Raw genomic sequence first — 103,843 nt, forward strand, 5'->3', positions numbered from 1 at the left:
CACCAGACTTCGCCACAGCAACGCGTGGCCGGGCACAGCTAGGTCAATGCTGTCTATAACAATTAAAAAATTCTGATGAAACATTTTCCAATGAAATCTTGTTTTTGTTAATTTGTAGAAAATCCTATATTGGAAAAACTCTTGCACCCGCTCCCCATATACCATATGGGCAGGGGTCCCCAAACTTTTTAAACAGGGGGCCAGTTCACAATCCTTTGGACTGTTGGAGGGCCGGACTATAGTTGGCCACCGAGCAATAATTAATAAAAATGATAATAATTAATAATACTAACAGCAATAATAATAAAAAGAGGGTTGGAAGAGACCCTTTGGGCCATTGAGTCCAATCCCCTTTTGCCTTTGTGCACTGAAAACACAAGCAAAACACCCCTGACAGATGGCCACCCAGCCTCAATGTTAATAATAATAATAATAATAATAATAATAATAATAATAATAATAGCAATAATAATAAAAAAGGGTTGGAAGAGACCTTTTGGGCCATTGAGTCCAATCCCCTTCTGCCTTTGTGGACCGAAAACACTAGCAAAGCACTCCTGACAGATGGCCACCCAGCCTCAATGTTAATAATAATAATAATAATAATAATAATAATAATAATAAGGGTTGAAAGAGACCCCTTGGGCCATTAAGTCCAACCCCTGTCTGCCTCTGTGCACGAAAAGCACAAGCAAAGCACCCTTGACAGATGGCCACCCAGCCTTGATGTTAATAATAATAATAATAATAATAATAATAATAATAGTAATAATAATAATAATAATAATAATAATAATAATAATAATAATAATAATAGGGGTTGTAAGAGAAAAAGAGACCCCTTGGGTCATTTAGCCCAACCCCCTTATGCCCTTGTGCCATGGGGGCCGGATAAATGGCTTCGATGGGCCGCATCCGGCCCCCAGGCCTTAGTTTGGGGACCCCTGTACTAGAGTATAAGCCGACCCGAATATAAGCCGAGGCACCTAATTTTACCACAAAACTGGGAAAACTTATTGATTCGAGTATAAGACAAGGGTGGGAAATGCAGCAGCTACGGGTCAAATTCAAAAATAAAAATAGATATTAATAAAATTGCATTATTTGAGGCATCAGTGGGTTAAATATTTTTGAATATTTATATAAAACTGTAATTTAAGACAATAATAAGACTTTAATAAGCTAAGACTGTCCAACTCTGAATACCTTTATACTTAAGTATAAGCCGACCTAAATAGAAGCCGGCCAGGACCCTCACTCGAGTATAAGCCGAGGGGAGCTTTTTCAGCCCTAAAAAAGGGCTGAAAAACTAGGGTTATACTCGAGTATATACAGTAAATACAATGGCTAGAATAAATATTTCTTGAGATAGTTCAAACACTTTATATCAACTTGTATTAAAACTCAGGTTCTTTTCACAAAGCAATATTTTTAATACTTCCTAAAATCAAAAGTCTTCAAGTTCAAAAATAAAATGAGCAAGTATATACATTCGCTTTTTAAAAATCAGTTTTCTCCCTGTGTTCTGTATGACTACTTGACTACATTCAAAAGTTTTACATTCAAACTTAAAAGTATGCTAAGCACCCCTGATAAATATCTGCCTTGCTTTATTCTGGTGCTGTATACAACTAAATTCATTTTCAGTTTGGCCCACCAAAGAGGCCTGTGTCACTTGCTTCAGCCAGTCACTTTTGACATTTCTGCACTTGTAATGTAATATATATCAATGTTCTTTTCTTGAAACATTCATACTGTATATCCAAGTGGAATAGTTTCTGAGTAAATGAGAGTTGGTAGTCGCTGGCCAGGTCCCAATATTGCAGCACTTGGAAATCACATGGGCTTGCTTAAGAAGACTTTAGTACTTTCCCCACTTTAATGATGTAGATGCCTTTACTATGGGAACAGAAGGAAGGCGGAAACCTGAAGTCTTCTTATTTTCAGAGAGCCGTGATCTCGTTGGATGAAGCAATGGAGGCAGCATAGACTTTTTGGTCTGGTCCAGGGCATTCTTCTTGTCACTTGGCTTGGTCTCTTCAGCATTCTCTTCTTCTACTTCTGGGAAGGTGAGTTTCATTGTTTTTAAGTCGGACTCTGTTGTGCAAACCAGTCCCCTGCTCACCATCCGTGATGTCATGGGTAAGTTGCTGGGTAAAGTGAAAGTCTCCATCTCCTACAAGAAAAAGGAAGGAAAAACTGTAATCACAGAGTCCCGCTGTGCTATTAAAGTCATGATGACAACAGTTGCCCCCATCCAATGGAACATCCTTTCCCCTGAAACATGCTTTGGAAGGTTTTCTACCACTCCAGGGTTGGGAAGAAATGTTTGTATCGCTATTTATTTATTTATTTATAGTATTTATATTCCGCCCTTCTTACCCCGAAGGGGACTCAGGGTGGATCACAATGCACATATACATGGCAAACATTCAATGACATTAGACATATGACATATACCCTGTTTCCCCTAAAATAAGACATCCTCAGAAAATAAGACCTAGTAGAGGTTTTGCTGAATTGCTAAATATAAGGCCTCCCCCGAAAGTAAGACCTAGCAAAGTTTTTGTTTGGAAGCATGCCCAACGAACAGAACACCAGAGCATGCAGGATCGGTAAATGTACGTACCATAGAGTGTTGTACATGGAAATAATGGCAGTAACAAGAAATTCTTGATAGGATTCACAGTTTGTCTGGTTTGTGATGACAACTACTGTACAGTATATAATAAATGTTCATTTTTTGTTCAACAATAAATGTGAATTCTTCTTCATGGAAAAATAAGACATCCCCTGAAAATAAGACCTAGAACATCTTTGGTAGCAAAAATTAATATAAGACACTGTCTTATTTTTGGGGAAACACGGTAGACAGACACAGAGGCAATTTAACATTTTCCAGCTTCATGAAGGTATGCTCGATTCTGGCCACAGGGGGAGCTGTGACATCGTCCACTTGTGACACTGAGTCCTTGATGGAGTACTTCCTCATTGCTTTCTGCACGCTGCTGTAAGTTTTGATGGTGTCATAAATTAGTTAAATTAGCCACCCCGCATAAAGCAGTACCTAATTTTCTACTCGACAGATGTAACTGTCTTTCGAGATGCATAGGTCAACCACGAGCTAGGCTATTAATGGTCAAGAGCTTAATCCGACCCAGGTTTATATCTCATTACCTCTCGGTCAGTACTGATTTATTGCAGCTGGCTACTAACCAGCTGTGCCACAGCCCGGCTCCCATAGGATTATGTTACTCTCCCAGCAGTTATCCACCATTGGATCCTGTGTATAATCATCAGTAGTCATGGAGCTTTATATATAGAGTAATGAATAGATTCCTGCTCCTAATGACTTACAGCCTGTATGGACCTACATTTTACTAACAGTCCCAACTAGAGTGGACCCATTCAATTATTGGGATATATCTATGTGTTGGCTCATGCAGAAGAGAAGAAAAGGTTGAGAGGAGACATGATAGCCATACATAAATATGTGAAAGAATGTTATAAGGAAGAGGGAGCAGGCTTGTTTTCTGCTGTCATGGAAACTAGGACTAGGAGAAAATTACAGGAAAGGAGATTCCACATGAATATTAGGATGAACCTCCTGACCGTCTGAACTGTTCAACAATAGAACTCTCTGCCTCGGAGTGTGGTGGAAGCTCTTTCTTTGGAGGCTTTTAAACAGAGGCTGGATGGCCATCTATTTGGGGTACTTTAATTGTGCTTTTCCTGCATGGCCGGGGGTTGGACTGGATGGCCCATGTGGTCTCTTCCAACCTATGATTCTATGATTCTATTAGTCAACAACATGATTCAATGGATCTAATCTAGCTGAGTTTACTAAACCGAGTCCAGGTGATGTTAAAAAGGCAAATGTAGTGAGTAAGCATACTTGAGTGGTCTTACTAGTAGGTTTGCAGAAACATACTATTTCCATGAACTGCAAATAAGAGCCTCAGAGATAAAAAAAAAATGCAGATAGTTCATGTGATAGTTCCAAGACTACATAGGCTTTCCTGTTATTTCTCTACTATTTACACAGCCAAAAGTACACATGGCCTGCATTCATAAAATTAATACATGATGTCCCCAAAGGTGTATATACCCCTAAGTGTAGGTAAAAGGTAAAGGTTTTCCCCTGACGTTAAGCCCAGTCTTGTCTGACTCTGGGGGTTGGTGCTCATCATTTCTAAGCCGAAGAGCCGAAGTTGTCCATAGATGCCTCCAAGGTGATGTGGCCGGCATGGAGCACCATTACCTTCCCACCCAAGCGGTACCTATTGATCTACTCACATTTGCATGTTTTCGAATTTGGCAGAAGCTGGGGCTAACAACGGGAGCTCACCCCACTCCCCGAATTTGAATCACTGACTTTTCGATCAGCAAGTTTAATCTGCTTCACCACTGGGGGCTCTACCCCTAAGTGTATATACCCCCTTTTAATGTATATTGTATACAGTCATACCAGTTTATAATGTATACACTCATCCCAGTTTATAATCCTGGAATCAATCTATCTTTCTTTCTTTCTTTCTTTCTTTCTTTCTTTCTTTCTTTCTTTCTTTCTTTCTTTCTTTCTTTCTTTCTTTTGCAGATCTGATGTTAATACAGCACAGCTGGGCTACTCACATATGTGATGGTTTGTGGAACGTAGCTGGTAGCTAACTAAGGGGAGCTACTCTGAGGTTGAAATACCATCATCACTGACTTGTAGCAATGGGCCTCAGTTTGCATATAAATGTAGCTGTGTTGTGGTGGAAATGTAGTAAAAGAAAGGAGGCATAAAAGCAAGGAAAGAAGAAATATTATCTTTTTATGGGGGACCCGAATGAAGGCATAAAGATAATATAGCACTATTATTCTGGAGAAGGAAGAAACTATCCAATGTAAGCAATGGCTAGCTTCCAACTGGGAACACTATTTTTGCAACAACCCTAGAAAGCTAAACAGTGGTTCATGTTTACTAGTTTTAGGATAACAAAGTATCAGATGTTGACAGTGAGGTGCTCTAATAAGAACTACAGTAGAGTCTCACTTATCCAACATTCGCTTATCCAACGTTCTGGATTATCCAACGCATTTTTGTGGTCAATGTTTTCAATACACCATGATATTTTGGTGCTAAATTCGTAAATACAGTAATTACTACATAGCATTACTGCATATTGAACTACTTTTTCTGTTAAATTTGTTGTATAACATGATGTTTTGGTGCTTAATTTGTAAAATCATAATCTAATTTGATGTTTAATAGGCTTTTCCTTAATCACTCCTTATTATCCAACATATTCACTTATCCAACATTCTGCCGGCCCGTTTATGTTGGATAAGTGAGACTCTACTGTACCATGATTGTGTATATCAGGGGTCCCCAAACTAAGGCCCGGGGGCCGGATGCGGCCCTCCGAGGTCATTTACCTGGCTCCCGCCCTCAGTTTTATAATATAATATATTGTATATACATATAATATTGATAATAATGTTATAATGTAATACAATATAACACTAATAATAATACCATATAATAATATTAATTATATATTCTATATTACACTCGAGACTTACTTGCCTTTCGGAAAGCCTGCAAAACCTTGCTCTTTTGACAAGCATTCAATGGGTGAAAAAACTCAGGGCTATGTCTGTTTTTATTGTTGCTTTTATTGTTGTTTTTATTGTTTTTATTGTTATTTTAAAGCCAAGTGTATTGTTTTAATCTATTTTTGTAAACCGCTCCGAGCCAAACTGGGAGTAGCGGTATATAAGTTTAATAATAAATAAAATAAAAATATAATATTACTAATAAAATTACAGTATAGTGGTATAGTTCAATATAGTAATATTTAATGCTAATATTGTGCTATGCTAATAATATAATATATTGTCGTCGTCGTCTCAGTCGTTCAGTCATTTTCGACTCTTTGTGACCTCGTGGACCAGTCCACGCCAGAGCTCCCTGTCGGCCGTCACTGTCCCCAGTTCCTTCAAGGTCGAGCCAGTCACTTCAAGGATACCGTCCATCCATCTCGCCCTTGGTCGGCCTCTCTTCCTTTTTCCTTCCATTTTTCCCAGCATCATGCTCTTCTCCAAGCTTTCCTGTCTTCTCATGATGTGGCCAAAATACTTCAACTTTGCCTCTAATATCCTTCCCTCCAGTGAACAGCCGGGCATTATTTCCTGGAGGATGGACTGGTTGGATCTTCTTGCGGTCCAAGGCACTCTCAGGATTTTCCTCCAGCACCAGAGTTCAAAAGCGTCTATCTTCCTTCCCTCAGCCTTCCTTATGGTCCAGCTCTCACATCCATAGGTTACTATGGGGAATACCATGGCTTTGACTATGCGGACCTTCGTTGCCAGTGTGATGTCTCTGCTTTTCAGTATTTTATCAAGGTTGGCCATTGCTCTCCTCCCAAGAAGTAAACGTCTTCTGATTTCCTGGCTGCAGTCTGCGTCTGCGGTGATCTTCGCACCTAGAAATATAAAGTCTGTCACTTCACGTTTTCTCCCTCTATTTGCCAGTTGCCAATCGGTCTGGTTGCCATGATTTTGGTTTTCTTGACATTTAACTGCAACCCGGCTTTTGGACTTTCTTCTTTCACCTTGGTGATAAGGCTCCTCAGCTCTTCCTCACGTTCAGCCCTCAGAGTGGTATCATCTGCATACCTAAGGTTGTTAATGTTTCTTCCAGAAATTTTAACTCCAGCCTTGGATTCGTCAAGCCCTGCATGTCGCATGATGTGTTCTGCATACAAGTTGAATAGGGAGGATGAAAGTACGCAGCCCTGCCGCACTCCTTTCCCAATCTTGAACCAGTCTGTTGTTCCGTGGTCTGTCCTGACTGTGGCTACTTGGTCTTTATACAGATTTCTCAGGAGACAGACAAGGTGACTTGGGATCCCCATACCACCAAGGACATGCCACAGTTTGTTATGGTCCACACAGTCGAAGGCTTTAGAGTAGTCAATAAAGCAGAAGTAGATGTTTTTCTGAAACTCCCTAGCTTCCTCCATTATATATTGTATGTACATATAATATTGATAATAATATTATATTGTAATACAATATAACACTAATAATAATACCATATAATAATATTAATTATATATTCTATATTACATATAATATTACTAATAATATTTCAGTATAGTGGTAAAGTTCAATATAGTAATATATAATGCTAATATTGTGCTATGCTAATAATATAATATATTGTATGTACATATAATTTGTAAGCCACTCTGAGTCCCCTTTGGGGTGAGAAAGGTGTGATACAAATGTAGTAAATAAATGCAGTAAATAAATAAATAATAAATACAGTAGAGTCTCACTTATCCAACATAAACGGGCTGGCAAAACGTTGGATAAGCGAATATGTTGGATAATAAGGAGAGATTAAGGAGAAGCCTATTAAACACGAAATTAGATTATGATTTTACAAATTAAGCACCAAAACATCATGTTATACAACAAATTTGACGGAAAAAGTAGTTCAATATGAAATAATGCTATGTAGTAATTACTGTATTTACAAATTTAGCACCAAAATATCATGATTTATAGATAACATTGACTACAAAAATGTGTTGGATAATCCAGAACGTTGGAAAAGTGAGTGTTGGATAAGTGAGACTCTACTGTAAATACATTTTAGACTTAGGCTCGCCCAAAGTCTGACATGACTTGAAGGCACACAACAACAACAACAACAACAACAACAATCCTAATTAACTTGACTATCTCATTGGCCAGAAGCAGGAGCACACTTCCCATTGAAATCCTGATAAATGTATGTTGGGTTAAAATTGTTTTTATTTTTAAATATTGTATTGTTCTTTCATTGTTCTTCTTGTTGTTGTTTTTGCACTACAAATAAGACATGTGCAGTGTGCATCGGAATTTTTTTTTTTTTTTCAAATGATAATCCGGCTCCTCAACAGTCTGAAGGATTGTGGACCGGCCCTCAGATTAAAAAGTTTGAGGACCCCTGGTCTATATAATAATGGAAATATGTAAGCTCTGGTAGTACTGCAAAGGTAGGCAAAGGACAATGCACTCGCTATTTGATAGTTGAATTGACCTTTCATATATTCTTTTGATTGCAAAGTTTCTTACGCACTGTAGTTGCAAGGGCACGAAAAGGTGAGCAGGCAGTCCCAAACTGGTTGACCTTTTTGGCATCAATTTCTCCAAACACACGCCGACGGACTTTTCGTCTTGCTATTCTTTTCAGGAGTCCTTCTTCAAGATTGCGTTTGAAAATGCTCTGGAATTGAAATTATACAACTATGAGAAATATATAAGCTGACATATTTGTAGATTATCTGATTTAGTGCTTTTACTGATAGGACCGAAAATGAGCATCCCAAGCCCATTATGAAGCTCGGCACTGTCAAAATAGAATGTCACAGGCCCAGCAAAATGTCACATACTTTGCATCATTCGCTCACAGTCTATTATTTCCCTTATTTTCCTGGTCTATTAACTGATTCCTCCTTATTAACATAGCTTTATAAAACAGAGCTGAGATAATGAGGGCAGGAAGAGAAATTTTCTTTGGGGGGGGGGGGGGAGGGGGAGAAATGGATCAGAGCTAGGCACATTATGCTAGTTATTTTTTTAGAAATCTTTGGCATCAAAGTAGAAGTAAAACACAGAAAGCTTCATATTGCTATAGAATATGAGTCACTGTTACTGAGTGCAACAGGAATAAAGCATAGTATAACTAGGCATTGTTATGGAATTTCACAAAGTTGGATTTGTGTGTCACCTTGAAACATATGTTGTCAATTTCATGAATCAGGATGTTCACAAAACATGGATGGGCGAATCAATGAAATGTCACTGCCTGTCGCTATGACATGCACTCTGGAGCTTTGATAGATTACCACTGTCCAAAGAAAAGTAAATAACACCACCAAGACCATGATCAGGAACCTTATGGGGAGATCAACTCAAAGGTAGACAACCCTCAGGCTTGGAAGGAGGTCACCCATAGAAGGAGACGCAGGACCAGGCAGCCTCCGCAGAACTCCTCTGCTCAGCTGCATTTACACAACAGATTTGAAATGCTTACATCATTAACATACAATCAGGAAACACATCTTGTGGAGGACCACAGTTTCTTAGATACCACTCAGTGGACCACCCTGGATCAATGCGCAGGGGATAGCCCTGACAGGGACAGTGCATCACCACAGTCACACTTATGTAATAATGCAAATGCTCCATCCCCAATCATAGACCAGGAGCAACAGGAACATCCTTGGGAGAGTAATGGGCTCTCGGATGTATCTCAATGGATCGTCATTGATGAATGCACTGGGGATGTTGAGGAGGAGGACAACACTTTACACCTACATGATTCACTTCAACAGGAACACTCTTCAGGGGACATACACACTGTCTTGCACAAAAGGGACCCTGTCAATCCTCAAAGGAAACAGGTCTTGGTAGTAGGTGACTCCCTCCTTAGAGGAACGGAAGCCATCATTTCCGGACCGGATGGGATGGCTCGAGAAACATGCTGCCTCCCGGGGGCAAAAATACACCATATCACTCAGAGGCTCAGCAGGCTCCTAAAGCCCCATCACCCTCCCCACCTTATGTTGATTCATGTAGGTACCAATGACACCGCTAGGCATACTTTTCAAAAGATCACAAATGATTTTCAAGCTCTGGGAACAAAGCTAAAACTGTATAATGTACATGTGATCTTTTCATCCCTCCTCCCCGTTGTAGGACACGGCTCTACAAGGGCCGGAAAAATAGTACAGGTCAATAACTGGCTCAGAAAATGGTGTCAAGAGGAGCATTTTGGCTTCCTTGACCATGGTCTACTCTTCCAAGAGGATGGACTACTGGCAAGCGATGGGGTGCATCTCACACAAGTAGGAAAACATCTTTTTGCACACAGACTCACAAACTTCATCAGGCGCACTTTAAACTAGATCCACTGGGGGAGGGGAACAACAGCCTGGCGAACACTATATTACCCACGACCACAGGGAACCGCCAAAAGGCTAAACGGAGGGCTGCACAAACACAGCAAGGACAGAGAGCACAATAATCCCAAATAAACAGCTCAAGGGGAGGTCACAGGGGCTTACATGTCTTTACACTAATGCTCAGAGCATGGGAAATAAGCAAGACGAACTCCAACTCCTAGCACAGCACCACACATACGATGTCATAGGCATCACTGAAACCTGGTGGGATGACTCCCATCACTGGAATTTAACCATTGAGGGCTATAACCTCTTTCACAGAAATAGAACAAAGGGGAGAGGAGGGGGAGTAGCTTTATATGTCAAAAACAGTTACGTTGCAGAAGAAATGCAAGACTGTAATCCGGGAAACCAGCTTGAAAGCATCTGGATAAGAATCAAGGGAACCGGGACTCAAAAAGATCTTGTCGTGGGTGTCTACTACAGACCTCCGAGTCAGGATGAAGGGCTTGATGAAGCCTTCTGTCAACAGCTGACCAAACAGGCACAAAGAAGAGATATAGTAGTCATGGGCGATTTCAATTATCCCGATATCTGCTGGAAAACAAACTCAGCCAAGAGTACAAAGTCCAACAAATTCCTCACTTGCCTTGCAGATAATTTTATGGTCCAGAAGGTAGAAGAGGCAACAAGGGGATCAGCAACTCTTGATCTAATCTTAACAAATGTGGAAGACCTGATCAATACAGTTGAAGTGGTTGGATCCTTAGGGGCAAGTGACCATGTGCTCCTGCAGTTTGCAATACAAAGGAATGCTGAAACTAAGACAAGTCAAACACGCATTCTGGACTTTAAGAGAGCTGACTTCCAAAAAATGAATTACTGAGCGGCATTCCATGGACGCCGATATTAAAAAACAAGGGAGTTGAGGATGGATGGGAGTTTTTCAAAAGTGAAATACTCAAGGCGCAAATGCAAACAGTGCCAACAAAGAAGAAAAATAAGACAAGTGCAAAGAAGCCAGAATGGATGTCCAAAGAACTTCTAACTGAGCTAAAGCTCAAAAGTGACATGCACAAGAAGTGGAAAAGGGGAGAAATCACCAAAGAAGAATTCAAACGTATAGCCAACACCTGTAGGGAAAAGGTTCGCAAGGCTAAAGCGCAAAATGAGCTCAGGCTTGCCAGGGACATAAAAAACAACAAAAAAGGCTTTTTTGCTTACGTTGGTAGAAAAAGGAAGAAAAAGGAGGCGATAGGGCCATTGCAAGGAGAAGATGGGGTGATGGCGACAGGGGACAGGGAAAAGGCAGAACTACTTAATGCCTTCTTTGCCTCGGTCTTCTCACAAAAAGAAAGCCATCTTCAACCTCAGCAACATGGAATGGACGAAGGATTGGGGGAAATCCAACCCCAAATAGGGAAACAAGTTGTCCAGGAACACCTGGCCACTCTAAACGAATTCAAGTCCCCAGGGCCAGATCAGCTACATCCAAGAGTATTGAAGGAACTAGCGGAAGTTATTTCAGAACCACTGGCAATTATCTTCGAGAGTTCTTGGAGAACGGGAGAAGTCCCAGCAGATTGGAGGAGGGCGAATGTGGTCCCTATCTTCAAGAAGGGAAAAAAGAACAACCCAAACAATTACCGTCCGGTCAGCCTCACATCAATACCAGGCAAAATTCTGGAAAAGATCATTAAGGAAGTGGTCTGCGAACACTTAGAAACAAATGCGGTCATTGCTAATAGTCAACACGGATTTACCAAAAACAAGTCATGCCAGACTAATCTGATCTCTTTTTTCGATAGAGTTACGAGTTGGGTCGATACAGGGAATGCTGTGGATGTAGCGTACCTGGATTTCAGTAAGGCCTTCGACAAAGTCCCCCACGACCTTCTGGCAAATAAACTAGTAAAATGTGGGCTAGACAAAACTACGGTTAGGTGGATCTGTAATTGGCTAAGCGAACGAACCCAAAGGGTGCTCACCAATGCGTCGTCTTCATCATGGAAAGAAGTGACAAGTGGAGTGCCACAGGGCTCTGTCCTGGGCCCGGTTCTGTTCAACATCTTTATTAACGACTTAGACAAAGGGTTAGAAGGCACGATCATCAAGTTTGCAGACGACACAAAACTGGGAGGGATAGCTAAAACTCCAGAAGACAGGAGCAGAATTCAAAACGATCTTGACAGACTAGAGAGATGGGCCGAAACTAACAAAATGAAGTTCAACAGGGACAAATGCAAGATACTTCACTTCGGCAGAAAAAATGGAAATCAAAGATACAGAATGGGGGACGCCTGGCTTGACAGCAATGTGTGCGAAAAAGACCTTGGAGTCCTTGTGGACAACAAGTTAAACATGAGCCAACAATGTGATGCAGCTGCTAAAAAAGCCAATGGGATTCTGGCCTGCATCAATAGGGGAATAGCGTCTAGATCCAGGGAAGTTATGCTCCCCCTCTATTCTGCCTTGGTCAGACCACACCTGGAATACTGTGTCCAATTTTGGGCACCACAGTTGAAGGGAGATGTTGACAAGCTGGAAAGCGTCCAGAGGAGGGCGACTAAAATGATTAAGGGTCTGAAGAACAAGCCCTATGAGGAGAGGCTTAAAGAACTGGGCATGTTTAGCCTGCAGAAGAGAAGGCTGAGAGGAGACATGATAGCCATGTACAAATACGTGAAGGGAAGTCATAGGGAGGAGGGAGCAAGCTTGTTTTCTGCTGCCCTGCAGACTAGGACACGGAACAATGGCTTCAAACTACAGGAAAGGAGATTCCACCTGAACATCAGGAAGAACTTCCTCACTGTGAGGGCTGTTCGACAGTGGAACTCTCTCCCAGGGGCCGTGGTGGAGGCTCCTTCTTTGGAGGCTTTTAAGCAGAGGCTGGATGGCCATCTGTCGGGGGTGCTTTGAATGCGATTTCCTGCTTCTTAGCAGGGGGTTGGACTGGATGGCCCATGTGGTCTCTTCCAACTCTACTATTCTATGATTCTATGATTCTATGATTCTAGGAGGCTGATCCTGTTCCTCCATCATTTTCATGATTTCACTGGCATCATACATGCAAAGCGAACACAACTAGTTACCTCTGGTCTCTCCAAAACTGCCACTCAATTTTTGATTACAGCCATATGCACTCAGAACAACGGATGAGATATAAAGCTCAAAAACACTTTACATTTCATCATTTATATCTGTCTATCCACCTCATATGACAATGGTTCTCATTCTGTGGGTCCCCAGATGTTTTGGCCTTCCAACTCCCAGAAATCCTAACAGCTGGTAAACTGGCTGGGATTTCTGGGGACCCACAGGTTGAGAACCACTGTCATTGGATGTAGGCATTTATCTCTGTCATTCATTCACCCATCTATCTTATCTCCAAGGAGAAGTATATGTGTGTGTGTGTGTGTGTTTCCTTGTCGTATCACAACCTTTTTTGAGATTTCTCTCTTGGAAAGGATAGGGTTAAAAAATGACAAGCTCCATACTTTAGTTAAGTAGCCACTTAATTAAGTATAAAGGCAATCCCCAAGTTACAAGCATCTGACTTACAAGCGACTCCTAATTAAGATTGGGGGTGAGACAACAGGAAGTGGGAGCAATATATTCCTAGGAAGGGAAATTCACTCCTGAAAGAGTTATCAGGGGGGAAAGGTGTCTCCACTGAAGCTTTCTCACCAATCCTGGTTTCCACAAGAAGCAATTTTTTTTTCAGAATCCAGTTGTCAGAGGGACAGAAAGTGAGGTGAAATCTTCTGAACAGGGACACAGACATCAAAACAAACACTACAGGGGTGTTAACCCTTCCTATGCTATCCATATCCATAGGTAAAGGTAAAGGTTTCCCCTGATGTTAAGTCCAGTCATGTCTGACTCTGGGGGTTGGTGCTCATCTCCATTTCTAAGCCGAAGAGCCAGCATTGTTCGTAGACACCTCCAAGGTCATGTGGCCAGCATGACTGCATGGAGCACTGTTACCTTCCTGCTGGAGCGGTACCTATTGATCTACTCACATTGGCATGTTTTCGAACGGCTAGGTTGGCAGAAGCTGGAGCTAACAGTGGGCGCTCACTCCGCTCCCGGGATTTGAACCTGGGACCTTTCGGTCTGCAAGTTCAGCAGCTCAGTGCTTTAACACACTTCGCCACCGGGGCTACTATTATCCATATCCATGTCCATATCCATATCTAATCTATATCATCTATGACTGTAGTTACACTTTAAAAATGTACCTTTTCCAACTTATATACTAATTCAACTTAAGAACAAACCTACAGAAACTATCTTGTTCGTAACTTGGGGACTGCCTTTACTTAAGTGGGTCACATCTCCTGGCTGGAACCTCCAGTTCGGACTTACCTGGGCATTCGCTGCTTTGAGAAAAAGGGAATCTGCTCTCGTGCTGATGAGGACACAACTGGCTGATTACGTCTACCATTCCCACAAATGATTTCCAGTGTGAGGAGGAATCTCCTTTCGATTGTCCCACCAGAGATGGCTTGTGGGAGGTGCATGGAAACTCCAGTCTCCTGTGTCCTGATTGTCAGCAGAACAGACCTCCATAATTTGGAATGGCAGATGCCCCATAAGTCAGAAATGGTGGACTTTTACATTCCCTACATCAGTGGTTCTCAACCTGTGGGTCCCCAGATGTTTTGGCTTTCAACTCCCAGAAATCCTAACAGCTGGTAAACTGGCTGGGATTTCTGGGAGTTGTAGGTCAAAACACCTGGAGACTCACAGATTGAGAACCACTGCCCTACATATTCCCTATACTATTACATACACAGAGAAGATGAATACAAATCAGTTGTAAACACGTAATTCTTGGTCATGCATTCATAACTGCAAACACAATTTCCAGCCTTTTTGTGCAATTCTTTGTATCTAGCCTGATTTTTTTCACCGGTAAAATTCCTTCATAATTGCTAATTACGCTTAGACCCAAAGTTGTGTGGGACGGGAGGAGGAATTCTTTTTTGGAATACGAGTTCCAGATGCCAGCAACCATGCTGTCTGGGGGTTTTGGAAGTTGTAATTCAAAAATCTGATATGCCTAAACTTTGCCCAAGAATGTTTGATCTTCAAGAGAATTCGGAACATACATGGGGATCCGTTCAAGGTCAGAGATTTATTTATTTATTTATTTATTTGCAGCATTTATATTCCGCCCTTCTCACCCCGAAGGGGACTCAGGGCGGATCACATTACACATATAGGCAAACATTCAATGCCTTTTAACATAGAACAAAGACAAGACAAACATAGGCTCTGAGCGGGCCTCGAACTCATGACCTCCTGGTCAGAGTGATTCATTGCAGCTGGTTGCAGCTGGCTTGCTCTCCAGCCTGCGCCACAGCCCGGGCACAGGCTGGAGATAGCAGGATAAGACAAAGTGCTCTGGTTACCTCGTACTTTCTTTGGTTTAGGACACTGCTCAGGTATGGGGTTGTCACCCGATTTTGCACTGTGTCCTCAGAAGGAGCCTGACTGCGAGGTCTCTGTTGAGGCTGATCAATTCTGGGTAACTGAGGTTCTGAGAAATAAAGAAAACTGGGATTGGAGAAGAGGTCCACAAATATATTTCACTAGTAACATGCTCAGTAACCAAGACTTATTGAAAAATTAAACCTAATAGATCTGGATATTAGGCAGCACTTGGGAAAAAGGTCATGTGATAAACAGCTAATGGGAAAAACACTGCTGCTCTACTTTCCTTATTCTTCAAACCTCAATTCATCTCGGTTCCATTGTTCTCTTTAGTGGTAATGTACAGAGAGTTTACTTATACTTGCTGTACCTGAGATCTCAATGCAATTGAATTGTTGTGGAGCTTGTGCCTACCTTCTATTGCTTCTAAACAAGACATGTTAGCAGAGATTGTGGGATGAAAGTAGACATACTTCTCTCTGTGTGTGGTTCAAGCTGTTCACATCAAAACAGAATCACAAAAGTAGAAGAGACCTGTGAGGTCACCTTCAGTGGACCTCTGCTCAATGAAGCATCGGCAATGTAAGATACAACTAGAGTTCTCCAATCTGTCCTTAAATACCTCCACAGAAGGTGAACCCAATGTCTTTCCAAGAAAGATGGGTTTCTTTACTCATTGGTTCCTTTAGCTGGGCAGAGGGGCATAGAGCTTAGTGAGGCCTGTGCTTCCACCCAGAAACATGTAAACTATAATGATGTTTCCTATAGTATATAGTACTATAGGTACTGCTCCGGCGGGAAGGTAACGGCGCTCCATGCAGTCCTGCCGGCCACATGACCTTGGAGGTGTCTACGGACAATGCCGGCTCTTTGGCTTAGAAATGGAGATGAGCACCAACCCCCAGAGTCGGTCACGACTGGATTTAATGTCAGGGGAAACCTTTACCTTTGCCTATAGTATGTTACTTTAGAAAAAGTAAAGAGGGCACAGTGGCATTCCTTTTGTAAAATGATGCATGGAATGATAATATCATTACTTTTGGGATGGATATAGTGGAAGTTCCTTCTTTGGAGGCTTTTAAACAGAGGCAGGATGGCCATCTGTTAGGGGTGCTTTGAATGCAATTTTTCTTGCTTCTTGGCAGGAGGTTGGACCAGATGGCCCACAAGGCCTCTCCCAACTCTATGATTCTATGAATAGGGAGCATAAACTTGTTTCTTCACAATGGTGTTTTAGGGAATTTCAGTATTTTTCCTATTTTTAAAAGTGTTTTATTTTTTTTAAAAAAGAGTAATGAAAAGTAACACCTTAGTAATGTTTAAAGTAACAAGTTGCTTTTTAAAATAAAAGTAATGTCCGTGTGTTAACTTTTAAAAATGACGTACCATTCTCAGGCTCCACTGACACACACTAGACTCATGCCTCACACGTTTGGTCTTGGCCATACATTCCTATAGATCAGAGCTTTCCAAAATGTGAGTTTTAATGCTTTAGTGTGTGTGTGCTGCAGTGTATAGGTGTATCATGCAAACATAACAAGAAACCTCTGAGTCCATGAGAAATAAGCAAGAAATATATTTTAAATATATATAAATGAAAGGTTTTCATGAGGAAATTTCCTTTGTTGTAAATTTCCTTTTACAAGAAAGAAAAAGACACTATTGCTTTAAAGAGGAAATCTGTTTAAAGACACTTTTGTTGGAAATTCCCTCCTTCAAGGAAGAAATAGCAATTAGTATTGTGAATATAACAAATTTATGTTTCATTGTATATCACTGACTGTTCCATCCTTTATAAGTTGTGGGAACAAGTATATGTTTGTGATCAATTTATTATTGCAATAGTGGATTATTGTTTTGCTAAAAGTGTTTCACCAACATGAAATGTTTGAAAAGCGCTACTATAGATGATTATGCACAGAGTTCCTCAACAGAAGTGGAGTACAGTAGAGTCTCACTTATCCAACATAAACAGGCCGGCAGAATGTTGGATAAGCAAATATGTTGTATAATAAGGAGGGATTAAAGAAAAGCCTATTAAACATCAAATTAGGTTATGATTTTACAAATTAAGCACCAAAACATCATGTTATACAACAAATTTGACAGAAAAAGTAGTTCAATATGCAACGATGTTATGTAGTAATTACTGTATTTACGAATTTAGCACCAAAATATCATGATGTATTGAAAACATTGACTACAAAAATGCATTGGATAATCCAGAACGTTGGATAAATGAGTGTTGGATAAGTGAGACTCTACTGTATTTGTAAAAGGATTCTGTTTACATGGAGAAACATCAGCATGTTGTATATGCATACATTGGTAGTATAGATGGAATTAACCTCTGTGCCCCCTTCATATTTGGAAAGAACTCTCTCGAGACTATTATTATATTTTCTCAGGAGTTCCTAGCATTTCCTCTGAAAGCAGATTTACTTGACCCTGCCTTCTCTACAAATGAGCAGCTCACTATTTTGGACTCTTAGACCTGAATCCTATGGGCAGGAATTGGAAGCTGCTAATGCACCAACTTGAGCTGGTCAAAGGCAATCCTGTCCAGAGCTGCTACCCAGCAAATCTAAAAAAAAAAATAGTCATATTTCGAATCCAACTACAGTAGAGTCTCACTTATCCAACACTCACTTATCCAATGTTAAGTAATTACTACATAGCATTACTGTGCCTTGAACTACTTTTTCTGTCAAATTTGTTGTATAACATGATGTTTTGGTGCTTAATTTGTAAAATCATAACCTAATTTGATGTTTAATAGACTTTTCTTTAATGCCTCCTTATTATCCAACATATTCACTTATCCAACGTTCTGCCGGCCCGCTTATGTTGGATAAGTGAGACTCTACTGTACTTAAAAATGCATCCTGACAATAAAAACTGGATCCAGATGTCCTTATGACGATGGACTTAACAGACCTTTTCTGGACCCCAGAAAGTGTGCAGCTCTCCAGACCTGTTTTTTAGGTTCTTGTATGTATAATGGAGCCCCGGTGGCAAAGTGCGTTAAAGTACTGAGCTGCAGACCGAAAGGTCCCAGGTTCAAGCCCCGGGAGCGGCGTGAGCAGCCGCTGTTAGCTCCAGCTCCTGCCAACCTAACAGTTCGAAAACATGCCAATGTGAGTAGATCAATAGGTACCGCTCTGGCGGGAAGGTAATGGCGCTCCATGCAGTCATGCTGGCCACATGACCTTGGAGGTGTCTATGGACAATGCTGGCTCTTCGGGTTAGAAATGGAGATGAACACCAACCCCCAGAGTCAGACATGACTGGACTTAACGCCAGGGGAAACCTTTACCTTTATGTATAATGGAATAAAAAGAATAGTTTTAATTGGGCCAGAAAATGAGAAAAATGTTTATTAAGTGAAGTGGCTGACAAGAAGCTGTTTTGGGGGAATGTGAAGATGCTTCTGTCACTTTTGGGGTATAGCTACTGGAGTAGCAATGGCTTCTGTTCTTCTTGCTTGCCAACTGGTTCACTTGTATATTTCTAAAGAAACACTTATTTTAAAAAGTCAGAACTAATAACTACTGCTTTCTGTAACAAAGCTTGATTCTGGATTGTCACCATGGAGCTTCTCAGCACCGGTGGACGTAAAGACAGAGACAAAGACCTAGAGCAGACTCTTAAACAAGAGGCAGTTCCGCTCCCAAATCCTCAAATTAAAAACATTGCAGTGTAATGGTCTGGCTTCCCACAGCGAGCTGTCATTCACAGCAGCACGTTCTGGGGCTTGTGAGAAAAGAAAAGAAGCTATGGAAAGAGAGGAAACATGGCACTTTATTTTATTGATAAATCTTTCTGGCAACCGAACAGCACTGCTCGTGCCCGTTGCCTTGTTGACTTTTGGGACATCATTATACTTGCTGTAGGTGAGAAATTATTCACCAGCCTCTGCATGTGTTAATATTGATTCAAGCTGTTTTAAGCCTAATTAAGGAAAGAAAAGATCACCTGTGTCCACCAGCATTTAATAGCAGTTTGGCAGATGCAAATTCTTCTTTTTTGTATTCACAGCAAATGATGGGCACTCTCCTGGGTCTCTGCCCATCAAGCTCTACTTATGTCCACAGACATAAATTGGTAGCAAACTTCAGGGATCTCTTTCTCACCCCACCCCACAAAAAGTTAGATGCAAATTGATTAGAATGTTTCTATTTGAAATACAAACTTCAGTGTTTCAACTTTTTTTGGACTGTGAGAGATAAGTTACTGGCCTGGCATGACATTGTTCTCAACATGAAATTTCCTTCACTTCTCTGGGCTCTTGGTATTCACAGGGATTTGATACCAGGACACACACACAATTGATCCGTTGATACTCAAGTTCTCATTATGTTCAATGGTGATATAAAATAGTGTCCCTTATAAAAATAGGAAGCAAAAGAGTGCCAGAGAAAGCCTGAGGATATATGAAGTAGTGGGAAGCTACAGCAGGGTATATATATTGAGCGAAGTAAGATAGACTCTTTTGAACTGTGCTGTTGGAGGATAATTCTGAGAGTGCCTTGGACCTCAAGAAGATCCAACCAGTCTATACTCCAGGAAACGATGTCTGGCTGCTCACTGGAGGAAGGATATTAGAGGCAATATCATGAGAAGACAGGAAAGCTTGGAGAAGAGAATGATTCTGGAGAAAATAGAAGGAAAAGGGAAGAGGGGCCAACCAAGGGCAAGATGGATAGATGGTATCCTTGCAGTGACTGGCTTGATCTTGATGGAGCTGTGGGTGGCGACAGCCGACAGGGAGCTCTGGCCTGGGCTGGTCCATGAGGTCAGGAAGAGTCAGGAGCAACTGAAGGAATAACAACAAACAGCATGATATGCCTACATATCAGCATACTGCATGGTGTGGTTACATCAACTTTTGAAATCTCCCCTCCCACACAAAGTATTTTCAAACTGAGATTGTTAGGAGGAGGGCAGTTGTATATACTTGTGTCAGCAGAAATTTTGGTGACCTCCACTGAGGAACAAATAGTGGCATCCCCCAGTTCCATGTCAGCTAGTTGATCTTTGCATCCTGACTGCCCTTGGGAACATCATGCTAGCATATGTGGTGTAGGCCAAGGTATGTAACCCATAGCACTCTGTCTTCTAATACATCACTAGCACTTGCTACCTGAGGTCATCATGTCAGTTCATCTAATACTTCAGTTGGCCTTCAGTGGAGCTACAGCATTAATTGTAGGACTGCATACTTTTAATAATACTTGGTAGATCTAGACAACATACTGCTGATGACCTCATCACCAGGTGCAGTTTGAAATTTGCATTGGAGTATTATTATGTTGGCTGAAAGCCATTGTAATGAAGTATGAGTTTTGTATTCATGTTTGTTGTGTTTAACTATGTGCTTGTGGTTTGGTTAGGTAGGTGTGAGACGGCGGCAGCCATTTAGTGGCTCTCCTCTGAGGCAGTTGCCATGGAGATGTGGGCGGAGTCATCTGCCGAGGGGAGGAGAAGTGAAAAGGTTTTTAAAAGTGAAGCCTCAGTCTGTGCTCTGATGAGGCACAGGGAAGATTGATTCCAGGTTGATGGGATCAAGGAGACAATTGTTCATTTTGAGTCGGTTTTAAATAAGTTTGGTGACTTATTTAATGTAGTCTGTGTCCTGGAAAGGCACAGAGAATCTGTGATAGTATATCACAGGGGTGACTGTGGTTTGAAGTCACTGGATAGTCCAAGTTTCAGACTTTGGGAACCAATCCCAGATAGACTCACAGAGATCCATTGAAGTAACAGTTTAAAAGAAGCAGAGGAAGAGGTTTTAACTACTTTAAGTAAAAGAAGTGATACTTTACAGAATTTGATTCATCTCATTCTAGTATTGTAACTGTTAATAAGAATACCTCTAAGTGAAACATCTTTTGTAACCACCAAGCTTGTGCCTGAATAAACTTGATATTGTTCTTTTTACATCAAAGCCTCTGTCGTCTATAGACTCCCTCAGCACAATTGCGCTACCATTTTAACACCAAATAAAGTAAAAGGCTTCCTCTGAGCTATTGGGTGGTGGAGCACTTTTATAGTCTAAAGGTGTCTCTCCACATGACTGCATTTCCACTAATCGGTGGCAGTTATCTTTAATTATTTGGGACATCTATTTGTTATTAATTGGGTCTTCTAGGCTACCCTCCTTTACAGCCATATACATCCATTTCATTTTGGCGGGGGGAGAAACCCATTCTGAATCAGTCAGTTAGTGGGACAGACCCACTCAACCATTGCTATTTGAAATGCTGTGGCCAAGGTGCTGAATATTCCACCCTTGTTTTTGAGAAGTAAACACAGAATGTCTGGGAGGCAATGGATGTAAACAGTCTACCAATGAAAGCTCCAGGCTCATGCATAATTCCTTCAATTCCCCCCAATTCATCCCAGGCATATCAATTAGCTATGAGATGAGAAAGCAAGTCTGGCTGTTATTGACAAGGTCACAAAGGCCTCCATTTTCCCTCCCTGGATTACAGCACCGAGATATCATTGATTCAGCACTGTCTGATTGACATGTAAGAATGCACAGATTAGGCATTCCTCTATAACAATAGGTTTCAGGTTACTAACTTTGTGTACTTTGCAGAAGTTATTTGTGATTCCTCGGGAACGGCAAAGGACAAACTTTTACTTTATGGGTAGGAACTGTACTTGTATAGCCACAAGGCTAGAATGTAAACATACTCTGAGGCAATTTCATATTGTTGGGTGATTTGAGCTCCACGAAAATCATGGGTTCGGGGCCCTTGGTGTATCTACCTTTCCAGAAGACTAAATCAGACACAGGCGAGAGAAGGCAAAACCAGAGGTTTATTCTCAATGTCCAGAGAGGATGTAAATGGAGAAAGCACTCTAAAGTACTGATGTAACACATTTTTATTTCATCTGACAGCTATTCAAAAAATTGATATCAGCTCCTGATTGGTCTAGAAACTGTCTGGCTAGGATTCGTATCCTGAGTGGCTCAGGACTCCATTGGGCATCATCTCTGGTTGGCTCTTTGTATGGTGGGAAATTCAATAAACTCATTGGAGCATGTGAAGTGTCAGTGTGCTTACTGATATGCTTCTGAGTAGGGCACAATAAAAAAGGAATGCAATGTAGCATGTGGAAAGGAGTCCATGATGAGATGAGTGGGTGCTTGACCCGTCTCCCAGTTCATTGTCAGGTGGTTGTGGAAATTAAAGGAATTGAGTTGGGTGTGATCAGACAGCATTCCATAGATAATTCATACAAGAGGTTAATGTAAGACAAAAGGAGAGCATGCTCGCTAGGTTCTGACAGAGCCGTGGCTTCTATTTATATTATTTTATATTATTTCATAATTTGGAGTCTAATTTTTTTCTATCAATATGATGACGCAAAGGCATAACATGTGTGCATGGGACTCAATCTAACTATTTTCAAAATAATTAGTCTATATTTTGATATGTCACATCGATTTAAGAAGTTCACAGACTGGAACTTTAATAAAGATTTGAAAAACTGGATATTTCTTACAGCATGCATAACAATGCATTTCAGAAAGATTTCTGAAAGATTTCTGAAAGATTTCAGAAGTTGCTATCTCCTAAAGTATGTGTCCTAGGGTTGGGAGAAGTGTTTGTTTACAGCAGTAGTTCTCCAACTAGGGTTCCCCAGATGTTTTTGGCCTGCAACACACAGAAATCCTAGCCAGTTTACCAGCTGTTAGGATTTCTGGGAGTTGAATGCCAAGACATCTGGGAACCCACATATTGAGAACCACTGGTTTACAGCAGTGGAAGGGGAAACATCCTGTGATGGAGTTACTCTTTCTATTCACTCTGATGGGCAAGATGTTCATAGCAGCAACCAGAAAGTACTGAGACTCGGACTCCTTAGTTCTGGGCAGGGAAGACATTTCCCCTTCCATCATTGAAGATAAACATCTCACAGGTAAGTCCAATGACCTCACCTCAAGGCATGGAGTGGGACATATCAAAGCTCCCCATCCAATGCCCAGAAGGAAACAGGTTAAGAGGTTACTGCATTCTGAAATATATGTCTACCAAAAGAAGGCACAGTTGAGACAAAGCTGTTTAAATAGTAGTTGCAAACAAATGTGGAAGGAGAAGACCCAGTGGCTGCTAAGGGAGGGAGAGTAATGGATAGTGAAACAGAAGTAGTAGGTCTTCATGTGGAATGAATTATAACCTGCAGACTAGGATGCGGAACAATGGCTTCAAACTACAGGAAAGGAGATTCCACCTGAACATCAGGAAGAACTTCCTCACTGTGAGAGCTGTTCGGCAGTGGAACTCTCTCCCCCGGACTGGCTCCTTCTTTGGAGGCTTTTAAACAGAGGCTGGATAGCCATCTGTCGGGGGTACTTTGAATGTGATTTCCTGCTTCTTGGCAGGGGATTGGACTGGATGGCCCATGAGGTCTCTTCCAACTCTACTATTCTATGATTCTATGATTCTAACTGCTCCAGATAATGGAGTCTCAGAAAATGAATCACATGTAGAAGTGCAAGTCCCAACCTATTTCATAAAGGATGACATCTTGCTCATTGAAGACATATTGAACAATATGAATTACTTGTTCACTACACAGAAAAGTCAAGCATATTCATCTTATATATGGAGGGCTTGATGGACATTTGGATTGTGCCAGGTTTTTTCTAACACTTTGACTGGATAAGGACAAAATGAAGGAAGGATGTCTTCCTGGGCTCTGTGAAAAGCCAAGATGACTTTAGGTTCAAAATAGGTCCTAGCTTCAACAACCCTGAATTGTCACAGAAAATGCAGAGTTCCTTACATATCAATCGGGCTTCTAACTTTAAAAAATTTAAATGGGGTGGGGTTTTAGGAAAAAAGACTGAAGAGCAAGGGCAAGAGATGAAGAAATAGCCGATGCAGAGTAGAGGCAGGAACAAGACTGATTGGCTCATGGCCTGTTCCTTCTGCTGGTTACAAGAATCCTTGCAAACCGCCTTCTTCCTGTCTCAGAAGACACCCTCCCAGAATCCCAGAATGGCTTCCGCCCCTCCAGAGGAACAGTGGACATGATCTTCACTGCACGACAGCTCCAAGAAAAATGCAGGGAACAAAACCAACCTCTGTACATGGATGGTATTCATTGACCTTGCAAAGGCATTCAGTACAGTGAATCGCAGCGCTCTCTGGACCATCCTCCAAAAAATTGGGTGCCCTGACAAATTTGTGACCATCCTGCAGCTCCTCCATGATGACATGATGGCAACAGTCTTGGACAGCAACGGCTCCCAAAGTGACCCATTTAAGGTGGAATCAGGCGTCAAGCAGGGATGTGTTATCGCCCCTACCTTATTTTCCATCTTCATCGCTATGATACTTCACCTTGTTGATGGGAAGCTTCCCACTGGAGTAGAAATCATCTATCGGACAGATGGCAAGCTATTTAACCTCAGCAGACTGAGAGCCAAAACCAAGGTCACCACAACATCTGTTATAGAATTCCAATATGCCAATGACACTCAGAAGAAGACCACAAGCCACTCTAAACACCTTTGCAGAAGCATACGAGAAGCTCGGCCTCTCATTGAACATCGAGAAAACCAAAGTGCTCTTCCAAAAGGCACCAGCTAATCCCTCTGCAAAGCCAGGAATACAGCTTAATGGTGTAACATTAGAAAATGTTGACCATTTCTGCTACTTTGGCAGCCACCTCTCTACAAAAGTCAACACTGAAATACAACACCGCCTGAGCTCTGCGAGTGCAGCATTTTTCAGAATGAAGCAGAGAGTGTTTGATGATCGGGACATCTGTAGAGATACGAAGGTGCTTGTTTACAAAGCCATTGTCCTCCCAACCCTGCTCTACACCTGCGAAACATGGACGGTCTACAGATATCACACTCAACTCCTAGAGCGTTTCCATCAGTATTGCCTCAGAAAAATCCTGCAAATCTCTTGGGAAGACAGGCGGACAAATGTCAGCGTGCTGGAAGAAGCAAAGACCACCAGCATTGAAGCGATGTTCCTATGCCATTAACTCCGCTGGACTGGCCATGTTGTCCGAATGCCCGATCACCATCTCCCAAAGCAGCTACTCTACTCCGAACTCAAGAACGGGAAACGTAATGTTGCTGGGCAGGAAAAGAGATTTAAAGATGGGCTTAAAGCCAACCTTAAAAACTGTGCCATAGACACTGACAACTGGGAAGCCCTGGCCCTTGAACGCTCTAATTGGAGGTCAGCTGTGACCAGCAGTGCTGTGGAGTTCGAAGAGGCACGAATGTAGGGCTTAAGGGAGAAACGTGCCAAGAGGAAGTCCCGTCAAGCCAACCCTGACCAAGACCGCCTTCCACCTGGAAACTGATGTCCTCACTGCGGGAGAACATGCAGATCAAGAATAGATCTCTTCAGCCACCTAAGAACCTACCCCCAAGACACCAAAGATGGAAGACAATCCTCCTCAAACTACGAGGGATCGCCTAAGGTGGGCTACTACAACCTTCTTCCTACATATTAGAGTGAAAAGGAGGAGCAAGACCACTAAAGGAGGTTTTCCCCCACTGCTCCAAAAATAATTAATCTTATCAGAATAGCCTTTGAGGCAAGCAGGAAGTCAACACTGGCAACGGTCGACAAAGATATACTACCTTATAATGCACAGTAAGGGAAGCGTCCTAGCATGCTGCCTGGATGCTTCCTCCATGGAGCCCACTGGACACCATCAGACGACAGAAGACAACTTCTGGCAGGGCTCCATAGAAGTGTCCTGGCAGCATGCAAGGATGCTTCCCTGGGAACATGGGGTGCTTCCTGTGTTCCATAAGGAAGAGCATGGCGGGGAGCCAGGCAGCTACGTTTCCCCCTGTGGGATGGGGTAATTGGTGCAATGGGTGATGTGGGGTACAAGGCAACTATTTTTCCCCCACTGCCCTATGGATTCACCATTCTGTGTCCCATGGCAGTGATGAGGTCCATAGCCTATATAAAGTTGTTGGAGACTTATTTCTATCCCATCCTTCTCACCCCGAGGAGGAACTCAGGGCCACTTACAACCAGATATAAAACAGAATATATAAAACAGTAACAATACAAAAATAATAAAACATTAAATTAGTTAAGTTAAAACATCCATATTAAACATTCAAAGGCTTATTAGGTTGTCTCAGTGTATTAATGTAGTCTTATAGAATCATAGAATAGTAGAGTTGGAAGAGACCTTATGGGCCATCCAGTCCAACCCCCTGCCAAGAAGCAGGAAATCGCATTCAAAGCACCCCCGACAGATGGTCATCCAGCCTCTGCTTAAAAGCCTCCAAAGAAGGAGCCTCCACCACAGTCCGGGGGAGAGAGTTCCACTGCCGAACAGCTCTCACAGTGAGGAAATTCTTCCTGATGTTCAGGTGGAATCTCCTTTCCTGTAGTTTGAAGCCATTGTTCTGCATCCTAGTCTGCAGGGCAGTAGAAAACAAGCTTGCTCCCTCCTCCCTATGACTTCCCTTCACATATTTGTACATGGCTATCATATATATATATATATATATATATATATATATATATATATATATACATACACATACACACACACACACACACATACATACATACATACATACATACATACATACATACAGTATTTATATTCCGCCCTTCTCACCCCGAAAGGGACTCAGGGCGGATTACAATGAACACATATATGGCAAACATTCAATGCCAACAGACAAACAACATTCAGTTTTTAGACAGACACAGAGGCATTTTAACATCTTTCCAGCTTCACGATTCCGGCCACAGGGGGAGCCGTTGCTTCACCGACCATTGGTGGCTGTTCTTCCTAATTCTTTTCCTCGTGAGCAGTTTTATGGTGTTGTAGATTAGTTAAATTAGCCTCCAGCATAAAGTGTACCTAAATTTTCCCTACTTGACAGATGCAACTGTCTTTCGGGGCTGCATAGGTCAACAGCAAGCCGGGGCTATTTTTTTTTAATGGTCAGAGGCTTAACCCGACCCGGGCTTCGAACTCATGACCTCTCGGTCAGTAGTGATTTATAGCAGCTGGTTACTAGCCAGCTGCGCCACAGCCCGGCCCACCTGTCTACTCTCAGCCTTCTCTTCTGCAGGCTAAACATGCCCAGTTCTTTAAGCCGCTCCTCATAGGGCTTGTTCTCCAGACCCTTGATCATTTTAGTTGCCCTACTCTGGCCGCTTTCCAGCTTGTCTTTAGGCTGCGGAAGAAAGCAGGTGTGAGTGGAGCCAACCTAGTAGCAGAACGACTGAGTTTCCTCATTGTATTCCTGCCACCCATCACTGCCCATTTAGGTTGGGGCAGACTACTGTGCTTGTGGTGCTGTTAAGCGAACCTCTAGTTACAAGGAGGTACCAGATACTTCCTTATTCAACACTGCTCTGGCCATTATATCCTCTTCTGGGAGGCATGTAAGGCTACAATGACTCCAATCAGGGGGAAAAAGAAGTAGATGCAGAAAGGTGATTGACTGCGAAGGACAGGCATGGCATTAACAGATTAATCATACTATGATTTCTGTTAAAGACAGGAAACAAATTGCCTAGGTGATATTTGAGGATGGGATTTTGAAAGAAAAAATTATGCAGTCCATCTGTTTGAATAAGGGAATTAGATATTTCCCTTTCATCCCTCATTTTAGATGCATCTGATATGAAATGAATGTGAAACAATAGACTATGCAAGCAACATCCCCCCTCACCTCCTGCACGCTGATTATACTTTATAAACTAACAGAATATAACATTATTCACTGAATATGCACCTTAATATTTCTCAATACTTTTTCTAAATGCAAGGAGAGATAGTATTTGCTTCCTGTCAGAGTGTCAGTCAAATTGATAAGACCTTAGCTGCTACACACTTTATACTTCCTACTGTTGAGGATTGAACTTATAGTAAACAATGTTCGCATCCAAAGAGAAAGATTTCTATATTGGGTAATGGCATCAAACTGGATTTTCATTATGGAATGTCAATAAACTACAATGAGCAGAGATACAGGTTCCAATCAGGTATGAGGAACCACGTTTCCACTTATATTGAAGTGGGGAACTGTGACCTTCCTGATCTTGTAGGACTGCATCTCTCACAATCACAGTAGGGTGGTGGAAATATCTGGGGCCGGGGGTTACAGTTGTTTATAATTTTTGTACATGAGCAAATGTGGCTGAATTTCAGATTCGCATACTCCTGTGTCCTTTCTCCATCTGCTCTTCTGCCTCACGGAAGTAACTACAGTAGAGTCTCACTTATCCAACATAAACGTTGGATAAGCGACTATGTTGTATAATAAGGAGGGATTAAGGAAAAGCCTATTAAACATCAAATTAGGTTATGATTTTACAAATTAAGCACCAAAACATCATGTTATACAACAAATTTGACAGAAGAAGTAGTTCAATAAGCAGTAATGTTATGTTGTAATTACTGTATTTATGAATTTAGCACCAAAATATCACAATGTATTGAAAACATTGACTACAAAAATGTGTTGGATAATCCAGAACGTTGGATAAGTGAGACTCTACTGTAAGAGCTTTCACTTCTAGATTTGCACAAACCATAATTTCCAGTACTGGGAAATCCTTTCCAGGTTTGGGTAATGATGGTTTGTTCAGACTGTCCAGTAATCCTGGTTTGTTTGTATTAACTCAAGTTTTAAAGCAGATCAAAGTTTTCCAAATCTGGGTGTACCCAGCTCTTACAATTTCATTGAAATGGGCAAAAGTTAGGACCGATAATCATCCCTGAAAGTTTCAGTTGGCTCCCGGGAAAGCTTCTTTCCTGGAAATAACAGCCACATCAAGGAGACAATTTTGGTCACTATGGCAGAGGAAGAAAGGGTTAAGTCTGTCCGTCCACTAAAGCCATGACAAAGATCAGCCCTACGCCAACGCTGTTATTAATTACTATTAGTATTTTCAAACCACATAATTACAAATGACACTTTTACATCATGTCTAGTTTGGACTGGAAGGAAGCATTTCCTCACTCAGACTGTCTCCTCTCTGTCTTTTAGTCTAGACTGCAGTCAGGCAGCAAGTGTCTTCCACTAAATTGACTGAATTAGGAAGAAGACTCGACTTCAGGACTTATTTTCTCTCTGACACAGGAGGCAGCTACTGGGTTTGCCTTCACAAAGAGGGGGAAATGGTCACGAACAACACACTGGGAAGATCCTAGCATTTTTAGGTTGGAAGAAAATATAGTGGAGACTTGTCTGACTGTATTACACACACACATACACACATTAACTGAAAAAATTACCAATGAGTCTTTGTATAGACTCCATTTCCCATGTCAGATGAGCAAGGCGAAGCTGGTTTTTCGTTGTCCATGATGCTACATATAGTCATCTTAGTGCAAGGTGAGCATTGTGCAATTTCCCTAATGTTGTTAAACTGCCGTTCCCAGCAATCCTTGCCAGTACAGCCAAAGGTGAGATATGCTTAGTGCTGTAGTCTATAAATAATATTGGGAGGTCTGCAGATTTTCCACTTCTGACCTAAGATGTTGTCTTCTATTGCTGAACAGGAATGCTTGCCCCCTTCTCACTCATTACATTTTGATGAGTGACCAAAAATCACAGACATGAGATTATTATGAGAAAAGCTTGAATTCATTTGAGGGCGTCGTTGCATCATTGTGAACCATGGCATTGCTTCAACCGATTTACTTTAGCTTGGATTTAACCATTGGATTCAGGCCAAATACTTTCAGGTTAAGCGTTCATAAATTGCCCACTTCTCGCCACTTAGTATAAATCTTTCCCACTTCCTTAAGTATATGTTAAGGGGTTGTTGACTTGCTAAAGCTGTATATACTTAAGAGAGCTTGGATTTCCGCATGCACTCAAGGCAAGTTGTTTTGGGCTAAGTTTTTTTTCTACTAATGGTTATCCTCTTACCACTGTGGGTTTCATATTGATGGCCACAAAGTAAAATGCATGTTTCTCACTCCTAAAGGTCCAGTCCCAAAACATAGCAAAATGATGGAAATAGCTCCATAGGACTGCACTGGTAACTTTACTTACAATTTTCTAAGATTTCAAGTAAATATGACACAATCTCTCTCTCTCTCTCTCTCTCTCTCTCTCTCTCTCTCTCTCTCTCTCTCTCTCTCTCTCTCTCTATATATATATATATATATATATATATATATATATATATATATTTCCCCTGACGTTAAGTCCAGTCGTGACCGACTCTGGGGGTTGCTGCTCATCTCCATTTCTAAGCCGAAGAGCCGGCGTTGTCCGTAGACACCTCCAAGGTCATGTGGCCGGCATGACTGCATGGAACACAGTTACCTTCCTGCTGGAGTGGTACCTATTGATCTACTCACATTTGCATGTTTTTGAACTGCTAGGTTGGCAGGAGCTGGGGCTAACAGCGGGCGCTCATTCCGCTCCGGGATTTGAACTTGGGACCTTTCGGTCTGCAAGTTCAGCAGCTCAGCGCTTTAACACACTGCGCCACCACCAGGGGCCCTATATATATGTGTGTGTGTGTATGTAATGCACATAATTAGGACCGAGTTAACAACAAAACCTCTGGGCCAAATCACACCAAATTTGGCCACAAAACTAATCACTTTCCAAGGAGTGACCATCAAAAAAGAAAAGAAAAGAAAGAAAACACCATGCCCGTATGTAGAAAGTGGCCAGGCTTTTAAATTGCAAGACCATTCAGTGCAATTCAAGCTAGCCAAACAAGGATTCCCTTACAAATGAAGTAGCCAGGCTTCAAAGCGGCTCTTTGATTGAAGGTGCTATTCCAGCTCACCAAGCAAGGATTCCCCTAGGTATAACACAGCCAGGCATTGAAGTTGCAAGGCTATTCAGTGGAATTCAACCAGATGAACAAAGGATTAACCGTGGTAGAAGGTGGCCAGGCTTTGACGCAGCAATACTTCTCTATACGATTGAAGCTGACCAACCAAAGATTCCCCTAGATAGCAAGCAGCCAGGCTTTGAAGCAATGAGACTATTCATGGCAATTCTAGCAGCCCAAAAAAATATTCCCCTAGGACGCAAGTACCAAGCCTTCCAAGCAGCGGGTCTATTCCATTGTATGCCAGCCCACCAAACAAGGATTCCCATAAGAAGAAAATGGCCAGGCTTTGAGGCTGCAAGGCTATTCACTGCTATTCCACCTGGCCAACAAAGGATTACCATACACCACAGCAACAGTGTGGCCGGGCACAACTAGTAAGAAATATATATGTTGCCCCATGTACTGGCCTGAAGATGAAGGGAAGTAGCTCCCTAGAAGAGGTCGTTTAATCTTGTCCTCCTTTGCCCCTTCCCAGATTTAAATCATCTCTTCCCTAGAAGAGCTATTACTTGCATAGGAGCAAAAAATGACATATGTGATGCAAATCTCATGAATCATCAGCATCATATTTGATCTAGCTCTGATATTTTTCTTAAAAAATCCCAATATTGGGAACGGGTGGCTTCCATTGAGTGAATCTTCTCTGATATGTAACGGAGGTCTCCAAGGTGCTCAACCTTATATCCCAAATACAATCAGCCCCATTTATTTATTTTTTCGTGTCAGGAGCAACTGGAGTTGCTTCTGGAGTGAGAGAATTGGCCGTCTGCAAGGACGTTGCCCAGGGGACGCCCGGATGTTTTTGATGTTTTTACCATCCTTGTGGGAGGCTTCTCTTATGTCCCCGCATGGAGCTGGAGCTGATAGAGGGAGCTAATCAAAACTCTACCCAGGTGGGATTCGAACCTGGTGTGATGTCCCATGGACCCTTGGGCCGTGAACCTGACTCCATTGTGGACAACAGTGATGAGGAAACAGGTTTTGTGCCAATTCAGCAAGACTCTGCCCCGTTCTAGATGTTCCCTATTGACAATTCTAGTTCAATGCTCATTAAAAAGGCCCTTGAAACGGAGTCTTCTCTTCCCAGTTCCCCTCCCTTTGATAGAAGGATGTTTGTGGAATCTAACAGGCAGGAGAAAGCTGGCATGAGATGAAGCGCGAGATTAGCAGCAAGGGAATCTGCTGATTAACCTATTTTCCCCTGAGAATTCTAAGGGAGGATTGCATCTGGTCAAGATGTTGTTCTAGCTCTTTTCCCTTGGGAAAAGAGCATTTGAGACACCTGTTCTGAGGGAAGATTCGAAGTTCTTTAAAAGTTCTGTGCGCTGGCTAGCCAGCGCGGAGTCAACGTGTCAGTTGAAGGGATAACTTCTAGGCTTGCTCAAATAATTCGATTTTCCCGTTACCCGTTATTAATTCGTTATTTTCGTTTGTTTTGAAGCAATATAGAACCTTGGTTGTCCACACGTCTGGATATTGTGGTTTCGAATCGCGAGAGGCCGTTTTTTCTTATTTCTTCGTTTTTTTCGTTAGGAAAAAAAAGCTTTTGCAAATCACCCAAACTCCTTTCCTTTTGCCCCTCAGCCAATGGGAGGCTCAGCCAATGGGAGGGGGCGAGGGGGAAGGAGGCCGAGGAGGAGGAGGAAGACGGAGGGGGGAAATGACTGCCGCCGCCGCCGCCTCGCCTCAGCTCAGGCCTGGAGAGACCGAGAGGGGCCCGGCGGTGAGGAGGAAGAGGCCCGGGATGCGAGGGGGTGTGGGCCAGGCCCGTCCTCGGCTGCTCCCAGGGGCCCAGATTCGCACCCTCCCTCCCCCCAATACAGGTCTCCAGTCCATACCACGCTACATGAACTTGAATGGATACTGTGGTTGTGTTGTCGAAAGCTTTCATGGCCGGGATCACACTGTTGTGGTATGTATTCCGGGCTCTATGGCCATGTGCCAGAAGCATTCTCTCCTGACGTTTCACCCACATCTGTGGCAGACATAGAGGTTTTGACGTCTGTGCGAAGCTAGGCAAGTGGGGTTTATATATCTGTGGAAGGTCCAGGGTGGGAGAAAGAACTCTTGTCTGTGGGAGGCAAGTGTGAATGTTGCAATTGGTCACCTTGATTAGCATTGAATAGCCTTGCAGCTTCAAAGCCTGGCTGCTTCCTACCTGGGGGAATCCTTTGTTGGGAGGTATTAGCTGGCCCTGATTGTTTCCTGTCTGGAATTCCCATTTTCTGGGTGTTTCTGGGAAGGTAATGGCACTCCATGTAGTCATGCCAGCCACATGACCTTGGAGGTGTCTATGGACAACACTGGCTCTTGGGCTTAGAAATGGAGATGAGCACCAACCCCCAGAGTCAGACATGACTGAACTTAACGTCAAGGGATACCTTTACCTTTACCTACACACACACACACACACACACACACACACACAAGCAGGGACTATATATATATACACACAATATATATCACACACACACCAATTTAACAAAGTTTCAGCCACAAAAACAAAGTTTCTGAAGTAGAACAATGACTTTCACAGTAAAGACAACCCAATTTAACAGGAAATAAGACTTTCAAACCAGGAACAGATTTCTGCAATTATTAAAAAATGGTTTATTATAAAAGCTATGAAAATTCTCCAAAAATCAGAGGATAAGGGAAACGTTCCAAATTTTGGTGAGCTATCAGTGTTAAATGTGTTCTACCACTGTACCAAGTTTGAAGAATATCACTCAAAAAATGAGGGTGGGAGAGTCCTGTAAAGTCCTCTCCCTCTGTGCTGTTTTTGGGAATTGCGCATGCGCGTCCGCCATTAACGTATTAATTTAGAAAATAACGAATTTTCGTTAATTTTGAAATTTTTTGGGGGCCAAATTCGGAAATACCATCAGAAACGAAAAGCTGCCCCCCTCTAGTTTTGAAACGAGTTTAGAATCAAATTTTTCATGGATCTATCAAGCCTAATAACTTCACTTCCAGCCAAGTGTGGACCGCATTTGAGTTCACTACCTTCCAGCCTTGCCGTGCCTTGCCTAGCTGTGTTCCTTGTCTTGTCTTGCCGTGATTCCAGCCTTGCCTTGTCGTGCCGTGTATCCAGCCTTGTCTTCAATTCCTTGTCTTGGACTTGCTTTTGAACTTTAGGAAAAGACTTGGACATTTCCCCACTCAAACTGCTTGGAAGTTTGAGTGCGTTTCGGTTTTTGGATTACAAACTTTAAACTCTAATATTATATATTGGACAATTTATTACTGGACTATATTTGACCTTTCCTAGAAGGTCTATTGATGAACTATACCTTCTGCTTGTTTTCGTTTTAATTTCTTAATTCCTTAATAAAGATATTAGATTGTTTATTGGCCTCGGTGTATTGGTTCCCAGTGCTTTCGCAGCCAGGGGCGTCACACCTGGCAGCTTTCAGGTCAGCAACCCAGCCTTCAAGTCACAAGGCTTTTATCCCCTAGGCCACCGGAGGCTCATTGAAAACTCGTTTAGTGTTTGTACTAAAACCTGGGGTAGATTTACCACCCTCATTGAGAAAGGAAGCTACAACTGTATGATGACATTGTAATCCCATACAACCAGTCGATGTTCCTTGTTCAATATTTCCTCGCATTGAAATGCTCTTTAAAATCAAGCAACCAGCCGACCCCAAAAGGCAGTCACTTTTTGTTGTGTGGTTCTAATGAAAACAATCGTTCTTGCTAGAAGCAGAGGAAGGGAGATGACTTGGAGATTTCTACTTTGAAGGGAAGCAATGGCTTTCAGGAGTATGAAGCATGTAACGGAGAAAGATAGTGTTCTTGTCCAGATGCTTGAAATCATTTCCTTTTGCAAACACAGGCTCATTTCTTCCCCTCCCCATTTTCTCCATATTGGCATTTGCATTTATTGCTGAAGGAAGGGACAGCTTTCCTTGGCAAAGAAGACAGGAGCATCTCTAGACACAAGCTAATGATATATATAGTGCAAATGGCAGTGTACATCCTCTTGTACAGCTGGGGATGGTTATGCCTTTGCTGGTGAAGACAAGGGCCTGATATATATCATTCTAAATAGCAGCATGGATATGGCACTAATCTATGTTTTCACAAACATGTTTGTGGGGGCAGTGTTTTTCTGGCCAAGCCACAAAATATGGGATCTAGCCAGGTGACTCACAGACTTGGAAAGCAATATTTAAGGCTAAGTCCTTAGTTAGACAGAAGGGCGGGGAAAGGGAGAGGAAGTTTTGATGTTTGCTTTCATGTTCTAATTATCTTTTGTTTCTTTCCCGAAAAAAGATTTTTTCTTCCTATCCTTTAACATTGAGACAGTGTTCTTTTTAAAATGCTTGACATTTCAGGGAACCAGTCAAAACAGACACATTTGGCCTACTCAGAGCAGCTAGACAGGATCCTTTCTCGTTGTCCTTCTGGCAGCAGATGGAGACATTTTTCTTTTGACAGGCCTTTGGGACTCGGTTACATTTGAGCAAAGGGATTTTAATAACGTCTGATGTTGTCCACATTTCTTACTTTTTAAGCAATACATTCTTAAATTGCTCTTAACTATAGTGATAATTTAATGCATTTTAAGTTTTGCATTTTTATCTGTAAAAGTAAAAGTTTCCCCTTGACATTAAGTCTAGTTAAGTCCGACTCTGGAGGGTGGTGCTCATCACCATTTCTAAGCTAACGCTGTTACCTTCCCACCGGATCAGTACCTGTTTAGCTACTCACATTTGCATTTTTTTAACTTATAGGTTGGCAAAAGCTAGGGCTATCAACGGGAGCTCACCTTGTTCCACGGATTCAAACCACCAACCTTTTGGCCAGCAAGTTCAGCAGCTCAGAAGTTTAACCCGCTGCACCATTGCAGCCCCTTCTTTATCTGTACCCATTATAATGGTTGTGAGTTGCCTGGAAGAATTTATCCTGACCCCTTTGTTGTGTGTCTGCACCCCAACCTCGACCCAAGACTTCAAATTACTATGAAGGTTTATTTAGATTTTATGTCACTATATAATTCTTGTCTGATTCTGTCTGATTATATTAGTTTAGGTTATTGATGTTATACTCAATTCACTAATATTAGTTTTCATTTGATGTTATGTTTTTAATGCTGTATTCATATGTGGGGTCTTGTTGGGGTTTTATGCCAATATTTATCTCTTTTTTGAAGGCATTGAATGTATACTGTTGTTTGTTGGAATCCGCCCTGAGTCACTTCGGGGAGATAGGGTGGAATAGGAATAAAGTTGTTGTTGTTGTTGTTGTTGTTGTTGTTGTTGTTGTTGTTAAGACCAATACAGGAGCCTTCCTATGGCAGTTCTTTGCTCTACAAAGAGTGTAGGATGTGGGAGAGATGTGATATGGAAATAACCCAATAAAGCTGATGAAGAAACACAACCCACAAACAATCTACAGACCTACTATGAAAATCCAACAGATGCTACATTCAAGAGCAATCCTATAACCACTGCAGGAGTCTACTATGGTATACTTTGCAGTTGTGGACAAGTCTACATAGGCACAAATCAAAGGAGACAAAAGACACTGCGGACTAATTCAACCAGAAAAATCAGCTATAGCAGAACACTTGATGAACCAGCCTGGACACAGCATATTATTTAGGAACACATAAATGCTGGACCACTCTAACAACTATCATGTCATACTACACAGAGAAGCCATTGAAATCCACAAGCATGTGAACAATTTCAACAGAAAGGAGGAAACCATGAAAATGAACAAAATCAGGTTACAAGTATTTAAAAACAGCAGAATCATGTTTGAAATCACAACCTTCTTCAAGATCTATAATCTCGTTGCTTGTTGTATGTACATTCTGTTATCAGCTTTCCTTTCTTGCTCTTTGTTTTTCTGAGAATTTTGGGTCTGCTCAAATCGCAGACTTGCAAACACTTGCCTGCTGTTTATTATAAGAGAGATGTTCTGACCAGATGGCACAGAAACCATCTCAAACATATCTGTAACTGACTGATAAGTTGTGTACCTGTGTATTTTGTATGGGTAAACGAAATACGTTATTTATTTATTTTTACCAAGGTCTACTTTATTTTGTCTCCTGAGTGCATAATATAAAACTAGTTGTTTTATGGGAGAGTAGATATATTTTTGTGCACTGAAGTACACGTCTGAAGAACTGCTATTTTTATGCACTGGCATATTCTCTGTTTCGTAACAGATCAGAGACAACAGGTCATTCAGTCTAACAACTGAAGATAATTTCCTTGCATAATTACATTTGGTTGTATACCACTTGAGAAGATTCTACTCAAATGGCTTTTTGGCTCTTCTCTAAAAGGTTATGATCTTTAAAAGGTCATGCTTTTCTAAAACAAATCAAGACAATAAAACTCCAGAAGGCACGTAATCAAGTGCCAGTTAACACCTCCCAGAGGATGTCTCCAGGCAACAGAAGCGAAGCTACCTCTATGCAGATATCGTCACTGATAGACTTTGCAGTTTCATGGCTATTCAAGTTTGCTCATTGCAATATCCACACTTTCTTTAAACAGACAAGGGTTCATTCTCCCACCCTGGACGTTCCACAGATATACACTCCACTTGCTTCATTGCCAAAAGAACCTCAGAAGATGCCAGCAGGTGAAACAGATGCAGGTGAAATGTCAAGAGAGAATGCTACTGGAACATGGCCATGCAGCCCAAAAAACTCACAGAAACCCATCCCAATAAATGAATTTCTGATTTCCTTTAATCACCAGAACCCATAAATAGTGAGATGGGTCTTCAAAGACTGGCAAACAGAAAAAATGTTGAGATGCCTGGAAATTCTAATATCCTACTACTGTATGATTTTGTTTTCTAGCTAAGAACTTTTAAACCAATTTAACTGTAAATTCTTCTACTCTAGGGTTTGTAATTCTGGCAGGGATTTCTATACAGAAAATTCTAAGTAACTGAGTGTTTTCTATTGCATCATTTTGTCTTGGTTTTTATGATGCCTTTAAGAGCCAGCCAAGCCTACAGATACAGCTGTTCTCCCATTTATTATATAAATTGTAACATTTCATTTTGTGATTACGTTTCTGCAAAATATTGCTAGAAATATTATTTTAAACTCAAGGAGACCCATTTAAGCATTTGTTGAATGGTCTTATGCAAATCGGTTATTTAATTGACTTAAATTAACTAAAGATAGTGTCCTTTCATGTTATGGCACACAAAGCAGGAACCTTCATCCAAGAACATCCTGTGCAACAGTTTCTTGATCTTGTTGGAGTCTGAACCTACAAATCAACCCATTACTTTATTTGTATATCGTTTTCCTCCAATAGCTTTTATACCAGCTCTAGCCAACAAGGCTGATGGCCAGGAATGATGGAAGCTGTAGTCTAACAACTTCTAGACAGCCCCATATTTTCCACCCATCTCCTACAGCTGTTTTAATTCAGGAGACAGTAGACCAGAACAAGAACAATATGGAGATTTTACTTTCAGTAATGGCCCCAATATGTTTTATCTAAGGACGCAGCCCTTCACCTCCAGCACATTTGAACTAAATATTAAGGAAAGACGGGGTCTTTTTTTTTTTTTAGAACTCCAGATTGCTTCATCATATATATATATTCTATACACGTAATCAAAGTGAAAATTCAGTATGTGTGGCTGGGGCATCCACTTACACCAGGGGTCCCCAAACTAAGGCCCGTGGGCCGGATGTGGCCCTCCAAGGTCATTTACCTGCCCGCTGTCCTAAACTTTAGACTTAGGGTTGACCTAAGTCTACCTGGCCTTTGGAGGTCTCTTTGCTTACTTATGGCCTTATGGGATTGTCTAGATGGTCTTTGAAGGTCTCTTTCCTTAGCTACGGCCTTGTGAGACCATCTAGATGGCTTTTGGGGGCCCCTTTCTTTATCAATGGTCTTCTGATGGCCTGAGGAGATGATCTAAATGGCCTTTGGGGCCCCTTTCCTTACCTATGGTCTTATGAAACCATCTAGATGGTCTTTGAGGGTCCCTTTCCTTATCTATGGTCTTCTGATGGCCTGAGGAGATCATCTAGATGGCCTTTGAGGGTCCCTTTCCTTACCGATGGTCTTATGATGGTGCATGCCTTAGTTACTGGACTACTGTAATGCGCTCTACGTGGGGCTTCCCCTGAAGATGGCCCGGAAATTACAATTGGTCCAGCGGTCGGCGGCCAGACTAATAACGGGGGCGAGTTACAGGGAGAGATCCACTCCCTTGTTCAAGGAGCTCCACTGGCTGCTGTTTATTTTCCGGTCCCAATTCAAGGTGCAGACCATCATTTATAAAGCCCTAAACGGTTTGGGACCCACCTACTTTCGTGACCGTATCTCATATCATAAACCTGCCCGATCCCTTCGATCGTCAGGGGAGGCTCTCCTGTCGCCACTGCCAATATCTCAGGCCCGCCTTGTGGGAACAAGGGAGAGGGCCTTCTCTGCTGTGGCCCCCCGATTGTGGAACTCACTGCCCGGTGAGATTAGGCAAGCCCCCACACTAGCAGCCTTTAAGAAAGACCTGAAAACATGGGTCTTCCGTTGTGCCTTTGGAGAGTAATCACTACATACATCCCTTTTGCTGCTCTCCTTCAATATTTGTCCTCCAGATCGCACCGCCACTTTATGACCCTGTCCTCTGTGGTTTTTACTCCTACTTCCTTTCTCACCTCGGGTTTTAATCTAGTGTTCATGTGGCCCGCCCTTGGTTTTATTATTCTTTGATCTTGCTTAATGTAGTGTATATTTTCTTTTATTGTGTTGTTTAATGTGCTATGATTTGTTGTTCTATTATATTTTGTTATATTGTATTATTCTGGGCATGGCCCCATGTAAGCCGCCCCGAGTCCCCGTTGGGAAGATGGTGGCGCGGTATAAATAAAGTTTATTATTATTATTATTATTTATTATTATGAGACCATCTAGATGGTCTTTGGAGGTCTCTTTGCTTACCTATGGTCTTATGAGATCGTCTAGATCAGGGATTCCCAAACTAAGGCCCATGGGCTGGAGGGGCCCTCCAAGGTCATTGACCTGTCCCCTGTCCTAAACTTTAGACTTAGGGTTGACCTAAGTCTGAAATGACTTGAAGGCACACAACAACAACAACAACAATCCTAGTTGTGGACTATTTCATCCTAGTCCGGCCCCCCAACAGTCTGAGGGACTGTGAATCGGCCACTTAAAAAGTTTGAGGACCCCTGACTTACACAGACAGGAGCCCACTTCCACAAATAGCTATAGCTCCCACTACTCAAGAGATACCAGTGGTCTAATGACATTGTAGGTTATAAAGAGAGCTGTAAACATGTTCAAGAGCCCTGCCAATGTCCTCTACAAACACCATACTGCCCACCATTTAAGTGAAGGCTTTCATACGGAGACAAATTCATCTTAGATTTTCTGTTTATCCTCCACCACAGACATCCCTGTGTTTCTGTCTCTCTCCATTAGTGTGGAATTTGCATGACCCCTCCCACTGCCTCTCCCATAACTCTTTCCTATTCTTTTCTATGGCACACAGCAAACAGAGGAATTTACTAGCAATTGAACATACTGGAGAGGTTTGGAGAGAATTCACCATGATTTATAGGAGTTGTAGGTACTGGGATGTATAGTTCACCTGCAACCTAAGAGCACTCTGAACTCTACCAATGATGGACCTGGAACTCACTTGGCACACAGAATCCCCATGACCAGCAAAAAAATACTGGTGTCTTTGGAGGGATTTATAGGAGTTGTAGTTCACCTACATCCAGAGTGCACTATGAACCCAAACAATGATAGATCTGGACCAAACTTGGCATGCATACCCAATATGCAAAATTTGAATACTGGTGGGTTTTGAGCGGAATTGGCCTGGGCATTTTGGTGTTTTAGGTGCTGGGATTTATAGTTCACTTACAGTCAATGAACACTCTTAATTCCACCAAAGATTGAATTGTACCAGGCTTGGTACACAGAGCCCCCATGACCAGCAATTAGGTCTTTGGGGAAAATTCACCTTGATTTGGGAGAGTTGTAGTTCACCTACATCCAGAGAGCACTATGAACCCAAACACTGATGGATCTGGACCAAACTTGGCACACATACCTGATATGTCGAAATTTGATTACGAGAGCGGTTTTTTTTGGGGGGTGGGGGGGTGGGGGCTGACCTTCCTTTCTGTGAGTTGTAGTTCACTCACAAGCAGATAAACTGTGACCGCCACCGATGATGGACCTGGACCAAACTCAACACACAGATCACCCATGACTAACATCCTACTGGAGGTGTTTGAGGGGACTGACTCACCATAGTGGGAGTTGTAGTTTCCCCTACAGCCAGAGAACACACTGAACCCCACCAATGATGCATCTAGAGCAAACTTGCTCAATATAACAAACTTTAAGTACTGATGGAGTTTCTCAGGGTTAACCTGGTATGGTGTCAGTTGTAGTTAATCCACAACCTTATGCATTTTGTACAATTAAAAATTATTATTTTTTTCAAATAACTCAGATAATGCTGGGTACCTAAGTTAGTGCTACTACAAAAAAAAACCTGTCAGATTCAAGACATGTGCATTACTGATTTTTAAAATAAATAATTCTGGAGGAAACAGAAACATTCTAACTCTCAGATGCTTCTTATCTGTGGCACTAATTTTCAGCTAATTCTCCATGTAATACTTATCTCACCTATGATTTTTTGCTGGATATGATCCAGCACTATGGATAGCTCCTTTAAAATTGGGACTACAATACAGAGTGCATTCACTGGTCCACTAACATCGAACACAAAGCTGGAAAGGAAAGGAGATATATTTGCCAGTGATAAGAAATTGGGCCCTTGTCACCTTCGATTGAGTAAGGTGATATTGATGTACAGATTTAGGAGGGCTGGGTAAATTTTACTATAGTGAAAGTTGTATTACGTATTTCTATCCATTCAATATTTTTTTATTTAAAGCTTCAAAGTTGCCTGCAACAACGGTGGATCAGAGGGCAGAATCTCTCATAGTCTTCTTTAACATGCTGGATTTAGTATATGTATGGATACTCTATATAAAACTGTTTTGTTTTTAAAAGGTTACATAAATGCAATTTGTTTAAATTTTTATTTATTCCAACATTCATTTATTACATGGTTTCATAGAACCTAAGAGAATGCTGCTATATATTGCCACTGTACATATAGCGGCCCAGATAGTTCAGTTGTGTATTTATATGTATATTTTTTATCAATGTTTAATGTATTTAATTTTAATTGATTGAATTGTCTGTAATATTTTTATATTGTGTTTCATTGTAAGCTGCCCTGAGTCCCCTATGGGTGAGAAGGGTGGGATATAAGTATTGTAATAAATAAAATAAATAAATACATGTCAGGATTTGGGCAGAAAGGTTTTTGGGCTGTTGAACTGAAAGACGAACCAGACTGTTATATGGATAAAGTAGGAGGATATTGGACGAACGGATTTTAAGCATATGTTTTATGTTTTATATTTTATACTGTATTTAATTGGTTGTAATACATTTTTATATGCTGTTGTTTTTAATGATGTGTCGGCATCGAATTGTTGCCAATTGTACGCCGCCCTGAGTCTCTTCGGGTGAGAAGGGCGGGATAGAAATATTGGAAATTAAAAATAATTAAAACTGTTATATCTGCTGACCTCAAGGTTGGCAGTTCAATGAGCACTCTGAACTCCACCAAAGATGGAATTGGACCAAACTTGGCATACAGAGCCCTCATGACCAGCAAAAAAAACAATTGAACTGTTAAATCTGCTGACCTAAAGGTTGGCAGTTCAAAGCCGCAGGTCGGAGTGAGCTCCCGCTGTTAGCCCTAGCTCCTACCAACCTAGCAGTTCAAAAACATGCAAATGTGAGTAGATCAATAGGCACCACTTTGTTGTTGTATGTCTTTCGGGCTGTGTGGCCATGTTCCAGAAGTATTATCTCCTGACGTTTCGCCCACATCTATGGCAGGCATCCTCCATACCTCACAACCTCTGAGGATGCCTGCCATAGATGTGGGTGAAACGTCAGGAGAGAATACTTCTGAAACATGGCCACACAGTCCGAAAGACATACAACAACCCTGTGATCCCAGCCATGAAAGCCTTTGACAACACAAGGCACCACTTTGGTGGGAAGGTAATAAAGGTGCCCATGCAGCCATGCCGGCAACACGACCAGTAGGTGTCTAAGGACAACAGGCTCCTCAGTGGCCAGAGTTGAGCACCACCACCAGAAAGCTGTGTACAGTAGAGTCTCACTAATCCAAGCCTCGCTTATCCAAGCCTCTGGATAATCCAAGCCATTTTTGTAGTCAATGTTTCCAATATATCGTGATATTTTGGTGCTAAATTCGTAAATACAGTAATTACAACACAACATTACTGCGTATTGAACTACTTTTTCTGTCAAATTTGTTGTATAACATGAAGTTTTGGTGCTTAATTTGTAAAATCATAACCTAATTTGATGTTTAATAGGCTTTTCCTTGATCAGTCCTTATAATCCAAGATATTCGCTTATCCAAGCTTCTGCCGGCCCGTTTAGCTTGGATTAGTGAGACTCTACTGTATTTGTATTTGTATGTCATTGTCATTCCACTGTGCTAAAGCATTGAATGTTTGCCTATCTGTGTATGTTGTAATCTGCTCTGAGTCCCCTAAGGGAGACAGAGTGGAATATAAATAAAATGTGATATTATTATTATTAAAAGATTCTAAGATTTTGCATTATTAACTTTCAAAGCTTCCTCCCATGGCTTCACACTAAGTTTCTATATGAATATGCATATGATTTCTCTGTGTTCCTTCTTTAATTGTTGCAATGCCCCTGTATTTCTTGGTATGTGGTTCATTAGTTTGCCTCTATGTGCCCAGTGGACATGGGTAACACACATAATTTTGCAGGGAGGGAAAGATTATTTGTGAATATCGCTACAGGGACATTTCCTACTGTATGACTATGGCGGTTTGTAAGAAATTCATATCACTGGAGACCACATTCTGCAAAATGAACCCAAATCGCTCTCATTCCCTCTCTCTCTTTTGCAGCTGTGCATTCCTGAAGTGAAAAGGGCAACGTGGTCCCAGTCTGGTTCTCAGCAATATGTCAGGCTTTTGCAATCGGCGGAGGAGCTTGGCAGTCTCAGGAAGCTGCCTGCCTGTTAGAACCATCTGTTGCTAACTCCATCCTGGGGTGGAATCCTACCGTTTCATATGTCTAATATTTCAAATATTTGCCTGTTGGCTGCTATGAGGGTTTTGATTGAGCAAAAGCTTGCAATCTGGATTGGGAGTTTGCAAAACTGACTCTCAGAAAGGGCTCAGGGAATGCTGCCATTGCGGCCACCGCCTGCTGTTTTCTTGTTTTAAAACCATGCCGTCAAGAGTCCTTGGATCAGGGATATGATGAGGTGGGGAAGAAACTGGAATTTGGAAGCAATTTCCCTCCTTTTGTGCCTGGGATAAATTCCATTCTGGGATTTGATTGACATCATCCCAGACATCTGGCCCAAAGGTGGTATGTTAAGGAGTGGGATATTGGGTCTTCTTCCCTCCCTTTGTACCAACCTCAATGTAATTGGCTGCTGCTTTGGGCTAATGTAGGGAAACACAAGTGTAGGCAAATGCAAAGCATAATGAATATGTCATGCTACACATTTGTACTGTTATTGTAGGGAAGGTGTGAGAAAGAGACATGCAGCCCACGTACTCAGTAACAAGTCAGCCTAGCGTAGATGTTGGGATCCTTGAACTTGCTTCTCTCCCCCCTCCCCATACAACTCTTTGAAGCAAGAGTGAACAGAAGATTGGTTTCTGGGTTTAGAACAAGCTGTTGTTTGCCTTTCCTTCTGAAAGAAATGTACCATGAAAAAAGAGTCAGACCCTGCAGATACAGATCTTAGTATGAGAATCCTGGATTCTTGCTCTATTCCAAGCTAAAATCATGCATGCCATAACCAGTAAAGGGTGCAGTCTGTTTCACCATAACCAAACAGCTCCATGGTTATTTCACTGCCTCTTCTCACCTTTGATGGCCACGCATCTTTGTTTAATTTGTCCGCATCTTAAACGTGTCGAACGCAAGGCTCACTGGATGAATCTGGCCCACCACATAATTCATTGTGGCCTACGGGACTCTCAATGTCAAGGCAAGTAAAGGTAAAGGTTTCCTCTGACATTAAGTCTAGTCATGTCCGAATCTGTCCGACTCTGTCTGACTCTAGGGGTTGGTACTCATCTCCATTTCTAAGCCGAAGAGCCGCCGTTGTCTGTAGACACCTCCTAAGTCATGTGGCCCGCATGACTGCATGGAGCACTGTTACCTTCCCGCTGAAGCGGTACCTATTGATCTACTCACATTTGCATTTTTTTCAGGTTGGCAGAAGCTGGGGCTAATAGCAGGAGCTCACTCCGCTCCCCGGATTCGAACCGCCAGCCTTTCAGTCAGCAACTTCAGCAGCTCAGTGGTTTAAATTGCTTCACCACAGGGGGCTTCATCAAGGCAACATAGCTACATTTATAGTCTTAAAACAGCAAATGGCTCTTTGAAGGCAACCATAAGGCTGATGTGGCCCTTGATGGTAATGAATTCGGCACCCCTGAACTACAGCTGCTCCTATAAAACATATTCTAGTGCACCTCCAGTTAGCTTTCTCTCTTAGCACCTTATTTTTTTTAGCATTTCCTTTAGCATCATACTTTTGTTTTATCATAGGAGGGTAATAATCCTCCCCACTCCTAGAATGACAGAACTTTGTACTTGGACTAGTTGCCTGAGTCCATTGGTTCTTGCCTTATCTATAGTTTCCTTACTTTTTTTGACAACAGCTCCTAGAATGCACCCGCGAAAACAGCCCTGGCCCTGCTGGCTGACAGATCATGTGAGTTGTTGCAGCATTTCGAAGACATAGGGTAGGCATACCTCTGCACAACCTTAAGGCAAGATTTTGATGAGGAAGCCTCTTGCAAATGCCTTTTTAGTATTCTCTTTTTAGACTAAACACATTTATCTGGAATTCCAAAAGCCAAAATACCCCAAAACCTGAGACTCACCATATAGGTGGTGAGATAGGGGCAACCATGCTTATTGATGGTTCTGTCGATACAAACTTTATGTCATGCCCAAAATTAATAAAATTTTGCATATTAATTTTATTCAGACTCACAAATGTATCATGTGTATATGAAACATGTTAATTTTGTGTTGAGCTTTGGGTCTTATGGGGCCACGGTGGCGCAGCAGATTAAACCACTGAGCTGCTGAACTTGTTGTCCGGAAGGTCAGTGGTTTGAATCTCAGGATGGGGTGAGCTCCCATTATTAGCCCCAGCTTCTGCCAACCTAGCAGTTCGAAAACATGCAAATATGAGTAGATCAATAGGTACCACTTCGGTGGGAAGGTAATGGTGCTCCATGCAGTCATGCCAGCCACATGACCTTAGAGGTGTCTACAGACAACGCCGGCTCTTTGGCTTAGAAATGGAGATGAGCACCATCCTCCAGAGTCATACACAACTAGACATAATGTCAAGGTGAAACCTTTACCTTTACCTTTTGGGTCTCATCTCCAAGATATCTCACTATATTTGCAAATGCAGATATTCCTCTCCCCCTCCCCCCCCCCGCCTCAAATAAAAATTCAAAACACTTTTGGTCCCAAGCATTTTGGACAAGGACTACTCAATTGGGTATATACAATATGGAAAGTAAGACATCAGCCCACCAGTTTTCCCAGGAACATGCCCCTAAACGTTTTTGCCTACCTCGTGGATGCTTAGGCTCCCTCTCGCTGTTCTTGGCACTTCCTCTGTGACTGCTCGCCTGTTTTGAGGTCTCAACAGCTTCTTGCTCTGTATATCTGAGGGGTTCACTGGGATTGAAGAGTTGGCCATCCCCAAATAACGACTGCTTGGTTGACACCCTCTTCTTTTTATTATCTTTCCTTTCACCTTGGATATGATTCCATGGGCTTCCAATTCAACAGGAAAAAAGTGGTAAAGGTCCATTAGTTTATTGATTTGCAAACCGTATTCCTCAGGACCCCTGGCTTTTTCTGATGCTACAGACAATAGATCTAATATTCTTTGGTGATCGTACATGATTTTCTCAGCTTTCCATGCCTCCTAGTCTTGGGCTTGAATTTAGACTGACGACTTCCATCTCATTTTCAGAGTCAGCTCAGAGTTATTTGTTTTGTTTGACTTTGCACTATTTGGATTATGCTTTTGCTTGTATGTTTATGGTATCACCTTGGACCTGGTTTTTCCATAAGCTTCTATAGGTAGGTGTATAGAGTCGGCCCTTCACATTCACAGGAGTTAGGGGCACAAGACTCCTGGGAAAGTAAAAAGCTACAAATAAAGAAAATGCTATTTTTTTAAAACCTGGGAGAACATTTCTTTAGGAATGTTAGGTTCTCCAGCATGACTCTATGGTCCACTGAAAGCTGACCACAGAATTACAATGGAGGACTTGGAGATTCCTACAGAAATGTTCCCTCTAAAATTTCTAGCTACAGTAGAGTCTCACTTATCCAACATAAACAGGCCGGCAGAACGTTGGATAAGTGAATATGTTGGATAATAAGGAGGGATAAAGGAAAAGCCTATTAAACATCAAATTAGGTTATGATTTTACAAATTAAGCATCAAAACATCATGTTATACAACAAATTTGAGAGAAAAAGTAGTTCAATACGCAGTAATGCTATGTAGTAATTCCTGTATTTACGAATTTAGCACCAAAATATTACGATGTTTTGAAAACATCAATGCAAACAAAAATGCGTTGGATAATCCAGAACGTTGGATAAACGAGTGTTGGATAAGTGAGACTCTACTGTACTACAATGTGTCCAGAGGAAGATGACAGTAGAGTCAAACTAAAGACTCTAGAGATTCCGACAGATAATATTTCAATCAAATTCATAAATAATTAAATTCACAAAAGTGGATGGATGACTGTATATCCCCACCAAAGACAAACCTGCAGAAGTGGTGGGATGACCACTTTGAAACAGGACACTTTTAAACTTTTCTGAGCAGGCTCCACATTAAATCTGAGTATTAAGTCTGGATCATTCTTCCTTGTCTCAAAATACTCTCTGTATAGAATTTCTATGCAAGGCATTCAGAGGCTGATGTGGACTAAAAGTGTTAAAAAGTCTGGCTTAGATCATTGAGCAAGAAATTAAATGAATTTGTCAGAATGGAAATCCTCGAAGAGGAGCAATTCAACTGCATAATGCATAAATGGAAATAAAATAGTTCTGAAAGTCAAGGATTTATCAAACGAGCAGATTTTGTAAAAACAATGGGAATAATGTGGCTTTTTCATGCTGCATAATTTTTTTCATGGGGGAAAGATAAAACTGCAATCATAATAAAACCACTGTAGCTATTAGTTGTGCTGAGGATAACACAAACGTCTATTCTCCTACAGTGCCCAGATGCCACGTGGGTGAAATGTTGACCTGGCACTTAAAAGACTCAACAATAATTCACTACTCATTGAGCAAAGCACAATGTCACCAGGAGCATGACCCTATGAAGAAGGGCAACCTCAATAGCACTTACACTGATAGTAAACAAATCTCGTAAAAACTGAAAGCCTGGGGCAGTCTCTGAAATTGATTAGGTACTAGTATTAATTATATACATTTTGGGACATCTCTAAAAGAGTTATTTCCTTTCTGACTTTTCTACACTTACATGGTGGCTTTTAAGGTGAAGCTAAAGAAGCATGATGACACTAGAAGCCCATCTACACATGCCATTTACTGCGGTCTGGAATGGTAGAACTACAGCATGACTCTGGGGGTGGCTACACTGCCCACCTCCATCCCACTACAGCCGCACTGAATGGCTAGCAGTAACTGTATAGTGTTGCTGTCGACGTAACTGTGGCCCCAGAGAGCTCCTGGCTGTCCCTGGGCACCTTTGCTGATGTAAACAAATGTGCCCACATAAATTAGAAATGGACTCCCTCCCTCCTTTCCCCATCACCTCTCTTTGGAAATCTGTGGCCACAGCTATGGTGACGACATGACATCGGTGCCATCACTTGTCCTCCATGCCACCAAACATGGGGAAAGCAAAATGGTGGCACAGACCTATGTGAATAGTAGGGCCAGTTATGAATTATGCTACATTAAAGTGCAGGGCTGCTGTGAAGTCTTGGCTCTGCCTTTTCCTCTCCTTTGCTTTAGTCCCCCCTGTTTAGGTTTTCCCAATAGTGTAGATACCTCCATTTGTATTAGTTTTTGTGTGGAGCTTTAAAAAAAAACCCTAGAGGCCAGCCTTAGTTGGTTTAGTCCATTTGCCTGCATAGAGTTTTCTTGCTAGACTCTTTTCTTTCAGCAGCAGAGCTACAGTGTTTAGAGGCCTGGGTATTGTCTGGCAATCCTTGGCCTAGCAATCCAAAATGGACATCCTTAGCACTGCATTCAGCAGTATTCTTATACCACCAGTACCAGAGACAACAGAAGCCTTTGACCAGCTTAGGCTTCACAAAGAAAGAAGATTGAGACTGAAATGGCAGACAAAGGTTTGAGGTAATGAGACATTCCGGTTGCTGTAGAAAAAGACGTTTATTCTCAGTGGCCAGAGAATAAGCAATAAGGACCTTCGCCTGTAATCAGGAAAGCGAAGGTACAGAACAAAGAAACACAGGTCCTTATATACCCTTTTTGCCTCCATCTACTTACGTCATATAGGCATTATCCATCACCAATTAGTGTCAAAAAAAGTCTTACTTTACTAAAAGCTACTTTTGCATTTTCCTAAAATATAGGCTACTTTCAAGACTTCTGACTCTCCATTAGGCCTTATCTAAGGAATTCTTATCTAGGCTTTCAGAGGTTCCCATTAATTGAGGAATTCCCCCTTATCCTAGCTTTTAGGGAGTCATTAGCACTCCTACATGGCACCAGGTCTTATCTTGACATCCCAAAAGCCTTAATTTTTCTTTTGTCCATTAGCTTATCTATTCTTGTTGACATTTGACATATGTCTCTGGCACTTAGGGTGAACTTTGGTCTCTGCTTATGGGGAGACGGTTATTTGCTAGGCAGAGTGTATTTTGGGGCTCTATGCACACAATCTGCTTGTGATTACATTTTTCCTATTCCTATTTCTAATATGATTACATTCAATATATAGTCTCCAATACAAGTATTATATTTTCCCAATACACCTTCATCAAGACAGCCTCTGGGCTCCAGCTTGTGAGCCATTGCTTTGCATCAGAGACAGAGGACTTTCAAAGACTTCAGAGAGCTAACTGCAACCAGCAAAATCTCCTATTGTAATGTATTGTTTTAAGCTATCTTACAATAGTCCCAGATAGAGTTTGAAGGAAGTCTACTTATTTTTGTCTCTTGAGAGCATGATTTAAACCAAGATACTTTAAAGGGGAGTAGATTATTTTTTAGGCAACTTAAAAGAACACCTCTGAAACTCTGCTATATATATGTTTTTTGTGCATTGACATATGTTTCTCTTTAACAGTTTAAAGAGTAGGGTTGTCCAAATTTTCGTTATGTTTCTCGTTTCGTAATTATTTCGGATTGTTCTCGTTTTTTGAAACGAGTATTGAAACGTTTTCCCTGGGTGCAACTGGCAATGTAATTCGAACCATCATTGGCCCATTCTCTAATTGTTTCTTAAAATTTTCGTTAATTTTTTTCCTTCCAAATTTTTTTTTAATATTTTTTTTAAAAAACATTTAATTTTTTTTTGTTTCTGCAACCTAACATGAATGGGAGCCTAGCACAGCCTAACATGGCTACCACTCCCTGGCCAATCAGAGACTTCCACGATGGCTGAAAAAGGTGGGGGCTAGCGTCCTCCGCGTCCACATGTAGGATCTCTATAAAAATCCCCTCCCCAACTGAGCCAAGCCATTCTGGGTTGGGATACCGAGGAGAGAGGGTGTTTCGCGCGCGCTGGGAAGCTGCTTGCTTGCTTGGGGGAGAGAGGGCTAAGTGACTGGGGATAGAGTGTTTCTGTTGTTGCTGGTTCGATATTGTGTTTTTTTGGGGGGAAATTGGCTGGGGGCTTGTGGCAGAGTCCTTGCTGTGGCTTTAGGGAACTTTTATTTTCCAAAGGACGTCTGCGTTCCTGCAAGTGCAGAGCTTGGGGTGCTTTACTTTTCTACTCCAGAGGGAGTCCCTTTGCCTTTCTGTTTTCTTTTTTGGAATTTAGCAATCACCACATCAGCCCTTCTTTGCAATTCTGAAAGGGGGGGGGACTTGAAAATAATAGTTTCCAAAGGACGTCTGCGTTCCTGCAAGTGCATTGCTTCCCTCCTGCTCCGTTTGTAATCCCAAGCCCCCGGGCTGAGTGTTATTGCAGCAATCACAAAGACACACATTGTTTTCAAACCTAAAGGGTACATTGGAAGAAATAGTTTCCAAAGGACGTGGGGCACCCGCCAAGGCATTGCTTCCCTCACGCTCCATTTCTATTCCCAAGCCTTGGGCTGAGTTTTATTTCTGCAATCACAAAGTCAGACATTGATTTGATTCAATAGAGAGTCCACAGCAATTTATAGTTTCCAAAGGACGTTGCCAATCCTGTCAAGGCATTGCTTGGCGTGTGCTGCATTTCTAATCCAAAGTCTACACAAGTAGAAGAGGGACTTTTACAGTGATAAGAACCCAATTGAACAGGAAATAAGACTTTCAAACCAGGAACAGGTTTCTTCAAATATTGAAAAATAGTGTATTATAAAAAGTTATGAAAATTCGCCAAAAATAATAGGAGACAGGAAACATTCTGCAATTTGTTGAGCAAAGAGTGTGGAATGTGTTCTCCCACTGTACCAAATTTGATGAGAATAGCTCAAGAAATGAGGGCGGGAGACCCCCAGAAAAGTCCCCCCCAGTTTCCTGTTTTTTGGCGATTGCGCATGCGCGTCCGCCATTTTAGAAACATTTTAGAAACATTACGAATTTTCGGAAATATCCAAAAATTTTGGGTGAAAAATTAAGAAATAATTTCTATATCGAAGAGCCGGCACCCGGCATCGATTTTTTCCATCAATCGGACAAGCCTATTAAAGAGATATCTAGATATATCAGGTTAACAGCTTGCATGAATACTAGTGGATATTTACCACTAAGGAGAAGGTTGACTCAAGTGAGTTTTTAACTCTTCTCTGGGAGAATCCTGATTTTCCCAAAATGGTGGTGAATAGCACTTCCCAAAAGGTCATGGCATCATTTTCCCAAAAGGTTATGATTTCTTACAAGGTCTTGCCTTTCTAAATATCATAATTATCCAAAAAGGATGTTATAGTGGCTTGAGTGCTTGGATAGGACATTGGTATCCCCACTCAGCCATAGAAACCCATTAGGTGACCTTGGGCAAATCACGTTCTCTCAGCCTCAGAGGGAAATAAAGATAAATTTCCTCTGAACAAATTCTGCCAAGAAAACCCCATGATAGATTTATCTTAAGGTCACTAAAAGTCAGAAAAGACTTGAAGGCACGTAACAACAGCAGCAATTTCTAATGCCAAATATGTAAAGAATTAAGGTGTTTTCATTTACAGACAATGAGATAGATAAGCCCGGCATCCCATTTTAATTATGTTATTATTGCTTTCTAAAAAGTAAAATTAGATTTTATAATATAGCAAATAATGATTTTGCATGAACACCGAGCTTGGAGTGGAAATGCTGTCATAGCTCCTAAAAGTCTGGTGTTAACGTCTGTGTGGGTGTGTTTAACAAATTCACTTATTCCCCATTATACAAAGGAATAGTACAACTAATATCTGTTAATAAGAACTTCTACAGAAAGCTCAGCTTACATTTTATAAATAATTATATCTGTGGTTAACTTAAATTTTTTTTACAAAGAAAGAAATTTTCTGTGAGCAGGTTGATAAATGCTTTGAATCTCAGAGACGTAAGTTAATTCCCAGTTCAGTTATGGAATCTCTTGATAGACAAGCTGCAATTTTTCAGTTTCAATTATCAATCCATCAAATGGGGATAATAACGGTCTCCCTTGGAGGCATGTCATTGAGATGAATTATACAGGGACACAAAACAGTGGGCTTTATAATGGATAGTTACTGTCATAGATAACACACACACAAAAATTAAACTTTCTGCCCTTCAGTCAGGCTATGGTAACATTGCACTTTCTGCAGTATGAAAGGCTATTGATTCACATGTATGTCACTTGAACATGCCTTCTGTTTTTGACTTTTAAGAATTTTTGTTTTTGTTTTTGGTGGATTGGAGTCATTTGTTGTTTTAACCTTGTGTTATATTCTTTTTATTCTTTTCTATGACTTGTTTTATTGTTGATTGATTGTTTTATTGTTATGTTTTTATATTGTTTGTGACCTGGGCTTGGCCCCATGTAAGCCGCTCCGAGTCCCTTCGGGGAGATGGGGTGGGGTTTCAAAATAAAATTATTATTATTATTATTATTATTATTATTATTATTATTGACACAATGACGTTGTATGACACAGCAAACAAGATAGATATGCTGGGTTTCGTTTCACAAAATCACAAGTCGAACACTTCCCAAGTGTCTAGGACTGTGTGATGTATTTTCGGATGATGCGTGCAGATCCCATTATTAATTATTATTATTATTATTATTACTATGATTATTATTTATAATACAATCAGCTCTACACATTTGCTAGGGTTAGGGCACAGGGCCATATGAAGGTGAAAAACAGTGGGAAAATTGCCATTGTTTACGTGAAATAACACCTCTTTAGGAATTCTTGCTCTTCCAAAAGAACTCTATGGTCAACTTCTGCTGGAAGTTGACCATAGAATGGCACTAAAGGATCTAAAGAAATCTGGAGAAGTGTTATTTCTAAACATCTCCAGGTCCTCCAGCTTGACCACAGAGTCACACTGGAGGACCGAGTGAACATTTTAATCAAATCCACAAATAACCAAATCCACAAAAGTCAAACATGCAAATGTAATGGGCTAATTGTATATAAATGGAATTATAAAACTTTTTGATTAAAGTTCATCCAAATTTTAAAAAATCATTTTACAATATTCATGGAAGGTTGTGAATTTATATATTGCACTTGGATATAGTGCATGGAAGTTTGCATTGCACATTTTATTGAGCCTCTTCTCTTTCTGTTGTACTGACACATATGGGAAAGCTATGTATCTCTGTTCTAATCTAGATTGTCACAGTTCGAGAAGATTTTCAGGCTGATTAAAAGGAGAGGAAGCCATATTTTTGCCTGGGCTGACTGAGCAAGTTTTACCTCTTTCCTATGGCCATATATTATGGCCTGAGATTGCAATGAGGACTCTGGTTCCTTGTCCTGTGTCATTGCATTCCATTGTTTGTGTTGATTGTCTTGCTTTGATCAGTGTTTGGCCAAAGGCAAGAGGTTCTTTTAGGATCAAGAGCAATCACCCCATCTGTTCAAAAGGCTTACAGCTTTATTATCAACTTGTACAGAAAGGATATAGAACAAAGATGCAGATGTTATCTATTCAATTGTTGATTGCCTTGATACAACAGCAGAGATATCGTTTCACTGGCCTACATAGCACCACCGCAGCGCAAAATCTATGTTGAAGCTCATTGAACATACCCCTGTTTCCCTGAAAATATGACAGTGTCTTATATTAATTTTTGCTCCCAAAGATGCGCTAGGTCTTATTTTCAGGGGAAGTCTTATTTTTCCATAAAGAAGAATTCACATTTATTGTTGAGTCAAAAAAAAAAAAGAACATTTATTATATACTGTTCAGTAGTTGTCATCACAAACCATCATGAACAGACAAACTGTGAATCCTATCAAGAATTTCTTGTTACTACCACTATTTCCATGTACAACAATCTATGATATGTACATTTATAGATCCTGCATGCTCTGGTGTTTTCTTTGGCGGGCATGCTTCCAAACAAAAACTTTGCTCGGTCTTACTTTCGGGGAGGTCTTATATTTAGCAATTCAGCAAAACCTCTACTAGGTCTTTTTTTCAGGAGATGTCTTATTTTCAGGGAAACAGGGTAGCATTTATATATGCAAAGCCTCTTAGGCCCCTTCTACACTGCCATTTGATCCAGATTATCAAAGCAGATAATCCACATGATCTGCTTTGAACTGGATTATATGTGTCTACACTGCCATTTAATCCAGTTCAAAGCAGATAATGTGGATTTTATATGGCAGTGTAGAAGGGGCCTTAGTCTATGGGTAGATTTACACTTCTATCCTAATTAGTGTGTCTAGAACAGGGGTCCCCAAACTAAGGCCTGGGGGCCGAATGCGGCCCTCCAAGGACATTTACCTGGCCCCCGCCCTAAGTTTTATAATATAATATTTTTATATCATTTTAATAATATATTGTATATACCTATAATATTGATAATAATATTATAATGTTATACAATATAATACTAATACCATATAATAATATTAATTATATGTTATATATTACATATAATATTACAGTATAGTGCAGGGGTCCCCAAATTAAGGCCTGGGGGCCGGATGCAGCCCTCCAAGGTCATTTACCTGGCCCCCGCCCTCAGTTTTATAATATTTTATATCATTTTTAATAATATAATATATTGTATATACCTATAATATTGATAATAATATTATAATGTTATACAATATAACATTAATAATAATACCATATAATAATATTAACTATATGTTATATATTACATATAATATTACAGTATAGTGGTATAGTTCAATATACAGTAGTGTCTCACTTATCCAACACTCGCTTATCCAACGTTCTGGATTATCCAACACATTTTTGTAGTCAATGTTTTCAATATATCGTGATATTTTGGTGTTAAATTCATAAATACAGTAATTACTACATAGCATTACTGCGTATTGAACTACTTTTTCTGCCAAATTTGTTGTCTAACATGATGTTTTGGTGCTTCATTTGTAAAATCATAACCTAATTTGATGTTTAATAGGCTTTTCCTTAATCCCTCCTTATTATCCAAGATATTCGCTTATCCAACATTCTGCCGGCCCTTTTATGTTGGATAAGTGAGACTCTACTGTAGTAATATATAATGCTAATATTGTGCTATACTAATAATATAATATATTGTATGTACATACAGCTGCTCTGAGTCCCCTTCAGGGTGAGAAGGGTGGGATATAAATGTAATAAATAAATGTAGTAAATGAATAAATAAATAATTTTAGACCTAGGCTCGCCCAAAGTCTGAAATGACTTGAAGGCACACAACAACAACAATCCTAATTCACTTGACTAACTCATTGGCCAGAAGCAGGCCCACACTTCCCATTGAAATCCTGATAGGTTTATGCTGGTTACAATTGTTTTCATATTTAAATATTGTATTGTTCTTTCATTGTTGTTGTTTTGCATTACAAGTAAGACATGTGCAGTGTGCATAGGAATTTGTCCGTTTTTTTTTTCCAAATGATAATTCGGCCCCTCTACAGTCTGAAGGATTGTGGACCGGTCTTCTGCTTAAGAAGTTTCAGGACCCCTGGTCTAGAATAATAGAATCATAGAGTTGGAAGAGACCTCTTGAGCCATCCAGTCCAACCTCCTGCCAAGAAGCAGGGAATTGCATTCTAAGCACCCCTGACAGATGGTCATGTTCCCAACTTTTATCATTTGTCCTTGGACATCTTCCTAGTACAAATGTTTATACCATGTGAAATCCGAGAAGACACAGATTCCTCCCCAATTTATCTGAGTTGTGCTATCCCCAGAACTAATAATGCCTGCCAGACATATGCGGAGTTTAATTCTGCAGCTCCTCAGGCAAGGACAGAGAAGGAGCATCCCACTTAATTCCTTGTTACAATAATTTCTGACTTCTTTCCCCTGCGCTCAGTTGTTATCATAATTTATGAAACCCGGTTGGCAGAACTAACCTGCAAAACTGACTTTGAAACATTGCACTGTAACATTTGTCAGCTGCTTTTTATGACATCAGATTCTATTCTTGTATGTTTCCTGCAACAATTGTGACAAAGATACATAGCCTCGTCATACTGTACTATTATAGGACAATTATTCCACTTTAACGACCATGAAATCATACTGTGGAATTCAGGAGTTTGTAGTATAGGGGCTCTCTGGCTGCGAAATCTAAAGGACCCGTCTGAACTGCACACAGTAGAATGCCATATGATGCTGCCATGATATTTAAAGTGGAATAATAGTCTTATAATAGTATACTGTAGTGTCATAACAGAAGGTTCATCTATATTAATGCAGTTTGACAAGACTTGAACTGCCATGGCTCAATGCTATGAAATCCTGGAAGGTGAGGCACCAGCAGAGAAGGCCAAAGACCTCCTAGAACTTTGGCAAAGAAGGTTAGAAACATAGTTTTGAAGCATGACAGCTGAAGTGGCATCACACTGCATTAATTCTACAGTGTAGATGCACCCAGGGTCTGCTACCCATGACATGAATGCTTTTGGATAGTATGCAGGGGAGAGTTGCCCTCGTGACTAACATCAACTTCCTAATATGAATGTTATAGGAGATGTTATGGAATTTAAGATAATATTGGATTACAATTTCCATCAGTTTTAGTCACCACTGCCAATGATGAGGACTGCTGGGAATTGCAGTCCACCAGCATCTGGACAGCCATGGGTTCCCCATAAAAGGTAAAGGTTTCCCCTGATGTCAAGTACAGTCGTGAACGACTCTGGGGGTTGGTGCTCATCTCCATTTCTAAGCCGAAGAGCCAGTGTTGTCCATAGACATCTCCAGGTCATGTGGCCGGCATGACTGCATGGAGCGCCGTTACCTTCCCGCCGGAGCGGTACCTATTGATCTACTCACATTTGCATGTTTTCGAAATGCTAGGTTGGCAGGAGCTGGGGCTAACAGTGGGTGCTCATTCCGCTCCCGGGATTTGAACTTGGGACCTTTTGGTCCGCAAGTTCAGCAGCTCATTGCTTTAACACACTGTGCCACCAGGGGTTCCCCATACCCATTAATAAATTAAATTTGTTTTCAAGTTTTTATTCTTTTATATGATTCATTACCTTTGTTCTATTTCGTAATGCATAAGTCCTATGCCTGGGAGACAGCCAGGAAATAAATCAATCAAACAGGCAAACAAACAGACGGGAAAACAAATGAATGAACAAACACGGGGCTCTTCGCTTGAAAAGGAGAAGCCTCTCAATTTTTCACCGCTTGCTAGAAATAGCTCCCACGTCTTGCCATAGGAAAGATGTCTTTGATACCACCAAGGGAAAGAGAATGGCTAGTCATCAACCAATGTGGTTTCTCATGAAGAAAGTGGGAAAAAATAGCGGATTCCTCTCTGTATTTGAATCATTTTTGAGAGTTTTGCCTGACCATTGTGGACTTATTCCAAAATTATCACAACACATGTGTTCAAGAGAGCTTTGGCGTCATCATTTTCTCAAACCGACCTTTCACTTTGTAAACAGATGAAACTATTTTCATGTTTGATACAACAGATTTCATGGGAGAGAACACTAAGCACTTAGAATGGCAGGTCTGGGGTTTATTGACACTACAAATGCAGAAGCTCTGGGTGTTTTCAGAGGAAGGTTTAACCAATATTTCATAAGATGCAGGTTCCTTCATCCTGAGATGAAGGACTCACTCAAGATGAATGAGCAAACTGTTTATGAAACACTGGTTCAAACACTGGCACAACAAATAAACAGGCCCATGTTGTGTTACATCTCGGTCTAGCATCATGATCACCCAACTAAAATTCTCCAATTATGCATCGTAATCACCCAACTAAAACCATCCAATCTAGCATCATGATCCCTCAACTAAAACTCTGCCAATTAAAGCAATATATAGATTTGTGTCCATAGTTAGAGTTTGTAACATATATGCTCTCTTCTATTAAAACAAATAGGAGACGCGGTGGTGCAAGGGGTTGAACCCTTGTGCCGGCTGAACTGCTGACTTGAAGGTTGGCAGTTCGAATTTGCGAGATGGGTGAGCTCCCATCTGTCAGCCTTAGCTTCTCATGTGGGGACATGAGAAAAGCCTCCCACAGGATGGTAACACATCCGGGTGTCCCTGGGCAACGTCTTTGAAGACAGCTTATTCTCTCACACTAGAAATGGCTTGCCTCAAATCTCTTCTGACACGATAAAAAATTAAAACAAATCACATGGTCTGCTGGTATAATATGGTTGGTATTTTCCGTCAAGGTAGCTTGACTCAGTGTATCATTTATCTACTTCAGATTTACTAAATACAAAGGTGAATGGCTTTTATCTAGCACTAGCTGTGCTCGGCCACGCGTTGCTGTGGTGAAGTATGGTGGTATGGGAAATAAAATATTGAGGAATTGGTGGTAGTTAAGGTAAAGGGTAAAGGTTTTACCTTACATTAAGTCCATTATAAATGGGTTATATAGCTGTGTGGAAGGGCCTTGAGTCTACACTGCCATATAATCCAGTTAAAATCAGATAATCTATATTTTATAGGCAGTGTGGAAGAGGCCTAAGTGAGACCTAACTCTGCCTGTCCCCTGGGCTGAGTGGGTTGCTAGGAGACCAAGTGGGCAGAGCTTAGCCTTCTAACTGGCTGCAATTGGATAAAAACAATTATTCCTCTCCCTCTAATTAGGACTTTATTTTTCTTTTCTTTTTGTTATATGAACGTAGAGGCATGGATGAGGGATTGTGCTGCCAAGTTTAGTGTTTCTGGGATGTGTAGTTCTGTTGTTTTGTCCTAGGCCGAAATTTCATTACCCTTTTATATATATAGATAAATGGTTATCACTGGAGACAAAATGCAGTTGTTCCATATCTGCAAAGCCTCTGCATGTGTTGACCAATACAAATACCCATTATAGAAATTATAGCAGCCATTCTGAGAAAGGAATATGAAGCGATAATGGGCTTGAATTCAGAGAAAACAGAGTGGAATACCATTAGCACAAACTCAATAGAAGAGGAGCAATATTATATGGTCCAAATGTTGGACTGTGCTTTGCCTCATGCTTCTTTGTAGTCAATGAGGCATCAGTGAGTTAGATGGGGAGAAAAGTGTGTTTTGTAGACCGGCAGCAAATACCATGCAGATAGATGCCTTTTAACACCCATACAATGATTTTATGCTTTTCTTTTCCAGTTCTCAAAACTGAATAACCTGTTTTGTTTTGTTTTTCAGTGTTGCTGTAGTGGTTATTAACTACCTTAGCAGATCTAACTAACTTTAGAAACCCAGACATGCTACTTACAAGTTCTGTTTGAAACAATGTCAAAAAGTATGGGGAATGCAGCAGTATAACTATACTATAAAATGAATGCAGTGTGATACCACTTTAACTGGCCGGGCTGTGGCGCAGGCTGGTTAGTAGCCAGCTGCAACAAATCACTCTGACCAAGAGGTCATGAGTTCGAGGCCAGCCCGTGCCTGTGTCTGTCTCTGTCTCTGTTCTATGTTATGGCATTGAATGTTTGCCTTATATCTGCAATGTGATCCGCCATGAGTCCCCTTCGGGGTGAGAAGGTCGGAATATAAATACTGTAAATAAATAAATAAATAAACTACTGTGGCTCAGTGCTATGAATCATAGGAGCTGTAGCTTTAGAAGGTCTTTAGCCTTCTCTAGCCAAGCCCCCATCTTCACTGCTATATAATCCAGTTTCTGAATGCAGATTAATGGCATTGAACTGGATCATATGACAGTGTAGATTCAGCCCAAACTACGCAGGAGCCCCGATGGCACAATGAGTTAAACCCTTGTGCCGGTAGGACTGCTGACTGATGGGTCGGCGATTCAAATCTGGGGAGAGCAGGTGAGTTCCTTCTGTCAGCTCCAGCTCCCCATGCAGGGACATGAGAGAAGCCTCTCACAAGGATGATAAAACATCAAGCATCCAAATATTCCCTGGGCAATGTCTTTGCAGACAGCCAATTCTCTCACACCAGAAGCGACATGCAGTATCTTAAGTCGCTCCTGATATATATATAAAAAACAAACTACACATTCCAATATTCCACCGTATTGCGCTCTAGCAGTTAAAGTGGTAGCAAACTGTATTAATTTTATAGTATAAATCAGGTATGGGCAAACTTTGGCCCTGCAGGTGTTTTGGACTTCAACTCCTAGAACTCCCAGCCAGTTTACAGGCTGTTAAGAAGTGTGGGAGTTGAAGTCCAAAACATCTGGAGGCCGACGTTTGCCTATGCCTGCACCTTGGAAAATGGGAGGTATTTAGTGGGGCAAGCAGGGGTGTCCAGGCCTGCACAACTTGCGATCCTCCAGATGTTTGGGCCTCCAGTGTCCAGAACTCCTAGCAAGCTTGTCCAATGGCCAGGAATGATGGGAGCTGAAGTCCAAAACACTTGGAGGGTCGCAAGTTGTGCAGGCCTGGATGGTTGTTCAACCCACACAAAAACACCTCTAGGACAAGCTTCTCATAGAAGTGAAATTTGTAAAAAGCTACAGTGAAGAAAAACTTACGTAGAGTAGGTTCCTGGTGAGGACTTTTTCGAGTGCCACCTGTTTTCCTGCCCAAAGGTGCTCAAAAATTTCGCTTCCGATGTCCAGAGCCTGGCATTTCTGTTATAGGAACCCTCAAGGAAGAAGGAGTCTGGACCAAACATGTTGTGTTGGGCACTCACTGCAATAAGGTGATGGGCTCTCTAAGAACAGAGCAATTGAAATTTTGCCAGGATTTCCTGCAGAGTTGAACACAAGAAATACAGCTAGCTGAAGAACATTTCCTCTCCATCTTCTTCCTATTTGTCCTTTTCTTGCAGACAACTTTGGCTGGGATATATGAATTGATACTATATAGTCCATTGAACCTATCTGCCCTGGTAGAATGGGTACATCTACACTGCCATATAGTGCAGTTTGAACTGCGTTATGTGAACAATACTCATATGATGCAGATTAAACTGCATTATATGACTCTGCCATATAATTCAGTTTGATGCAGTTAATCTGCATTGTGAAATTGCATTATATGGCAGTGTTAATGGAGCCTATGTTTCATGCTTCTGTTTAATTAAGGAAGTGTTTATGTCATTTTATATTTATTTTGTTATATTGTTTTAAATTATGCATTGTGTTTTAACCTATGTTGTTGCTGGGCTCGTCCCCATGTAAGCCATTCTGAATCCCTTCGGAAAGATGGTGGCCAGATATTTATTTATTATTAATTTATTTATTTCAATCATTTATAGCCCGCCCTTCTCACCCGAGGGGACTCAGGGCGGCTTACAAGTGGCAATTGATGCCGTTACACTGATATACAATGAACTAAAATGTTAAAACAGTTAAAACATTCATAAAATACAATATACAAAGTTTAAAACAATGCAAAGTGCTTATGCCATTCATCCACCAGACCTTATACAAGAGCCGTAATTCAGAATATAAGAATAAAGTTATTATTATTATTATTGACACAACGACATAGTCTGACACAGCAAACAAGATAGATATGCTGGATCTCGTATCACAAAATTATTATTATTATTATTATTATTATTATTATTATTATTATTATTATTATTATTATTAAGGGATGAAGGCATTTCTGAACATAAAAGTCTTTTTGGTAAGTACATATGATGGTGTTGTTCCCATGCAAGATTTTCACCAAACCACAACTCCTGTGATTCCACAGCATTGAGCCATGGCAATTAAATTGGTGTAAAACTGCATTTATTCTACAGTGTAGAGTCAACCTCTGATGATGACAAGGTTGAGAATAGCAGCTGATAAAGTAATTGTTGGTTTCCCAATCTATAACACAGCTAGCATTAGCCTCCATATATAAAATTGTGTGTTCATCAAGAGCCATCTATACCTGGAGCAAAAGTCCTTATTAAACTGAAAGATTTCTTGTCCCATGGGGCTGAAATGCATCCTTAACATAAGGCAATAGTTGGAAGCCAGACTTGGAAGGAATGCATTATGTGTGATGCAGCTACAGTAGAGTCTCACTTATCCAAGCTAAACAGGCTAGCAGAAGCTTGGATAAGCGAATATCATGGATAATAAGGAGGGATTAAGGAAAAGCCTATTAAACATCAAATTACCGTAGGTTATGATTTTACAAATTAAGCACCAAAACATCATGTACAACAAATTTGACAGAAAAAGTAGTTCAATACACAGGAATGTTATCTTGTAATTACTGTATTTACAAATTTAGCACCAAAATATCACGATATATTGAAAACATTGACTACAAAAATGGCTTGGATAATCCAGAAGCTTGGATAAGCGAGGCTTGGATAAGTGAGACTCTACTGTACTTGTTTATGGGTAATGCAGAGGCAATGCAACCCCATTTCAAAAGCAACATAATAGGTAAGAGTTGATACAATGAATAATTGTTTCTGGGAATAAACATGATAAACCAACCAGGACGCTCAACATTATTTGAGAACACAGAAATGCTGGACCACTCTGACAAACAATTTCAACAGAAAGGAGGAAACCATGCTAATGAACAAAATCTGGTTACCAGTATAAAATAATCACCAAAATCAAGACAGTAAATAATGAACACCACTCAGAAACAGGAGAACTCCAGACAATAGATAATCAAGAGCCACTTAACACTCCCAAACAGAGGATGCCTGCCAAAGGCCAGGCTATCTCTATGTGGATGCTCTCACTTATTGACTTTGCAAACTTCATGGCTACTCAAATGCTAATTCAAGCTTGCTAATTGCAACGTTCACACTTGCTTTAACAGACAAGGGTTCTTCCTCCCACCTGGGACATTCCACAGATATATATACACTCCACTTGCCTCACATCCTCTGAAGATGCCTGCCACAGATGCAGGCGAAACGTCAGGAGAGAACGTGTTGGAACATGGCCATACAGCCCGGAAAATAATAATAATAATAATAATAATAATAATAATAATAATAATAATAATAATAATAACAACTTTATTTTTATACCCCGCCCCATCTCCCCGGAGGGACTCGGAGCGGCTTACATGGGGCCATGCCCGACATAAAAATACAATAACAGTGATAAAACAGTAAAACAATTTCACATCAATAAAACATCAACATCAGTAAAACAGTCATAAAAATCAGCATATTGCATAAAATGTTAAAAACAGGAGGCTAAAACACAGATCTGGGCCAAAGTGCAGAAAACTTCACATAGGAGAGGAAAACTCACAGCAACCCAATGATTCCTGCCATGAAAGTCTTTGACAGTACAATACAGTGGAGTCTCACTTATCTAACATTCGCTTATCCAACGTTCTGGATTATCCAATGCAGTCTGCCTCTCACCCTGATCCACAGCTGTTTCTGTAGGCATCAAGGACTGAACTTTTTATAGATTTAATTTCCAAAAATATTCTTACTGGAAGTTAATTTCATGCAATTCGATCTTTATCTGTAGTCAATTTGTTAGTAGACAATGTTTTTGTAGTCAATATTTTCAATACATTGCGATGTTTTGGTGCTAAATTTATAAATACAGTAATTACTACATAACATTACCATGTATTGAACGGCTTTTTTGTCCATTTGTTGTAAAACATGATGTTTTGGTGCTTAATTTGTAAAATCATAACGTAATTATGAAGGTTGGATAAGTGAAAATGTTGGATAATGATGAGGGATTAAGGAAAAGCCTATTAAACATCAAACATGTTCACTTATGCAACCTTCTGCCAGCCTGTTTATGTTGGATAAATGAGACTCTACTGTAGTTGTTTCTCTTTACATTTAAAAGTTATTTCAAAGGGTCTTTAAAAAATGTTTTTTGAATGCGATTTTTCAAATGGTCCCCCCCCCCCCAAAAGTAGCAGAATAGGAACAGGGCCGGTTGTTACTAGGCGGCCGCTGACGCGGCCGCCTCGGGCGCTGGCTGCTAGGGGCGCTGTCGAGGCGTCGACAGCGACCCGTAGCGCCACCGACGCCTCCGGTGTTGGCGCGGGCCCGCGGGGCTTCAATCCCCGCGCCCGCGCCAAGCACCTAGGCCATTTTGCCCTTAGTAACAAACTAAGGGCAAAAATGGCCTATCTGTGCTGTGCGCATGCGCACAGCCAGATAAGCCATTTTTGCCCTTAGTTTGTTACTAAGGGCAAAATGGCCTAGCTGTGCTGTGCGCACGCGCACAGCACAGCTAGGCCATTCGGGCCTTACTTCCTGGTCGCGGCCAGGGCACGCTGGGCGGGGGGCGGGGCCAACTCTGGCCCCGCCCCCCGCACTATTCGCCCTGGCCCCGCCTCCCACACAGCGTGGGAGGCGGGGCCAGGGCACGCTGGGCGGGGCCAGGGCGTCGGAGGCGGGGCCGGTGGCGGGGGCGCTTTTTAGCACCCCCGCTTAACATTTAAAAATATCTCCGGCCGGCCCTGGCGGGAGGCGTTAAAGGCGCCCCAAAGCGCCAGCACCAGCGCGAGCAGGATGACGAACATGCTGGCGGCGCTGAGGCCCCGGCTGCGAGGCTTCCTATGGCTGCTGGGCCTGGGCCTCGCGGGGGCGGCGCTGGTCTTGGTCGGAGTGGTCCTCGGCCGGACCTACGGCGCCTCCTGGCCCCCGACGCTGGGCCTGCCGCTGCGGGACAGAGGGTCCCTCGGCCGGCGCCTGGAGCCGGTCTTCACGAGCGAAGAAAAGCAGGCGCTGAAGGAGAACCTCCGCGGTAAAACATGGCGGTGAAAGTGGGAGAAACTGACAGGAGGGCGCAGCGGCAGGCGGAGAGGCGCTGTCCTTCAGCGCCGCCTACAGGCCGCAAGCGGAGGTGGAGAGCTCTGCAGAAATACAGTAGAATCTCACTTATTCAAGGTTCTGGATTATCCAAGCCATTTTTGTAGTCAGTGTTTTCAATATATCGTGATATTTTGGTGCTAAATTCGTAAATACAGTAATTACAACATAACATTACTGCGTATTGAACTACTTTTTCTGTCAAATTCGTTGTATAACATGATGTTTGGGTGCTTAATTTGTAAAATCATAACCTAATTTGATGTTTAATAGGCTTTTCCTTAATCCCTCCTTATTATCCAAGATATTCGCTTATCCAAGTTTCTGCCGGCCCGTTTAGCTTGGATAAGTGAGACTCTACTGTATTTACATTACACTTTCAGGCATGGGCAAACTTTGTCCCACCTTCCAGGTGTTTTGAACTTCAACTCCCACAATTCCTAACAGCCGGTAGGCTGTTAGGAATTGTGGGAGTTGAAGTCCAAAACACCTAGAGGGAGGGCCGAAGTTTGCCCATGCCTGCCACTATATCCCCCATCCAAAACAACCATTCAATGCAGTTTCAAGTGGAGGATGAAGAAAGTGGGTACTGTTCCATTCTCTGGTACCAGGAATTTCTTTTGAACACTTTTGATGGAGTTTCGAACCACATTATTTTATTTACAGTAGAGTCTCACTTATCCAACATAAACGGGCTGGCAGAATGTTGGATAAGTGAATATGTTGGATAATAAGGAGAGATTAAGAAAAAGCCTATTAAACATCAAAATAGGTTATGATTTTACAAATTAAGCACCAAAACATCATGTTATACAACAAATTTGTCAGAAAAAGTAGTTCATTACACATTAATGCTATGTAGTAATTACTGTATTTATGAATTTAGCACCAAAATATCATGATATATTGAAAACATTGACTACAAAAATGCGTTGGATAATCCAGAATGTTGGATAAGTGAGACTCTACTGTATTTATATCCCACGTTATCTCTCCATAACAGCTCATAATTAAAAACGTTACAACTTAAAATATACAGTAATAAAACAGTGTTATTATTCTATATTATTCTATATTATCAGTTGTATTATAATTAATATATTATTATATTACAATATTGTGCATACATATATTACTAATAATATCGTAATGTAATACAATATAAGACTATAATAATACAATATAATAAGATATAATAGTATCTTATTATATTGTATTATTATAGTCTTATATTGTATTACATTACAATATTATTAGTAATATATGTATGCACAATATATTATATATTGTTGAAGGCTTTCATGAAATTGTCCATATGCTTGTAGATTTCAGTGGCTTCTCTGTGTAGTCCGACATGGTGGTTGTTAGAGTGGTCCAGCATTTCTGTGTTCTCAAATAATATGCTGTGTCCAGGTTGGTTCATCAAGTGCTCTGCTATGGCTAACTTCTCTAGCTGAGTTAGTCTGCAAAGCCTTTCATGCTCCTTGATTCGTGTCTTGGCCATGCTGCTGCATTCAGTGGTCCCTATGTAGACTTAACCACCGCTGCATGGTATATGGTAGATTCCTGCAGAGGATTCCATAGCACTGAGCCACAAAAGTTGAAGTGGTACTAAACTTCATTACTTTTACATTGTAGATACACGATCAGTCACCCTTATACAAAGTTTTGGTTGTTGAAATATTTCAGAATTCTATATAATGGATATTCAACTTGTAATTGATCGGTGTTTTTTGGAGTCACTTTGTTTCTCATGTCCCTTCAGCCCAAGGTTGTAACAGAGGAAGCAACAAACAAAAACATTAATTCCCCCGTGCTACAATTCATCTTCCCAATTAAGTTTAAATTATATTTTTCGCTTAAGCTGTTATACAGTTTTGCCATTATAAGGAATTGTAAACAGAAAAAGCAATCACAACAGTTACTGAAATAAGAATAAGAAATAATAAGAAGTTACTGAAATTTAAAGTCATATACAGAATGGAAAGAATGTGATATTTTTTTTTGTTTTGTTTTTTACTGAGAAAACAAAGGCTTGAAAGAGGCCTTCTGCCAGGATGGTGGAGTGATTCAGTTCATTGCAGTATTGTAATGTAGAGTTTTGCTTATCTGTGAAAATATCAAAATCTTTTCTCTTTTATGTAAGGTTCTATCAGATTAAAAACCGTTTCCTTCTCAGAAGACGAACAGAATATAACAGCTCTGGCAGAATTTGAGCCGTATATTCGTAAAGGTATTTATTTTTCTGATCTTGACAGAAGAAATGGCATTAGTTCAATAGAAGATCTGATTTTGCTGTATGAATAAATAATGCTTATTATTGCTGTTGTTGTTATTGCTCCTATTTGAAGTATAAAATGACATTAATTATTCAGAGGTGCAACTGACAAATCATAGATTTGGTGTTGGATGAAGTTTGCAAGAGAAAAAGAATTCTATAATTGGAGATTTCCTAATATTTGATTCCCACTTAGGATAGGAATAGGCTTTAGCTATGAATAGGTTTTTAATCCCAGTTTAGGGGGTTTAACTGTTTATTTTTAATACCGTTAATATTTAATTCTATTTTAATGTTCATATATTTTTATGTTTTAAATTGCTTTGGGTCTTTTTTTAAAAGACAAAAAGTGGGGAATTAAAATAATAATAATTGCAGGAAACAGGGGACAAAGTAGGGGACAAAGAGCTGGAAAATATCACAAAATACAAGGACTTACACATTTAAATTGGACAACTATGGCAAAAGAAAACAACAGTGGTACCAATAGTGGTTGGTGCTTTTGGAGGCATTCAGGGCCGGCCCCACTATTGAGGCACCTGACGCCGCCGCCTCGGGCGCAGGCCCGGGGGGGCGCCGTCAGGCTGGGCGGGAGGCGGGGCACCGCCCTGACGGTGCCCCGCCTCCCGCCCAGTGCGCCCTGGCCCGTCTGGCCTGCAGGGACCTCCGCTGCAGTCTGCAATCGCGGCCTGCAGGGACCTCCGCTGCAGTCTGGCCAGCTAGAAAAGGCCAGACGGGCGAGCAGGAGTAGTGTGGGAGGCGGAGCCAGCTCTGACGCCGCCCCCCCCCCCGCCCAGCGTGCCTTGGCCCTGCCTCCCACGCTGTGTGGGAGGCGGGGCCAGGGGACGCTGGGCGGGGGGGGCAGAGCTGGCCCCGCCTCCCACGCTACTCCCGCTCGCCCGTCTGGCCTTTTCTAGCAGGCCAGACTGCAGCGGAGGTCCCTCCAGGCCGCAATCGCCAGACGGGCGAGCGGGAGTAGCGTGGGAGGCGGGGCCAGCTCTGCCCCCCCCGCCCAGCGTGCCCTGGCCCCGCCTCCCACGCTGCGTGGGAGGCAGGGCCAAGGCACGCTGGGCGGGGGGGGGGCGGCGTCAGAGCTGGCTCCGCCTCCCACACTACTCCTGCTCGCCCGTCTGGCCTTTTCTAGCTGGCCAGACTGCAGCGGAGGTCCCTGCAGGCCGCGATTGCGGCCTGGAGGGACCTCCGCTGCAGTCTGGCCTGCTAGAAAAGGCCAGACGGGCGAGCGGGAGTAGCGTGGGAGGCGGGGCCAGCTCTGGCCCCGCCCCCCCGCCCAGCGTGCCCTGGCCCCGCCTCCCACGTTGCGTCGGAGGCAGGGCCAAGGCACGCTGGGCGGGGGGGGGGGGAGCGGTGTCAGAGCTGGCTCCGCCTCCCACGCTACTCCCACTCGCCCGTCTGGCCTTTTCTAGCAGGCCAGACTGCAACGAAGGTCCCTCCAGGCCGCGATTGCGGCCTGGAGGGACCTCCGCTGCAGTCTGCCCTGTTAGAAAAGGCCAGACGGGCAAGCGGGAGTAGCGTGGGAGGCGGGGGCCAACTCTGGCGCCGCCCCCCCGCCCAGCGTGCCCTGGCCCCGCCTCCCACGCTGCGTGGGAGGCGGGGCCAGGGCACGCTGGGCGGGGGGCGGGGCCAACTCTGGCCCCCCCCCTCACTATTCGCCCTGGCCCCGCCTCCCACGCAGCGTGGGAGGCGGGGCCAGGGCACGCTGGGCGGGGCCAGGGCGCGGGAGGCGGGGCCGGTGGCGGGGGCGCTTTTCAGCACCCCCGCTTCACATCAAAAAATATCTCCGGCCGGCCCTGAATAGGAACCAAGTAAGGAATAAACTCTTTTTAAAAATCAGATTACTTTCCAACTCCAGCTACAGAAGAGAGTTTCTGAGTTTCTGTTTTTTGAAAATGATTGCATCTTTTGGTGGCTGTTTGTGAAATCGCCTAAACATAATCTTCTAAATATAATTAGTACAGTTGGGTTTTCAGGGACATCGCAAATCAGAGTCTAATGTAGTCAAAACTGCAACTATTCAGAGTAGCACTTTCTTTAGTTATACCTCAAAGGTAAAAGTAAAGGTTTTCCCCTGACATTAAGTCCAGTTGTGTCCGATTCTGGATGTTGGTGCTCATCTACATTTCTTAATCAAAGAGTCGATGTTGTCTGTACAACTACAAGGTCATGTAACTGGCATGACTGCATGGAGTGTCATTACTTTCCCACCGGAGCGGTACCTATTGATCTACTCACATTGACATGTTTTTGAACTGCTAGGTTAGCAGAAACTGGGGCTAACAGCGGGAGCAATTACTTTCTTGCCGGAGTGGTATCTATTGATCTACTCACATTTACATGTTTTTGAGCTGCTAGGTTGGCAGAAGCTGGGGCTAACAGCGGGAGCAATTATTTTCCCGCCAGAGTGGTACCTATTGATCTACTTACATTTACATATTTTCGAACTGCTAGGTTGGCAGAAGCTGGGGCTAACAGTGGGAGCTCACCCTGCTCCCTGGATTTGAATTGTCAACCTGTCATTCAGCAAGTTCAGCAGCTCAGTGGTTTAAGCCGCTGCAGCATGGGGGACTCCATATCTCAAAAAACACAGTAACTGATAGAGTTGTGCTCCCAACAATCCCAGCCATCATAGCTAATAGCAAGGAATTATGGGGACTGCAGTCCAACAATATTTAAGGGCCGGGCTGTGGTGCAGCTGGCTAGTAACCAGTTGCAATAAATCACTACTGACAGAGAGGTCATGAGTTCGAAGCCCGGGTCGGGTTAAGCCGCCGACCATTAAATAGCCCGGCTTGCTGTTGACCTGTGCAGCCCCGAAAGACAGTTGCATCTGTCAAGTAGGGAAATTTAGGTATGCTTTATGCGGGAGGCCAATTTAACTAATTTACAACATCATAAAACTGCCAGCAAAACACGAGGAAAGGAATGAGGAAGTACAGCCACTAGTGGACAGTGAAGCAACAGCTCCCCCTGTGGCCGGAATCGTGAAGCTGGAAAAAAATGTTAAATGCCTCTGTGCCTGTCTATATATGTTGTTTGTCTGTTGGCATTGAATGTTTGCCATATATGTGTTCATTGTAATCCGCCCTGAGTCCCCTTCAGGGTGAGAAGGGCGGAATATAAATACTGTAAATAAATAAATAAATAAATATTTGAAGAACCACAGGCTTGCCTAGCTACCCCTGTGCTAGACCTTTGAGCTTCAAGTTTTAATTTTAAAGTACCGGTTATTAATGCCCCCAAAAGAAAGAGGCAAATTCTTTTGTCCTCATCGCTTGTTTTGCTGTCTTGCTACTTTTTTCTTAGTCTCTAGTAATAAAAACTGTTGTACACAGGCCTCACCAGAAATGTTGGCGATCGCTGAATTCAATTGAAAATCTCCCCAGAACCAAGCAAAGTGACATGGTAACCAAACCAAAGCTATTAGCCTTCAACAGCTAACGGGAAAACGAAGACAGCCTTCCTTCCTATGAATATAGCCTTGTGACTTTGAACCAACTGACGCTTCCTAGAATACCGAACTTCCGGAACCTTTCCTTCAGCCTTCTGTGATGTAGCTTGCTATAAAGATGCATTTGGGGATGTACTATATAATCTACTGCTGTACCTTAATAATGGTGAATTATGGTTCGGGTATGTGAGCCTTAACGAAGTATGTTATCAATTCCGTCACTACTTTGATTCCATCTCATCTGCAGACAATCAAAGTGCCGTTTGATGTTGTATTTCGTGATATAGATACCAGAATATTTTTGCACACATCTCTCATCATGCTGGAGAAATCCAGCTCACATATCCTTTGGACGGCTTCTTTAAATATTCAGAACTGGAGGCATGGAGGAGAATTTATGAGCAGCTTGTGTATTCCGTAAAGTGGGATGAAATCCACGATGTTTTCAGAGCTTCAGTTGACGTGTGGAGTTTGCTGTTGAGCAGTGTTAGTGATTCTATTCTAATTACTTCCGAATGCAGGCCAGTTATGCAAATTAGGCAATATGAATATTTATATAAAATCTGAAACAAAGAGGGAATGCAACAGTTAGTTTCAAACTTCGCATACTTCATATACAGATATGTGGCTTTGGAAGTTAGTACCTATTTTTCTAGCTAAATTCCTGAATGTCACCTGGCTTTTTTAAAGCTCTTGGAAACCACCACAACAGTTTGGCAACTTCTGCTTGTTAATAAAAACCTGACTCTGGGGGATACAAATTGGAATTTTTAGACAGGCACACAGAATGTGCATCCTCCTAGAAAAATGATCTGTATTAATATAGCAAACATTTATCCCCATTTCCCAACCTTTTTGCTGGTCAGAAGCAGCTCCCTAGCAGAGCTTGCTGGCGATATCTCTTCTGGTGACAATAGGACACTCAGCCAGGTGATCTCCAGAATTGATATTTCCAGCAAGGCTCTATGGAGGATTTACTTTTGGCCAGTGAAATGCAACCAGACACAGTGAAGACATCTCCCCTTGCGCTTTGCTACTCTGCTGCTGAAAAAGCATTTATTTATTTATTTATAGTATTTAATATTCTGACCTTCTCACCCCAAAGGGGAACCAGGGCAGATCACAACATACAGTACATATACATGGCAAACATTCAATGCCATTAGACATATGACCAGGGGTCCCCAAACTAAGGCCCGGGGGCCGGATGTGGCCCATCGAAGCCATTTATCTGGCCCCCACGGCACAAGGGCAGAAGGGGGTTGGCCTAAATGACCCAAGGGGTCTCTTCTTCTCTTACAACCTTATTATTATTATTATTATTATTATTATTATTATTATTATTATTATTAACAACATTGAGGCTGGGTGGCCATCTGTCAGGGATGCTTTGCTTGTGCTTATGGTGCACAGGGGCAGAAGGGGGTTGGACTCAATGGCCCAAGAGGTCTCTTCCAACCCTCTTTATTATTATTATTATTATTATTATTATTATTATTATTATTATTATTAACATTGATTCTGGGTGGCCATCTGTCAAGGGTGCTTTGCTTGTGCTTTCGGTGCACAAAGGCAGAAGGGGGTTGGACTCAATGGCCCAAGAGGTCTCTTCCAACCCTCTTTATTATTATTATTATTATTATTATTATTACTATTAACATTGATTCTGGGTGGCCATCTGTCAAGGGTGCTTTGCTTGTGCTTTCGGTGCACAAAGGCAAAGGGGGATTGGACTCAATGGCCTAAAGGGTCTCTTCCAACCCTCTTATTTATTGTTGTTGTTGTTGTTATTTTATTAATTGCTCGGTGGCCAACTATAGTCCGGCCCTCCAATGGTCCGAAGGATCATGAACTGGCTCCCTGTTTAAAAAGTTTGGGGACCCCTGCATATGACATACACACAGAGACACAGAGGCAATTTAACATTTTCCAGCTTCCAGCTTCATGCCCAGTGTGTAATACATCTCACCATGTTAGAACAGTGGATGTGGCTCTTAATGAGATATGCTGCATTATCACAGGATGTCTATGCTCAACACCGCTGGAGAAACTTATACTGTTTGGCCGGCATTGCACTACCTGACATCTGCCGGGAAGTTGCAGCCAGCAATGAAAGGACTAAGGCAATGACATCTCTGGGCCATCCCCTGTTTGGATATCAGCCAGCATCTTAAATCAAGAAATAGTTTTCTAAGATCTACAGAGATACTCACAGGAATACTCCAGCAAGTGAGAGTCCAAAAGTGGCAGGCTAAAACCCGGAACCTCAATCAGTGGATGATTCCTGATGAGAGACTCCCTCCTGGGCGGACAGAAGACTGGGCGACTTGGAAGGCACTGAACAGACTGCGCTCTGGCACCACGAGATGCAGAGCCAGTCTTAAGAAATGTGGCTTCAAAGTGGAGTCCATAACAGAACACCTATTACAATGTAGTCTGAGCCCTGCCACATGCACAATGGAGGACCTTCTTATAGCTATACTAGAGGTACTCCAAGTGGCTAACTACTGGTCAAAGGACATTTAGTATAATGCCAAGTTTTTAAACTTTGTTTGTGTTTTCAAATATATTACAACTTGTACCCTCAGTTTGCTTCTGACACAATAAATAAATAAAAATAAGTGAAACACAAAGCGTCATATTTCACATCTAGCCAAATCTAGCTGTCCACACATCAAAAACATTGGATGGGTTACTATGAAATTTCCTGAAAGCTTCAGGCTGCTTCCACACAGCTGAATAAAATCCCACATTATCTGCTTTGAATTGGGATATATGGCAGTGTGGACTCAGACAACCCAGTTCAAAGCAGATTTTGTGAGATTTTCTGCCTTGATATTCTGGGTTATTTGGCTGTGTGGAAGGGCCCTCAGAGCAACCTGCATTGTTCTTATGCCAGAATAAAGGTTGAAAGCAGCATTTCTGCTGTGGAACCAGCTTTATCTCATGTGGACTGCTCACAGCAGGTTTAATGTAAGTAAGTTTCATTATCCCATGTAGACACAGCATACAATAGTTTGAGTACAGTTATTTATGTGTATCTGAAATAGTCCCGCAAATTTCTCCCCTTTTGTTTCTCAGTGATCCAGTTTTGTCGGCCGTCCTGTTACCACTCACCGGCTGAGATTACTGCTGTAAGGATTGTTATTACATGGTCTGCATTGGGTTGAACGCTTGGAATAGAATTGCTAAAATACTGCAGCTGTGTCCTATTAAAAGGATTTGTATCACTTAAAATGGCAAACTTGAATTTGTTACAACTGTTACTGTGAAGAAGGGTGCTGTTTATTATTACCGTGCTTTAGAAGCTGGGATTTGCACTCACTACTTTCCTGTTGGTTGGCACTGCCAAGAGAACATGAATCACAGGAACCTGTTTGCTTGCTACATAATAGATCTTTTTTACTGCAATATTCCTAGTTCACTGCACTTTAGCAACAGAAATGGTTGTGCTTGTAGTGTAGTTATGGAACTTTGGGTAATTTGCATCGGCTTTAATTTGAGAGTTTAAACACTTTATTGCTAACAAGTTCAAATATGTCATTTAATGGGTGGTATGCAAACATTTATCATAGATAAAAAAGCAGCAATGGAAATGAAGGACTCGGCTACGCTACACTGATGAATTACTGATGTGTAATTCAGTACACATAGAGCACAGACTTATGCAGAAAGTGGGGAGAGCTTTCTCAAGTTTGTTAATGCTGTTTTGTGTATCTGAATAAATATTGTCTGTATTTATGTATTACAGTAGAGTCTCGCTTATCCAACGTTCTGGATTATCCAACGCATTTTTGTAGTAAATGTTTTCAATGCATTGTGATTTTTTGGTGCTAAATTTGTAAATACAGTAATTACTACATAGCATTACTGTGTATTGAACTACTTTTTCTGTCAAATTTGTTGTTAAATATGATGTTTTGGTGCTTAATTTGTAAAATCATAACCTAATTTGATGTGTAATAAGCTTTTCCTTAATCCCTCCTTATTATCCAACATATTCGCTTATCCAACGTTCTGCCGGCCCGTTTATGTTGGATAAGTGAGACTCTACTGTATTTTATTTACTACATTTATACCTCGCTCTCTCTCACCCCAAAGGGCACTCAGAGCGGCGTCCAAATTGGCAACAATTAAATGCCATACACACAAACATATGAATATAATACCTTAGAATCCATAAAAGTTAAAAACAACATCAATACATCAAGTATTAAAACCATACAGATTCAAAATCATAGATATAGAGCAAGATGGCAAATAACAGACATGGAGAGATTGTACCATATTCTGCTGTGGATGTACTGTTGAGATCAGGATAAACTAAAGCTACCTTAACATCAAAATAAGAGCTTCAAATCTGCATAATAGAATTTGAGAGTAAAAAAAAAAACACCCAAAAGGAGCCCATGGACCATGAGTGGAAAATACAAATCCCTTCAATCCCTATGTTTATACTATTTTACCTGTTTTACATTGGTTTAATTATGTAGTATTTTATTGTATGTTGAAACAGGGCTTATCCCCATGTGAGCCGCTCCGAGTCCCCACTGGGGAGATGGGAGCGGGATATAAAAATAAAGTTGTTATTATTATTATTATCTTCAGTTTCCATCGGCAACATTTAAAGGCCTTCTTTCCCTTTCCTGGCTTTTGTTGTTGTTGCATGCCTTCGTGTTGGCCTCTTCAACTGTCATATAATCAACTGTCATATGGGGCCGGGCTGTGGAGCAGGCTGGTGAGCAGCCTGCTGCAATAAATCACTCTGACCATGAGGTCATGAGTTCGAGGCCAGCCCGTGGCAGGGTGAGCACCCGTCAATCAAAAATAAAATATAGCCCCTGCTCGTTGCTGACCTAGCAACCCGAAAGATAGTTGCATCTATCAAGTAGGAAATAAGGTACCACTTATAAAAGTGGGGAGGCAAGTTTAACTAATTTACAACGTTGGAATGAGGAAGTGAGGAAGTGCCATCAGAGTGGATGATGAAGCAGCTGCTCCCCCCGTGGCCAGAATCGAACATCCCTCAGGAGAAGGTTAAATTGCCTCTGTGTCTGTCTGTCTGTTGTGTTTATGGGCATTGAATGTTTGCCCTATATGTACATAATGTGATCCGCCCTGAGTCCCTTTCGGGGTGAGAAGGGTGGAATATAAATACTGTTGTTATTATTATTATTATTATTATTGACACAACGACGTTGTATGACACAGCAAACAAGATAGATGTGCTGGGTTTCGTTTCACAAAATCAGAAGTCGAACACTTCCCAAGTGTCTAGGACTGTGTGATGTATTTTCGGATGATGGTGCAGATCCCAGCAGGGTGGCCTTTTGCAGGTGGCAGATCGTGATTTTGTCAATGTCTAATAGACAAATGCCGGCTGAGATCTTTCGGCACGGTACCCAGTGTGCCCATCACCACCGGGACCACCTGCACTGGCTTCTGCCAGAGTCTTTGCAGTTCAATCTTGAGGTCCTGATAGCGGCTGAGTTTTTCCTGTTGTTTTTCGTCAATGCGACTGTCACCTGGGATGGCAACATCAATGTTCCAAACCTTGTTCTTTTCCACAACTGTGATGTCTGGTGTATTGTGTTCCAGAACTTAGTCAGTCTGGATTCGGAAGTCCCACAGTATCTTTGCGTGCTCATTTTCCAATACTTTTGCAGGTTTGTGATCCCACCAGTTCTTTGCTGCTGGGAGGTGGTACTTGAGGCATAAGTTCCAATGAATCATTTGGGCCACATAGTTGTGCCTCTGTTTGTAGTCTGTCTGTGCAATTTTCTTACAGCAGCTGAGGATATGATCAATGGTTTCATCGGTTTCCTTGCACAGTCTGCATTTTGGGTCATCAGCTGATTTTTCGATCTTGGCCTTAATTGCATTTGTCCTGATGGCTTGCTCCTGGGCTACAAGGATCAGGCCTTCTATCTCCTTCTTCAGGGTCCCATTTGTGAGCCAGAGCCAGGTCTTCTCCTTATCAGCTTTTCCTTCAATTTTGTCAAGGAACTTTCCATGCAATGTTTTGTTGTGCCAGTTGTCAGCTCTAGTTTGTAGTGTGGTTTTCTTGTACTGGTTTTTTGTTTGCTGTGCTTTGAGGAGTTTCTGATTTTTGACTTCAATCAAAGCAGGTTCTTCCCTTTGCTTTACATATTCTGCCAGGGCATGTTCTTCTTCTTTGACTGCTTGTTTGACTTGTAAGAGTCCTCTGCCACCTGATCTTCTAGGCAGACATAGCCGGTCAACATCGCTGCGGGGGGTGCAGGGAATGATGGATGGTCATGAGTTTTCTTGTTTTTCTGTCCAAATTGTCCTATTATTATTATTATTATTATTATTATTATTATTATTATTATTCAGATTATCAAAGCAGATAATCCACATGATCTGCTTTGAACTGGATAATATGTGTCTACGCTGCCATATAATCCAATTCAAAGCAGATAATCTGGATTTTATATGGCAGTGTAGAGGAGCCGTTGTTTTCAACCTTTGGTGATCCAAGACAAATCTATTCCAGGGTTTTCATGTCAATATTTGATCAGAAGAAGTTTACCATTGCCTTCTTCTGAGGTTGAGAGGGTGTGACGTGCCCAAGGCCACCACTGGGTTTCATGATCAACCCTTGTCTCATGTTGTTGTTCAGTGCTTAAACCACAGCACATTAGCTCTTTTATGCCCTAGATTCAGGATATTGTCAATATATACCCCAAATTTCTGGGCCTTTTTCAATGGGGAAGGTCCCTGACAGTGTCGATCTCTCCATGAGAGACCTTCACATACCAATCCTCCCTTTTTCACTCAATAACAAACCTTTATGTTTCTACTTCTGGCTGCTGCACAAACCTCTCAGCGCTCAAGGTCGTACTTGCATTATTTCCATGTCAATTTGCTTATCTAGAGGTATATGTTGCCTTTCTCCACATTCAACCTACAACAGCAGAGCTGTGATTCCCTCTCCCTACTTGATACAGAAAATAATCAGGATTGACAAGAAAACCTAAAGAAATGTTATGAAAGCATCTGACAAACAGGTTTCACAATGAATTGTTAACCATCTCAGGCCTGGTCTACAATGCAGAGAACATTGTTTTGTAACTTGGTGAATCACGCAGTAGAATGACTCCTTTGAAAGCATTGTCTCTGAGTTTGGTGGTCGGGTGGTGGTGTTAGCCACCTGATATAACACTATGTAATATAATTTGAACAATTTTCTGTTCCTGGTTTAAAAGTGTTATTTCCTATTTAATTGTTTGGTACTTACTTTGAAAGTAGTTGTTATACTTCAGAAACTTCATTTTTGTGGCTGTCACAAACTGTGTGGAGTTGGTTGAGACTATCAGATATTCATTGAAAAACGAGAGCAAAATGTGCTACAGGATGTCCTGCAAAAAACAAAGTTTTTGCAGTTTAATAAAAGTTTTCCATGTTTTTATGATAGAGCCAATTAGGAAATGACATTTATAACCAAGGAACAAAAATTGTGTAACATGGTGTAATCAAACTGAATGATGTCAGCTCCTGGCAAGTGTTTCTTGCTTACAAAGTAAATGGCATATTGGACTGAGTACGTTATTCTTAAGCTAATGCATCATGAGCTTGTAAGATGGAAGGAAAGGATTGAGAGGAGGAACACTTACAACACTACTTTGCAGATGGAGATCCAGGCTTCAGATATCCAGCCTCGGCCAAAAGGTGTCCTTCTATGCAACAACTTGTCTGTTACATAAATAATATGACTCTTATTTTGGCATGTGACAGTGACACATATTCAGTGCATTTATAAGGCAATATGATAGTAAAAAAGGTAAAGGTAAAGGTTTCCCCTGACGTTAAGTCCAGTCATGTCTGACTCTGGAGGTTGGTGCTCATCTCCATTTCTAAGCCGAAGAGCCGGCTTTGTCCATAGACACCTCCAAGGTCATGTGGCCGGCATGACTGCATGCCATAATAATAGTTATTATTATTATTATTATTATTATTATTATTATTATTATTATTATTATTATTATTAAGCCATAATAATTATTATTGGGCCCACCTTTGGCCACCAGGAAAAGAATCACCCTTTATATCTTTATTTGAAAACAAATCAGAAAAGATATTACTCAGGGTCCTATAGGACTTTTGGATATCTATGGCTGAGTTAGAATGTCCCCAGTCATTCCAGTTTGGCAGGAGCTGTCCTAATTATTCCATTGCCATCCCACTTTTTCAGCTGGTTTTAAAATGTCCAGGTTTCTGTCCACCTCCTGGCTTCCCTTTTGTCCTTGGCTTACTTTCAATGGGTGCAAACTGAATTCAAAATACAAAAAAATTTTTACACTCAAGGAGTGTAAAAAAGAGGAAGGAGTCTTGTCCTTCTCAGTGGGCTCAGGCAAAAGCAAACTGCTGCAGCCTTTCCTAGCTTGTCTGTTTTTCCACATTAGTACTCTTTGCCATCTTGACCACACTCTGTATCAGAATGTCCTGGCTTTTGTCTATGACAGGGTGTGGCCTAGATAATTAATAATAATTATTAATAATATTGATATTAATAATAATAATACCAACTTTATTTTTGTATCCTACCCTATCTCCCCAGAGGGACTCGGGGTGGTTCACATGGGGACGAAGCCCGGTACATAATAAAATACAGTATCAATGCATTTAAAACAAGAACACATAAAACAAGCATATAAAACAAGCATATAAACCAGGGTCCAAGGCACTCTCAGAATTTTCTTCCAACACCAGAGTTCAAAAGCATCTATCTTCCTTCGTTCAGCCTTCCTTATGGTCCAGCTCTCACATCCATAGGTTACGATGGGGAATACCATTGCTTTGACTATGCAGACCTTCGTTGCCAGTGTGATGTCTCTGCTCTTCACTATTTTGTCAAGGTTGGCCATTGCTCTCCTCCCAAGAAGTAAACGTCTTCTGATTTCCTGGCTGCAGTCTGCATCTGCAGTGATCTCCGCGCCTAGAAATATAAAGTCTGTCACTGCCTCCACGTTTTCTCCCTCTATTTGCCAGTTATCAATAGGTGTAGTTCCCATGTTTTCTTGACGTTTAACTGCAACCCAGCTTTTGCACTTTCTTCTTTCACTTTGGTGATAAGGCTCCTCAGCTCTTCCTCACTTTCAGCCATTAGAGTGGTATCATCTGCATACTTAAGGTTGTTAATGTTTCTTCCAGTAATTTTAACTCCAGCCTTGGAATCGTCAAGCCCCACACATCGCATGATGTGTTCTGCATACAAGTTGAATAGGTAGGGTGAGAGTATGCAGCCCTGCTGTACTCCTTTCCCAATCTTGAACCAGTCTGTTGTTCCGTGATCTGTTCTTACTGTGGCTACTTGGTCTTTATACAGATTTCTCAGGAGACAGACAAGGTGACTTGGTATCCCCATACCACCAAGAATATGCCATATTTTATTATGATCCACAGTCAAAGGGTTTAGAATAGTCAATAAAGCAGAAGTAGATGTTTTTCTGGAACTCCCTGGCTTCCTCCATTATCCAGCGGATATTGGCAATTTGGTCTCTGGTTCCTCTGCCTTTTATGAACCCAGCTTGGACATCTGGCAGCTCTCGCTTCATGTATTGCTGGAGTCTTCCTTGCAGGATCTTGAGCATTATCTTACTGGTATGGGAAATAAGTGCCACTGTGCGGAAGTTTGAGCATTCTTTAGCGTTCCGTTTTTTGGTATGGGGATATAAATTGATTTTTTCCAATCTGATGGCCAATCTTGTGTTTTCCATATTTGCTGGCATATGGCATGCATCACCTTGACAGCATCACCTTCCAAGATTCCACACAGTCCTATATCCCATAATATCAAGGCAGAAAATCCCACAATGCGTGCTTTCAACTGGGTTATCTGTATCCACACTGCCATATATTCCAGTTCAAAGCAGAAAATGTAGGATTTTATTCAGCTGTGTGGAAGGTCCCTGAATTGGCTGTCATTCCTACTCCACTTTCCTAGCAACTCCTTCCAGAGGTGGTGGCCTCACTAAGCCTAATAGTAGGAACAGATGTTTTTCTTCCCTTTTCTGATGATCCTTGTACACCTTCCCTTTTTGTACTTCCTTTCTCACCTTTCCTTCTCCTATTTAGAATCTGCACAGAGAATCTGAAGCATTTAGAACCCAGACCAGACGCTGTAAGAAGGAGGAGGGAAGATGGCAAGATGTTCCTCACTTATGTAAGAGTGACCATGAAGGTGGGAGGAATGGTTGCAAGGATGGAAGGTGACAGGGTTTTTCCCTTGCTATTTTTGAAAGCAAGGAGGAAATATAATGGTTTGGTTTTTTCCAGAGCTGAAAAAAAAAAAGGTCTGTGACAACCTTTCTTTCAAAAACCATGCTTTCAAGACTCTTTAATGGCCAAGTAAACCTCAAAGGAAATTTTAATCTACTCTGTTGTCCTTGGCTGTAGTAACATGACCCAGCCCATAATGGAAGTCTCCATCTGGAAGGACTATTCGTCTCAATTATGTACATGTGGGTTCAACAGTGAGAAGAACCATTCTCCTAATGAGAAGTTCAGTTGCTGAGTGTGAAATTTACTCATATTCCCAATTCTCCACTCCAGTGCAGTTGCAAACACTGTTGTGAACTCGATTCAGTATTAGTTTGACTTAATGGTATTACAAATGGAAAACATGATGCTGAGTATGGATGTGAGCTTTTGTTTGGCAACAGACATGCTTTAAATGGGTGTGAAAGTTGAATGGCTGGATAACTCAGTGGAGAAGGGAATAAGAGATTTCTTGGTAAGGAAGAGTGAACTATGGCCTGTTCTACACTGCCATATAATCCAGATTATCAAAGAAGATAATCCACATTATCTGCTTTGAACTGGATTATGTGTCTACACTGCCATATAATCCAAAGCAGATACATCTGGATTTTATATGGCAGTGTAGAAGGGGCCTATGTGTGTATAAAACAGGGATTAGTTGAATAAGTGAGGTAGAGACAAAGCAAAAGGAGGACACACTGCCCTGGCTCATTGGGTAACACTGGCAGTAGGGTTCATAAATATGAACAGAGGTGAGTAACTCATAGCCAACAAGAGAGTCGTGTATGGCCCCATCTATACTGCCATATAATGCAGTTGTAGACTCACATAATGCAGTTTAATGATGATATACTGCATTATATGAGCCTGTACTTGTTACGGGTTTGTAGAAAAACAAACTGCGTGCAGTCCTGTCCAGACTTATCCAGTCATAGTCTCTTGCATTAAATTCATGCATCTTCATAGTAGGCTCTCAGCAAGCATTCAGTAAGTCCCCCAAAAGACATTGCAAACATTTCCCAGATATACCCCATTCAGGGAGTGGCTCAAGCCTGTTAGCCCTGATTGTTCCAATTGCTCAACCATGAGTTGTAATTAACCAGGTGTTTTTCTCTTAACACACACTTACACAAGTAGTGATCCCACAGAAACTTAGTCACATACATGCATATACAGTAATAGTACTGATGCAGCTGGCTAGTAACCAGCTGCAATAAATCACTACTGACCGAGAGGTCATGAGTTCGAAGCCCGGGTTGGGTTAAGCCCTCGACCATTAAATAGCCTGGCTTGCTGTTGACCTATGCAGCCCCGAAAGACAGTTGCATCTGTCAATTAGGGAAATTTAGGTATGCTTTATGCAGGAGGCTAATTTAACTAATTTACAACATCATAAAACTGCCAGCAAAACACGAGGAAAGGAATGAGGAAGTACAGCCACTAGTGGACAGTGAAGCAACAGCTCCCCCTGTGGCCGGAATCGTGAAGCTGGAAAAAAATGTTAAATGCCTCTGTGTCTGTCTTTATATGTTGTTTGTCTGTTCGCATTGAATGTTTGCCATATATGTGTTCATTGTAATCCGCCCTGAGTCCCCTTCGGGGTGAGAAAGGCGGAATATAAATACTGTAAATAAATAAGTAAATAAATATAGTGTAGTTTGCATTACCATCATCATCATCATTGGCGATCACTCGTGTCAGAGTAGGATGGTCTTCCAAGTGTAGGATCTTGGCGGGGGGACCATTGGTGACTGTGGAGACCTATTCTTGACCCGCATGTTCTTCCAGAGTGAGGACATATGTTACCAGATGGAAGGCAGTCCCGGTCAGGGTTGGCTTGATGCGCCTTCCTCTTGATGTGTTTCTTCCTTTCGCCCTCCATTCGTGCCTCTTTGAATTCTACAGCACTGCTGGTTACAGCTGACCTCCAGTTAGAACGCTCAAGAGCCAGGGCTTCCCAGTTTTCAGTGTGTATGACACAGTTTTTAAGGTTGGCTTAATCTTTAGATCTCTTTTCCTGTCCACCAACATTCTATTTTTCGTTTTTGAGTTGGGAGTTTGGTAACTGCTTGGAGAGACGGTGATCAGGCATTCAGACAACATGTCCAATCAAGCGGAGTTGATGATGGAGGATCATTGCTTCAGTGCTGGTGGTCTTTGCTTCTTCCAGCACACTGACATTTGTCCACCTGTCTTCCCAAGAGATTTGCAGGATTTTTCGGAGGCAAAGCTGATGGAATCATTCCAGGAGTTGAGTGTGATGTCGCTGGCATATAACAGGGTTGGGAAGACATTTTATTTATTTATTTATTTATTTATTTATTTATTTATTTACAGCATTTATATTCCGCCCTTCTCACCCCGAAGGAAACTCAGGGCGGATCACATTGCACACATAAAGGCAAACATTCAATGCCATGACATAGAACAGAGACAGAGACAAGACGCAGGCTGGCCTCGAACTCATGACCTCTTGGTCAGAGTAATTTGTTGATTTGTTGCAGCTGGCTTGCTTTCCAGCCTGCGCCACAGCCCGGTCCTAGCTTTATAAATAAGCACCTTGGTATTCCTATGAATGTCCCGATCCTCAAACACTCTGTTCTTCATTTGGAAGAATGCTGCACTCGCAAAGCTCAAACTGTGTTGTATTTCAGTGTCAGTTTTGATTTTTGTGGAGAGGTGGCTGCCAAGATAGCGGAAATGGTCAACATTTTCTAACATTACACCATTAAGCTGTATTTCTTGCATTGCAGAGGGGTTGGCCAGTGCCTGTTGAAGGAACACTTTGGTTTTCTCAATGTTCAGTGAAAAGCCAAGCTTTTTGTATGCTTCTGCAAAGGCACTTAGAGAGACTTGCAGGTCTTCTTCTGAATGAGCACGGATTACATTGTCATCAGCATATTGAAGTTCTATAACAGATGTTGTGATCTTGATTTTCGGTCTGCTGACGTTAAATAGCTTGCCATCTGTCTGATAGATGATTTCCACTCCTGTGGGAAGTTTCTCATCAACAAGGTGCACTATCATAGAGATGAAGATGGAGAATAAGGTTGGGGCAATAACATATCCCCATTTGACACCTGATTTCACCTCAAATGGGCCACTTTGCATTATATGGCAGTGTAGATGAGGCCCTAGTTAGGTAATAGAAAAGGCAGCAACTCTAAAATAGAGGTGCTATAATGATCTCAGTGCACTTTCCTCAGCCCATGGGCAATTCTTGCCCTGGACATCCTAAAATCTCCACAGTTTTTCCTGGCTCAGTCTCACTCTCCCTGCCTAGATTCCCAAAATAAAACACATACATGCCTGATAGAGCCAAACAAGGCATGACACAAAACCAAACCACAAAATGAACTTAGTGGCCTGAGGAGAAAATCAATCCTGGATTTGATATCTAAATAAATGGGTAGGGGGGTTATTTTAAAGGTTTTTTTTATAATTCCTTTTTTAAATACGAAGGATGTCCCTAACGTTGCCTTTCCTGGTTATTGATACAACAGCTGTGTGGTGTGCCTTGCTCTATAATCTCGATTTCATCTAGATTCCAAGGAAGTAATTCAAATGGTCAGTTTAAGGGAGCTGTCGAAGGACACCAGAAACAAAATTGTAGCCCTGCGCCAGACTGGGAAGACTGAATCTGCAAGAGGCAAGCAGCTTGGTGTGGAGAAATCAACTATGGGAGCAATAATTAGAAAAGGGAAGAGATACAAGACCACTGATAATCTCCCTCCATCTGGGGCTCCATGCAAGATCTCACCCCGTGGGGTCAAAATGATCACAAGAATGGTGAGCAAAAATCCGAGAACCACCTGGGTGGACTTAGTGACCTTCAGAGAGCTGGAACCAACACAACAAAGGCTACCATCAGTTACACACTACACCGCCAGGGACTCAGATCCTGCAGTGCCAGAAGTCCCCCTGAAATGGCAGACAAAGGTTTGAGGCAATGAGACAGAGAGAGTTCCTAGTGGCTGTAGAAAAATGACGTCTTTATTCTCAAAGGCCAGTGAGAATACAGCAATAAAGAAAAAGGACCTTCCCCTGTCATCAGGAAAAGGAAGGTACCCTAACTGAGGATCACAAGTTCTTATATACCCTTTTTCCTCCATCTACTGCGTCACAGATATTATCAATCACCAATTAGTGTCAACAAAAGTCTTACTGGGCACTTAACTAAAAAGCTTATCTTGGCATTTTCCTAAAATATAAACTACTTTCAGGACCTCTACCCCTCCATTAGGGCGTTATCTTGGAATCTTCACCTTACCCATTAAGGATCCTCATTAAGGATGGCTTTCGATACCATCGACCATGGTATCCTTCTGGGGAGGCTCGCCGGGATGGGACTCGGTGGCACAGTTCTGCTGTGGCTTCGGTCCTTCCTGGAGGGCCGTTCCCAGATGGTGAAGCTGGGGGAAACCTGCTCGGACCCCTGGCCATTGACCTGTGGGGTCCCGCAAGGGTCTATTCTATCCCCCATGCTATTTAACATCTACATGAAACCGCTGGGAGAGGTCATCCGGAGTTTTGGAGGGCGTTGCCATCTCTACGCAGATGACACGCAAATCCACTATTCCTTTCCACCTGACTCCAAGGAAGCCCCTCGGATGCTGAACCAGTGCCTGGCCGCTGTGGCGGACTGGATGAGGAGGAACAAGCTGAGGATCAATCCTGACAAGACAGAGGCCCTCCTGGTCAGTCGCTCGTCAGATCGGGGTATTGGGTGGCAACCTGTGCTGGACGGGGTTGCACTCCCCCTGAAATCACAGGTCCGCAGTTTGGGAGTCCTCCTGGATTCAGCGTTGACGCTTGAAGCGCAGGTGTCGGCGGTGGCCGGGAGGGCTTTCGCACAACTCAAACTTGTGCGCCAACTGCGACCATACCTCGTGAAGTCTGACTTGACCACGGTGGTCCATGCCCTAGTTACCTCTAGACTGGACTACTGTAATGCGCTCTACGTGGGGCTTCCCTTGAAGACGGCTCGGAAATTACAACTGGTCCAACGCTCGGCTGCCAGATTAATAACTGGGGCGAATTACAGGGAGAGATCTACTCCCCTGTTTAAGGAGCTCCACTGGCTTCCATTCATTTTCCGATCCCAATTCAAGGTGCAGACCATCATATATAAAGCCCTAAACGGTTTGGGACCCACCTACCTTCGTGACCGTATCTCCTACCATAAACCTGCTCGATCTCTGCGATCGTCAGGGGAGGCCCTCCTGTCGCCACTGCCTTTATCCCAGACCCGCCTTGTAGGAACTAGGGAGAGGGCCTTTTCTGCTGTGGCCCCCCGTTTATGGAACTCATTGCCCATTGAAATCAGGCAAGCCCCCACTCTTTCAGACTTTAGGAAAGATCTAAAAACATGGCTCTTCCGATGTGCTTTCGGAGAGTAACTGTTACATGCTTTTGTTACGCCCCCATTATTTATCCTCTAGACTGTCTGCTATCTTTTCCTTAGTTCCCTGTGGTTTTATTCTTATCCGTTTTCTTATCCTTTTCTCACCCCGAGTTTTAACTGAGTGTCAGTGCGGCCTGCCCTGTTATATTGCTCTTTGGATTTTGTGTTGTACTGTATATGATTCTTTATTGTATTGTTGTAATTGTATTATGATATGTTGTTTTTATATTGTGTTATATTGTATTTTTCCCGGGCATGGCCCCATGTAAGCCGCCCCGAGTCCCCATTGGGGAGATGGTGGCGGGGTATAAATAAAGTTTTATTATTATTATTATTATTAAGGAGAATCCCCTTATCTCAGCTGTCAAAGATCTATTAGCATTGGAATTCTCGTCTCACCCATTAGGGGTGTTCATTAATTAAGGAGAATTCCAGTTGTCTCAGCTGTTAGTGACCTATTCGACTGGAATTCTCGCCTCATGCATTAGGGTTCTCATTAATTAAGGAGAATCCCAGTTGTCAGAGACTTAATGGCACTCCCCTCATGGTGCCAGGTCTTATCTTGACATCCCAAAAAACCTTAATTTGTCTTCTGTCCATTTAGCATGGAGCTTTATCTGTTCTTGTTGACACTTTAACAGATGTCTCAGTGAACTTTGGTCTTGCTATGGTTAGACAGTTATCTTGCTGAGTAGAATATTTCTAAAGCGAGCACGCATCTGCTTGTGATTACATTTCCCTATATCTATTTCTTTAACATGATTACATTCAATATATATTTTCCAATACAAGTATTATATTTTCCCAATACACCTTCATCACCCCTGCTTAAGCCAGTACATGTCCGGGGCCAACTGAAGTTTGCTAGAGAGCATTTGGATGATCCAGAAGAGTATTGGGAGAATGTCATATGGTCAGATGAAACCAAAGTAGAACTGTTTGGCAGAAACACAACTCGTCGTGTTTGGAGGAGAAAGAATGCAGAGTTGCATCCAAAGAACATACCTACTGTGAAGCATGGGGGTGGCAACATCATGTTATGGGGCTGTTTTTCTGCAAAGGGACCAGGGCGACTGATCCGCATGCATGAAAGAATGAATGGGGCCATGTATCTTGAGATTTTGAGTGCAAACCTTCCATCAGCAAAGGCACTGAAGATGAAACGTGGCTGGGTCTTTCAGCATGACAATGATCCCAAGCACACTGCCAGGGCAAGGAAGGAGTGGCTTTGGAAGAAGCATTTCAAGGTCCTGGAGTGGCCTAGCCAGTATCCAGATCTCAACCCTATAAAAAAACCTTTGGAGGGAGTTGAAAGTTCGTGTTGCCCGGCAACAGCCCCAAAACATCACTGCTCTTGAGGAGATCTGCATGGAGGAATGGGTCAACATCACAGCAACAGTGTGTGCCAACCTTGTGAGGACTTACAGAAAACGTTTGATCTCTGTCATGGCCAATAAAGGATATATAACAAAATATTGGAGCCCCAGTGGCGAAGTGCGTTAAAGCGCTGAGCTGCTGAACTTGCAGACCGAAAGGTCCCAGGTTCAAATCCCGGGAGCGGCGTGAGCGCCCGCTGTTAGCTCCAGCTCCTGCCAACCTAGCAGTTCAAAAGCATGCAAATGTGAGTAGATCAATAGGTACCGCTCCGGCAGGAAGGTAAGGGCGCTCCATGCAGTCATGCTGCATGGAGTGCCCTTACCTTCCCGCCGGAGCGGTACCTATTGATCTACTCACATTGGCATGTTTTTGAACTGCTAGGTTGGCAGAAGCTGGAGCAACAGCAGGCGCTAGTAGACATAGCACTTTCAATATTATACCTCTCTTCAATTGTGTATTTGTGCCAGTTCACCAATTTGTGATCCTGCAATTGTACTTCTGCATACCCTTGTAAACCTGCCTTCCTGCCTTACCAATGTTCCTCGGTTTAATTTTTTTTATCACAAGTGAACAATTCCAATTTTAAAGGCAAATATTACTATAAAATATAAAGTAGAATAGTCATCTTGAGAATAGTGAGGGGGAGAGAAGGAAAATTCATTCCCTGGCATCACTTTATTGTATGTCAACACAGAAGTGGAAGGGACCCATCAGTCAAAGTAAGGGATGGGAATGTTGTGGGATTATGAAGGGAGAAAAGGCCACCTCTCCAAGCGCACCTTGGCTCCAAGAATTCCTCGGTGACCATGTGTTGAAGAAACATTAATCTCAATAGAAGCACAACAACAAGAGATCTTCAAGGTCGCAGTCCAGTACTCACACCTACTATACCATCCTAGAATAGGACTTGTATCCAGCCTTCATTTTTGCTGGAGAAACATTTAGACAATGTTGGTATGGCTGCAGCAGCAAACAAAAATATTATTGAAGTACACTTGCCTGTTGATGGGAAAGATGCAGTAAGGCACAGCTCTATTATTCATTTATGCATTTTAATGGTTGGCTGTGGTTTTGAAAGCAAATGCTGGAGCTGCTAATACCTTGGTCAAAATAAATCATGTTGTCTCTATACATTTGATAGTGAAAAGTAGAACATCGAATCCAGCTTGGCTTTTGGATGCTTTGTGATTCAACTATATTGGTATGGAACATGACAGGAGGAGAGAAGCACATCTTAGGGAGAAGAGCTTTGAAAAATCCACTCAAAGGTAGGCTTGCTTTAACTTTACCTTCACAAACATTCTTTCAGGAAGGCCAACTGAAGAAATTTGACTCTCTGATACAAGGTCTCTGATACTCTCCTCAAACCTAAAATTGTGTCTGCTCCCAAATCCAAGTCAAGATGATTAGAACTCATATCTAAGTGACTAATTTTGAGAAAATCCCACAGATGTCCTTCACCATGTCTGACAGTAAATATATGCTAGAGTTCTCTGTCATCATCTATGTTTCATTACCTTATCATTTAGCCACATAGCAGAATGCTAAGAAACCCTCTTATGACCTCACCAGACTTGCCACTGGAATGGCCAATCATCGTGGTGAATCTAGCAGTGTCCGTCAGGGGGCATGGGCAACCTGTCACCCCATGCCCTGCATTACCTGTTGCCCCATCCTACGGGGGGAAGCATCGGACAATCTGCTTTCCCTTGTTAAACCAATGCAACATTGTGTTGCTGCCATGGCGGCATGTGCTGGTTCATCGATACTTTCATGATGGAGCCTCATCGGAAGTTGCTCTATGTAGTGGGATGGGAGCCAGCAGGCTCTGTCAACAAAGTATTGACAAATCAGTACATGCCGCCAAAAATACTTCATGTGATGAGGTCCTTAGTGAATTGCAAAGATTACTAATAGATTAGTAGTGTGATGTGCATCTTACTGTACATTGGTCTCATTATACATCCATTACTTGGCTGGCTCACCTTCATAGTAACATAACACCAGTCCTCTGCTGGACATGGATGTTACAGAACTGCCCAATTTTAATCCCCGCAGACATAAGTCCACTTATGGAGACAAAATTATTAACATAACTAATAGGATCCAGCCTATATAACACAATATTGACAGAGTGGATAATAGGGTTGTTGTATGTCTTTCGGGCTGTGTGGCCATGTTTCAGAAGTATTCTCTCCTGACGTTTCGCCCACATCTATGGCAGGTTGTCCATACCTCACAACCTCTGAGAATGCCTGCCATAGATGTGGGCGAAACGTCAGGAGAGAATACTTCTGAAACATGGCCACACAGCCCAAAAGACATACAATAACCCTGTGATCCCGGCCATGAAAGCCTTCGACAACACAGAGTGGATAATACCTCTCTAAGAATTTTTTAGGTTCTGCAGGGCAATGACATTTTCAGTAGAGATCATTTCTTTCCATTTTCAGTAAAAGTCATTTGGAGAGCCCCTGTGGGTTAAACCCTCGTGCTGGCAGGACTGCTGACTTGAAGGTTAGGCTGCTGATCTGAAGATTGCCGATTCAAATCCAACCCTGGGAAAATGTGGATGAGCTCCCTTTGTCAGCTCCAGCTCCCCATGCGGGGACATGAGAGAAGTTTCCCACAAGGACGGTAAAATATCAAACATCCAGGCGTCCCTTGGGCAACGTCCTTGCAGACGGCCAATTCTCTCACACCCGAAGCAATTTGCAGTTTCTCAAATTGCTCCTGACACACATAAAAAAAATTGTTTCCATAGGGGTCATTACTGTCCATGGCTCCCTGTTTCTATGATAGGTTCAGGAGCATATCTCCTCATGGCTATGAGGGTCATGCTGCATATTAAATTGCTAAATTGAGACAATTTTTAAAATCAGATTTCTAGATTGGTTGTTAAATCTAGAAATCTGGTTTTAAAAAGTGACTTAATGTGTAGGTGCCCACTAAAAAACAAGCTATTCCCCATCCCAGTTTTGCAATCTATGCCATTCACTGGGTCCACATACAACCTGGAAAACTCACAGCAACCTAGTGATTCCAGACATGAAAGTCTTCGACAACACATACCATTCACTCTTGCAAGTTTTGAGGTTCATTTTGTGGCAATACCTTTATCAATCCAACCAACATTGCATAAACACTTCAGGATTAGCTTTTGACATTTTCCTCATCAGGAAATGTTAAAAAAAATGCACGCAATGGCTTTGATTGGCAGAAATATGATGGTGGAGACAGAGCCTACAGGCTCTCTTCAGGCAGTATGTGAGCATAGGATGGTAAGTGGATGCTCAGTGCAGAGAACATCAACTACATTGGCTCTGGACTTGCTGGAACAAGAACAGTCATTAAAACAGAGCAATAAAATCTGATTCTCCATCCATAAATGGCCTCTTTGTCTCTGTCCAAAGCATAGGTCACAGGCTACTGGGTTGGAGTAAAGCAGTGCATTATCTAGATAGCCGCTGTAATATGATGTCTGGGTATAAACTGAGGTGCTGAATCGGGCAAAGAAAATCAACAGAAGCCAGTTCTGGTAGCTCTGCCATTCATTGGAAAACGATCCCTCCAAATAAAGTCCCAGTTTCAGATGAGTACCTTTACCTTGTGTTGGATTCCACTTTCTAGTGATTAAGTTTGGTGGCATTTAACTTTATACTTAACCTGACCATATTGAAAGTATGTTTGTTCATTATGTCAAAAGAGCAATAAGGCCTGGAACATTGCTCAGAACACAAAAAGCATGTGGAGAACATTTGAAAGGATTTCCCTTGCGTTTCCCACCCTTACTTTTGGGTCCATCTGAGCTTCTCTGTTGTTGAGACCTCAATGATGTCACTCTATGGTGTTTATTAAGAATCAAGATGGGCTCGTTGTTGGTCTTGTATCTTGGGATTTTTTTCTGGTTTCTTAATGGCTGGCTGATATTAACATTATATAAGTCTCCACTGCAAATCTCTCCTAATAACAGTGATCTAAAATATGAAATTGTTAGTATGGATAATTGCTTTGCTCCCAGGTTGTGGAACACCCTTCCAAGGGAGACTAGACTGTTCCCCTCTCTGCTCATAATGGGTTTTAACACTCACATCTGTACTTTAAAAATATGCATGTACTTTAAAACTGATTTTGTTCAGTTTTAAAAATATTATAGCTTGCTTAATTGCACGTTACCATTCTAAATGTCTTCATCTCTTTTTTCATTTGGCTTTTAAACCTGAGAGGCCCCTGGAGTCCACTTCTGAGGGGAAAGTGGGATATAAATAAAACCAATGTCCCCTAAGATTTGGAAATACTTCTCCACCCAGCACATGTATAAGACTTCTTCAAATCTGTCTTCATGACCTAGAAGAAATCGCCTGAAAAAAGAGTTTATGGTGTGTTGCATCCTTCAGCATCCTAGCTCCCTCTTCTGTATGAATCGGGTAGATCACTTGATATTAAAAGACTGGGAACGGCAAACAATGTTAAACAATGCTTAATTTGGCCATTGGTTCAAATTACAAATTTTTGAATTTTTAGTGTCATAGAATTATAGCGGCACAGTGGGTTAAACTGCTGAGCTGCAGAACCGGGCTGTGGCGCAGGCTGGTGAGCAGCCTGCTGCAATAAATCACTCTTACCATGAGGTCATGAGTTCGAGGCCAGCCCGTGGCAGGGTGAGCAGCCGTCAATTAAAAAATAAAAAAATAGCCCCTGCTCGTTGCTGACCTAGCAATCCGAAAGATAGTTGCATCTATCAAGCAGGAAATAAGGTACCACTTATAAAGTGGGGAGGCAAATTTAACTAATTTACGACGTTGGAATGAGGAAGTGCCATCACAGTAGATGATGAAGCAGCTGCTCCCCCCTGTGGCCAGAATCGAACATCCCCCCAGGAGAAGGTTAAATTGCCTCTCCATCTGTCTCTGTCTCGGTTCTATGTGTATATGGGCATTGACTGTTTGCCCTATATGTATATAATGTGATCCGCCCTGAGTCCCCTTCGGGGTGAGAAGGGCGGGATATAAATACTGTAAATAAATAAATAAATAAATAAACTTGCTGACCGAAAGGATAGTGGTTCAAATCCAGGGAGTGAAGTGAGCTCCTGCTATTAGCCCCAGCTTCTGCCAACCTAGCAGTTGGAAAACATGCAAATGTGAGTAGATCAATAGGTACCACTTCTGCAGGAAGGTAGCAATGCTCCATGCAATCATGCTGGCCACATGACCTATGAAGTGTATACGGACAACACCGGCTCTTCGGCTTTGAAATGGAGATGAGCACCAACCCCCAGAGTCCGACACGACTAGACTTAATGTCAGGGGAAAACCTTTACCTTTACCTTAGAGTTATAGTGCTAAAGTGCTATTTCAGTACAGGTAAAGGTAAAGGTTTTCCCCTGACATTGTAGTGTAGAAGGGGCCTCTGTCAGGATGCATAGCTGCCGTGAGTGCTTCCCATTTGTATCTTGAGCTGGATCCATGCTGCAAAATAATTAATCTTTACCTTGATCCTACCGTGTTTCCCCGAAAATAAGACAGTGTCTTATATTATTTTTTACTCCCAAAGATGTGCTAGGTCTTATTTTCAGGGGTTACCTTATTTTTCCATGAAGAAGAATTCACATTTATTGTTGAACAAAAAAAACAACAACATTTATTCTATACTGTACAGTAGTTGTCATCACAAAGCAACATAACCAAACCAAACAAACGGTGACTTCTATCAAGAATTTCTTGTTACTACCATTATTTCCATATACAACTGGTATGTACATTTACCAATCCTGCATGCTCTGGTGTTTTGTTTGGCGGGCGCCGGGCATGCTTCCAAACAAAAACTTTGCTAGGTCTTACTTTCGGGGGAGGCCTTATATTTAGCAATTCAGCAAAACCTCTACTAGGTCTTATTTTTTGGGGATATCTTATTTTAGGGGAAACAGGGTAGTGCCCACAAAATGTCCCTCCATTTTTGACACAAAAGTACTTCTTTTTTGGGATAACTACATATTTGAAAAAACAAATGTTCTCAGGGTTTTTGAAATGGAAGCATCCTTTTTATACATTCAGTGTATCTATGAGTGGAAAATTGAAAATGTTCACGATGGGAAGGGTCCCAAAGGGGTTTGCCTTGGCAACCATGGCATAAACATTATTTTTATTTTTACTTCAGTGTGTGTGTGTTTGTGTAGAGAGGGGGGGGGGATTTCCACATGTTTGAAAATCCCATGGCTCAGAGGTCTTTTGAAATGTGTGTAAATGTTTGTTTATAAGTGTGTGTGTGAATCTGAATTGAAAACATTTAGTCTGGTTCGATATCTCCTGTATTGAAAACATTTAGCCTGGCTAGATATCTCTCTGATAGAGGGAAGTATTCCTCTTCCTTTCTTTCTTATTTAATTTATGAAGCACGTAATACAACCAGAGTTTGGGTTCAACTCTACCAAAATGGGCCTTTTGTCCTAGTAGATTTATTCAGGAGTATGCTGTCCTAAGTTATTTGTGTTCTGTTCTTATTGACATCTATGGAAGAGCATTAGCAAGAGTTTAATCATCTCCCATTGAAATCTAGGGGGTATATAGCCATGCCAATAGGCATCGGAATTAAAAAAAAAAAAAAAAGGCATCTGACCGGAAAAAAATCTCGCTGGACTAGGTTACAGGAAATTATGTGAACTCATCTGCTCTACTCTGAACAGGATTTGGAAGAAACAAAACAGAGGCAATACACTTCCTTGAAATGCTGCCATTGGAGTTTACCAACCTTGGGCTTGTTTGTACCCTAAATATGGCAAAAAACAAAACAGTAAATAATTCTTCCTCTGGAGTGTCTATGGTTTTCACAGGTTCCTTAGAAGAAGCTGTATCAACCCAATGGACCAGGGTTTTTCCAACACATAGCCTCTGAGGAATCTGAAAACTCACTCTTGTGCACTGTAGCATGCCAGTCTATTGCAAGGGACCAAGTACCTTATCAGATGCAAGTCCTCCCCCGTTTCCACATACTGTACTTCTAAGACACTTCAGGGATGAAATGCCACTTACGGTTGTCATAGGTTGTCTTTCATCCCTGAAATATAGTAGAAGTGTAGAGAAACGGGGGCAAAGTAAATGGGGGGAAGCTGTCTTTGTAGCACCCAATGTAGGTGGAAATAGGAGAAATAGGGGGAAAACACATAGGAATCCCACCAATAACAGATCTGACCCAAATTTCGAACACAGAACGTTGGCGACCACTGAACATGCTGGAAGAGTTTGGGGGAGGACTAACCTACCCATGTGGGAGTTGTAGTTTATCCTGCATCCAGAGAGCACTTTGAACCCCACCAATCACAGATCTGGACCGAACATGACACACAGAACCCTGATGACCAACATAACATACTGGAGGGGAGGGGGAAATGTCCCACCTGTGTGGGAGTTGTAGTTCACCCTATATCCAGAACACTCTGAACCCCATCAATAACTGATCTTGACCAAACTTGGCACACAGACCCAGAATGCCCAATTGTGAATACAGGCGGAGTTTGGGGATGATTGCCCTGGAAATCTTGGAGTTGTAGTTCACCTGCATTCAGAGAAATTGTGACCCCTACCGACAATGGACTGGGACTAAACTTGGCACAGAGAAGTCCCATGACCAACTGAATATACTGCAGGGTTTGTGGGAATTCGCCTTGATTTTGGGAGTTGTAGTTCACCAGCACCCAGAGAGCAATCAACCCAGCCGTTGGATCTGCACCAAACTTGGCACACAGACCCAATTTGGCCAACCGTGAATACATGCACGGTTAGGGGAGGATTGACCCACACCCTTATATATTTTCTAATGGGAGCATTCATAAAAATGAAATCAAAGACTGTTTTTTTTTCTAATAAATAGTGTTACTAATTACATGATATCAAAAAACAAACAATGCCTTTTTCAGATAACTCAGGCATTGTCGGGTATCCAAGCTCGTCTAATCTAAATCTAAATCTAATCTAATCTAAATCTATCTAATCTAATCTAATCTAAATCTAAATCTATCTAATCTAATCTAATCTATCTAATCTAAATCTAAATCTATAATAAAACTGAAAACCCGTATGTGGCACAGCTGTCCACTCACACAGACAGCCTCCGGACTCCACAAACAGGCTACACTTCCCACTCCTGAGAAACAGCAAGTCACTCCTTTGCACTGACATTGCGGTTACAGCGAGCACCATGAACATGTAGGCCAAACCCTGCCAATGTCCTTCCCAAACACTACAGCCCACCATCCAAGGAATGCTTTCATTTGGGGACCATTTCATCCTAGATTTTGCTTTTTCTTCCACCACAGGCAGGCATCCCTGGGTTCTCCATTTCTGTGGAGTTTGCATGACTCCGCCTACTGCCCTTTCCTTTCAAATCTCTCTGCATAACAAACAGAGCAGAACTCAGCTCCAACTACATTTACTGGAGGAGTTTGGGGGATAGACGCCACATGGTGGAAGTTGTAGTTCACCCCGCACCAAGTCAGATCACTGTGACTCCTATTCGGGAATTTATAGTTCACCTACACCCAGAACACTATGAACCCAAACTATGATGAGTCCAAACCAAACTTGCCATACATATCTGATATGCCCAGATTTCAGTACTGGGGGGTTTGGAGGACAATTACCCTGGACATTTGCAAGTCGTAGCTACTGGGATTTATAGTTCACCTGCAATGAATGAGCACTCCGAACCCCACTGATGATATACCACAAACAAACTTGGCACACAGAGCCCCTGTAACCAATAAAACATATTGGAGAAGTTATAGTTCACCTGCATCCAGAGAAACAGTGACCCCCACCAACAATGGACCAGGACCACACTTCGCACAGAGAATCCTCATGACCAACTGAACATACTGCAGGGTTTTTTGGGAATGGGCCTTTATTTGGGGAGTTATAGTTCACCTGCATCCAAAGACCACTGAACCCAGCCAATGACGGATCTGGACCAAACTTGGCACACAGACTGAACATTCCCTGCTATAGATACTGACAGATGTTTTGGAGCAATTATCCCGGGACTCTGGGAGTTCTAGTCATTCACCCCCATCCAGAGAGTACTGCACCCAGGCGATGACCAGCCAACAACAGATCTGGACCACACTTGGTACACAGGCCCTAAAATTGCCAACTTTTCATACTGGCAGGGTTTGTGGAGGATTGACCCACAATTCTGGGAATTGTAGTTCACCCACTCCAAACAGAATACATAACATTAAAAGACAATACCATTCTCAAATAACACGGGCACTGCCGGGTCCCCAAGCTAGTATAAAATAAAGCTGGGTTATGTGACATGTAAATACCCCAAACTATTTTTGGAAAACAACAACAAAACGGCCCTCAAAACCATGCTGCCAAAATTCGATGATCAGCAAAAAGGCCTAAGATACAAGCAGTGAATACTTGTCTTTAAATGCAGGGTTGTGGTTTGTCAATTTTCTAGTTTTCTCTTTTTTTTTCTCCTAGGGTATTTCACATTTCCTGAGAGCATGGTTTGTGGTTGCATATCAGCAATGGGAATGGACTGACATGGCCAAAGATTAGTTCTGGGAAGAGTGGTGGATTGCTTCCCAGGCCATCAAAGTTACCCAAAGTTATTTACTTATTTATTGAATTTATATTCCACCTTGCACATTTATATATGCATATCATTTAATAACAGTGGCTGCCTCAAAAAGCTTGACAGAGTAGAGGCAGATATTCACATTCAAACTGAAACATTTCAGAAAGTCTTGTAATTTTCATATTTCAGCAAGAGAGGGCAGGCTATAAAAAGGTATTGAAAAGATACCTCATTCTTTCTCTTCTAATTCTTTCTTGCTTTTCTCAAAAGAGAAACATTGTCTCCTGAGATTTTTCAAGGAATTTTGCTTCTTTTTTTTTCTTTTTTTCTTTTCTTCTTTTTTTTGGAATCGAATGCAGCCACACAAGAGTGATTTTGTTGTCAACTCAACAATAGATAAAGCCAGAAAAGCTTGCTTTCACGTGTGAGAGAACAGATCTAGGCCTCAATTCAGAACATTCTGTACCCATGACCTTTCAAATTAATAGAGCAAAGCTGTCACCCTGATTACCCCCAAAAGAATCCCGTCTTGCTCAGTTCCCTTTGTCTCTTTTTTTTTCTCCTCAGTTGAATAAATGACATTTAGTCCATTCCACAGGAGACATTTGGGGCCATCTGAATTCAGTAAATGTAACTTGAAATTTGTTCCTCTGATGGATTAATTTTCCTTATTTCAGGAGAGACTGAGTTGCACTTTTTACCTTTGTCAACTTGATATAGACACAGGGTCTATTTCCATCCCAATTTGCACTTCCAAGAATTTACAGCACTTTATCAGTCACCTCGTGTTTACAATATTTATATGGTGCACCTTACCCAGTCTACTTTTACAACCTCTCCATTTTAATCCATGTTTTTATTAGTTCTTGTCATTTGTTTTTATTGGCTAATGTTTAAATTTTTATAATTGTGCATATCTTTTGTCTATTGTTGTGTTTTATATTGCTACTAGCTGTGCCCAGCCACACGTTGCTGTGGCATTGTCTGGTGGTGTTGGTGAGAAATGGTTGAGGTAGTGGTGGTATTGAATGTCTGTTGTATGGTTGTCTTTATGTTTAGTATGCATTTGGTTGTTTGTGTACTGTGAAAGTGGTGAGGGTAGGGGGGGGGTCTATGTCCTTGTGTAGTATTGTATAGTATTTATACGTTGTCCATGTGTTGTGAATGCTTGGGTTGTGTCCTGCTGCATAGTAGAAAGGGTTGGGCTGGATGGCCCTTAGGGATCTCTCCAAACTCTTGTGCCTGTCCCCTGGGCTGAGTAGGTTGCTAAGAGACCAAGAGGGCGGAACTTAGCCTTGTAACTGGCAGCAATTGGATAAAAACAATTATTCCTCTCCCTCTAATTAGGACTTTATTTTTCTTTTCTTTTTGTTGTATCAACCTAGAGCCGTGGATGATGGGTTGTATTGTCAAATTTCGAGGTTGGGGGGCCTGTCGTTTTGTTGTTTTGTTCGCTGCCCTGATGCCATCACTCTTTTATATATATAGATTGTTTTTATTTGGGCTTGGCCCCATGTAAGCCGCCCTGAGTCCCCTTTGGGGAGATAGAGGCGGGATATAAAAATAAAGTTATTATTATATTATTATTACACATGGAAGCAATACTTTGAGCCAACCAAATTCATAAAAATGAAGTGTGAGTCTTGTTACTTTGAATAGTTTATAATTCAGCTTTCTTAATATATCAAGAGGTATACTGGGTTGCACATGAAAGCAAGAAAGGAAGGAAGGAAGAAGGAAGGAAGGAAGGAGAAAGGAAAGAAGGAAAGATGTGAAATAGAGCTATTTAAAACAACTGCGGATAATGAGATCCGAGCCGCGGATAGTGAAACAAACAAAGGGGTGTATATTTCCAGGGTTTGTGAGGTCATAGATAGCTATCTTTTTCCATTCCATTCTGAGAGTGCAATTCACCAATGATGATGACTTCAGTGGCGCCTAGAACAGCACATACAAACTTCCTACCTCCTTCTTGTTGTGTGCCTTCAAGTGGTTTCCAATTTATGACAGCCTTGGCAAGATTTAGAATCATAGAGTTGGAAGAGACCTTGTGAGCCCTCCAGTCCAACCCCCTGCCAAGAAGCAGGAAAATCACATTCAAAGCACCCCCGACAAATGGCCATCCAACTTCTTTAAAAGCCTCTAAAGAAGGAGTCTCCACCACACTCTGGGGCAAAGTGTTCCACTGCCAAACAGCTCTCACAGTTAGGAAGTTCTTCCTAATGTTCAGGTGGAATCTCTTTTCCTGTAGTTTGAAACCTAGTCTCCAGGGCAGCACAGAACAAGCTTGCTCCCTCCTCCCTATGACTTCCCATCACATATTTATACATGGCTATCATGTCTCCTTGCAGCCTTCTCTTCTGCAGGCTAAACATGCCCAGTTCTTTAAGCTGCTCCTCATAGGGCTTGTTCTCCAGACCCTTGATCATTTTAGTTGCCCTCCTCTGGACGCTTTCCAGCTTGTCAACATCTCCCTTCAACTGCGGTGCCCAGAATTGGACACAGTATTCCAGGTGTGGTCTGACCAAGGCAGAATAAAGTGGGAGCATGACTTCCCTGGATCTAGATGCTATACCCCTATTGATGCAGGCCAGAATCCCATTGGCTTTTTTAGCAGCCGCATCACATTGTTGGCTCATGTTTAACTTGTTGTCCACGAGGACTCCAGGATCTTTAGCATATCAACTTTAGCATATCAACAGTGGCAACAAGGCACAAGGTGGAGGGAAAGGGTGCCAGTGAATCCTGTCCTGTCCCCACCATGTGATGAAAGGAGGAGGAAGGGTGTGCAGGGTGCCACGAGCCATCCAGTGCTCCTTCCCTTTAGCGGTGTAATGGCAAGGCCCAAAAGGGCCGTGTGCAGAGGTCCTTAGAATTGATGAACTATAATATTTCCCATTTTATTTATTTATTTACAACATTTCTACCCCGCCCTTTTCACCCGAGGGGACTCAGGGAGGCTTACAACAACCCGCAAAAATTCAATGCCAAACAGATCAGTAAAAACAACAACACATTTAAAACCATTAACAGTAATCCATAAAATACATTAGTCAAGCTTAAAACATATACAGTAGAGTCTCACTTATCCAACATAAACGGGCCGGCAGAACGTTAGATAAGCGAATATGTTGGATAATAAGGAGAGATTAAGGAGAAGCCTATTAAACATCAAATTAGGTTATGATTTTACAAATTAAGCACCAAAACATCATGTTATGCAACAAATTTGACAGGAAAAGTAGTTCAATATGCAGTAATGCTATGTAGTAATTACTGTATTTACGAATCTAGCACCAAAATATCATGATATATTGAAAACATTGACTACAAAAATGCGTTGGATAATCCAGAACATTGGATAAGTGAATGTTGAATAAGTGAGACTCTACTATAGTTACTTAATACCATTCTTCCTAGGAACCATTGCACATAAACCTAAATTCAGACCATGTCAATATAGTACTTATTCATTAAATGCTTGCACACGAAGCCATGTCTTAACGTTCTTCCTGCAGCCCAAGAGAGTTGGGGCCTGCCAGCTGGTATTGATTTTACTCCCAGGACTGGGACTCAAAACATGATTTTAAAAGACTGCTACACCTAGAAACACAATGGCTAGCATCATGTTAATGACATACGCACACATACATCATGCAATACATATGGGATGAATTTGCCATGGCAAAATAGGCATGTACTGCTAATAGTGGAGGAGATGTATGTTGCACATTATGTACTCCTGTAGTACATTTCAGTCACATGTTGCATGATAGCATCTGGCTATTGCTGTGTTGCACAATATCACTATGCTGCATAGGGGTGGTCTTTAGCTGGCAAGTTGTATCTCTGCATGTAGATTTTCACATTCGACAAGAATGTGTTGGATGGCAGCCAAAATATTATAAAATTATAACGCAATTAAACCAATTGTTGTCCAAAAAGAACTGCATTTTTTTTAAAAAAGTTGAGAAATACAATAGAAACAAACACAGCAGCATCCTTATTTGGGGGGGGGGGGGGACTTCCTCAGCAACTCTTTGGCCACAAGCCCATCAGAATAAAAAGTTCTTTATCTAAATTTGGAAAGACAAGATAAAGGGCCAGCATAACTTTACTTGAGATCACACATGGAGAAAGTTCTCTCTTAGGTCTTCAATAAATGTGATTTCTAAGATAGTGGGATCATAAGAAGATCCTAAAATCTTGGTAGGCTTATATAATAAATCACAGTTCTTTGGGCAGCTCAAACAGTTTTGTAGAGATTTATAGATTATAACTGGAATTATGCCCTTTTGAACAATAACCAGCAAAGCTGTCATAACAAAAAACCTGGCACCAACATTTTGTCTTCAAAATAGTTATGTCTACCCATATCCTTTTAAGAATAGCCAGATATATTATGCATGGTTACCTATGCCTCCTATTTAAAAGTGGGAGCTATAGAATAAATGCCATAGAAAGAGCATGATACACAAGTTGTTTTTGGACTATATGTGATCAAGGTACACATAGTCTTTTCAAGATAATATTTAAATCTACTTTCAAAAATGATCCTAAACTGCAGAACTCCAAGTGACTTTGAAGTGAAGGAAGAAAACTGGGGAGAAAAGGTGTTTTTACTTCATATTAAACTCTTATTAGTAATATGTTGTTCGAAGAGTTCTGTTACACTTGTCTTTGTGACATCTCACAGCAAATTAATTCAATATGTAAGTGTGGAGCAAAAGAACATTTCTTCCCTTGAGACATCTGTATTTTACTCTTCCAACAAATACTGGCCTCTCTGTGCTGGAGAAAAACGTATAAACAAATTGAGATAAAACTTCTATTACATAGAAGAACTGGATTATAAGGCTGTGTTAATTCATATAATCTAGTTCAAAGCAGATAGTGTGGATTATCTGCTTTGGTAATCTGGATTATATGGCAGTGTAGAAGGGGCCTCAGATACAAGTATAAACTTTTGAACTGGGAACTCAGTTTTATTCATACAGGAGCCTAAGAGCATGAAACTGTGTGTGCCACTGTACCCCATTTATCAGGCAGAATATCCACAGCACAGATGGACACATGGAGACATAAAGCTTTGCAAATCTTTGAATAATTCTCCATAACTTCCCAATGACTTTCTGTGATTTCAACTAACACAAGGTCTGCAGGTACGGAATTTGGCATATCATGTTCTCTAACGATGGACAAAGACAGAGACAGGGTGAAGGTCATGATCAGAGGCTTTATTCTCTTTGGCCAAAGAGGATGTCAGCAGAGACAGCACTCAAAACAAAACCATTCTGCTGCTCTGGCTTCTGATTGGTCCAAAATGGTGCCAGCTAAGATCCATTCCCTGATAGTTCCAGGGTTCCATCCATCGCCATTGCTGATTCACTTTGGTCATAGTGGGAAATTTAATAAACTGTGATTGGCATATTTGATATGAAAACATATATGTTTTATATTGTATTTGATGGTCTGGCTTTTGTGTATTTGTTTGGTTGTCTTGCATGCGAAAGACCTATGGTCTAAGCATTAAATAAATTTGGATTTG

General features: G+C 41.7%; 2 protein-coding genes across 3 annotated transcripts; one reads left to right on the forward strand and one right to left on the reverse strand.

The window, feature by feature from the left end:
- Window positions 1–1,378: 1,378 nt before the first annotated feature.
- Window positions 1,379–72,211, reverse strand: LOC100554699 (uncharacterized). 2 transcript variants are annotated; one of them, XM_062971167.1, is made up of 6 exons: window positions 71,805–72,211; window positions 61,670–61,887; window positions 46,976–47,181; window positions 15,362–15,489; window positions 8,117–8,263; window positions 1,379–2,176 (listed from the first exon to the last, which is right to left on the reverse strand). In XM_062971167.1, exons 2-6 carry the CDS (start codon window positions 61,810–61,812, stop codon window positions 1,862–1,864), a joined length of 939 nt encoding a protein of 312 aa, XP_062827237.1. In that variant the 5' UTR covers window positions 61,813–61,887; window positions 71,805–72,211; the 3' UTR covers window positions 1,379–1,861. The 2 variants fall into 2 exon arrangements, with proteins under 2 accessions (XP_062827237.1, XP_062827236.1); XM_062971166.1 differs by lacking the exon at window positions 71,805–72,211 and adding an exon at window positions 71,540–71,717.
- Window positions 65,560–68,253, forward strand: LOC134296378 (N-fatty-acyl-amino acid synthase/hydrolase PM20D1-like). Its single transcript, XM_062971165.1, has 2 exons — window positions 65,560–65,839; window positions 68,051–68,253. Exons 1-2 carry the CDS (start codon window positions 65,605–65,607, stop codon window positions 68,209–68,211), a joined length of 396 nt encoding a protein of 131 aa, XP_062827235.1. The 5' UTR covers window positions 65,560–65,604; the 3' UTR covers window positions 68,212–68,253.
- Window positions 72,212–103,843: the final 31,632 nt, after the last annotated feature.

This window comes from Anolis carolinensis, chromosome 2 (genome assembly GCF_035594765.1).
Source record: "Anolis carolinensis isolate JA03-04 chromosome 2, rAnoCar3.1.pri, whole genome shotgun sequence".
Lineage (NCBI taxonomy): Eukaryota > Metazoa > Chordata > Lepidosauria > Squamata > Dactyloidae > Anolis > Anolis carolinensis.

Bases quoted from the DNA above. Each gene is read 5' to 3' on its own strand.
- LOC100554699 (XM_062971167.1), bottom strand. From the start codon at position 61,812: ATGTTTGGTCCAGACTCCTTCTTCCTTGAGGGTTCCTATAACAGAAAT. The intron at 15,490-46,975 runs GTAGGCAAAAAC...TTTATTTCTCAG, and splicing joins GGAGCCTAAGCATCCACGAG to AACCTCAGTTACCCAGAATT. The intron at 2,177-8,116 runs GTGCGTAAGAAA...TTTTTCTTGTAG, and splicing joins TTCGTGCCCTTGCAACTACA to GAGATGGAGACTTTCACTTT.
- LOC134296378 (XM_062971165.1), top strand. From the start codon at position 65,605: ATGACGAACATGCTGGCGGCGCTGAGGCCCCGGCTGCGAGGCTTCCTA. The intron at 65,840-68,050 runs GTAAAACATGGC...CTTTTATGTAAG, and splicing joins GCTGAAGGAGAACCTCCGCG to GTTCTATCAGATTAAAAACC.